This window comes from Bubalus kerabau, chromosome 3, assembly GCF_029407905.1.
Source record: "Bubalus kerabau isolate K-KA32 ecotype Philippines breed swamp buffalo chromosome 3, PCC_UOA_SB_1v2, whole genome shotgun sequence".
NCBI classification, from domain to species: domain Eukaryota; kingdom Metazoa; phylum Chordata; class Mammalia; order Artiodactyla; family Bovidae; genus Bubalus; species Bubalus kerabau.
Window position 1 is genome coordinate 83,009 of NC_073626.1, and position 121,896 is coordinate 204,904.

Genomic DNA, 121,896 nt, shown 5'->3' on the forward strand with positions numbered 1-121,896 from the left:
AGCGAGACCGAGGCAGCAGCCGCTGGGGGATGATATTAATGAGTGCATGAAAGGGTGTTTCCTACAGTGGTGCGCGCTGGGCCAGGGCCCAGTGGGGTCTCCCTGGCCTGGAGAGATGCTCGTGGCTCCCTTCCCGCACCCCACATTCTCTGGGAGGCCGAGTGGTCCCACGGGATGCGGGGCCTCTCCTGGCCACTGCTGGGTCCCCTTCCTGGCTGCTCTGAGCTCACAGTCTGCTTGGTCTCAGTCCCGCAGCCGCCCTTGTCCCTCTCCCCACACAGACCCAACATGGAGCGTGTTCCTTTGTGAGTCCTGCACCGTCACATATGGCCCCTGATGTCCGGCGTACTGCTCACACCGTGAGCTCCGTGTGCGGGGGCCCGTGGGTCGGGGGTCGGGGCCTGGCCGCTGCTCTGGTGGTTGGCCCAGCCTGTGCCCAGCCCAGCGCTCAGGCCGCCCCCACGGACGTCCCCCCGCCCTCTTCTCCGCTCTCACGCCTCAGACTGGAGCCCCGTGCCTCAGCCTCAGCTCAGGCCTTCCCTCTCTTCATCCGATACCCAGTCATGCCTCTGCTAAAACGAACGGTTTATCCTTCAGTAACATAGAGAGGTTGGCAGATCCTTTGAAAATTTCACGTTTTCCTTTCTCCCCAGCCGGCTCTCTAGATGCAAGGAAAGTATAGACATTCTCCCATTGGTGACAACCTTTGTGCCCGGTCTTCCTAGAATGCATAAAAATAAGCATTAGTTTTGAATAGCCAATATTTTTTCTGCTTCTTCAGTACGTGAAGATGGGTCCCGTTAAATAACGCACCATCGCATTCCCTGTTCCTACAGTGACACCTGCTGTATCGCATCAGCTAAACACCTCCTGTCCTGCCTCCTCACGCCTACTGTCCCGCCTCCTCACACCTACTCTCAGCTACTCACACCTACTGTCCTGCCTCCTCATACCCACTTTCCTGCCTCCTCACACCTACTCTCACCTACTCACACCTACTGTCCCGCCTCCTCATACCTACTCTCACCTACTCACACCTACTGTCCTGCCTCCTCATACCCACTGTCCTACCTACTGTCCCGCCTCCTCATACCTACTCTCACCTACTGTCCTGCCTCCTCATACCTCCTGTCCTGCCTCCTCGTACCTCCTGTCCTGCCTCCTCGTACCTCCTGTCCTGCCTCCTCGTACCTCCTGTCCTGCCTCCTCACACCTACTGTCCTGCCTCCTCACACCTCCTGTCCTGCCTCCTCATACCTACTTTCCTGCCTCCTCAATACCTACTTTCCTGCCTCCTCAATACCTACTTTCCTGCCTCCTCAATACCTACTTTCCTGCCTCCTCAATACCTACTTTCCTGCCTCCTCAATACCTACTGTCCACGTCTGCCCCTCCACCTCCACCCCAGGTAGTGTCTCTGCCTCTCCTTCTTCAGCCGTTAGAGTCCCATCCTGCCAACTCTGAGTTGAACACCTGGCCTCCCATGCTGGACCTGCTGTTTACTCTCCTTATAGTCTTTGTTTCATTATTTCACACAGCTTTATCTTCTCTCCTTGATTTCAAATGCACTGTGCAAGGCTTCACCAGTTTTAAGCCTTGAGATCATTTTCAAATATGTCCACCAGCAGCGATGTGTCCTTGGGTATATAACTCCATTTGTCCACCTGCAGAAAGGACATGAAAATAGTACCTTCCTCAGATGGGATGCTGTGAGGATTAAATGAGATTATGCTTCAAAGAACTATGTATGCATGGTGTTGACACATGAGATATTCTCTCTAAACACCAGCTTATTAGGCTGTGGATGACGATCAAGACAGAAGCAGCATGTCAAGATGAGCAGGATGAAGCAGATGGAGAAAACCTGACCAAGGCCGAGAAATAACTGATCAGTCTGGCAGGGGAAGCACTCCAGCCCAGGCAGCTATCTGAATTATTGTGGGTCAGAAAGAAGCCAGGCTATTAGCTTGACTTGTTGGCTTTCCAGGCTGTGATGGCATGTTTTGCAGATGATACGGCTTCTTGAGAGATTGTCCAGTCACTGTGAAGAGCACAGTCTGTCTGCTCTGCAAAGGCCACTCTTGGCCAATAGTAAGAATAGGAAGTGATGACAATGATCAGTTCACTGGCCAACTGGAATGGAAGGGGAATTCTTCCACAGATCATTGTAATTCCCCAAACTGAAAACTTGACCAAGTAGCCAGAAGGCTCAAAAGGGGCCTCTCTGCTTGTCAGCCCATGGCAGCCTAGGTAGGTATCAGTATGAGCATTTTCAGTAGCACAGGCTGGCATGTTGCTTCTGACCTGACTCAGGGAACTGCTCATGACCTTCTGACTCACCAGCACCCCTTCCTGCAGCTTCTCGATTCGAGACTCCCTCCCCGAAGGGCTAACCAATGATAAAACTCATAACCAACAGTTATTAAACGTGTACTAGGTGTCAAGAGCTGTGTTGTTATATCAGCACAGCAACCTTATGAGGAGCCTGCATCCGTTACTCCCTTTTATAGGAGAGAAGGCCAGGTGTGATGTCTGGGTGAGTCGCCCCACATCACATTTGTAATGAAAGGCAGCTCTGAGCTCCAGGACTCCACAGTCCACATTCTTAACTGTTGGACAAGGAGACTGGGCACATCTCAGCCCAATAAATTTATGGTGAGAGTCTGTACCATAGTTAACAGATTAAATGAGTGCATATCTGATATGATTTGAAAGGCAGTAAGTAGTTATTTAAAACAAGCAAGCAACAATAGAAACATCATCTGTATGTCCTGAAATCCTTACATTTCTCATCTCTTTAGATCAATGCCTTAAGACTCTATGCAGAGTCTTCCCTTGTGGTCCAGTGGCTAAGACTCTATGCTCCCAATACATGGACCCTGGGTTTGATCCCTGGTCAGGGAACTAGATCTCACATGCTGCAATTAAGACCCAGAGCAGCCAAATAAATAAATGAATGAATATTTTTAAAAAGACCCTATGCAAACATTACCTACAAGGGCAGGAAGGGTGTGTATTAAACAGGCACTACATGTCTAGCACTTGTCAGAGCTCCTGAGTGACACTGGGGCACATGCAGGTATGAGACCCTCTGTCCTAGAATCTCTGCATCACCCGACTCCCCTGCAGATGACTCAGATCTCCCTCCGTCCTGAGCTCCACGCTCACCTTCTGGTGATCAGACAGCGTCTGCACCCAGCTCTCCCTCAGCCACTCCATGACCTCAAAGTCAGACTTTTTTTTAATCCTCTCTGACTTCTCCATTCCAGTCAGTGTTGACACCATATCTTCTCCACGCAGGCTGGAAACCTCAGTCTCCCGGTTCTCCCTTTGACGTGAGAGAACCAGATGAGTCCTGTAGATTCTCCTTGGAAGCCTCTCCCCCTGTTTCCCACTCCTGTGATTTTGTCCTGGTTCAGTAGCTCTTTGCTCTCCAGCCGCCCACCACCCCGCCCAGGACTGTGGCCCCTCCCCACACCAGCACAGCTCTGATCACAGCACTGCTCCCCAGGCATCACCATCAGGTGCATCACTGCAGGCTGTCCACAGGGTGACGTCCCCTCCCACCTTCTCCAGGCCCCAGGCACGTCCTTCCTGCTCTTCTTGCCCAACCACAGCTCACACAGTTCTCTTCTTTGGAATACGCTTGCCCTTTCTCCACATGAACACTCCTGAGTTTTTACTAAGACCCTTTCAAGGCACGCTTTCCCCAGGGCCTTTGCCAGTGGCTCTTGCTGCTCTGTCCCAGGAAAGAACCACAGGCTTGGGGACAGGACACCAGAGGCAGATCCAAACCCAGAGCTTAGGGTGGCCACGGAGAAGCCACTCTGCAGAATGGGAGTGAAATGGGATGGTGGGTGAAAAGTGGAATAATGGGAACCAGGCTGCTTCAGGCACCAGAAAGACAGCATTTACATCTTTATCTTCAATTCAGTTCAGTTGCTCAGTCATGTCCGACTCTTTGCAACCCCACGGACTGCAGCACACCAGTCCTCCCTGTCCATCATCAATCCCAGAGTCTACTCAAACTCACGTCCATTGAGTCAGTGATGCCATCTAGCCATCTCAACCTCTGTCGCCCCCTTCTCCTCCTGCCTTCAATCTTTCCCAGCATCAGGGTCTTTTCAAATGAGTCAGTTCTTCACATCAGGTGACCAAAGTATTGGAGTTTCAGCTTCAGCATCAGTCCTTCCAAACAATATTCATGACTGATCTCCTTTAGGATGGACTGGTTGGATCTCCTTGCAGTCCAAGGGACTCAAGAGTCTTCTCCAACATCACAGTTCAAACACATCAATTCTTCTGCATTCAGCTTCCTTTATAGTCCAACTCTCACATCCATACATGACTACTGGAAAAACCATAGCCTTGACTAGACGGACCTTTGTTGGCAAAGTAATGTCTCTGCTTCTTAATATGCTGTCTCAGTTCAGTTCAGTCGCTCAGTCGTGTCCGACTCTTTGCGAGCCCACGAATTGCAGCACACTAGGCCTCCCTGTCCATCACCAACTCCCGGAGTCCACCCAAACTCATGTCCATTGAGTCAGTGATGCCATCCAGCCATCTCATTCTCTGTCGTCCCCTTTTCCTGCTGCCCCCAATCCCTCCCAACATCAGAGTCTTTTCCAATGAGTCAACTCTTCGCATGAGGTGGCCAAAGTACTGGAGTTTCAGCTTTAGCATCATTCCTTCCAAAGAACACCCAAGACTGATATCCTTTAGAATGGACTGGTTGGATCTCCTTGCAATCCAAGGGACTCTCAAGAGTCTTCCCCAACACCACAGTTCAAAAGCATCAATTCTTCGGCGCTCAGCCTTCTTCACAGTCCAACTCTCACAGCCATGCATGACTACTGGAGAAACCATAGCCTTGACTAGACGGACCTTTGTTGGCAAAGTAATGTCTCTGCTTTTCAATATGCTATCTAGGTTGGTCATAACTTTCCTTCCAAGGAGTAAGCATCTTTTAATTTCATGGCTGCAGTCACCATCTGCAGTGATTTTGGAGCCCCCCAAAATAAAGTCTGACACTGTTTCTACTGTTTCCCCATCTATTTCCCATGAAGTGATGGGACCAGATGCCATGATCTTCATTTTCTGAATGTTGAGCTTTAAGCCAACTTTTTCACTCTCCTCTTTCACTTTCATCAAGAGGCTTTTTAGTTCCTCTTCACTTTCTGCCATAAGGGTGGTGTCATCTGCATATCTGAGGTTATTGATATTTCTCCCCGCAATCTTGATTCCAACTTGTGCTTCTTCCAGTCCAGCGTTTCTCATGATGTACTCTGCATAGAAGTTAAATAAGCAGGGTGACAATATACAGCCTTGACGTACTCCTTTTCCTGTTTGGAACCAGTCTGTTGTTCCATGTCCAGTTCTGACTGTTGCTTCCTGACCTGCATATAGGTTTCTCAAGAGGCAGGTCAGGTGGTCTGGTATTCCCATCTCTTGAAGAATTTTCCACAGTTTACTGTGATCCACACAGTCAAAGGCTTTGGCATAGTCAATAAAGCAGAAATAGATGTTTTTCTGGAACTCTCTTGCTTTTTTGATGATCCAGCAGATGTTGGCAATTTGATCTCTGGTTCCTCTGCCTTTGCTAAAACCAGCTTGAACATCTGGAAGTTCACGGTTCACGTATTGCTGAAGCCTGGCTTGAAGAATTTTGAGCATTACTTTACTAGCATGTGAGATGAGTGCAATTGTGCGGTAGTTTGAGCATTCTTTGGCATTGCCTTTCTTTGGGATTGGAATGAAAACTGACCTTTTCCAGTCCTGTGGCCACGGCTGAGTTTTCCAAATTTGCTGGCATATTGAGTGCAGCACTTTCACAGCATCATCTTTCAGGATTTGGAATAGCTCAACTGGAATTCCTTCACCTCCACTAGCTTTGTTTGTAGTGATGCTTTCTAAGGCCCGCTTGACTTCACATTCCAGGATGTCTGGCTCTAGGTGAGTGATCACACCATTGTGATTATCTTGGTTGTGAAGATCTTTTTTGTACAGTTCTTCTGTGTATTCTTGCCACCTCTTCTTAATATCTTCTGCTTCTGTTAGGTCCATACCATTTCTGTCCTTTATCGAGCCCATCTTTGCATGAAATGTTGTCTAGGTTGGTCATAACTTTTCTTCCATCTTAGCTCCAACCATTGCTAGTTGTGTGGTCATAGTTAAATTGTCTGGACTTCAATTCTTTATAATTTGATTTTCTCATCTGCAAAAACGAGGACAAGGGTATCTCTTTTAGAGAATGAGAATTAACAAATGCAAAGTGCTGAGTACATGACTCCCAACAATGGTATTTTATTGTGTTTAGTTTGTTTCTTGTCTAATAAAGCCTCACACACAGGTACAGTGATTACTGCTCTCGGCTCTTTGCACCTCCCTTAAAGCCTTATCTTTCTCTGCCATGTTTTCTACTTATTTTAAGACTGTCTTTCCTTTGACTAAGGCTGGAAGAGGGACTACTTCTTAGTTGTCTTTGCATCTGTTGTAGAGGCTAGCAAAGTGCCTGGCACACAGACCTCAGGAATGTAGGATTTGGTTAAATTTGAGGAAGAAAAGGAGCCTCAGGCAGGCAAGGAGGGTGGGAGGGGGTTGTCCTTTGAGACAGAGCAGTGGGGACCTCAGAGCCTGAGAACAGGCACAGGGGAGGGACCCAGGGTGGCTGGGGTCATGGGTTTTCAGAATGTGGCAGCTTCACAGTTTGCCTCCTCGGGAGGATGAGAGGCTTGTGCTACAGTGCTATGTGATGTGTGAGAAGGAAGAGACACTTCAGTCACCCAGGCTTGGATTCAGATTTGGATTCTGCCCCTAATTGCTCCCTGAGGCTCAGTTCGCTTTCCATACTCTGAATAAGAATACGATGACTAGCTCCAGAGAGTTTTGAGAAGATAAATTCTATGCAAAACATACAGATTTTCATCTTTGACTGTGATGACTGAGAAATGTGAGGGAAAGTGGCCAAAGGGGAGGATTAACCTAATCGATGATCCTGTAGAAACCCCACCGCATTACACCATCTCTCTGGTTGCAGGAAACCCCCCTCCTGGTCCCTGCCCTCCCATGGGCTGGTGACACAGATGGCAAGTACTGGAAGTGATGCTGTGCTTACTGTGTCCTAGCCACCTGCGTGCAGGGCGTGCCCATCGTGGGGGGGGGGGGGGGTGCAGGGGGCACGGGCGGTGGTCTACTGTACTAGAGCCTGAAATGAGCCGTGAAGTCCAACGGTGGTCAAGTTATTGACAGCCTAACACTGAAGGAAGCCTCAGATCCAGGCTTGTCCACCTTCAAAACCAGACTCTCTCCTCGAGGCCGTGTCATCTCGGAGATGAAGGAGACTTCAGCCCAGTGCTTGGGAAGCTCACAGTCTAATCCCAGCTCTCAGAGAAGAAAGGAACTAACTGATGTGACCAGAAGGAAAAGGCATCACACGCCCTTAATGATCAAAAGTAAAACCTCAAAAGCCCCCAGATGCCTTCCTGATCAACTGCCTTCTCCACTCCAGCCACCCTTTTCTCTTCCCCTCTGAGCAGAGGAGCTGGGCGAGGACCAGGCAGAAGCCTTTCCTTTTGTCTGTTTTCCATCATCTTTGGAGAGAGGTCCTGCTTCTGAATTAATCAGAGCAACTTTAGAGATTTCTGAATACCATCATGCGAGGTGCCGAGTGTGTGTGGTGCTGTTTGGTATGGGTATCTGATTTTCTGAAACAAAATTCCCTTTTAGCTCCAGCATGCACACCAAAGGGAGGCAGCAGCACCTTGCTGCCCTGAGGGGCTGAAAAGGGGCAGGCGAGCTGATCACGGATGCTCTTGGGGGAGGATGTCAGCCTGAGAGACAGGGACGACTTTCAGTTTTGAAGATCCTTCAGCTCCTCATGGGCTTACATTCTAAGGGTTTACCTTGGAAGAAAGGACCAGGCTGGAAGAAAAAGGGGACTATGATGCCTACATGAGGTGCACACATGCGCGCTCCTTGGAAGAAAAGCTATGACAAACCTAGACAGCATATTAAAAAGGAGAGGCATCCTTTGATGTGCAGAAGCTTTTAAGGTTAATTAGGTCCCATTTGTTTATTTTTGCTTTTATTTCCAATATTCTGGGAGGTGGGTCATAGAGGATCCTGCTGTGATGTATGTCAGAGAGTGTTTTGCCTATGTTCTCCTCTAGGAGTTTTATAGTTTCTGGTCTTACCTTTAGATCTTTAATCCATTTTGAGTTTATTTTTGTGTATGGTGTTAGAAAGTGTTCTAGTTTCATTCTTTTACAAGTGGTTGACCAGAGTTCCCAGCACCACTTGTTAAAGAGATTGTCTTTAATCCATTGTATATTCTTGCCTCCTTTGTCGAAGATAAGGTGTCCATATGTGCGTGGATTTATCTCTGGGCTTTCTATTTTGTTCCATTGATCTATATTTCTGTCTTTGTGCCAGTACCATACTGTCTTGATAACTGTGGCTTTGTAGTAGAGCCTGAAGTCAGGTAGGTTGATTCCTCCCGTTCCATTCTTCTTTCTCAAGATCGCTTTGGCTATTCGAGGTTTTTTGTTTTTCCATACAAATTGTGAAATTATTTGTTCTAGCTCTGTGAAGAATGCTGTTGGTAGCTTGATAGGGATTGCATTGAATCTATAGATTGCTTTGGGTAGTATACTCATTTTCACTACATTGATTCTTCCAATCCATGAACATGGTATATTTCTCCATCTGTTAGTGTCCTCTTTGATTTCTTTCACCAGTGTTTTATAGTTTTCTATATATAGGTCTTTAGATTCTTTAGGTAGATATATTCCTAAGTATTTTATTCTTTCCGTTGCAATGGTGAATGGAATTGTTTCCTTAATTTCTCTTTCTGTTTTCTCATTATTAGTGTATAGGAATGCAAGGGATTTCTGTGTGTTGATTTTATATCCTGCAACTTTACTATAGTCATTGATTAGTTCTAGTAATTTTCTGGTGGAGTCTTTAGGGTTTTCTATGTAGAGGATCATGTCATCTGCAAACAGTGAGAGCTTTACTTCTTCTTTTCCAATTTGGATTCCTTTTATTTCTTTTTCTGCTCTGATTGCTGTGGCCAACTTGAATCAGTTCTAATGAGGTGGATGAAACTGGAGCCTATTATACAGAGTGAAGTAAGCCAGAAAGAAAAACACCAATACAGTATACTAACGCATATATATGGAATTTAGAAAGATGGTAACAATAACCCTGTGTACGAGACAGCAAAAGAGACACTGATGTATAGAACAGTCTTATGGACTCTGTGGGAGAGGGAGAGGGTGGGAAGATTTGGGAGAATGGCATTGAAACATGTAAATATCATGTATGAAATGAGTTGCCAGTCCAGGTTCGATGCACGATACTGGATGCTTGGGGCTGGTGCACTGGGACGACCCAGAGGGATGGAATGGGGAGGGAGGAGGGAGGAGGGTTCAGGATGGGGAACACATGTAAACCTGTGGCGGATTCATTTTGATATTTGGCAAATCTAATACAGTTATGTAAAGTTTAAAAATAAAATAAAATTAAAAAAATAAAAAAAAATAAAAAAAAAAAAATAAATTTTCACAAAAAAAAAAAAAAATAAAAAAAAAAAATAAAAAGGAGAGGCATCACTTTGCTGACAAAGGTCCATCCAGTCAAAGATATAGTTTTTCCAGTAGTCATGTATGAATGTGAGAGATGGAGAGATGGACTATAAAGAAGGCTGAGCACCAAAGAACTGATGCTTTTGAACTGTGATGTTGGAGAAGACTCTTGACAGTCCTTTGGCCTGCAAGAGGATCCAACCAGTCCATCCTAAAGGAAATCAGTCCTGAATATTCATTGGAAGGATTGATGCTGAAGCTGAAACTCCAATATTTTGGCCACCTGATGCCAAGAACTGACTCACTGGAAAAGACCCTGATGCTGGGAAAGATTGAAGGCAGGAGAAGGGGGTGACAGAGGATCAGATGGTTGGAGGGCATCACCAACTCAATAGACAGGAGTTTGAACAAACTCTGAGACATGGTGAAGGACAGGGAGCCCGGTGTGCTGCAGTCCATGGGGCTGCAAGGGCGTAGGGCTTGGCGACTACACTGCAACGGCGATGACGGCAGTGACAGCGCGGGGGCCGTCAGCCGCCTCTCAGCTCCCGCACCAAGAGCCCGAGGCTCAGAGAGGTGCAGCAGCCCAAGGCCACACAGCCGCTGAGGGCAGGAGCCACGTTCCCTTAGCAGCAACTCCACACTCTGCATCACCTGGAGCCACAGAACAATGCCTCACAGCTCGGTGGGAAGCGTGGAGGCCAAAGCAGCGTGCAGACCCCAGACCCCCCTCACAGTCTGACTCTGTCCCGTCCAGCCTGGAGCCAGCGCCCTCTACACCACCCACGTCTGCTCTTTCCCGGGGCTCCCAGCCCCGCTTCTCTCCTGTCAAGGCCGCACGTTGCTGGGACTGGGGGGTGGGTGCCGAGGGCACAGCACTGTGCCGGGCCCCTTGTGGCGAGTTAACTGAGCAGATGTGAAATAAGACAGTAAAGGAGTGAATTGTCTACATTTCCTTTTTTCAACCTAAGTTAGTATCCTTGCTAATTAACAAAAATGAATGAGTTTTAAAAATATAGACACAAGAAAAAAGTATTTCGCAGCTGTTCACTCTTAGGTAGCTTTTTTCACATATTCAGATTATACATACTTCCTTAAATATTATTTTATACATTTTTCACATAAGTCCTATATTTCAGTTATATTTATTCATAAGTACTTTTCCCAATTAAAAAAAATGTCAAACACACAGAAAATAGTAAGGAGCACCTATTTCACCTTTCACCCGGGTCGATCGATTGTTAACGGCTTGCCATATTTGTGTTCTCCATCTCTTTCTCTGACAAACCATTTGGAAGTGAGTTGCACAGATCAGATCACTTCACCCTGAAGACTTCCGTTTGTCCTCTGAGAACAAGGACGTTCTCCAACATGACCACAGCAGCGCTGTCACACCCGGGAATTTTAACATATAAAGACATACATGCTTTTAATGTGATTTAATTTGGACCAGAATAGTGGAGAGAAAACTGCACATTTACAGCCTCATTCCAGTTTCTGAGAAACGTAACCTCACGCTGCTGCTACCTAGTCAACTTGAATCGGCAAAGTGTCCTGCCAGCCTGGCTCTGCCACGGCCTCCACCACCTTCCCACCTGACAGATGCTGTTGACCTTGAACACCTTAGGCACAGGGGTGCCAAAGAAACAGGTGAGAGGAGACTGTCTCCTTTCTCATATGGGGGCTGGCTTCTCGGCTCCGCAATCAAAGTCATGAAACATTAGTATTAGGCTAGCTTGAAGATGTCTGGGAATCCCGTTGGAGAAACACGTGGCTCATTTCCATTCATGGAGCCTCCTGCTTTCCCTCTGAGCTGAGCACTGTGCTCGTGTCTTTCCCACGTGAACGAGGTGCACTTACTGGCTCTGCCTTCTGAGGTGGCGTTTCTACTCGAGGGTGCTAGCAAGGCGCCCAGGTTCGCGTCAACGCCTCCGTGGCCCCACGTAGCTCCATGTGACCTTGCAGCTGAGTGGTCAGGGCAGCGCGGTGACACAGAGGAGGAAGAGCGGGCACTGCTAGAAGCACACCCAAGGGGCTCACCTTGACAAGAGCCACGAGAAACGTGAAGCAAGGACCAATCTTTCCTGAGAAAGGAGATTAGAAACTTATAAAAAAATTTAACAGAGTTGCCAAAGACACAAAGAAGCGGCTGGCGCCCTCCAGCAGGGCCCTTAGAATGCCTCCATCTCCAGGCTTCCTCAAAGGACAGCTCTGGTGAAGTCAGAGCACACAGTATCCTGCCTTTGGGAACTGAGTTGCTCAACTGAGGGATTAAGGAACAACTGACAGTGTTCTGCTGGGTCGGCCGCTAGCTTTTCTACCCACTGCATCAAAGGCCTCAATTTCAGTTATTTAAATGTGTAGAGTGGCATCTGGGGAGGGAAGATGCTTTCTGATAAGAAAGGAAACCCATTTTTTCAGAAACTGGTAAAAAAATTGTCGAGTTTGTAATTCCCAGAGCTGAAAGAGCTATATTACAAAAGGAAGTGAAGACTCTGTGGTCCCATATTTGTAAGATGACTAACAATAACAAGAAAAAATGAATGAATTCACATGCACATTAACAAACATGAAACTTCCACTTGGGCTTCTTTCCTAAAAGTTGTTTTAATTTGTCCCAATATTTTCCTCAAAAGAAAAACATGTAAGTAGGTTGTAAAGAAAGATAGCTGGCTTCTGTTAGGGTAGAAACTACAGGAAACAGTGTTTTGTAATTGTCAGAATAGAAACATCAAATGATGCATGCAAGCTGAAAACCTTGCATCGCTGCCCACACGGCAGGCTCACTTTTTAAGCAGACAAGCAAAGTTTTAAGAACCTTTAAATGTAATAGATCTGTTGAGGGTGGAAGTATAGACAGTTGTGTTTGAGCCTTGGGAGGTGGAGGTGTGCTTCTGAGGTTCTCTCCGTGTGCATCAAGGGTTGATGGTCTTCCTTTTAACTAATGGTGGAAAATGTCATGATGATATGTCCAATCAAACCTCTGCTGACTCTTTTTCTTTCTAGTATCTGGCTGAGCTCACACATTTGACTTCCCATGTCCCTGTGTGGTCCAGGGAGTGGAAATTCCGAGAGGCTTCACAGGGGGAGTCCCCTTCGCTCCCGCCACCTCACACCCAAAGGCAGAACAGGGTGCTGCCTGCAGCCTCACTGGCCTGGCTCTTGAAAGGACCTTCTATTCCATGCGTTTTCTTATAAATGTGAGGGTGTCGATTATTTTGGTGGAAAGCCTGCACAAAGTGGTTTGATAAAAAACACATTAGAATGAATTTGCTTATGCTTTCACGCTTGCGGTTTGGTTCCTAATTGACAGTTGTCAGAATTGAAGCTTCTGGGTTTTGCACAGCAGTGGCAGCGATACAGTCATCTCCTGCTTATGTGTCACTTTGCTCGGAATTTGGGGAAGAGGGGTTTGGCTTTGATGAGTCCTTCCATCCCAGGTGCTTTATACAACCTCTCCACAGCCAAACACAATGTCCAGTTACCAGAACAAGCTTATGTTCCTACTTCAAACATAGACTCTCTTTGTTAATATTCATTGTAGGAGATGATGGTTCTCCTGGAAGTAATTCTGAAGGATGTCTTCCAGCCCATATGGCTTACTTGGGGGTTAACTCGAGTAACTTTAAATGATTTTGTCACACTGCTCTGTCTCCACAGTGAGGGTTAAGTTTCCTGGATCTTGCTTCACCTGTCTCTCCACTTGCAGCGTGGGAAATGACCGCCTTGACCACAGTGCAGGCTCTAGAAGGTTCGTGAGGCCCCCTGCGCAGTCTGGATGGGAGGGGCAAGGTTGGGACTGGGTGCTGGGAGTCGGACCCCGAAGGCGGCACGTCTGCCTTGTCTTCAGGAAGCAAAGGTGCTTGCTTCTGTGTGCACCCAGGCTGATCACCTGCAGCGCGGGGCAGCCATGTGTCAGGCCCAGATTAGACACTGTGGATACTGTATTCATTAAACCTTTACAGTGAGCATAGGAGGTAGAGAAGATCACCATCCCATTCCAGAAGAGGGAAGCCAGGCCAGAGAGGATTCACGGGGGTGACGCAGTGAGAGAGGATGAGTGGGGCTAGAACTTTCTTTGCAGGACAGCCCTGCAGGGGCTAGGTAGTGGATGCCCTCGGGAAGCCTGGCCACTGCCATGGGTGTCAGGCAAACAAAATGTCTCATTCCTGCAAGTTTGTATTTAAGTGACCTCATCACAGTTGCTTAATACTGACCCTCATCTCCTTTATATGTAAAATAGGGCTCAGAAATTTCATCCCACAATTACCAGGTGAGAGCTTCTAACTGAAGGCCAGCCGGCTCTGCCACAGGTGCTCAGCACGTGGTCACTGCGTCCTGCTCATCCCTCACCCTCCACCCCAAATGCCCAAGTGATTTCCCTCGATGTGCAAAGACTTGTGCCAGCCACTGTGCTCCCGCTACCTCTCATAACCCATCTTCTGCCAGCCTTGCAGCAGCGACACCACCTGCCCTCCTGCTGAGAGGGGTTGTCAAGGTGAAAGAGTGTTCTCTAAGGAAAGTGATGTGAAAGATTCCCAGATGCTCATTTCTATCTTTCAGCTCATTTACCCCACTGGGAATTTAATAGCTGCTGAGGGGTTTTTCCAGTGGTCATGTATGGATGTGAGAGTTGGACTGTGAAGAAGGCTGAGTGCCAAAGAATTGATGCTTTTGAACTGTGGTGTTGGAGAAGACTCTTGCGAGTCCCTTGGACTGCAAGGAGATCCAACCAGTCCATCCTAAAGGATATCAGTCCTGGGTGTTCATTGGAAGAACTGATGATGAAGCTGAAACTCCAATACTTTGGCCACCTCATGCGAAGAGTTGACTCATTGGAAAAGACCCTGATGCTGGGAGGGATTGGGGGCAGGAGGAGAAGGGGATGACAGAAGATGAGATGGCTGGATGGCATCACCGATTCAATGGACATGAGTTTGGGTGGACTCTGGGAGTTGGTGATGGACAGGGAGACCTGGTATGCTGCGATTCGTGGGCTCGCAAAGAGTCGGACACGACTGAGCGACTGAACTGAACTGAGGGGTGCTTAAGGGCTTCCCTGGTGGCTCAGTGGTAAAGAATCTCCCTGCCAATGCAGGAGACTCAGGTTGGATCCCTGGGGCCCACCAGGAGTCACTTGGTCAGCATAAACTATCAGGGCTTATGGTGAACTGCAGAGTCACTCCAATCAGTGGGGAGGTTCCAAGGATTTGGCGGTCTTCCCAGGAAGCTGGACAAAGGCAAGTTGGAGGCTTTATTAGGTAGGAGTGTGTGTGTCTACATGTCTGAGTGTTCACATACATGTACATGTACGTGTCCATCATCATCCAGAGGATAAACCACGTCTGCTTCAAGGGCGCATGGAGTCCTTCATACCTGTGCCTCCTCCTTCCCTGCTCCTTCCTCCCTCCTCCAGGACACCAGGTCGCCCTACCTCCCGCTGGGCTACTTCTCATCCTCCCTTCATCCTTCACCTCATGCCCCTGCTCCTCCCTCCACCCCCCTCCCCGGGAAGTCCCTCCCTTGCTCCTTCCAGCAGGGCTGATAGTTCGATCTGCTGGAGCAAAAGCTCTCCATAATTAACATTATTACTTTTCTATTTAATTCAATAGGTTTCCCCACTTGATTTCTAAGCCTGCGTACACATTAAGTGGCTTCTTGGCTACAAGTAGTAGAAAACCCTGACCTAAAGTACAAGGACGTTCTTGATTTACTTATTAAGTCCAGAGATGGCTGGGTCCAAAGTGCTTCAGCCACAGTGATGCTGCTGAGGATGGGCTCTTGCTGTCCTCCGACATGGTCACCTCTGCTGAGTGTTCATCATTTAATATGGAAAGATAGCACCTCCCATGGTTGTAGCGGTCATGTGCCTTCAAGTGAGAGGAGCAAAAGACTTTTTCCTCCACCATGTCTCTCCATCAGAAAGGAAAACTGTTTTGAGTAGCCCCCAGCTCACTTCCCCACAGATCTCACTGGTGAATCAGTTCAGTTCAGTTCAGTTGCTCAGTCATGTCCAACTCTTTGTGACCCCATGAATTACAGCACGCCAGGCCTCCCTGTCCATCACCAACTCCCGGAGTTCACTCAGACTCACGTCCATCGAGTCGGTGATGCCATCCAGCCATCTCATCTTCTGTCATCCCCTTCTCCTCCTGCCCCCAATCCCTCCCGGCATCAGGGTCTTTTCCAATGAGTCAACTCTTCGCATGAGGTGGCCAAAGTATTGGAGTTTCAGCTTCAGCATCAGTCCTTCCAAAGAACACCCAGGACTGATATCCTTTAGGATGGACTGGTTGGATCTCCTTGCAGTCCAAGGGACTCTCAAGAGTCTTCTCCAACACCACAGTTCAAAAGCATCAATTCTTTGGCGCTCAGCTTTCTTCACAGTCCAACTCTCACATCCATACATGACTACTGGAAAAACCATAGCCTTGACTAGACGGACCTTTGTTGGCAAAGTAATGTCTCTGCTTTTCAATATGCTATCTAGGTTGGTCATAACTTTCCTTCCAAGGAGTAAGCGTCTTTTAATTTCATGGCTGCAGTCACCATCTGCAGTGATTCTGGAGCCCCCCAAAATAAAGTCTGACACTGTTTCCACTGTTTCCCCATCTATTTCCCATGAAGTGATGGGACCAGATCCCATGATCTTAGTTTTCTGAATGCTGAGCTTTAAGCCAACTTTTTCACTCTCCTCTTTCACTTTCATCAAGAGGCTTTTTAGTTCCTCTTCATTTTCTGCCATAAGGGTGGTGTCATCTGCATATCTGAGGTTATTGATATTTCTCCTGGCAATCTTGATTCCAGGTTGTGCTTCTTCCAGCCCAGCATTTCTCATGATGTACTCTGCATAGAAGTTAAATAAGCAGGGTGACAATATACAGCCTTGATGTATTCCTTTTCCTGTTTGGAACCAGTCTGTTGTTCCATGTCCAGTTCTAATTGTTGCTTCCTGAACTGCATACAGGTTTCTCAAAAGGCAGGTCGGGTAGTTGGATATTCCCATCTCTTTCAGAATTTTCCACAGTTTATTGTGATCCACTGGTGAATTCTGGATCACATATTTTCTCTTACACCAGCCCCTGGCAAAGGGGTAATCTGCTACACTTTAACTAAGACGTTCCCTGGAGCAGTTATGTGTTCCATAAACATAGCTGGGTCATTTTAGGAAGGAAGACGGTGTGAGTGACTGGGGGTCCTTTGACTTGGAGCAGATATAGAATGTGTCCTCAGACAACAGAAAGGCAGCAAGGGTATGACTAAAGGAAGGAGGGAAGCAAGGAAGGAAAAAGGAAGCAAGCAAGCAAGTCTTGGTGGGAAGGGGACAGAAGGAAACAAGATAAATATTTAAACAAAACCAAAAAAGCAAGGTCCTAGCTTGTAGAAATTTTTTATACTGGATTTATATTACAACTAAACATATCATCATGACTTAACTATGGCTTGACAGTTTTCAAACATTTTGAAGCAAGCAAACTTTTATGTCAAATAAATAAAATATCATTTTAAAAATTCTATGAGTCAATATAAAACAAAGACAATCCATTTTCCATGTGGATGTGACTTGCATCACAGCTTTTAGGGTTATTCCTGATTTGGAGAAGAGATGGCAGCCCACTCCAGTCCTCTTGCCTGGAAAATCCCATGGACAGAGGAACCTGGTAGGCTACGGTCCATGGGGGTCACAAAGAGTTGGACACGACTGAGCGATTTCCCATTCATTCATTCACCTGATTTGCTCATAGGAGAGAATGTTCCTTGCCTTTTAGAGTGAAGATAAGCACTTTCCATGGAGACTGACAAGGACACAGAACAGAATTAAATAATAAATTTCTGCAAATTTAATGTTTTTTAAAGGAGAGATTTCTCCCAAGCCCTCAGTGTGTGATGTGCTTGCTGAAGTCCCCCCTCAATTCTTGGGCAGTTGCCGGGAGCCGGCATATTGCATATTGAGTGCAGCATTTTCCACAGCATCATCTTTCAGGATCTGGAATAGCTCAACTGGAATTCTATCACTGCCGGGAGCCAGCGTGAGGAACTCCGCCCATGACAAAGGTCATGAGGAAGGAGGCTCGGCATACGCAAAGGCGGGATCGAGCCTCAGGAGTCCCCCTGGAAATTCTCGAGCATCTATCCCCCAAACCAGAGTCTGCCTACTTTCTGCTTTGTGCTTTCACCTACACCTCTGACTTTAGGGTGGCTGTCCCCCACTACCTCTCTCTGAAAAAAGAGTTAACTTACAGCTCCAGTTAATAAAGTTCCTGGGTGTGATAGTGTTTCAACCTACAAATTCCTTTGGAAGTCCTCTAGCCTGCCTGAATAGGTTTTTCTGGCCACATGTGATTGCTCAGAGCCTCCCAACTGTGAGAGGCATGAGATGTTCTAAACTGTCTAAACACAGATTCCTTTGAGCAGTTAAAAGATTGATTAGAAATTGTATTGGTGAAGGGATTTTCACTTGTTGGGCCAATGTTTGCTGCTAAGTCTCCATATCCCTTACGTGCTGTGTCCCTGGCAGTGTATTGATTAATATAATTGGTGTAAGTAGTAGCTTTAATGTTTGTAACCTGGGACCCTTGAGTTAACTCTTTTTCTTGTTATAGCCCACCACACCTTTGCTCTGTAGGAATGCAACGTTATCTAATGCTTTTGGAGGGTGGCTCCTGACCAATCACCTTTAGAGAAAAATAAGCTTTCTGAAGAAAGGGTCTTAAAATGTTAACAGGCCTCCGGGCCAGAAGATGATGCAAATCACCTAAGCTTTTGCATATGATAAGTTTGCAGGAAGAAAGCCTGGCTTGCTTGCATGACTCTACCCCTTCCCCCATTATCCTCTATGCATAACTTAAGGTATAAAAACTACTTTGGAAAATAAAGTGCGGGCCTTGTTCACCGAAACTTGGTCTCCCCGTGTCGTTCTTTCTCTCACCTTCTGGCTGAATTATTCAGCCTCTTTTCTCCACTGAATTTCCTCACTGAGCTATCCTTATTCTATTACTCTTTATATCCTTAATTAAAGTTTAATTAAGCAGTTGTTTCCTGATCCTCGCCGACGCCGTCCCCGCTTCGAATTCCCTGGATCCACCGGGGCTGGACCCCGGCAGGCAGTGTTGGTGGAATCTCAGCAACCATGCCCTGGGAAGACTGATAACCCTTCCATGACACTTGTGCTGGAAGAAGAGCAAGACAGAAGATGCACACTAGAAGCTGTTCTCCAGAAACCAAAGGACAAAGGTACCCAATCACGTCCCTTCCCACAATGTCTAAAAGAAGAGAGGCTCAGCAAGGCAGTGAGGGGTGGTATGTGGACCTAGTCTTACATTCCTGATGCCGGGTGGGTCCAAACCAGTTTCAATGGTTTTGAAGTGAAACTCACCTGGGTGTATGTGGTTCGGCCTCACTCATAGGTCAGGTTTAGATGCTCCCCTAGGTCAAAGTGAAACCCTCGAACCGGTGCCTTATGAGAGGCTGACCCTATAAATCATGCAACGTGTGCTTCCAATTCCCATCACCGGAAACAGGGGGACTCTCACAGCCCAACAGGACCCCCTCCCAGCCAGCGACCTCCTGGAGTTCTGAGCTGACAAGATAACTTTGTGTTTAGTGCTAACTCAGGGGAAGGCAGCTTGGACTCCAGAACAAACTCCATTTACTCTAGACCCTGCCCGCTTTAACAGATTTCCAGTATTCAAAGATGATATACGTCCATCAAACTTATACCCAAATGAAATCATTATAACTGTACATATATATATGTGCATACATATACACACACAGTATATATGTCTACACACATATATATGGTTCTGAATCCTGCTTTTTCACTTAATGATATGACTTGCAGAATTTTCCATATGGTCATATTTAGATCTACCTCATTCTGTTTCAGTTCAGTTCAGTTCAGTTACTCAGTCGTGTCCGACTCTTTGCGACCCCGTGAATTGCAGCACACCAGGCCTTCCTGTCCATCACCAACTCCCGGAGTTCACTCAGACTCACGTCCATCGAGTTGGTGACACCATCCAGCCATCTCATCCTCTGTCGTCCCCTTCTCCTCCTGCCCCCAATCCCTCCCAGCATCAGGGTCTTTTCCAATGAGTCAACTCTTCACATGAGGTGGCCAAAGTACTGGAGTTTCAGCTTCAGCATCATTCCTTCCAAAGAACACCCAAGACTGATCTCCTTTAGAATGGACTGGTTGGATCTCCTTGCAGTCCAAGGGACTCTCAAGAGTCTTCCCCAACACCACAGTTCAAAAGCATCAATTCTTCGGTGCTCAGCCTTCTTCACAGTCCAACTCTCACATCCATACATGACTACTGGAGAAACCATAGCCTTGACGAGACGGACCTTTGTTGGCAAAGTAATGTCTCTGCCTTTGAATATGCTATCTAGGTTGGTCGTAACTTTCCTTCCAAGGAGTAAGCATCTTTTAATTTCATGGCTGCAATCATCATTCTGTTTAATAGCTGCAAAATACTCCATGGTATACATATGCAGCAATTTATCTAATCTTCTATTTTAAGAAATAGGAGGTTTCTTCTTCCCCTTCTTTTTTTCAGCCTTACAAATAGTGCTGCAATAAACAGTCTTAGACATAGATATCTACAGATAGAGGCATAGATAGATAGATAATATTTACTTAAAAATACATATCCATGTGGTATATGGATTTGCCTTGAAAAGAACATTGCTTTTTAAATTTGGCAGGAATTGTCCACCAAAATTATCATAACAATTTACTCTCCCAGCAGCACTGCAGGAAACTTCTGGGTAACCCTCACCAAAACTGGACCTTATCAAACTTTATTTGGTGTCATTGTTGACACAGATGACCATTTATATTGCATTGTTGTTTTGATTTATGTCTTTAATTATGTGTGTAATTGAGAAATCTCTCCCATGTTTGGTTGCTGTATACATTTTTATTATTATGAACCGGCTGTTGCTACACTATTTTTCTGTAGAACTATTCACTTTTTTTTTTTTTTCTGCTGTAACAGCTCTTTGCACAGAAAGAAGCCTGTGACCTACGTGTGCGGCAAAACCTCCCCAGTATATTGTTTATCTTTTGGCTTTGTGTATTTTTTAAGTAAACGCTTAAAACTTTTTTTCTACAAAATTAATCAATATTTTTCTTTATTAATTCTGGCCTTCCTTTATCAAGATTATTTTTGAAATCAGCCATCTTTTCTTAGAACTCACAGTTATAACTAATTTTAACAGATCACAAAATTTTTAAAGGTGATTATATAATCTCAGTGGCTCCTGGGCAATGTTCCTGTGAAAGTTTTAGCAGTTGTAAGCAAGGTTGTGTCTTAAGTGACCTTTTTCCAAGGATGACAAAGTCAAATGCCATTAGCTACCTGTCCTTCCTACCATGACTTTCTGAGGAAGCTGAATGCCAGTTAAATAGTCATGTGAACGTTCATGGTAACAACTATCAGTTTTCCTAGTTCTCTTTAATTATGAAAGATTCCTGGGCTACTATGGTCCTAACTGAATGTACAGTGTATCTTATTCAATGGTAGTGTCATTTATTTTTAATTGGAGTGACATTTCTTTTACTGAAATACTTTGAAAGTGTCCTTAGGGGCGCACTGAGCATGCTCAGGACCCGTGTCTGTGGGAAGGAAGGGGGAGGACAGGCTTGGCTGGGCAGCAGCATCTGCATTCAGCTCTTCTCTGATGCCCTGGGCCCACGCGTCCCTCCTTTGGAGCACAGCTGTGGCTCTGGTGCTTTAGAGACGGTCCAGGTCGTGCTAAAGGCTGTTTGGTGGGAACACATACCACATATCAAACGGGAAATGGTTCTTCAGTCACTCACAGCAATGCTGCACAATTTTTTTATTTGCTTTTCCGTAATTTCGATCCTTATGTAACGAACCAGTATTAATTTTACTTTTTATAAAGATAATGGATGTGGGGAAAAGTTAAATAACAATAGTGTAGAAATTTAACTCTTGTTGGATGAACAGAGAAGATTTCTGAGTTCATTCGTTTTGAAGCCAATGTGGGAGGGTGAGAATACATGAGCTGACAAGGGTCCCTAAGGACCCCTGGTGGTCAGATGTCCTCATGGCCACTGAGGCGGATTCTGCAGTGTAGGCCACGGGCCGGCAGAGATGGCCAGCAATCACCAGAAGCTGGAACAGAGGCGTGGCCTTGCCAACACCTTGGTTTTGGACTTCTGGTTTCCAAAGTGTGGAACGATGCATTTCTGTAGCTTTAATCTGCCCGATTTGTGGCAATTTGCTGTGGCAGCCCTGGAAGTCCCTAACTTAAGGAACTCAGGCCCCTGAAGTGGAAAGTTTGACCAAACCCTCCCGCCAGGATTCACACTGAGGTGTGCCTGACCCTGAAAAGACTCATGTTTTTCCCTACTCCACTCTCCCCACAGGCCAAATGAGCAGCGGTGGTGACTGGATGGCGCTCCTGCCTCCCCTGCAGTAGTGAAGACACCATGGAAGGAGGCAGGGAGGAGAAACCGCCTCGGGGTGGTGCTGCCTTCCTGAGCTTGGCAGTCCTCAAGCAGGCGCTTTCTCAAAGCAATGGCGGACACACTAGAATAACTAGAACTCCACAGTCTGGCTAAGAAATATTTATCTTCAGAATACAAATCAAGTCAGAAAGGCTTAATAATAATAATAGTTGTGATAGAAGAATAGTTCAGGTGGAGAGCTTGCAAACAGCAAGTTGTTTATTGTTTCTTGTCCTCTAGCTAACCTTACTTCTCAGTGCTCCTTTTATGAGGGACCTGAGTCCCAGGGAGTAAAAGTGACTTTCCTAAAGACACACAACAGAGAGCTGGAGCTATGACTTTTAACCCTATGAACTGACTCTATACCAAGTGCTGACCTGATAGAAAGTTGTCGTAAGGGCTAACTAAGCACAGGAGAGAGCGCCAAGGGTCAATAAGGCCACTTCCACAAGGGCTTCCAGACTAAGGTCTTGCTGTCAGCTCTTGGGGAAGATGCATTTGTTATTCAGACTCTTAGCCCAGGAATCTTTTTTTTTAATTAATTTATATTGGAGTACAGTTGATTAACAATGTTGTGTTAGTTTCAGGTGTACAACAAGGTGATTCACTTGTACATTTGCATGAGTCTATTCTTTCTCAGTTTTTTCCTATGTCAGCGACTATAAAACACTGAGCAGAGTCCCCCGTGCGACACTGTAGGTCCTGTTGTCTGTTTTATACACATCGGGGTGTGCATGTCAGTCCCAACCTCTCCCTGGCAACCAGAATGACCAGAAGAGAGTGGCTGTGACAAGCTGGGGGCTTCCCTCGGGACCCCAGACTTCAGGGAAGAGGGCGGGGCTGGGACTGAGGGAAGCAATGGAGGAAGGAGGCAAAGTACCCCTCCTGGGCCCCCCAGCACTCATATTAATAATAACTAGTCCCTAATATTCCCTTCTTCCACAATATCTTGGGTTTGTTGTTTGGGACCAAGTACCCCGATATTTTCTTTTCTCTTTTTCCCTATTCCTCTAAAGCTAAATGTCACATAAATAGGTGGCACTTGGTAAGAGTGGTGTCGGGTGGGAGGGAGATTCCTGGGCAGCTGGACTAGAGCTGCTGGAGCGAGCCCAGCAGGTGGGGGAGCCGGTCCTCGCAGGGGTCCCAGGCCAGCCATCCAGTGTGCCAGAGCTTGCTGCACATCCTCATCAGATCTTACTAATACAGTGATGTAAAGCAATAATCCTCTAACAAAAAGAAACTTTAAAAGAGAGTATTTTATTCATAAATTTTCTTTTCTTTTCCACAGTGAAACCAGGAAAGCCTAAAGAGATTTTAAACTCAGGTTTAAATCAAAACTCTGATCAGTGAATGTGAATAATTTCCTATTCAAAAAAGAAAGAAAAACGGAAGGAAAAAGCTTTTGGAAACTTCCTTGGTGACTCGATTTTCCTTCACCTGTTGTGCTCTCTTTCTCAAGACCTCATTTTCCATTTTTTCAGACATCACAAAGCAGAAAAGAAACTTATCTCACATAGACCCATCCAGGACGAGGAACCCACCCACACACCGAAGGCTGTAAGGGGGAATGTGGTTAATAATTTCACAGAGAGAAACCTCTTTCTGGGGAGAGCAAAGAGAGAAGAGGTTGAAATATTTACTCACTTGAGATCGACAAAATAAAATTCGAGAATTGGGGTCCATAAGACCAAGAGGGACAGAGAAACAATGAGCGAACAGCGACGCAGACTGCCCCAGCGATGCGTGCCTTTCACAGCCCCACTGCCTTCTCTCCATGCTCCTGGAAGCCCAGGTCTCTGGGGAATTTTATCTAGGATGTTGATAAGGAAACAATAGGGTTCTGGGAAGAACTGTTAAACAATTAAGAGTGTTGCACTTCTGACCTCAGCCCTGTGTGGACAGTAAATAGAACTTACTGTAACCAGAAACAATTTCTTTTTCAAAGTCCATGTTTCTTGCCTGTTGGGAGAAACTTGTTCTCAGGCAAGACAGGCCCTCATCCCCTCCCACCCCAAGACTGATTCAGACACAAAGCAAAGCTCTGCTTCCAGCCCCGCTCACCCGGGACCCTCCACATTCAGGTGGTCGCCCTGCCGCCGGCTGCCAGCACACAGAAGCCTGCAGACTCCTGGTTTCTGTCTCCATCTTCCCAGATGCGCTACTATTTTTGCTTTCTTGGTGATTCCCTTTTACCCTCTCAATCTCCCTAGAAGTCACCTAGAGTTTCAGAGGAAAGTATTTTGTGCCACAAAATGCAGTGGAAACTGTACGCGAATCTAGCTTTTTGATCCTATAAAGAGAAAGAAATCTAAGTTGCTGCCAGCCTGTTTGATTTTTTTGTCTTTCATGTTACTTCAAGACTCCAAAGCATCAGCTAAAAATGAGTCTTGTCACAGAACCAATAGAAGACAACTTTCCCTGTAATATGGAAAAGCAGCCACACACATAGCAGCTCTCAGTGCTGAACGCTGCAGGCCCGTGGCAGTCTGTTTACTCACGGTAGAAACATAAATGGTACACAGCCCCTGTGATGAGTAATTTGGCTGCTGCTGCTGCTGCTGCTAAGTCACTTCAGTCGTGTCCGACTCTGTGCGACCCCTGAGACGGCAGCCCATCAGGCTCCCCTGTTCCTGGGATTCTCCAGGCAAGAACACTGGAGTGGGTTGCCATTTCCTTCTCCAATGCATGAAAGTGAAAAGTGAAAGTGAAGTCATGTGCAGAAAGCGACCCCATGTGCAGCCTACCAGGCTCCTCCGTCCATGGGATTTTCCAGGCAAGAGTACTGGAGTGGGGTGCCATTGCCTTCTCCCAAGTAATTTGGCAGTAGGTGTCAAAAAAAACCTTACATGTTTTGAACACTCATCAATTCTACTTGGAAAAAAATTGTAATTATATGTTAAAAATGACATGTATACCCCCAAATATGTGTGCACAATATTTATTACGTGAAGTGAAGTGAAGTCGCTCAGTCGTGCCCGACTCTTTGCGACCCCACGGATAGTAGCCTGCACCAAGCTCCTACGTCCATGGGATTTTCAAGGCAAGAGTACTGGAGTGGGTTACCATTTCCTTCTCCAGGGAATCTTCCCAACCCAGGGATCGAACCCAGGTCTCTCACATTGTAGACAGACACTTTACTGTCTGAGCCACCAGGGAAGTCCAATATTTATTAAAGTATTGCTTAAATAGTGAATGATCCAAAACCATTTGAAAATCCAAAAATGGACTCACTAAATATTTATGATATTTTCTTACAATGAAGGAAGTATGCAATCATTAAAATTTGTTGTAGATCAATACTTAACCACATAAAAATATCATGGCATCCGGTCCCACCACTTCATGGGAAATAGATGGGGAAACAGTGGAAACAGTGTCAGACTTTATTTTTCTGGGCTCCAAAATCACTACAGATGGTGACTGCAGCCATGAAATGAAAAGATGCTTACTCCTTGGAAGGAAAGTTATGACCAACCTGGATAGCATATTCAAAAGCAGAGGCATTACTTTGCCAACAAAGGTCCGTCTAGTCAAGGCTATGGTTTTTCCTGTGGTCATGTATGGCTGTGAGAGTTGGACTGTGAAGAAGGCTGAGCGCCGAAGAATTGATGCTTTTGAACTGTGGTGTTGGAGAAGACTCTTGAGAGTCCCTTGGACTGCAAGGAGATCCAACCAGTCCATTCTGAAGGAGATCAGCCCTGGGATTTCTTTGGAGGGAATGATGCTGAAGCTGAAACTCCAGCACTTTGGCCACCTCATGCGAAGAGTTGACTCATTGGAAAAGACCCTGATGCTGGGAGGGATTGGGGGCAGGAGGAGAAGGGGATGACAGAGGATGAGATGGCTGGATGGCATCACTGACTCGATGGACATGAGTCTGAGTGAACTCCGGGAGTTGGTGATGGACAGGGAGGCCTGGCGTGCTGCGGCGATTCATGGGGTCACAAAGAGTCGGACACGACTGAGCGACTGATCTGATCTGATATTATAAAGTTCATATTACAAAATAATATTTATAATATTGTTTTTATAGAAATTTATATTATGTGATATGAATAAAGCAAAGACAAAAAAAATTCCCTTAAAAACTAAAATGTTATCACTAGTATTTCTAGATTATGAGAAATTAAACTTTTCTTCCTTTTTCTAAAATGCTCACAATGTATTTTGTGTCTGTATTGTATACAATTATAACTTTTTAAAAGAAATTCACTGGAGGGCCAGTTACAATATTTTTTATTTTTAAAATAGTTTTTAGTATTTTGTTCTGCATCACAACGTTCTCTCCAACATAAAGCCCGCAGAAGGTAGCACTGTGCTCAGCTTCATTCAAACTTGGAGAACACACTTCACAGAAATGAAAACCACTTGTGTCTCACACACCTGTTGTAAACTGGAGGCTAAAGATAACAGCTCCTCCTGAATTCAAAATAAGTTCACAAAAAACAAAAACAATCTCCTTAAGAAACAAACAACCCCCCCCATCTACCACATACTCTTTCAGTGAATGTGAAATTCATTTTCTCTACTTGATTGTCCAGTTTCTCCCATGATTCTTGCTGTAAAATGATCACTCAAACTAGACAGCTTTTATTGATCATTGGCAACATTGAAATCCAAGAACATAGAAACTGCACAAACCTAAAACCAAACCTGCATAGGGCAACTGAGAGGGCGCCAACCAGAGAGATTGCACGCACACAGCAGTGCCATCCAGAATGCAGACTGCACATGCTCTTTTCTTTAAGATTCTTTATAATACACATGTATATATACGCATGTATGTACACATAAGAAAACAGCCATCGTTGGAGTGTCTTAGTGAAGTAAGAGGGAGCTCTTACTATATATCATTACATTACTATTAATTAAGTTTAATTTTTGGAAGAATGCACTTCACAGAAATAAAACCACTTGATGCTACAAAATGGAAAGACCTGATGAAGCAGCATGCGTGTCTGATCTGAGTGGCAGCGTCTCTGCTCCCTGCTCTGCCGCACCCCCGCGCACCAGTGTCTCCAGGAGAGGAGCTTCTGTACGCCTGGTGACCGACTCTGTGCCGCTACCACCCAGAAGGCACCCCTGATCCCCTGGCTCTGTAGGCCAGGGAGTCTCGAGTTCCCAGGTCCCATGAGACTGTGACAACTGGAAGGGAAGTCCTTGGTAGACATTGCTCCCAGGGCACTATCAAGACCTTATGCTGAAACACACCCCAGTCTTTCTGAGAAGGAAGCCTATTCAGCTTGAGGAGTGGGCTCTGGTTTGCAACGTTCACAGGGACCTGAACAGAGGCTCCCAAGGAATGGAGACTGGTGGATACAGTCTTTGTACTCTGCCTTGCCCCAGATCACAGCATCTTACAGAGAGGAGCTTACACCCTCTCCAGAACCTTGATTTTTGTGGCTATTGCCGGGGGACACCTGTGCTTTTCCTGGCTCTAACATCCAGCAGGACTTTTGCTTCCAGGTGCCACAGGACTGTAACCAATAGCAAAGAATACTTAAACAGCTACCACCCCCAGGGCACAGCAAGGGGCAACAGACCCAGGAGCTCAGTCTTTTCAGGCAGAGACCTTTTAGCTAATCCTCATAGCTGCAGCTGGAGGGGCTTCTAATTCAGCACACATACAAGGGCTGACTGTAGAGCTTTCCTGATACCTCCGAGGGTGGGCACTCAGCACGCTAGCCCTCTGTTGAACGCCAGAGAGCCAGGGAGCTTTGACACATGTCAGGTATCCGAGGTTTTATGTCTACACCCTGGTGTTTGCAGCTGCCACTCAGGAGACGCCCTTTTGCCTTACTCTGTTGGCCGGGGCTTGCATTCGTGGCCTCACAGGACTGCAACAATCAGAGGGAATGTTCCGAGAAGGTTACACGGCTAGCGCCCTGCACAGAGAGCAAAATGACAGAGACCGACTTCCTTGTCCTGAAGCTTCAGCTGTAGAGGCAGGCACACCTGGATCTGTGGACATGCTCACAGGGGACCTCGGGTGTGGGTGCTATCCCTGTGCTCTCCCTCTGCCTCATGGCAGCTCAACAGGCTCCCCAGAATGGAGCTTGTGCACCCACTTGGAGCCCCAGCTTTGGCAACTGCAGCCCAAGGAGCAGCTCCAGATCACCTGGCTCCAAGGCCAGTGGGGCTCACACGTGTGGTCGCACAGGACCATATATATTTGCATTATTTCAAAGCTGCTACCTGATGGTCTGGCTTCCAGACAGCCTGGTCTAAGAGTTGACCGAAGTCAACACTGAGCAGTCATGGCACCCCTTCAACTACTTGGAGATATTAAAAATAAAATAGGTTGCGTGGACAGTCACAAAGGTTTGAAAGACACCCAAGGGAATGATTAAATGATAAGGTTCTCCTGCACAAGGCCAGCCCTTTAAGACTGGGAAAAGCAGCTATTCTAACTAATGTGTAGAGACTAACAGGGAGTCAAGCAAAATGAAGAAACAGTGGAATATATGCTGAGTGAAAGAACAAGATAAAACCTTAGAGAAACACCTGAATGAGACAAACACAAATAAATTACTTGATAGTGAATTCAAAATAATGGTCACACAAATGCTGTCCAAACTTGGGAGAAAAATGGATAAACATAGTGGGAATGTCAACAGAGAGACGGAAAACGTTAGAAAGTTCCAAATATACGCCACAGAACTAAAGAATGCAATAACTAAATGAAAAAAAAACCACCAGATGGATTCAACAATGTACTAGAGGAAGCAGAAGAAAAGATCGGTGAACTCAGAGGCAGGGCAAATGACCTTATTCAATCAAAGAAGCAAAAAGAAAACAGAATGGAAAAAAACAGTGAAGACAACATCAAGCAAACTAACATTTGCATTACAGAGATATCGGAATGAGAAGAGGGAGAAATGAGCAAAAAACTTCTTTAAAGAAATAATGGCTGAAAACTTTCTTAACCTGAACGAAAAAACAGAAATCCAGACCCAGTAGCCCAGAGATTTTCAAAGAAGATTTGCCTAAAGAGACCCACACCGAGACATATTATAATTGAAACGCTGAGAACCAAGGGAAGTAACAAAGCCCATATTTCAAGGCTAAGCAGTCAGTTAACCTCAGAGCCAGAGCCAGAGTCCGAGTCTTCTCATTTCTAGCCAAGAAACACTCACCTCCACCACCCTCTTCTAGATCACATCTCAGAATAGTGACAGCTCCCAGCACCTGGAAATGCTCCCCTCTGTACCACCTGGCACTCGAGGCTCTTAACTAAGGACTGCTGCCCAGGAGAGAAGCGCAGTGCCTCAGGGAGCACCCATTGCAGCTCAGAGTTTGGAGTGCTGAGGAGTCTCAGTGGATATAATAACCTCCCTACAAACCTTGAGTTACCATGTTATCATTTCGGCATCCAGTTCAGTGACTCATTTCTTTGGGCAATACTGTGAACAGTGGCTTATAACTTTCTGTTATTTTAAAATCCACCTATTGATCTCCCCTGGTTGATTTCTCTGTGGCCTTTGACCTGGAGTTTAAAAATAGTATTAAAGGACCTCTCTGGTGTCCCAGTGGATAAGAATCTGCCTGCCAGCGTGGGGGACACCGGTTCAATCCCTGGTCTGGGAAGATTCCACATGCCACGGAGCAGCTAAAACCATGCACCACGACTACCGAGCTGGTGCTCTAGAGCCCGCAAGCTGCAACTGCTGAGCCTGTGTTCTGCGGATCCTGAAGCCTGGGCACCTAGAGCCTGTCTTCCGCAACAAGAGAAGCCGCAGCAATGAGAAGCAATGAAGACCCAGCACAGCCATAAATAAATAAAGCTAAAACGAATTATCTTCAAAAAAATCTTATTAGAGACAGTTATTCTTATACTTGGACCAATTCCAAGAACTGTGTTTTCCAGAACAGAGGATTAGTGGGGATTGCTTTGGCCTAAGTAGACCTGAGAGTGCAGTGAAAGTGTTAGTTGCTCAGTTGTATCCAGTTCTTTTTGACCCCAATGCAACCCCATGGACTGTGGCCCATCAGTCTCCTGTGTCCATGGGATTCTCCAGGCAAGAATACTGGAATGGGTTGCCATGCCCTCCTCCAGGGGATCTTCCCAGTCCAGGGAGCGAACCTGCATCTCCTGCACTGTGGGTGGTTTCTTTACGATCTGCACCACCAGGGAAGCCCTATGTCTAGAGAAATAGCTCCCGCTACTGGCTGTGCCACTGGCCAGTGGTTTGTCTGTCATCACAGAAGGGAGACATCGGGGACAAACGCTACAGACCAGCCTCCAGGAGAGGGGAGAAGGGGAGGGATGGAGGGAGATGCTCCTCTTGCACGTATTTTCTTCTTCTGTGCTCATGGCAGCCTGGGCAGAAAAATGATGATCATCCCCATGTTAGAAAAAAGGAAACAGGGAAAAAAGGAACAGGGGCTAATACCGCAAAGAGGAAGCCAAGGGTCAGGATCTGCCTCAGCCCACTTAATTCTGATGAGAGCCCGCTCTCCAACAGGCCCGGGAGGCCCGGGGCCCAGACCCGTGATACTTTGAGGACCCACAAAAATAAAATCAGAAGAAACAATAAACAATGGTAAACGTATAACGTTGACTCCAACCTGGACTTCGTCATTGCATCAACACAACCATAAAATAATTTTCCAAGCACTTATACATCAGGGAGCCACAAAGGCCACAGCGCCCTTCACTGCATCTCAGAGGGAGCCTGTGCTTAATCGGCGCTGGCCCTGGCCCCAGTCCCAGGCCCTAACAGTTCCTGGGTGCCCAGTCCTGCCCCGTGGCTTCCTCATCGTGCTATCATGAGTTCCCCAAGCCCCTGTGTCCTTCTTTTCTCTAACACGGGAATGATCAACAATCTTCAACTCGGGGCTGCTGAGGATAGAAGAAAACACGTGTAGGAGGAGTAACACCCGCCTCATCCCTCAGCTTCTCCCCCTCCTGGCAGGCTGATCTGCAGCACGTGTCATGGATTTCTCCCTTCTGTGATGACAGACAAGCTGCTGGCTGGTGGCGCAGCTGTTAGCAGAAGCTGCCTCTCTAGGTATCAGGTCATTTTCCTCTCTCTGCTCTTGTCAGCACATTCAGGACATCCCTAAAACTTCCCTGTGATGATGGCCACTTCACCATAGAGGAATTTATGTCTCCCGGTTTTTGCATAAACACAAGCTAACCTCCTGTACAGAATAATCCACTTTGAGCATGTTTTTAAAAATTAGCTACATAACAGAGTTACTTCAACAATGAGAGACAGAGGAGAAATATATGTCCAGTTAGTGGTGAAAATAATCAAGATTGATACATTCTGTAGTATCCTGAGGCCTGTCTTGCTCAGCTATTCATTTGTCGTAAATATTTGTGAAATATTTCAAGTGGGGAAAAAGTAGGTGAAAATATGGTGCAAGTGATTCTTGTTCACACAAATGCAGTTTAATTGAGCCCTTATTACAAGGCAACTGATCATTGTCCAAGAGAAGAACAGTTATAAGACTATTTGCATTATATACTATTCATTTTATAGTTCCTTATTCCCTCACTATCTAGTTCTTAAGAATTCTCCCTTGAACTGGTTGTAACATCTTACTGGTTCCCTTATTTAATTAATGAGTACAACAAGATCTTTGGTACATGTTCATTTTATATTGTTTGAGAGTCTCGTTTTACCTTTTTGTAAAATTATTGACATATTTCATCACCATTGATGAGATGACTCTTGCCTCCTTTACACAATCTTATCACATTCTGACATGGACCAAATCCTAAAACAAGGTTTTTAAATCATAGGCCCATGATAGGCCTAGACTATCTGACAGAGGGAAAAGATGTCAAATAAAACAAACATTATAAGAGGAACGACCTCACTATGAGACATCTGGAAACCCAACCTCTGATTACTGGTTTGAGATCATCAGATACACATACTCTGCTTTGGCAAATGTTAAATGTATGTGTGTGTTTGGCTGAACTATGTGAAATTTCTATCTTATAGGTTGAAATGGTCAAACATAAGCACATTCACAGCATTCAGTCTCATATCTATGTACACATATAGGTACTCACAGCACACATTTATGCAGAGTAAAGCCCTGAACAGCAGTGGAATTTTCTGGGCTGACTTAGGAAAAAGCAGAGAACTACATGTCTTTGTGTTTCTCCATTTCTTTAAGCTCTTATTTCTGAAACTTTCAGTGAAATGTCAAGAAGAGAGGCAGGATAGTATTGTAAGAAACATTAATCCAGGAATTAAAAGACTTTCAGTCTAACTCTTGCTTGAAAATGTATTCATTCCATTAGTACACATCACCTTAGAAAAATTGTCTTCGATGCTGAAAGATCTTGCAGTTTCTCTAGAGTACCATTTTGATAATCTGTTTTCCCTGACGGTCTGGAATGAATAGGAAGTAAAGTAGAGCTGGAGCTTGAAATTCTGCTTGACTTTTGGTTGGTTTGCCTCGGGTTTTGAAGAAGAAGATTCTTCATATGAACTTTTGTTCTGATTGAATTCTTTCTGCCCGAGAGGAGAGCAGCAAACACAGACGCTAACCGAGACTCCTCTTAGGGCTGCGGTGGTTCTGAGTTTGACGCTCCTGTATTTTCGTTTCACAGAACACTGGCCCCATACAAACCCACGCTCGCCCACATCCATCACGGTGAGCGTGCCACTCAAAATGACAGTGACTCAGGTGGCAGGGGAGGACCGTGTCCTGCTCATGGTGCCACAAGCGGCCTGGGCTCAGTCACGGCAAAGACTCTCACTGAGTCATCTGCACCTTCTCACCTTCTCAGCAATGCGTGTGACCTTCCAGCACAGACCTTAGAAAAAGGACTAGGTCGAGGGCAAGACAAAAGAGAGAGAGTAAGCACTTTTTTATATAATGGCTTTATTGAGATATTATTCATATACATATAACTCAACCTTTTAGCGTGTTATATCCAGTGATTTCAGTGCGTTCAAGGGGCTGTGTAATGATAGCCACTCATTTAGAACAAACCTCTCTTACTCATTAGCAGTCACTCCCTGTGTTCCCCTCCCCCAGCCCTCGACAGCCACCAATCTACTTTCTGTGTCTATGGATTTGCCTATTCTACATATTTTATATAAATGACTCATGCAGTACATGGCCTTTTTTGTCTGACTTCTCTCACTCGCTGTGTTTTCAGGGTTCATCTGTGTTGCAGCATGTATGAGTACTTCATTCCTTTTATGGCTGAATAATGATTCATTGTGTGAATAAACCACATTTTGTTTACCAGTTCATCCATTGATGGACATTTGAACTGTTTCCATTCTTCAGCTATTATTTAAAAAATGCTACTACTATGAACTTTTATGTAGGTGTATGTTTTCATTTCTCTTGAATATCTATCTAGGAGTGGGATTTCTAGATCATGTGAGAACTCTGTATTTACTTTTGTGAGGAGCTGCCTGCTGTGCTCCTGAGTGGCTGCATCACTGTATATTCCCATAAGTGAAGCAGGAGGGTCCACCTTCCCCACAACCTTGTCAGCATGTATTATGGTTTGCCTCCTTGATTATAGTGATGCTAACGGGTGTGACGTGCTCTCCCGTTGTGGCTTTGATTTCCATTTTCCTGATGGCTGGTGATTCTGAGCATTTTTCCATGTGCTTGTTGGCCATTTATAGATCTTGTTTGGAGAGCTGTCTATTCAGATCCAATGTCCAGTTTTAAAAATTGGGTTAGTTTTCTCTTTATCGTGAAGTTATAAAAATTCTGTGTTTGTTGTGAACACAAGTCCCATATAAGACATATGGTTTGCAAACAATTTTTTCATCATATGGGTGGTCTTTCCACGTTGATGGTGCCTTTTGAAGAGCAAAAGTTTTAAAATTTGATCAATTCACCCATTTTTTCTTTTTTCACTTGTGATTCAGTGTTGTGTCTAGGAAGGTTTTGCATCATTCAAGGATACAAAAATGTACTCCTTGAATTACTTCCAAAAGTGTTATAGTTTTAGCTCTTAAATTAAGCTTTTTGACCCAAATGGAGTTAACATTTGTATATAAAGTAGGAGGCCAACTTCATTTTTTGGTATGTAGATAACCAGTTCTCTCAACGTTATTTGATGAAAAGATTTCTCCTTTAAATAATTTTGGTACCCTTGCTAAAACTCGATTGACCACAAAATGAGTGTTTATTTGCAGACTCCAAGTTCTTTCCATTCATCCCTGTGTTTATCCTTATGCCAGGACCACACTCTCTTGCCTTCTGCTGTTTTGTAATGGGCTTTTAAATCAGGAAGATGAGATCCTCTTTCAACTTTGTTCTTGTTTTACGAGATTGTTCTGGATATTCTCTGCCACTTGATTTCCATATGAATTTTATGCCACAAAGGAAAGCCAGCTGGGATTTTGATAGGCATCACATTGAATCTGTAGATCAATTTGGGGAATATTTCCATCCTAACAATAGAAATTGGGTATTCCAACCCATGAGCATGGAATGTCTTTCCATTAATGTAGGTCTTATTTCATTTTTTGGGTGATGTTTTGTAGCTCTCAGTTTGCAGGTTTTATATTTCTTGTGTTAAATTTATCCCTACGCATTTTATTCTTTTTGAGACTACTATAAATTGAATGATTTTCTTAGTTTCATTTTCAGATTGTTAATTACTAGTGTATAAAACCAATTATCTTTTATATATTGATCTTTCACCCTATAATCTTGAAGAACTCATTTATTAGCTCTAATATTTTGCTTTGTGACTTACTTAAGATTTCTGTGTAGAGGATTATGCCATCTGCAGATAAAGATAGTTTTAATTCTCTCTTTACAATCCGGATGTCTCTCACTTCTCTTTCTTGTATGGTTGCCCTGTTGACCCTCCAGTACAAGCTGGATACATGTGGCAGGAGTGGTCACTCCTGCCTTGTTTCTAACTTGGGGGAAAGCATTCAGCCTTTTACTGTGTAGTATAATGTTAATTTTGAGTGTTTATAGAAACTCTTTATAACATTGAAAATTTTCCCTTATATTCTTAGGTTTTTGGTGCTTTTTCTATGAAATGATACTGAATTTTAATTTTAGTTTTTTTTTTGATGCTGAATTTTATAAAATTCTTTTTCTCCATCTATTGAGATGACCATGAAGTTTTGTTAGTTATTTTTTTTATTATGGTATATTACACTGATTGCTTTTACAATGTAAACCGATCCTAGGTTCCTCAGATAACCCTTATTTGAATTAATCCTTTTTATATGTTACTGGACCTAGTTTGTTAGTATTTTGTTGAGGACTTTTGTGTCGGTATCCTTGAGGAATTATTGGTCTATAGTTTTGTTTTCTTTTTTTGTGGTGTTTTTTGTACCAGTGTAATACTGGCTTCATGGAATAACTTGAAAGTTCCTTCGTATTTTGTATTTTGAAAAGTTTGTGAGACGTTGGAGATGGTTCTGCTTTAACACTTGGTGGGTTCATCACTGAAGCCAGCAGAGTCTATGTGTTCATTGTGGGAGGTTTTTTAATCACTAATTCAACCTCTTTACTTATCACGTGTATGTTCAGATTTTTTGTTCCTTCTTCTGTCAGTTTTGGTAGTTTGCTTCCGGTGCACACATGTGAAAAGAAAAAACTTAATTTGAAACCTCTTTCTCTCCCTCTCATCTATCTTGTTAATTAGGTTCACAGTGACTATAGAAAAAAGGAGAAGGAAAAAAATACTAAAGTATTGCGGATTCCTTTAGATTTTGCTGTGGTTTCTCTTCATATACATGGCCTCCTTTTAGCTACCGCTCCTTGTCTTGAAAACTACTCAACTGTAGAGGAACAAAAACACTGGGGCAGGGGAGGGGGAACCCATGGTGGGCAAGAGACGCTCCAGTGAGACCTCAGTCTATTTGCCCTGGCCACATGGGTGAAAAATCGGCGCATCAGACTTCACTAATGGGCCAGCCCACGCGGGCATGTTAAAGCTCTTACAGTGAGCAACTGTTAGAAAAGGTGTGATGATTCATAATTTCAGCAGAATTGAGAACATGAAATTCTATATTTCCTTCCTGTTTAGAATTGTCCAGAGGAAGAGAATACTGATTCTTCTATGAAAGTTAGTTGTAAGTTCCTTTCCTTTCTTTCTGAATGAAACATCACATTTATTGATGGTGAATCACTTTCACAAAGAACTAGGTAAAAAAAGATTACAGTTCTCATATAATACCAAGGTAATTGAGCAAAGAGGCCTTATTAGAAGGAGATGAATTATTTTCCCCTTATTGCACCTTAAAAAACAAAAACTAACCACTACCACCACCAACAAATACTCCTTAAACTTGTGTTTAAACTGCAGTGAGAATAAACTGTGTGAGACTCTAAGATAAATATTCATTTTTAAACTCAATTCTATAGTTTCTTTTACACTTTCTTAAAGCCGCCACTCTTTTACAATTATAAAAATAATGTTTATTATGATGTCTAAGTCTTTGAATGAAACTTTCAAATTGATTGTCAGTCTTGTTCCTTTGGCATTCTGATGCCTGTATTAAAATTTTGCCTCATTTATTTACTTATAGACGTTACTTTGAAATCAGTTCAGATTTACGGAAAAGTTGCAAAAAGAGCTCAAAGGACCCCCATATTTCCTCCACCAGATGTACCCAGGTGTTACTATTTTACCAATTTATTTTGCCTATGCTCATGTTTTTTAAAAAGCGGTGAGCTCTAGGATGGATTATGGAACAAAGGCTCTCATTTCATCGAGCAACAATCAACCACCAGCAAAACGTAAAGCATTAACAAGGCAGTTGGCTGCTGTTCAGAGCTCATCTCCAGTTTTCCTAATCAGTTTTTTCCCTTGTTTTCCTTCTTTGTTTGCTTCTTGAACCCTGTTTCAGAAAGTCTGAGAACACAGGTTCTCATTCATTTACCAAACACTGCAGGACCTGAAAACGTCTGTCCTCAGTTATTTCACGACTGAAAGCAGCGCAAGTTGTAGCCTGTCGCACCGCCGCTGAGCCACACACAGGAAGCGCACGTCCATTGTGGAATGCAAACAAGCTGTTCTCGCTTCTTGTATTCCACAAAGTAAGGCTAATACTCATTTATCAGCACGTAGAGCTTAACTCAGACATTAAACAAAATAAAGAGACCTTTATTTTCTACCCGACAGTGACAAAGTGACGGTCACAACAGCTGGAATAACAATGAAGCAAAGATATTTGATATGTCATAAAATGTTTATTTTCAAGCAACTATATGCTAATAAAAATTCAAATAGTAAATATCTTTTCCTTTAGATTAAAAAAAAAGATGTCTATTTCCTGGTTTGAGAGAAACAGTGACCCTATTTGGAGACCATAATTACTCTTTCTTTTCCATTTTCTTTCTTGTCCATGGGCGTTATCTTCACAGAATTAGATTATTCATAATTATGAACCAAGGTTCATGACAAACTCACCACTGGTCCGTATCTTGCTGTTGTTTAATTGCTAAGACATGTGCGACTCTTTGAGACACCATGGATTATACCCCATGAGGCTCCTCCGTCCACGGGATTCTCCAGGCAAGAATACTGGAGGGGTCAACCATTCCCTTCTCCAGGGGATCTTCCTAACCCAAGGATCGAACCTGCATCTCCTGCACTGCAGGCAGATTCTTTACCATTAAGCCACCAAGGAATCCCTGGCCCATATCTGGCTCTCTTTTATTAGCTTACTCATTTATGTACTTTTAATTATATAAAAACACCCATGGTCCCACTACCCATCACCACCAGTACAGAAGCCAGTACTTTGGCAATAGTATAATCCTCGTGTTCTGGCCCTCTTAGGAATCGTGCCACCATCCTAAATTCTTTGTTTATCATTCCCTTGCCTTTCTTTTTAAAGTAAGCTTTTTCCTTCCTTCTCTTCATTAGCAGGTCAACTTATCTTACTTATTTTTGAATTCTTCCTAGGTTTCACTCAGATATGCCTTTCACATAATTGTGTGTGAGAAAATGTTTTTGTTCATCACTGTTGAAGTAATCAGTTCTTCATTTAGTCTTATGACTGGCAAGGGTAGAGGAAAAATCCCATCTCACTGGACGATAAAACCAGAAAGTGCTTCTGTGAGTTGTCCTGTTACCTCATGTTGGGTCTGCTCATCACACACCAGCTTTGGGCAGTTCCTCCTCGCCCATTGAACAGTATCTGTGGCTAGCCAAGCTCAGAGATGGTCAACACCATGAGCTTCCTTTTCAGGAGAGTTTCCATATGATGGCTGACTCTGAACTCGCACTGAGGAAGTTTTAAAGGGAGGCTGGTTTGGGGGCTGTTGTCGGTATCATCCACTGGGGTCAGTGGAGGTGGCTCAGCAGGAAGGAGTGTCACAGAGCTGTGGCAAGAACACGGGCTCCAGAGCCTGGAGATGTGAGTTGTAGTTTCAGTCTTGCTGCTCACTAGCTGTGTGACCTTGGGCAAATGGTTTTTACCTCTCTGGGCCTCAGCTTCCTCTTCTGTAGAATCAACACTCATATCAGATGATTTCCTTCAGAGAAGGAACCTGGAGAAGGAATGGTTAAGTAAGCTGCCGAGAGTCTTGAGGCTCTTCTTGCAGAGTCAACATTCGGCCCCTTGAGTTCCGACAATGCACCAGGAACACAGGGAAGAATAAAGCGCTGTGGCTCCTAACTCAGGAGTTCAGAGTCCGGCTGCACCGGAAGGTGTTGTGAAATGTGGCTTCCAATCTGCATTACTGACCAAAGATCTGCTCACGGGCAGAATGCTGTGTTAAGACTGCTGAATGTGAGCAACAGAAGCGCGCTGGCACCACCTTAATCAAAAGAGGGTGCTTGTGGTAAGAACACGGGGTATGGAGGGCTTCATGAAATCATTAACAGAAATACAATTGGGAGCCAGATAAGTCCAGAGACATCAGCTTGGTTATGGGGGACACCCAGGAGACCACCTCTGTCCATCTTTATCTCCAATTCTCCTGTCAGCCGGCTTCTTTCTTCATTTTTCCAGCAGCTGCCACTTGACAGAAAATAGCTTTGACAATCACCTTGTTTTAAATGGAAGGAGACAAGCCTGTTTCCTCTGGGTCTCAATTCTGAATTCCTAGGAAAGAACTGTGGTGGCCCATTTCCATCCCATCTACTGTGGCCAAACTGGACTGGGGCTCCAGGCATGCCTGGAGTTCTTCCTCCACAAGCGTGGGATGTGGAGACACGCCTGGGGAAGGCCTTCTGGCGTCAGCCCTGAGATAGCCCATGAGCAGCGCTGTCAGGCACGTCCCCATGGGGCTCCAGCCCCGAACCGGTCCTCACTACATGCTTTGTGAATGAATGCACAAATGAATACTGTCAGCTAAAAGTGAAAATTTAAGGAAAGACTCACCAAGAGAACTTCATCTTTTTGGCTTTAAAATGAAACTAAAAGGCTATCAGCCTAAGAGAGTAAGCCATATGATTCTGAATTAGAAGTTCCTAGACGTTCCAGCTGCACATGTGGAATATTGTATGAATCCATGTGATGGAAAGAAAGGCTGATCATGACCCTTGGGACGAGGATGTATTGTCTTAAAGGCATCAAACAAAAAGGAAGTGGGAATAGAATGACATCATTTCTGAGATTTCAGTGATTTGGAGGTCTTTCTCAAAGCTCGTTACATTCCTTTAAAAATGCAGATACTGAAAAAAGAAGAGCCAAGGTAGACAGGGAAGCCTTGCAGCTTGTCTTCTAGTGGCTATGACCTTAAAGCCTAAAGAAAGCCGCAAATGGAAACCTGTGGCGCTTTAGAGCTGAAATGAGCCCGACCCACATCTCATTCTCTGCCCTAATTTTATAGGAGAGACTCAACTATTGACTGCCAGCTAGTGGCAGTGACCCAGCTTGGTTTTCTAGAGAATTAGTCTTTTGCAGCCACTGGTTTTATGTGTGCACAGTACTTAACAGCCGTCCTACTACTCGGAGTAAAGAGGAGAACCAAGGGTAAATGCATAAACGAGGGCTGTTAGCAATTCGGTTGTTGCTGACATAGTCAGTAGAAGTCTGGCCCTGACCTGGACATGCTCAGAGCTAAGCATCATGTTTGCATCAAGTTACTTGCTGTGTATTATCTATATTAGTGCTACTACGATGTAGTCGGACACTACTCAAGTGACTTAGCACTCATACTTGAGTACTCTCATTCTCCCTGGCCTGTCTAGCAAATGCTTTGTTAAAGCCAGGCCTGAGCCCTGTGGGCCCCTGTGTAGGTGCTCAAAGAGGGTCACGGGTCAGCATTTATACAGTCAGCCAGCTGGTCAGCCTACGAACACACTGTGGTAGGAGAGCTGCAATACTCTATGTAACCTTATATTTATCTTTATAGATAGATATAGATGTGTATAGAGATATACACTTACATAACATATAGGTGTACATATTAAACATAGATAGAGATATATAAATATATAGATATACAGCTTGTGACAAGGTATCCTTTCCCTAGAATGTATCTGCTCTGTACCTCAAGGGGCCTTTTAAAGGGAAGGCATATTTGGCATTTTATTTTTAAAAATTTAAAGCTAATCACCTTAAACTAATCATTTCAAAGTTAACTTGGACCTAAAATTCACTGGGGAAGGAAGCTCATGAGAAATGTCTCAGCATGAGAATGCTACCTGTGTTTTTGAAGGACAGTATACCCGTTTACAAAGTCGACGATGTGTTTTCCTCTAGAATACTGAAAGTGTTCGCAAAATACACATGTCCTGGAGAAGCGGTTTACTTTTGAAATTTTGTTTTATTTTGCTCCGGCTGACATCAGTTGACTAATGTGTGAGAAATTCCCCTTGGTGAGGTAATTCTAACTCTGATGCTGTCACCACAGGGGAGAAAGCCTCTAATTCCTCTCTAGGAGGGAGGGAGCAAGTGCCCAGGACAGAGAATCACTCCCCTGAAGGAATATCATCTGTTGCTCAGTTGAATTTGTTGGCTTAAAAATTGATTTTTCAGTGCTTAAAAACTGAAACTATTGCTATAATTAGTAAAGTAAGTGCTAAACAAAGACTATATTTGTAAGGTAAGCGTGGAAAGCAAATTTTACGGAAATGGAAACAAACGGCATGGGGCACATCTTTTGAAAGCAGCCCAGAAAATGTTCTATATCTTGAACTGTTACAAGAGTGTCGACATGTAAAAGGCCAACAGTATTATGTACTTGCCTGTATGTACATAGTATGTAATTTATATCATTACATAGTATGTAATTTGTCTCTCATTAAAAAAGGCAGAACAAACTAGCAAGCCAGCTAGTGAGCCGTGTAGAGAGCTCCTCTCCACACCTAGGATCAGCTTTAACCAAGCCCATCTCATCTCTGCTCCCGGCTCCAAACCACCCAGGTGCACGGCAACTCCACTCTGACAGGCGTCTGAAGGCAGCTGGTAGGGTGTGCACGGCTCTTGTTCTACTTTTATTGCTGAGCGGAAATGATTCTTACCTACTCCTGAATTGGTTCCACCCCTCAGGTGACGGAACTTGGAAGGGGACTCGGACCGTGTGCGCTGTGCCCCTTCTGCCTCCTTCCTCAGCACAAGGGGCTCCCTGGAGGCCCCTGACCCCCCGTGCGCTGCCCCCACCCCTGCCCCTCCTCACTGACTGTCCTGCAGGGACATGCCTGCCACAAGAGGGGACTCTGACACTGCCTGTGATTGAATTGGGGGTCCACACTTGCCTGCGAATACAAGCTGCTTCTTTATTAATATATCAGCTCCTCTTCTTATTTCTTAATTGGCTCAAGCCTCAGGTGTGAATGAAATGTGCCAATCATCGTATTCCTGCAGAGCCCCTGACACTTGTCTTCCAGGTGAGATGGATGAAAAGCTCCCCGCTTCTCTGAAAGGAAAGCTGGCGTGCTGGATTTGAGCCTTGCTAAAGCCTTGTAGAAGTATTACTTTTAAATATCTTTCATTTTTGAGGAAAACTGGATCCACTGTTGTTTTTGATGTTTGGGTGGCGCTTGTCACACTCGGTTGACAAACAGACACAGAAGCCAGATGTGGGTCAACATGTCGGCTTTGCTACTCGGAAGGTCAGATCAAAAGGATTGGCTTGCGCCCAAAGCCCACATGGTCTTCAAGTTACCACACACCCACAGGCAGAACAGCTGTAGCCTGCCCCCGCAGGGGCAGCACCTGGCTCCTTGGGCTTGCCCCGGGAGGGGAAGACAGGTGCATCCTGTGGCCAGGCTGTTTTAAAAAATCTTGAGAGAGAGAAAGAGATGGAGGGAGGGAGAGAGAGCGAGAGCACCACAAGGGGAGGAGAGAGGGGGAGAAGAAGAGAACTATATATGTTGAACTTGATCTGTAATGGACAGCACCAGTAGTTATCATTGCTAAAGAGCTAGGAAAGGAAAAAGAGGAGAGGGGGAGGGTTCTTTCCAACACTTCTGAAAAGCTGGTTTGAGGCAGGTATAGGTGGGGACAGGGAGATGTCTCTCTTGATTGATGATTTCAGTAGGTCACTGAGAATGTTATCGTGGGCCAAAACTGAAACTAGGCTTTGCCTAATACTCCTTTGCTCACGTTGCATCAAACATTGAGAGTCCAACAAAAGTTTTAAATAATGATTGGTAAAGACTGTGCACGCATTTGAATCCCGCCTCCCCAATAAACATTCTGCCACCCACACTATGGCCTCAGCAAAGGGGCCATGAATCCAGATCCAGCCTTGGGCCAGCCTAGGGGCCAGCAAAGTCACAGGGCTGGAGACAGTGTCCTTCTGTGGGCGTGGAGAGTGTCCCTCTTCTCCTCTCCGTGCCTTTTCCGTGCTGCACACCCTGCCGACTCTTTTGATTTGAGGAATTTCCCTTGTTGCTTGTCTCTAGCATCAACATTGGTAGTTCAGAAGCTGAAAGGAGAAGAATTCCATTCAAATGTTAGAATTCTTTCAGCACTTACCTTGTACTATTCTAGGTGCTGGATATGCTACACTAAATGAAATGGTACATTCTAGTACAAGAAAACAGCAGTGAACACGAGATTAATCCCTGGAGATAATTTTGCTTGTATACATTTGCTTTTTATATGCTTTCACATAAACCAGTACATTAATAAGACTGGTTTCATTTACTTTGAAGATACTCATTGAGACAGTTCTTCGAGGAGTGATTATTGTAAAGAGGCATGAGTGACAAATCACAGACAGTAACACGGATACACATAACTGAGTTATTGGCCATTCAGGCTGGGCAACAAACACTTTCATTTTAAAGTTTACTATGTTTCGGGAAGTATATTAAAACCACAAACTGGTTCCTTTTTAATGGTGGACAAGAAAGCTTGAGCTCACATCTCTTCTTGGTTTTAATCAGATAACCAAAAGGGAATAGTAAAAGATTTTGGCTTTTTTTTTTTTTTTTTTCAGATAAAGACAAGTTTGAGAGGAAGATGTTTCAAACTTATTTTATAACCAAGTCACTGTGTTGATCTCTGTCCAGTGACAGCTGCTTCTTGGAGCCCACTTCCTCCTGCTGCCTATGCCTTTTGCCCTTACCAGCTCTTTATAAACAACAATTTATTTTGTAATCCAAAGAAAAGACACTCATCATATAGCAGCCTGCTGTGAGTATGTAGATTTATAGACTCAACATGGGAGGAGCCTGAGACTCATGAAGTCCAATCTCACCTGCAGCACAGCTGAGAAATGGTCATCTATCATATGTGCTGGCTGCAGGTCCCCAGGGAGGAGCTGCACGTTTGAGGGGGAACGACTATTCCACTGTTGTCTAGATGTACTTGTTAGACATTCCTCCATATGCTGTGATTAGAATCAATGTCCATGCAGCTTCAACATGTGAACTAACTCAGACCTATGTTCTCTTGAGCATTTGGACCCTTCATAATGCAGCAGCTTGCAAATTGGCACTGTTGGATGTTTTATTCTTTCTGCATAAGGTTTTAATTTTTAGAATAGTTGCCAACACGTAAAAGTTGAAAGATTTCATATAATCCAGCTGCTCTTTATAAACTAGAGAATCAGGTAACGCCAGGTCTTCAGCAAGCTAGAAGAAATGGATAAATTCCTAGAGGCATACAATCTTCCAAGACTAAATCATGAAGAATTAGAAAATCTGAATAAACCTATTATTAGTAACAGAATTGAATGGGTAATTAAAAAACAACTCCCAACACATGAAAGCCCAGGTTCAGATGGCTTCACAGGTAAATTCTACCAAACACTTAAAGAAGAACTAATACCTATTATTCCCAAATTATTTAAAAGTGGAAGAAACACTTCCAAGCTCATTTTATGAGGCCAACATTGCTACTGCTAAGCTAAGTCACTTCGGTCGTGTCCGACTCTGTGAGACCCCATAGACGGCAGCCCACCAGGCTCTGCCGTTCCTGGGATTCTCCAGGCAAGAACACTGGAGTGGGTTGCCATTTCCTTCTCCAGTGCATGAAAGTGAAAAGTAAAAGTGAAGTCGCTCAGTCGTGTCTGACTCTTCGTGACCCCATGGACTGAAGCCCACCAGGCTCCTCCATCCATGGGATTTTCCAGGCAAGAGTACTGGAGTGGGGTGCCATTGCCTTCTCTGAGGCCAACATTACCTGGTACTAAAACCAAAGAAACCACACACAAAGAAAATTACAAGCCTATATCCCTGATGAACACAGACACAAAAATTCTCAACAAAATGTTAGCAAACTAAACTTCAACAATACATTAAAAATCATATATGATCATTAAGTTGGATTCATTCCAGGGATGTAAAGATGGTTCAACATTGGCAAATCAATCAATGTGATATACCACATCAAGAAGTTGAAGAACAAAAACCATTTGATCATCTCAATAAAGGCAGAAAAAAAGCATTTGACAAAATTCAACATCAATTTACAAAAAAACTCTCCAGAAAATGAGTTTAAAGGGAACATACCTCAACATAATAAAAACCATGCATTATAGTTCAGTTCAGTTCAGTCACTCAGTCGTGTCCGACTCTTTGAGACCCCATGAATCACAGCACACCAGGCCTCCCTGTTCATCACCAGCTCCCAGAGTTCACTCCAACTCACGTCCAATAAGTCAGTGATGCCATCCAGCCATCTCATCCTCTGTCATCCCCTTCTCCTCCTGCCCCCAATCCCTCCCAGCATCAGGGTCTTTTCCAATGAGACAACTCTTCCCATGAGGTGGCCAAAGTACTGGAGTTTCAGCTTTAGCATCATTCCTTCCAAAGAACACCCAGGACTGATCTCCTTTAGAATGGACTGGTTGGATCTCCTTGTGATCCAAGGGACTCTCAAGAGTCTTCTCCAACACCACAGTTCAAAAGCATCAATTCTTCAGCACTCAGCTTTCTTCACAGTCCAACTCTCACATCCATACCTGACCACTGGAAAAACCATAGCCTTGACTAGATGGACCTTTGATGGCAAAGTAATGTCTCTACTTTTCAATATGCTGTCTAGGTTGGTCATAACTTTCCTTCCAAGGAGTAAGCATCTTTTAATTTCATGGCTGCAGTCACCATCTGCAGTGATTTTGGAGCCCCCAAAAATTAAGTCTGACACTGTTTCCACTGTTTCCCCATCTATTTCCCATGAAGTGATGGGACCAGGTGCCATTTTTCTGAATGTTGAGCTTTAAGCCAACTTTTTCACTCTCCTCTTTCACTTTCATCAAGAGGCTTTTTAGTTCCTCTTCACTTTCTGCCATAAGGGTGGTGTCATCTGCATATCTGAGGTTATTGATATTTCTCCCGGTGATCTTGATTCCAGGTTGTGCTTCTTCCAGCCCAGCGTTTCTCATGATGTGCTCTGCATAGAAGTTAAATAAGCAGGGTGACAATATACAGCCTTGACAGACTCCTTTTCCTATTTGGAACCAGTCTGTTGTTCCATGTCCAGTTCTGACTGTTGCTTCCTGACCTGCATACAGGTTTCTCAAGGTCTTCATAGAACCATTCAAATTCAGCTTCTTTGGCATTATTAGTTGAGGCGTAGACTTGGATTATTGTGAAACTGAATGGTTTTCCTTGGCAATGAACAGAGATCATTCTGTCATTTTTGAGATTGCACTCAAGTACTGCATTTCAAACTCTTTTGTTGACTATGAGGGTTACTCCATTTCTTCTAAGGGATTGTTGCTTACAGTAGTAGATATAATGGTCATCTGAGTTAAATTCACCCATTCCAGTCCATTTTAGTTCACAGATTCCTAAAGTGTCGATGTTCTCTCTTGCCACCTCCTGTTGGACTGCTTCCAATTTACCTTAATTCATCGAACTAACATTCCAGGTTCCTATGCAATATTGTTCTTTACAGCATCAAACTTTACTTCCATCACCAGTCACATCCACAACAGGGCATTGTTTTTGCTTTGGCTCCATCGCTTCATTCTTTCTGGATTTATTTCTCCACTCTTCTCCAGTAGTATATTGGGCACCTACTGACCTTGGGAGTTCACCTTTCAGTGTCCTATCTTTCTCCCTTTTTCATACTGTTCATGGGGTTCTCAAGGCAAGAATACTGAAGTAATTTGCCATTCCTTTCTCTAGGGGACCAAGTTTTGTCAGAACTCTCCACCATGACCTGTCTGTCTTGGGTGGCCCTACATGGCAAGACTCATAGTTTCATTCAGTTAGAGAAGGCTGTGAGTCATGTGATCAGTTTGGTTAGTTTTCTGTGATTGTGGTTTTCATTCTGTCTGCCCTGTGATGGATAAGGATAAGAGGCTTGCGGAAGCTCCCAAGTATCCTTACCATAAAGTTACCCCTCCCTTGTCATTCTTCTCTTTGGAAGCAAGCCATCAAGCAGAGCCCATGCTAAAGAGGAGTATGGGGCAGAGAGGAAGAATTAATCTATACCTCCTCGAAGGCCAAGTGTCTACATAAATTTTTTGTCATTCTTCTATGTATATGTAAGATTCTTTTCCTTCTTCCCTTCATTTATTTCTTCAGTTATTCTTTCATTCAACCACTTATTTATCTTAGTATGGAATCACTGATATTTCTCTTACACCTTGGGTTATAGTCCAATTCTATGTTCTTTATTCTGTTGCTCAACATACTCCTTTCCTAATTTTGAGCCAGGCAGTTGTTCCGTGATTGGTTTTAGCTGTTGCTTCTTGACCCGCATACAGGTTTCTTAGGAGGCAGGTAAGGTGTTCTGGTATTTCCATCTCTCAAAGAATTTCCCACAGTTTGTTGTGATCTACACAGTCAAAGGCTTTAGTGTGGTCAATGAAGCAGAAGTAGGTGTTTTTCAGGAATTCCTTTGCTTTTTCTATGACCCAGCAGATGTTGGAAATTAGAATGGAGATAAACAAAATCAAGAACATAAAAATAGAACGTCAACAAGATCAAAAATAGTTTTTCCAAAAAAATGACAAAATTGACACACATTTAGCTATACTGACAAAAAAAAAAAAGGGAGAAGACACATATAACTAAAATCAAAAGGAAAAGTGGGGACATATATTTTACAGAAATAACAAAATTATAAGTGAACACTCTGAACAGTGGTAACCAACAAATTAGATAACCCATACACAAAAATTAATTCAAAATAGGTCATGATCTAAACATAAGGGTGAAAATGATACAACTTCTAGAAAGAAAACATAGGAATAAATCTTTGTAACCTTGAATTTGTTAATGAATCCTCAGATAAGACACCAAAAATGCAAGCAACAAGAGAAAAATAGATAAATTGAATATCAAACATTTTACATTTATGCATCAAAGGACATTATCAAGAAAGTAGAAGACATGCTGCAGTAGGGGAGAAAAATATTTTCAAATCAATATCTGATAAGGGATAGATATACAGAATATATTAACAACTCCTACAACTCAACAACACAAAAACTGAAGAATAAATAAAATGAGTAAAAGGCTTGAATAGACATTTCTCCAAAGAAATACAATATAAAGAAATACAACTGGTCATTTAGTTCAGTTACTTCGGTCACTCAGTTGTGTCCAACTCTTTGCAACCCCATGAACTGCAGCATGCCAGGCTTCCCTGTCCATCACCAGTTCCTGGAGCTTGCTCAAACTCATGTCCATCCAGTTGGTGATGCCATGCAACCATCTTATCCTCTGTCTTCCCCTTTTCCTCCTGCCTTCAATCTTTCCCAGCATCAGAGTCTTTTCCAATGAGTCAGTTCTTCACATCAGGTGACCAAAGTATAAAAGCAAATCAAAATGGGCTACCACTTTACACCTACCAGGATGACTATAATTTAAAAAATAGAAAATTACAAATTTCAGCAAAAATGTGGAGAAACTAGAACACTTTTACATTGCTGATGGTAATTTTAAATGGTTCAGTCATTGTTGAAAACAGTTTGGTAGCTCTGCAAAAGGTTAAATATATAATAGAATTACCACATTATCCAGGAATTCTGGCCCTAGGTATATGCTCCAAAGAACTGAAAACAGGAACACAGATAATTTATGTCAATGTTTATTGTAGCATTATTTACAATAGTAAAAAGGTGGAGACCATTCAAGTACCCACCAATACATGAATGGATACATAAAATGTGGTATATACATTCAGTAGAATATTATTTGGGCATAAATTGAAATAAAGCTCAGATTCATGTTACAACACAGATGAACTTGGAAAACCATATGCTAAATGCAATGTCAGACACAAAAGGACCCAAACAATCACAGGATTCCTCTTATTTGCAATGTCTAGAATAGGTAAGTTCACAGAGATAGAAGTAAATCAGAGGTCATCAAGGGCTGAATCAGGGTGGAGAGGGTTCTGTTTGGAGCAATTGAAAAATCTTGGGAAATAGAGATAATGGTGGAAGAAAATTGTGAATGTAATCAATACCACCAAACTGTACACCTAGAAGTGTTTTAAATGACAAATTTTATGTGTATACTTTCCACAATTAAAAAAAAAGGAGAAGAATAAAAAGTGGCCTCAAAAAAAAAAAAAAAACAGTGGTTAATGTGTCATTTTTCCACTTATAATTCTCAGCTGCTATTTGTAGTAAAGGTTTCAAACAAGCAGCACATTTGCTCGTGCGCACACTCGACTGAAGTGTGTCTGGGGCTACATACAAAATGTGAGGACATGGGTTGTGTTTTGAAGGGAAGCAAAGTAGAGATGAGAGGAATGCTTTTCATTATATACTATTTTGTTTCTTTGAATTTACTATTTGTTTCATTTAAACATGTGGATGGCAGTGAAACTTTTGAAAGAGAAGACTGCCTTGTGAGCAGTAAAGCATGAACTCAGCAGGTCTAGGTTATCCAGACTTGTACTTCTCAAAGGAAGGTCCAGCTCTGCTGGCCTCCTGGGAGTTAACTTCTAAGTCCTGTCAGTTAAGACAGCCTGAGGCCTCACCAAAGGTTTATGTTGATATTCAGATTTATAGCTGGGGCCTTGAAACATGAGGTAATAGCTTGACCTCTGGAAGGAATGGTCATCTGAATTAAACGTACCCATTCCAGTCCATTTTAGTTCACTGATTCCTAAAGTGTCTATGTTCACTCTTTCCATCTCCTGTTTGACCACTTCCAATTTATCTTGATTCATGGACCTAACATTCCAGGTTCCTGTGCAGTACTGTTCTTTACAGCGCTGGACTTTACTACCATCACGGGTCACATCCACAACTGGGCACTGTTTTCACTTTGGCTTCGTCTAGTCATTGTTTCTGGAGTTATTTCTCCAATCTTCTCCAGTAGCGTATTGGGCACCTACCGACCTGGGGAGTTCATCTTTCAGTGTCATATCTTTTTGCCTTTTCATACTGTTTATGGGGATCTCAAGGCAAGAATACTGAAGGGGTTTGCCATTCCCTTCTCCAGTGGACCACATTTTGTCAGAACTCTCCACCATGACCCATCTATCTTGGTGGCCCTGCACAGCATGGCTCATAGTTTCATTGAGTTAGACAAGTTGGGCAAATTTAATTCAAATGACCATTTTATCAACTCTTGTGGGCAAGAATCCCTTGGAAGGAATGGAGTAGCCCTATAGTCAACAAGAGTCCAAAATGCAGTACTTGGGTGCAATCTCAAAAACAACAGAATGATCTCTGTTCGTTTCTAAGGAAAACCATTCAATATCACAGTAATCCAAGTCTATGCCCCAAGCACCAATGCAAAAGAAGCTGAAGTTGAACAGTTTTATGATGACCTTCTAGAACTAACACCAAAAAAAGATGTTCCTTTTATCATAGGGGACTGGAATGCAAAAGTAGGAAATCAAGAGACACCTGGAGTAACAGGCAAGTTTGGCCTTGGAGTACAAAATGAAGCAGGCAAAGGCTAACAGTTTTGCCAAGAGAACACACTGGTCATAGCAAACACCCTCATCCAACAACACAAGAGATGACTCCTCACATAAACATCAGTTCAGTTCACTTCAGTCGCTCAGTTGTGTCTGAATCTTTGTGATCCCATGGACTGCAGCTCACTAGGCTTCCCTGTCCATCACCAACTCCTGGAGCTTGCTCAAACTGATGTCAATCAAGTCATTGATGCCATCCAATAATCTTATCCTCTGTCATCCCCTTCTCTTCCCACCTTCAATCTTTCCCAGCATCAGGGTCTTTTTCAATGAGTCAGTTTTTCACATCAGGTAGCCAAAGTATTGGAGTTTCAGCTTCAGCATCAGTCCTTCCAATGAATATTCAGGGTTGGCTTCCTTTAGGATTGACTGGTTTGATATCCTTGAAGTCCAAGTGACTCTTTTTGTGACCCCATGGACTATTATATAGTCCAAAGAATTCTCCAGGCCAGAATACTGGAATGGGGAGCCTTTCCTTTCTCTAAGGGATATTCCCAACCCAGGTATCGAACCCACATCTCCTGCGTTGCAGGTGGATTCTTTACCAGCTGAGTCACAAGGGAAGCCCCACACAGAAATCACCTGATGGTCAATGGCAAAATCAGATTGATTATAATCTTTGCAGCTAAAGATGGAGAAGCTCTATACAGTCAGCAAAAACAAGATCCAGAGCTGACTGTGGCTCAGATCATGAACCCCTTACTGCCAAATTAAGACTTAAATTGAAGAAAGTAGGGAACACTACTGGACCATTCAGGTACGACCTAAGTCAAATCCCTTACAATTATACAGTAGAAGTGGCAAATAGATTCAAGGGATTAGATCTGATAGACAGAGTGCCTAAAGAATTATGGATGGAGGTTCATGACATTGTATAGGAGGCAGGGATTAAAACAATCCCCAAGAAGAAGAAATGCAAAAAGGCAAAAGGTTGTTCTGAGGAGGCCTTGCAAATAGCCGAGAAAAGAAGAGAAGTGAAAGGCAAAGGAGAAAAGGAAAGATATATCCATCTGCACGCAGAATTCCAAAGAATAGCAAGGAGAGATAAGAAAGCCTTCCTCAGCAATCAATGCAAAGAAATGGAGGAAAACAATCTAATGGGAAAGACTAGAGATCTCCTCAAGAAAATTAGAGATACCAAGGGAACCTTTCATGCAAAGATGGGCACAATAAAGGACAGAAACAGTATGGACCTAACAGAAGAAGATATTAAGATATTAAGCAGATATTAAGAAGAGGTGGCAAAAATTCACAGAAGTACTCTACAAAAAAGATCTTAATGACCCAGACAGCCACGATGGTGTGATCACTCACTTAGAGTCAGACATCCTGGAATGTGAAGTCAAGTGGGCCTTAGGAAGCATCACTATGAACAAAGCTAATGGAGGTGATGGAATTCCAGCTGAGCTATTTCAAATCCTAAAAGATGGTGCTGTTAAAATGCTCCACTCAATATGCCAGCAAATTTGGAAGACTCAGCAGTGGCCACAGAACTGGAAAAGCTCAGTTTTCATTCCAATCCCAAAGAAAGGCAATGCCAAAGAATGTTCAAACTACTGCACAATTGCACTCATCTCACACGCCAGCAAAGTAATGCTCAAAATTCTCCAAGTGAGTCTTCAGCAGTATGTGAACCAAGAACTTCCAGATGTTCAAGTTGGATTTAGAAAAGGCAGAGAAACCAGAGATCAAGTTGCCAACATATGTTGGATCATAAAGAAAAACAAGAAGATTCCAGAAAAACATCCACTTTTGCTTTATTTACTATGCCAAAGCCTTTGACTCTGTGGATCACAACAAACTGTGGAACATTCTGAAAGAGATGGGGATAATAGAGCACCTTACCTGCCTCCTGAGAAGTCTGTGTGCAGGTCAAAAAGCAACAATTAGAACCAGACATGGAACAACGGACTGGTTCCAAATTGGGAAAGGAGTACGTCAAGGCTGCATATTGTCATCCTGCTTATATAGCTTGTATGCAGAGCACATCAAGTGAGATGCCAGGCTGGATGAAACACAAGCTGGAATCACATTTGCCGGGAGAAATATCAATAACCTCAGGTATGCAGATGACATCACCCTTATGGCCGAAAGCAACAAGGAACTGAAGATCCTTTTGATGAAAGTGAAAGAGGAGAGTGAAAAAGCTGGCTTAAAACTCACCATTCAAAAAAGTAAGATCATGGCAACCGGTCCCATCACTTCATGGCAAATAGATGGGGAAACAATGGAAACAGTGACAGACTTTATCTTTTGGGCTCCAAAATCATTGCAGATGCAATGATTTCATGCAACCATGAAATGTAAAGATGCTTGCTCCTTGAAAGAAAAGCTAAGACAATCTAGACAGCACATTAAAAAGCAGAGACATTACTTTGCTGACAAAGGTCTGTCAATCAAAGCTGTGGTTTTTCCAGTAGTCATGTATGGATGTGAGAGCTGGACCATAAAGAAAGCTGAGTGCCGAAGAACTGATGCTTTTGAACTGTGGTGTTGGAGAAGACTCTTGAGAGTCCCTTGGACTGCAAGGAGATCAAACCAGTCAACCCTAAAGGAAATCAGTCCTGAATATTCATTGCAAGGAGTGATGCTAAAGCTGAAACTCTAATACTTTGGCTACCTGATGGAAAAGACCCTGATGCTGGGAAGGATTGAAGGCAGGAGAAGAAGGGAATGATAGAGGATGAGATGGTTAGATGGCATCAACAACTCAATGGACCTGAGTTTGAGTAAGCTCCAGAAGTTGGTGATGGACAGCGAAGCCTGGTTTGTTGCAGTCCATGGGGTCGCAAAGAGTCAGACAAGACTGAGCGACTGAACTGAACTGAACTCATCAGCAGTCACTCCCCATTCCCAATTCCTGCTCCGCAGCCTGAGGCAACCACTAATTTATATCTGGTGTGTAGATTTGCCTGCTCTGGACATTCCATGTGAATTGATTCATGCAATATTTATCCCTTTATGTATGATTTCTTTCACTCTACATAATGTCTTCAAATTGTTTTTCTTAATTTCCTTTTTGGATTGTTTATTGCAAGTGTGTAGAAAAGCAAATTATTTTTGTGTGTTGATTTTGTGTTCTGCAACTTTGTTGGAATTATGTATTAATTCTAACAGTTTTTGCTTCTTACTCTGTATGTATGTGTAAAAATTTTAGCATTTTTGACAAAAAAAAATCCTATCATCTGTGAATAGATGTTTTAATTCCTTTTCTTGACTAATAGCTATGATTATATTATGGAACAAATGCTCCCCCCAAATTCATATGTCGAAGCCTTAATCCTTGATCTTCTGATATTTGAGAGGTAATTTGGTCTTGAGGGTGGAGTCCTCATGAATGCAATGCATACCCTTATTTTCTACAAAAGGCACAAGAGAGATTCTCTCTCTCTTTCTCTCAGCAATGTGAGGAGGCAATCTGCAAACCAAAAATAGAGTTCTCATCAGGACGCAAATTGCCTTTGATCTTAGATTTCCCAGACTCCGGAACTGTGAGTAACAAATGTCTGTTGTTTAAGCCACTGGATTTATGGTATTCTGCTCTAGCAGCCCAAACGGAAAAGAAAAAAAATTAAAAAGGCTAGAACTTTCAATACTCTGTTGAATAGAAATGGTAAAAATTAACATTCTGGTCTTGTTTCTGATTTCAGAGGAAGAGTTCTCAGTATTTCACCACTTAGTGTGAGGTTAGCGGTACCTTTTTCATATATGACCTTTATTATGTTTAGTAGTTTTCTTCTATTCCTAGTTTGCTGAGTGATCCATGAAAGAGTGCTGGATTTTGTCAAATGCTTTCTCTATGTTAATTGAGATGATCATGTAATTTTCCCACACTGTGTTAATGGGTGTACTTCAGCATATGAAAGATATTCATATGCTGAAGCATCGTTGCATTGCAGGAATAAATACCACTTGTCCATGGTGTATAATACTTTCAGCATGCTGATAAGATCAGTTTGATTATATTTTCTAGAAGAGTTTTGGATCAATATTCATGAGGGACCTTCATCTGTAGTTTTCTTTTCTTGTAGTGTTCCGTGGCTTAGGTATCAGAGCATTGCTAGCCTCTCCCTGATAGCTCAGTTGGTAAAGAATCCGCCTGCAATGCAGGAAACCCCAGTTCGATTCCTGGGATGGGAAGATCCCCTGGAGAAGGGATAGGCTACCCACTCCAGAATTCTTGGGCTTCTCTTGTGGCTCAGCTGCTAAAGAATCCACCTGCAATGTGGGAGACCTGGATTCGATCCCTGGGTTGGGAAGATCCCCTAGAGAAGGAAAAGGCTACCCACTCCAGTATTCTGACCTAGAGAATTCCATGGTCTGTATAGTCCATGGGGGTCACAAAGAGTCAGACACGACTGAGAGACTTTCACTTTCATTTAGAATAAATCTGGAAGTACTCTCTTCTAAATTCTTTGAGTTTGGGAAGGATTGGTGTTACTTCTTCTTCAAATGCTGTCTGGTCCTGGGCTTCTCTTTGTTGGGAGATTTTTTTATTACTGATTCAGGCTCCTCGCTAGCTACATCTCTATTCAGATTTTCTATTCATGATTCAGTCTTGCTAAGTTTTGTGTCTCCAGGTTTTTGTCCATTTCATATAGGTTATCCAATTTGTTGATGTACAGCTGTTCATGTGCTCTCTTGTATTCTTTGGTATACCTGTAGTTTGGTAGTAATGTCCCCACTTTAATTTCTAATTCTAGTGATTTGAGTCTTTCTTTTTGACTTATTCCAACTTGCTTCAGGTTTGTCAATTTTGTTGATCTCTTTGAAGAACCAACTTCTGCTTCATTGAATTTCTCTATTGTTTTTCTATTCTCTATTTTATTTATCTCTGTTCTGATCTTTATTATTTCCTTCCTTCTGCTAGCTTTGAGGTTAGTTTGTTCTTCTTTTTCTAGTTCCTTAAAGGATAAATTTAGATTGTTGATTTGAGATCTTTCTTCTTTTTTAATATAAGCATTTACAGTCGTGAATGTTACTCTTTGCAGTGCATTCACTGCATTGCATCAGTTTTGACACGCTGTATTTTCACCTTTATGCAATTCTAAGTATTTCCTAATTTCTTTTGTGAGTTCTTCTTTGACCCACTTCTTATTTAAGACTGTACTTTTACATTATTACATATATGTAAATTTTTTCTATTTTATTTCTGTTATTAACTTCTAATTTCAACTTGTGTTTAGAAAAGGCATTGTGTGATAGCAATCTTCTAAAATCTATTGAGACTAGTTTGTGGTCTAGTGTATGGTTTATCTTGGAAAATGTGCCATGCACACTGGAGAAGAATATGTATTCCATTTTTGTTGTTGTTAGGTGAAGTGTTCTGTATATTATGTTTGTTAGATCTAGCTGGTTTATTGTGTTGTTCAAGTCTTCTATTTCTTTACTTATCTCCTATCAGGTTGTTCTATTCATTATTGAAGATGGGAAATGAAATCTCTAACTACTATTGTAGAACTGTCTATATCTCTCTTCAGTTCTGCCAGATTTTTCTTCATATATATTTTGAGGGTCTGTTATTAGGTGTGTAAATATTTATAATTGTTATATATTCTTGCTGTATTGAAACATTATTATATAGAGATTTTTTGTCTTTTACAGGAATTTTTGATTCAAGCTTATTTTGTATGATATTAGCATATGCTCCCAAGCTCTCCTGGTTTCTACACATAGAATATCTTTTTCCATCTTTTCACTCTAAATCTTTTTATGTCTTTGAATCTAAAGTGAATCCTTGTAAGCAGCATACAGTTGGATTATTTTTAAAAATTCATTCTGCCAATCTTTGTCTTTCATTTGAGAGTTTGATCCATTTACATTTAAACTATTTACTTTAAGGAGGGACTTGTTTCTGTCATTTACTGTTCATTTCTGTAGGGTTTATTGTGTCTTTGTCCTTCATTTCCTGCATTACTGTATTACTTTGTGTTTGATTGAAACAGTTTCCTTGCTTTTTCAGTTTCTTTCTGTACACACACTATAACTATTTTCTTTGTGGTTACCATGGGGATTACATTTAATATCCTAAAGTGTTAACATTCTAATTTGAGGTTATACCTGTCTGAGTTTAATACAAAGCAAAACCTCTGCTCCTACACAACTCTGTTCTGAGTTCCCATCTAACCTCCTTTTATTTCAACCTGGTGGATTTCCTTATCATTTCTTGCAGTGAGGTCAGATGCTAATAACCCCCCTCAGCTGTTGTTTATCTGGAAACATCTTAATTTCTCCCTTATTTCTGAGGAAGAGTTTTCCTAAATGTAGAATTCTAAGTTGACGGTTTTCTTCTTTCAGCACGTTGATTATCTGAACTCATTGCCCTCTGGTCTCCAAGGTTTCTGGTGAGAACTATGCTAATTCTGTTGGGGGTGCTGGGTGTGTGTGATGAATAACTTCTTTTACTTTCAAGATACTCTCTTTGTTTTTATCTTTCAACAGTTTGAGTATAACTTGCCTCAGTGTGGGTCTCTTTGAATGTATCCTGCTTGGAGTCCATTGAGCTTCTTGGATTTGTAGATTCTTATCTTAGTTCAAGTTTAGGAAGTTTTATATCATTATTTCTTCAAATATCTCTCTGCCCCTTTCTTTCTTCTCCTTCTGCGATGATGCCTCTGTTCCTTTTCTTGATGATGTTCCACAGATCCCTTAGGCTCTATTCCCATTTCTTCAACCTTTTTTCTGTTCCTCAGACCTGATAATTTCGATTGTCTTTTCCTCAAGTCTACTGATTCTTTCTTTCACCTGCTCAAATCTGCTTTTGAATCCCTTTGGTGGATTTTTCATTTCTGTTACACTTATCAGTTTCAGCATTTGTTTTTGGTCCTTTTATGCTTCATGTTTCTTTATTGATATTTCTATTTTGTGCATACATTGCTTTTCCTGACTTGTCCACATCTTCCTGTAACTCTCTGAGCATCTTTAAGAAAGTTGCTCTAAAGTCTTTGTCTAGTAAGTCTGGCATTTGGTCATCCTCAGGAATCATTTCTATCCATTTATTTGTCTCTCTTAATGGGTCATACTTTCCTGTTTCTTATATGCCTTATAATTTGTTGTTGTTGTTGACACCTGGATATTTGAATCTTATTACAAGTGACTCTGGAAAGTAGATTCTCTCCATTCCCTAACGCTTGCTGTTTTGTCTTTTTCCTACAAAGAAAAGCAGTCAAACTTTTGAAATATTGGGAACACTATATGCTAAGCACTGTAACCTTTACATATGACTTTTTATTGCTGAAAACTATTTGCAAAATGGAATGAGATCTTTTCCTTATGTTAAAAATGTATAGTGTAATAAATCCTTGACAGTTGCTAGATTATTTTGAGATATTTTCCATTTCCCCAAATTTGCAATATGCTATCTTTGTATCATAGCAGTTGAATTTCTTTGGAGGTCATCTCACGAAGAACAAAGCTTTAACCTATTTATGGTGATAAGTGGAATACAACAAACTGTAAATGAAATGTGTGCGCTCATCAGTGGTAAAGCACACATATCAACTAAGTAACTTGGTTCTACACTTTGTAGAGCAAAATGATTCAGATTTCCCTCAAAAACATTATACATGACCATGAGTTGAAGACCTTTGACATCTCTCATATTTAATCTTTAAATCCCATTGTACAAATGTTGACCATAAATAGCATTTATATTTTTTCTTTGTTCATTTTAGTTTTGTCTCTCTCCCTCCATTCCTCTGTTCTTACCTCCATCTCTCTTTCTTTCTCTCATAGTTAAAATAATCTGAGCTGCTTATTTAGGACACATTTTATCATTTTCCTAATTTTAAAAAGTCATGGCAGCCTTAATAAATGTAATAGAATCCTTACATTTTGTACATAAAAACAACTACCGAGTCCTTACCATGTGCAAGACACTGAGTCGTCTACATGCTTCTTTGAAGCTGCATATGCAGTGCAACCGCCCAGGGAATCTTCTAAAACTCAGATACCCAGGTCCAGGCTTAGACCTGCTGAACCAAAGGCAGGTAACCAGTGGATTCCTGAGTTTCTAGCTCCACCAACCACTCTCATACACATCTCTTAATCTCATAACTGTGTGAGGTTGTATCTTGCCACACACTATGCTTGAGACGACTGACTCTCTTCAGTAAACTGCCCAGGGTTGCCAGGTGTCCTTTTCTTGCTCTTGATCTTATATAAAAAGTTTTCAGCTTTTCCCCATTGAGTATGATGTTAATAGAACTCCCATACAGGTAAACAGTTTTGAGAGGTAAATAGGTAACTGTAAAGGTTGCTGCTGCTGCTGCTGCTAAGTCACTCAGTCGTGTCCGACTCTGTGCAACCCCAGAGACGGCAGCCCACCAGGCTCCGCCATCCCTGGGATTTTCCAGGCAAGAGTGCTGGAGTGGGGTGCCATTGCCTTCTCCGAACTGTAAAGGTTGCCACCTCTGAAATATTAGTGTAACGTGTCATTCACACCCTTCATAGCGCTGGTAGCACCATCACTGTACATTTCTAGCACAGTCACTGTAGTCCTCTTAAAGTGAGTTAAAAGAGATGCAAGCTTTAGTATAATTTTGAATACATTTCAATGTCATTTGGTAAAACTTTTGGTGCTGCATTGTGTTGGCCATCAATATCACATAATAAAACCATGACCCAGTCATCTAGTTAGAATTTCAAGTTTAAGTTTCATTCATGTTTACTTTTTTAATGTAACAGACATCACTTGACTAAAGGTTCATCCCATAATTAACATTTCTCTAGAATAGTCAAAACACAAAGTTAGATTTCCAGGCATATTTCGTCTACACTAAATGTCCCTGATTTCAGGGTCATAATTAATAAGCCCAGTGTACACATCTGACCTAACATGGGCCAATCAAAGTTTTTCTCCCAGGCATTTAAAATCTGGAAATGAAAACCCAGATGTTAAGAGTTGCTGGAGGAGAGTTACATTATTGCACTATCTCAGGAAAAGTTCACCAATTCCTGTTGCTCAGGAATGCTCCTGTTCCTTGAAGACATGCTGGATATTTCTCTCCTGACTATTGGTTGCTTCATTTTTCCTTGGAGTCTGAGATAACTCATTGTTCACTGCCTAGTCAAGAACCCTCCCTCACTCTTCTTTGCTTAAACCCCCTAGATATCTCTCATGACTGTTCATGAGATGACTTATAATTGCTCTAAGACTTTCCAGACAATGTAGTTTATCTCTACCAGATACTATATTTTTTATCCTTTCTTGCAACAAAGGTGGCCATTTGACCCCATACTGACCAAAGATACATAAGAAAGTTTGAAGGAGAGATTCTATAATAATTCTCCCTCTTTTTTATGGCCTTGAAAGCAGACACAGTGCCTGGGACTGCAGCAACAGCAGCAAGTCAATACACTAAAGACGATGGAGTAGAACGATGCAAGAGACCGATTCCCTGATGGACACCCAAATCTAATCTCACTGCCTCCAGACTTCATCTTATTGCAGAGAAATAATTTCTATTTCTTTAAATCGCTATTAGTCATGTTTTCTATTTGCAGCTTCAAAAATTTTGACTGATGCTCTATGGTAGACAGAATAAATCAAATATGTGCACATCCTAATCTCTTGTGAATATGATGCTTTATACAGCAAAATGCACTTTGCTGCTGTGATTAAGGCTAAGAACCCTGGAACAGAGATATTATCCAGACCCAGTGAACCCTTCAAAGTGGAAAACTGAAAGAAGAGTGTCAGAGAAGCACAATGTGCAAAGGATTGATGTTACTACTGCTTTGAAGATGGAGGAAGGAATCCAGTGATCCCCAGAAGAGGAAATGGCCCTTTGCTTACAGCCAGAGGGGCTTCCCCGATGGTTCAGATGGTAAAGAATCTGCCTGCAATGCAAGAGACCCGGGTTCAATCCCTGGGTCAGGAAGATCCTCTGGAGAAGGAAATGGCAACCCACTCCAGTGTCCTTGCCTGGAAAATCCCACAGACAGAGGAGCCTGGCAGACTACAGTCCATGGGGTCGCAAAGAATCAGACATGACTGAGCAACTTCACTTACAGCCAGAGAGAAAACATGGACATAGGTTTTACAACGGCAAGAACTGAATTCTGCCAACAAACCAATGAGAAGGAAACAGATTCTCCTCTAGAGTCTCCAAAAAGGAATGCCTCCTACCAACACCTTGATTTCAGCCCAGTGCAACCCAAGTCAGACCTCTAACCTATAGAACTGTATAAGTGGTAACTTGTTAAAGCAGCAGGAGAAAATTAGAACATACACATAACATCTCAGTAAATTCAATTTATCTCCCCTAGAACTAAAAGAATTTTTGTAATTCAAGAATTTAGATTCATTAAATTAAGCCTGTATATTCTCTGAGTTAAAAGGAAAATATGGTCCCAATGCTCTCAGATACGTGCCCAGTATAATCATGTTTTTGTTGTTGTCATTGTTAGTCTGTACTCTAAGACAAGGAAATTTCTATATTGCTCTCTGTTATTCTTCAGAATTATATCTGGAATTGTGGTTCCTCTTTGCTGCTTCCTCCATCAACTTAGATACACTCAGCCAATCAGAAACAAATATTTAGCAGAATTAATTAGAATCACAGTAGATATCTAGAAATAAAAGTGTATGAAATGAAAACAATAAATTCTAATCTGTGACTATGTTATTCAGCTCAACATATGGATAATTCATTAATATTATTAAAAATAACTTTATTATTTTAAAATGGTTGTTTGAATTCCATGTGGGATTGTTCAGTAATTATCTCTAATGAAATGCAGAGTAAGCATGCATAATACATTGGAATAACAGTTGAGTGCTGGCTCCCTGAAGCCACACCGCCTGATACAAATATCACTCTTTCCACTTACTCAGCACATGATTATACGGAGTTAGTCTCTTTTAAGGCTTCCCAGGTGGTGCTAGTGGTGAAGCACCCACCTAACAATGCAGGAGACATAAGAGATGCGGGTTCAGTCCCTGGATGGGGAAGATTCCCATGGAGGAGGGAATGGCAACCCACTCCAGTATTCTTGCCTGGAGAATCCCATGGATGGAACAGCCTGGCAGGCTACAGTCCATAGGGTCACAAAGAGTTGGACACAACTGAAGCAACTTAGCACTCACACACCCTCTTTTAACTTTAGTTTTGGATCAGTTAAAATGGGAATACAGTAAGTGAATCATAGACCTGTAGGCATCAAGTTAATAACCCATACTAATGCTAAAAATTATGTATTGTGTATGTAAAAACAATTTTTTTTTCTGACAACCCTACCCACACATGACCTACCAAAGATATGCACAACAATGTGACTCCCTGGGAAGGGGGAGAAGCCCAGTCCTGGAGCCCCAGGCACACCTTCTGAGACTCACACTGAACCAGGATGACAGACTTTCCCCTGTTTTGAATCCAAAGACAGTAAGCATTAAGGAACAAGAAAGAGTTGTCTACCACTGGGAGGTGGCATATTTACACAAATTTTTTATTGTTCGTGTGAAACTCAAATTTAGCTCTATTTTTATTGCTAAATCTGGTAACCCCGTGTGTTGCAGTCCCTGCTGTCTCCCAGTGGCAGGAGATCCTGGTACAGGGTCCTGGGCAGGACTGTCTTCTGTCCTTCCCCCAAAGATAGAGGGCTTTATTTCTAAACTTGCTTCAGACACAATGCATGTTCACTAGTGCCCCAGGGCTGACAATGTTTCAAAGCTCTCCCCGTGACATAGAGCTTTAGTCACACAAGGAAGAAAGATCTGGATGGGGCTCACGGTTCTCCTGGAGTGGAAGCACCTCCTCCTCCATGTCTGCACCCCCTCGGGGAGAGGGGGCTGTATTCAATCTCCTGCCCCTCCCACCCCCGATCGCACTGATGGGAAAGTGGTGAAAGTCTGCGGGATGAGCCTGCAGAAGGGCGCAGGCGCTCCTCATGTCCTTTGGTGCCTTCTGTTACAGAAAGCATAGCTCTTACCTACCTGTCTGGTGTCTGACGTCTTTCCACTGTGTCCCCCCACTGGTGGGCAAGTGCTGGTAGGCCTTGAAAGGGCCTACCTTTCCTTGGATTTGGAGCTGTTTGGTTAACCTATAACCTCAGGTCTTTGATGGGTTCAAGGCAAGTTACAATTGTACGGTTTATCTAGATCTCACTTGTTAGAGCAGGAGAAACACTCCTTGTTTTCTGGATGTTTACAACTCCTTGTCGTTCTGTTTTTATTAGGACATAAAAAAGCATACATTTTATTGGAATAAAGAAAATACAATCCTTAGTGCCTTATCTTTCTTATTAGCCAACTATATATCAGGGCGTTTTTGCACCAACAGTGTGACCACACAAAAGCTCCTGCCAGGGGCTTTTAGGACTGAAGGCCGCTTCTGTCACACACTTCTTGGCTCCAAGGAGCATATGCTGACCACAACTAGGGCTGTCAGAACTACCAAACCACTGAGGCTGAGGTGGACGATAAAATAAATGACTTTAAATTAAAATCTCATAAAGCCATCCTTGAAGTCTCTTTTTTAGAACACACAGGCATTTTTATTATCTTTACAAGTTTCAGTATTGCATAGTTCACTTCCTCATTATGCGTTGCCTCTCTGAGCTGACTAATTTGAAATGTTACACTAGAAAGAGACCTACTGCATGATGTGTATAATGTGCTCTATCTGCCCTTTATGCCTACTGTTACTGTCTTTCTTTTTTATAAGATACTACTCCTTTGCCTTTTTTTTTTGGCTGTGCTGGGTCTTCTCTGCTGTGTGAGGGCTCTCTCCAGCTGTGGTGAACGGGCTTCTCACTGTGGTGGCCCCTCTAGTTGCAGAGCATGGACTCCAGGCACATGGGCTTCAGCGGTTGCAGCACACAGGCTCAGCTGCCTCATGGCGTGTGGAATCATCCCGAACTAGGGATCAAACCCGTGTCTCCTGCATTGGCAGGTGGACTCAACCACTGAACCACCAAGGAAGTCCCCTCACTGCTATTTTCTATAACATAGGTGCAGTGTGGCTTCTGAGCAGCTCAGCCATCACACTGGTGTTCAGCGGGGAAACTGGAGACTCATCATGTGCGCATTTATCCCATCCCTGCCGGGTCACTCTTTTGTTTCATTTCTGTAACTCCACCTGCTATTCCTAGAAGACTTGATTTTATTCAACTTTCACTACTATCGTCCCATCTCCCAATACCTATTTTTAGTACTTTACGTAAAATTGGAACAACACTTTCGTGTTTTAAATGGTACTGAAATAACATGCTTATAACTATGACCTAATCATGGTGGTATTTGCTTACCTCTCAGAACAAAGGTAGGAAAAATAATCACTTTTTAGAGCAACCAAAATATTGTGATTTATAAGATGCAACAAAATTTAAGTTACCACTGGGTTTTCTGTATTTCCTGGTGTAATTTAGCTCTATATTTTCTACCTGGATGACCCAGAGGCATGTGAAACTCAGCATATCAGACAACAGCTGTCGCTCTCCCTGCAGCCCTCGCCCTCCTGTGTTCCCACCCTGAGACTGGCACCACCACGTGTGTACGTACCCAAGCTAAGAACCTGGGGGCAAACCTTTGGTCTTCAATTCTTCCAATTTCCTGTATCTAATAAGTCTTCAAGTCTTATGAATTCTCCCTCCTCCCCTTTCCCCAACCAGGCCCCACTGCCAATCTTTATTGAAAGTTCTCATTACTTGTCATCTGGCAATGGCCTTCTAAGAGAGCTCCCCATCTTCACTCTCACTTACTAAAATGCTATCCTCCATAAAGCCCTCAAGATGCTCATTTTAAAATCCAAATCCTGCAAAGGGTCCCCAAGTTCTCTGAGAAGGAGTCGGCATTTCCTGGCATGGCATATGAAGATGTCTCTACACTGCCCTGCCCCCCTTGCACTGGTGTCTAGCTTCTCTCCACTTTGCATTCCGGTTGTCACCTTGCTAAACCTTCTCAGATCCCCAGCACGCCACTGTCTCTCTTGGCAACATGACTTTTTGTCTATAATACCCTCTTTCAGACTGTCCTTCACCCAGGCTTCATCATCTGGCTGACGGCTACCAGGATGCAAATTGGATGGGCCGCTCTTGAGCTGGACAGGCTTGAGGCAGGTTGAGCTGTTTGCTCAGCCTCTTGTCTGTAAGAAGGGAAAGTAATGCCAGCCTTTGTGAACTGCTAGGTTGAGCTAGAAATAGTAAATGCAAGGGTCTGGTGGTGAAAACAACAACACACATAACTCACACTATGGTGTAAGAAGTCTAAGCGCTCTATTCATGCTAACCCCTTTATTATTCCCACACTCAGCTCAAGAGTCACCTCCTCCATGTAGCCTTTCTCGATTTCTCAAAACTTGATGAGATGTCTTTGCTGATCATTTTCTACTTGTCCCCCTGAATCCATTCTCACCCTTCTCTGTCCTGCAAAGCCCTGGGAGAGTACACATGTGGAGCAAGTCACCTGAGCTCCTTGGCCGGCCTCCAGATTGCTTTTTTTAAGTGAGATCACAGAGCCGTTGGAGAGAGAGGCTAGGGTACCTCTTCCCATGGCCTCCCTGACAGAACCGTGGTTCTGCCATGGCTGCTTCCTTCTCTGTATTAGTTTGCTAGAACTGCTGCCATATCGAGGCACCACAGCCTGGACAGGAAACAGCTGTCATCTCTTCTAACAGCAGGACATCCATGTCCCACAGTTCTGGAAGCCAGAAGTCCAGGACCAAGGTGTCAGCTGGGTTGGTGCCTTCTGCATCCTCTCCTTGGCCAAGTTCTCCGTGTCCTCCCGAAGAAGTCGTCTCTCTGCGGTCTGTGTCCTGGTCGCCCCTTCTTATAAGGACACCAGGCATGACTGACCCTCCCACAGGACCTCATTTTACCTTGATCACCTTTGTACAGACCCTCTCTGCAAACACAGTCACATTCTGAGGTGCTGGGTTGACTTCGACATACAGCTGGGGACACGACTCAGCCCACAGCACTCCCCACCCTCAGCTCCAGTCAGGTGTCCCGGCGTCGCGGCTGCAGCCTCCACTGGGCCTCTGGCGGTCTCCCCTTCAGGAGCGGGTGTGGCAGCGGCCCCCCCGTGCTCTGCCCTGCTGCCAGCATCTGCTGTGGCCCTCAGCCTGGGTACACTGTCGCGAGGTAATTCCTCACTGTTGTCGCGTGAGCTAGCCAACTGCATTCCATTTCCTGATGCGGTGCTACTCCGGGACTTCCTCGCCTACCCCCAGCGCTTAGGTTACAGTATGGCAAGTGTTGACCCCCTGTCCATGTTCCCTTCAGAACTGCAAGTTCCTCGGGGATAAAAACCTTTCCTTTTAAATTTTGTACCTTTGGGTCTGTACAGTAGGTGTCAAAGTCTGCTGTGCAGTTAAACCATTGGCTGATGCTCCCTGCCAACTTTCCTTTATACCCTCTTGCAGTCTCATTTCTTTAGAACACTAGTAAATCACCCCAGGCTGTAGAAACAGCTTCTGAGTGGATCTCACCCTTCCCCATCTCTTCCTCCATCAGTGCTGATGACAGGCTAAGCTTCCTAATCAGTGATGCTCAGTGATGTCTATACTGTCCTAACCTACCCTGCCCATCACCACCACCCGCCTTGCAACCCAGAAAAAACTTCTACTGCCAACTTTGCGCTGCTGCTGACGAGCCTCTTTCCACCTGAAGCGGTTGCCTTCCTTACCTTCGGCTGGAATCTCACCCGGCCTTCTAGGCTGGACGTTCAGGACATCACGGTATCACAAGTACTGGCCCACCCAAACAAGATTAGCTTGGAGTGCGAGCAGGGCTGAAAGGCTGGGCTGTGGTGAGTTGCCCTTCTGGTCACTGGTTAGGGGGAAGGCACGTGAGTATCTGAGGATGGGCTGGATAATGAGGGAAAGCCTGAGACAGCAGGTGTGTTCTGCTACTGCGTATTTGTGTGGCCCTAAGAAACCACTGCTTATTTTGGTGCCTCAGTTGTCCAGCAGCTTAGACTAGAATCTGATGGTCTTCAAAGGCCCTTCAAGTTCTGCAATTCCATTTTCTTCAATATACACCAGATTTGATTTGCTGATTTAGCTCATGATAACTTTCTATCTCTTAAGGCCACATTTCCCTCAAGAAAAAGGAAAAAAGCTTTCTCTTCACAGGCTGAATGTTTCCCAAACCTGTATATTGTCTGCCACTTTTATTTATCTGCAGTTTCTGTAGGTCCAGTCTTGTCTTGACAATGGTACCTGTCAGTTTTGGCTCATAAGCAAGAGCACAGTCTAGGGCTGCCCTTGTTATGTCCAGTCATGAGGGAAACGCATCATTCCATGTGTTCCAACACTCTTGAAAACAATATTTTATGAACTGAGAGTTCCTGAATGTGGCAATAAGACAAGCCCTGAATAACCAGAACCTCTGTGCTTGAAACGCACACGAGTGTATGTGTTTGATGAGAACTTGCACATGAGTGTATACATTTGAAGAGAACTCGCACACAAGAAGTGGGAAATGGAAGGCGGTCACAGAAAAGAAGAGTCACTGAGGCAGTTCTGAGCACCTCCTCTACCCTAAAAGCAAGCTTTACAAGCTCAGAGTGTATCACGTTACATGGAAATCATTCATGTATTAAGTCCCTATTTCCAAATAACTTATGAATGAATGTGAATTAAGCATGGGAACAGTTCGGGTTTATTTCTGTATCCTCAGCTTCTGGCACAATATGTAGAACATAGTAGGTTTTCAACAAATGGTAGTCGAATGAAAAAAAATGCCACTTCAGTGCTTGGAAATGGGGCTGCAGAGGACATGTATGACCCTGTTCCCTGCAGAGCAGTGACTGGGCTGAGGACAGAGAGCAAGCGGTGAGGGTGTGAGACGAGAAAGAAGAGTATGAATTAAAACACTTCTGTACCCAAACCTCCTGCTTTATGAAAATCTAACCACTTTTAGGAGTCTATTTCCCTTGAAATAAATACTCATTCAAGCATTGTGATCTCTTCGATTTAATATTTTAAGGAAAATCTATTAGGCTTTCGTGGTTGCTCTGAGACAGTTTCTATGGCAAATACTCAAATTGAACCTAACACAACTATTGATTTGTTTTGGGAAAGATCAATATGTATTTTTCTTAAGGGAGAAATACTAACATTGACTTTTCTTTAATCAATGCTTCCCTTCTGGCAAGTGCCAGCTGCCAATGACGAGGTCAGAGGAGAGACCAGTGCCTGCTGGAAACTGCCAGACCCGTCCTGTAGTGGAGGAAGCAGGGCTCCTTTCCTATGTGGCACACCTGGAGCCATTTGTAAACAAACAGGAAGCCAATTGTAAATAAACAGGAAGCCATTTGTAAACAATTTAAACCAATTGCTTAAACAACAATTAAGTATTGTCTCTCGTTTAAAGCCAATGTACCTTTTCCCAAACACACCACAGATCAAGGGTCACCAGTTGTCCCGCGGCCAAGGAGTAAAGGGCTCCCAGGACGCAGGACATCTTTTTCAGAAAGAAAGAGACCCAGGGCACACTGGACAAAAGGGTCCACTCATGAGAGACACTCTATACCGAGTGCAAGGACCCAACTTCCCCTCTTCTTTATGTGACAACTGAACATTTTATGAATAAGAAAATGTTTCAAACTAAAAGCAGCAGAAAATGACCAAGTATTTCTTTAGAAACTAGGTAAAGAGGGCTAAGGGATTACTACTTCCACTCTGTGAAACTGTATTCAATAACGAGAAGAGAGCACCGTCTGCCTCCCACAGAGGAGGCCCTTCACCCTGAGCCTATCGCCGTCAGACGTGTGATTCTGGCGATCAGAACAACACTTGTACTGACTGAAGTTCTAGAGCTGCTGTTACTCAAGGAAAAAACCACACACGTACCTTTATAACAGAAAGAAACTTCATACATGGCTTGAATAAAACAACCACAAAGCAGAGAGCTTCCTGCCCCACTGGCTTGGTTGTTATGACTGCAATGAAAATAGTGAGATTTTAAAAGCAAAAGTTCACCTTGTATCGCACATTTTTATGATATTCAATAGTTTGTAATAGCCTGTAATGAAAAATAATCTGAAATTTTGTGTGTGTGTATATATATATATATATATAACTGAATCACTTTGTTGTACACCTGAAACCAAAACAATATTGTAAATTCTATACTTCAAAACACTGTACATGTTTTTGAAAGCACTGCACTGAGGAAAGATGTCCACAGATCATACTGCCTTATGGACCAGTTATCCGTGTCTCTAACAGACAGTGCGCTTGTCCTTGGTCTGCCTCACAGAACTGTGACAAGCGGGAGGGAGACTGCCACTTAAAAGTCACAAAGTTTTCTCTGTTTAGAGACAGAGATCTCATATCCCCTTCAAAACTGTGCCCTTGATAGGGTTAAAACACCATCATGGACGCTTTAATTACAAGAGTGGTAAAATAAGCACTCCCTTGTACTTTGGAGCAGAATGGGAGAGAAATGGACGTCAGTATAAAGTCAAGTATAAAAACTACATAAAGTCAAGTATAAAGACATCAGTATAAAGTCAAGTACAGGTGTTTTTAGATGGAGAGCTGCTGCAGCCTGTACGGTGTGCAAGTTGTGTGTTGGTGAACCAGGGCGTGCATGGCCACAGGCCCCCTGCCCTCGTTCAGGGGTTACTGGATGTGAAAGAAATACACCCTCACTTCCTGTTAACTGAGTAAGCCTGTCCTCCCTGCGGCAGCTACTCCTGTGCTAGCGGCTGTGCCCTGCAGCCTGGAGTGGACGCCCTGCCCAGAAAGGGCTGCAGGGTGGCAGGGCTGCAGAGTGCAGGACATAGCGCTGGAGGTGTGGGCTTTGGACGGCAGGTGCCGCGCTGACGGAACCCGTCCTGTCTGGGTGGAGGCAGGCAGCCCCCTGCAGACCAAGAGGTGGTCAGCGAGAAGTCACCAGTGCTTGTTGTGGGTAAGAAAATGATCCCGCTCTGTCAGCTAGCCCGAGGAGCACTGTATGTGTAATGGTCTTTCCGTAATGCACAGGGCTTTAAAGATGAATGACTAATCAAAATACTGACAAATATTAATAAACTGTCAACAGAGTGTTGAACAGTGACACCATTATGTAATATGCAATGGACTTCCCCCTCACAATAAGTGAAATTTCTCTTGGGACATTCCATCCTCTGAGGAAACCCCCTTCTCCCTCCAGCCCCCTACCCAGACACCTTTTAATGTCTTCAGATCCACTCAATTTCTGTTTCACATAAAAGGGGAAGAAAACAAACAAACAAAACTGACCAACATGAGCTCTTCAGTAGGAAAGAACTGCAGAGTAACATTTAGCAGATGGGGGTCAGTTTCTCTGAAGGGGAGCAGCCCTTTCCTTCTATCACTTTGGGCTGCCCCAACCCCCAAAGGCATTTGAAGAAGCAGAAGTGTGCCTCCAAGAGGGCAGCTGGATACGTAGGTGTGGTAAATGCAGACAGACGGGATCCTCTGACTAGGGACACTTAGGGACTATCCCTCTCCACTGGATTTCAGTCATGTGGTCACTTTGAATAGGATTTTATGAGGATTTGGAGATCATGAAAATAGAACTACAGAGAGTGCAACTCTCTGTGTGCCCGGATGAGTTAGAGTGAAAAGCAAGGCCCAAGCTGTCAAACATAGGTGAAAAAGACAATTATTCGACTAAATCTAAAAAGACACTAGTTGTTCAGATTTTGTCAGATACTTTGGGCTGGGATCATCAACTGTGAAGACTTTTTTGTTTTTTTCATCATAGAAAGTTTTAAAGGACCTGTTTGTTGTCTCAGGTAGACCATCCAGATAGAAGGAAATGCAAACTGTCCCAGACAAAAAAAAAAGAACCACAGCCAACCGGCAAGATGATGTTCATAAACCAGGAATGCTTCCTAACCAATGCTCAGAGAACACAGGATGTCAAGGGCGGAACTGCAGCCTGTACTGGGCTCTGCCGACCACAGCTATGGCTGCAAATCAGGGGGAAGACTACAGCAACTCTGAAGACACTGCGGGAAATGCCTCCCCCTCCCTTCATCTTCTTCCTTCGCCTCCCTACTTGTCTCTTTCTCTCCAGTAGACACAGCATCTATTTCAAAAGGACTTCAGTCACTCCTAGATCACGCCATCCCACTTGGAAACTGTGCTGCTGTAGAAAAGCCCCACCAGGGAGATACAGCCTTGACACAGTAGCTGGCAAATAAAGGGATAATTATTTGTGAACCTCACAGCTGGATAAATGCAACAATCTCCCAGTCGTATTTTCTCTCTTGAATCAACAAACATCTAAAAGCTTCCCCACGCAGCAGGGCTTATTTCAGGTGCTGGAGAGTAAGACTGAGGACACCTTGCCCCTGCTCCCATGAAGCTTGCAGTTTTGCAACCTAGTGCCGCCTTCACACAGGCACGCATCTGTGACCGCGGGCTGACAACACTGTCGCCCTCCTCCAGGGTTAGGAACCTGGGCTCTGTCTTACTCCCCCTTGCCTGATGCTCTGCTCTATAATTTGCTGAACAGCTCCATTCCTCCACAGCTGGCCGTCCTCTGCCAACTCTGTTGGGGACTCCACATGTCAACAGGCTCCCAACTATATGCATGCCAGGGTCTCTCCATTTACCTCTCCCAGGTTCTCTCTCACATCTCGCTGCTCTGCTTACCTACTTGGGTATTCATTCCTCTTGCTGCATTCCCCTGACACCACCCTCTTCAGAAGTCAGTGCTCTGAGATCTGAGGTCTCCAAACTTCTTAAGTGGAAAGAGGAAACCAAGTTCATATTCAGGAGAGTGTGTGGACGGCTGGAAATCAGTGACCTTTTAAAGGCTGAGGTCATTGAAGGACCCATCCTCATGATCAAGCAGTCAGCTGGATGCCCACTCTCTTTCTAGACAGTTGGAGAAGCAGAGAAAATGTTTTGTGCTTTTGCTTCAGTAGTTATAGACTCCACTTAACTTTTACTTCTGTCCACAATTCATTAGGTTCCAGCTTTTAAATAAAAAACTTTCAGTCATGTTTTTGGCTAATTAGCTCTTCATTTTAACTTCTTGTTCTTAATTTGCTCTAATCTGACAGTGTGGCCTGAGGCTTCTGCAGAGGGCTGACATTATCTATTAGTATGTATTTAAGCGGTTATCAGTGGGAGAAACAGATGGAAAGAGACACCGATAAAGACATTTCATCCCTAAAAGATATCCCTGTAACCCCACTGCACAGAGGGTAGTGGCAGGAGGCACGTGCTCTCTGGGGCTGGAGACTCTTCCGACAATCATCTGGTGGGGGGCGGTGCTGGCTCACAGGAGCAGAGGCCAGGGACACGCTCAACACCGCACTGCGCGCAGGACAACCCCACAGGAAAAAAGACGTAGCCCCAAATGTCAGCAGGGCCGAGGCTGAGACACTCTGGACCACAGTATGTTCAAAAAGCCAAGGAACATTACTTAACGACTTTCCGCTTGCGCCAAGGTTTATCTCAATTCTCTGAACTGTCAGTAACACCCCAAAGGGCTCGGCTGGCTCTAATGGCTGAACTTCTGCTTGTGGTCTTTTACCCACTCCCACCTTAAAGTTCAAAGTTATTGCTCACTAAACACACCACTAACTGGTTATCCTTAACCACATGCGCATGGTTCTGGTTGGCCCACATGACTAGTGACCGTTCCACATTCTGCACACATGAAGCCTTTGTTGGGAGTTGCTGCCAAAATCTGTGATGCCGGCTGCGCTGAGACGGGGAGGCAGCAGGAGACGAGTAAAAGGAAGAGTCTTATGCGGCGTGGAGTTCCACCAGGCTTACGATGCCTTAGCAATTTTATTAATGAGAGAGAACACAAATGAACAAATTCTACCTTAAATGTGACAAAAGCCAGCTTCTTCTAGGTGTCTTTGTCTCTCCCTTCTTTCCATTATCAGGGGCTTTATGGAATGAGGAGGAAGACAGGAAGGAGCCTGGAAATTGCATGACACCAGCTCAGCATGAGAGCTGAACTTGAAAATCTCTGGTCTATGAAAATGAAGAGAGAGAACCAGGATCTGTCAAAATGGGTCAGACTTTCTTTTTTCCTTTTCTTTAGCTTGAACTGCAAGACAACGGCCATTACTAGGTGGGGTCAGGTTCAAGGAGAAGGTGGATGCAGTACAGGGAGACTCTGTCTTATGGAAAACCTTCCCCAACATACACACACACACACACACACACTCACACACACTGACTCTTCTGACTTCTGATGCTAATGCTTTCACTTTTCTCATTTAACCAAAAAGCAGAATTTGAAATGCGCTCTGGGCATGTAAGTCTTGTAGGGCCATACTGAATGTAGGCCAGAGTGCCACTTCTGACGGTTAGGAGGCAGCCAGAGCTGGTTCTGAGCTTAAGAGAGATTGCTAAGCAGCTGATCTGAGCTAGAAAAATAAATTTATGAGAAATAAGAGAAAGAAAATGTTCCAAGTGAATGGCAGAAGAAAAATTGGGTGTGGATCTGTCATTTATGGGCAAAATACTAACTTATGGATTGTGATTTCACAAGTTCATCTGACTACTACAAGCTCAATAGCACAGTAGAGAAGGAGAATAAAAGTCATTCATTGATTTCGGGGTAGGATCTTTGTAAATTTTCAGGAGGAAAAAAAACACACACACACACACACACACACAGTTCAGAAAAGTCGATCATCTTGCCCAATAGCACACTGAGATTTAGGATCAGAGGTTGGTCTTGGGATTCCCCAGGCAGTCCAGTAACCATGCTGTGCTGCCCACACAAGTAAGAATGGTGCAGAGCAGAGGAGGAGCTGCCCAGGTGACTGGGAGGTCAGAGGGAAAAGAGGACGTCAAGGCAGGAGGGAAGGAACACTCCAGAAGCAAGGGGCAGGGAGGGTGCTGTCTGGTCTGGGTGCCATCCTACCCATGGGGGACAAGGTGGGAGCACGCTGAGGGGGCATTTCCTACACATGGGGCTCTGGTACCTGTTGTGGCCCAGAAGACATTAACAAGGGGGGAAATGACTAAGATGGAGTCTGCAAGTTCTTTTCAAAATGTCAGCATTCCTTAGAATCACACAACTGTTTTCTTAGCCCTCTGGAATTCATTAATTTATTCAACAAATATTTACTGAGCACCTGTTTTGTGCCAGGCACTGTTCCTGGCCATATGAATAAAACGGACCCTTAAACGACAGGCCCTTTTCCTCTGGAGGGTGTTCTAGTGAGATATAGGAAAATAAATAAATATGAGAGTGTCTAATCATGTTAAGTGCTATGAAGAAAACTGCACAGGGTAATATGAGAGTGACTGGAGGATCTCCTTTGGACTGGGTGGTTAGGAAAACCTCTTTAAGGAGGCGGCATTTGAGCTGAGACCTCGAAGAGAAGAGCCAGTGACACAGTGAGACAGCTGGTTAGAGAGCACAGCCCATGCAAAGGCTCAAGGACAAGGTCAAGTGATCATGAGACCAAGGGTGGCAGGTTCAAAGAAACACAGAAAGTCTGTGTGGCTGTGACTCTGGGAGGAAGGAGGAGCAGATGAAATGAGGTCATCCGGGTGAGCTCAGCCATACCAGAGTGATGCATCTGTCCATTTAACAAGTATCAAGCGTCCACTAGGTGCAGGGCATTGCTGAGGATATAAAAAAGCAAGATGAAACCCTGATTCAAGGGTTTTGTCTGCAGGGAAGAAGTCAGGAGTTTAGCAGGCGTGCAGAATACTTACACAATTGTGTTAGAGAGTACTCCACTCCGGGCAGAAACACGGTGCGGACATGACCATGTGCTGAGCAAGGGCAGGGGCTTTCCAGAAGCACCTGAACCAACACACCCATGCACCTACTCGAGCCAGTTTATAATCTGAAGAAGGGAACGCACTAGCCGTCCAAAGTCACGGTATGAGGTCTCAAATCCGGACATCTGCTCTGCTGGGGTCGGGAGGTGAGGTCATCCCAGAGATGAGTCACCGAGCCCACCTTTCGCCACCGGGTGAGCCTTCTCGGTCTTCGTGGGTGGGGCAGGGCCGTAGGAATCCCCCCACCCGGCCTAAATCGGGCGCACTCAGAAAACCCAGACAGGGGAGCTGCCAAGACCAAGGCTCTGATTAGCACCTGATTCACCCAGGCAGTCAAGGCAGGGCGGTGACTGCTGGTAACAGGCCCCCAGTCTCCCCGGGGAAAGGCCTGCGGGAGTTTTGGTGACCGTGATCCCAGGGGAGCCTCCGTGACTGTCCCCACCGGGTAGGGGCGCGCCTGCGTGACCACCGGCCCCGCCCAGACTCAGAACGCGCACGGCAGCTGCGGCTGGGGCGCGCGTGCGCCCTGGCCCGGGCCTCCGAGGAGCCCCAGTCCCCAGTCTCCTGGCCCGGCCGCCGAGGAGCCGTAATTCCGGAGGCCTCCGACCCCAAGAATCTTGTCCCTGTCCCCGCCCCCCGCCGTCCCCAGGAGACAAATCCATTTGCCCTGGCCCAGCCTCCAAGGAGTCGTGTCCACAAGTCCGGGGGTCCGGCGTGGCAGGCGCCCAGCTCACTGGGGGGCGGTGGGGGGGGGGGGGGGACGTCGCGAACCCCTTCCCACAGGGGCGCTGGCGCCTCTGCCTGGCGGCCGGGAAGTCCGGGGGCGGAGAGCAGGCAGGAGCGGAGCGGTCGGACCGGCCGGGCGGCCGCGGGCCCCGCCGTTGGTCCGCGGGAGCGCGCTCCTCCTCGCCCGCCCCACATGCCCTGACTGCGCCTGCCGCCGCGCCCCGGGCGCCAGACTGCGCGGCCGCCATGGGGAATGGGATGAACAAGGTAACGTGCCCCCGCTCCTCCCTCTGCCCCCAACCCCAGCCTCCCTGCGCGGGGCTTTTGCGGCGAGGGGCGCCCTGAGCGCCCGGGCCCAGAGGGCGGGGGCCGCGTGCCAGCGCCGCGAGGCCGGGCCGCGCTTCCGGGCGGGCGGCGCTCGGCCTGCGCGCCGGGCTGAGCGGGGAGGGCTGTGGTTTCTCCCTTCTCCCCCCACCCCCTCCCCACCCCCCGCTTCACCCCCAACTCAGCTCTTGAAGCATCACCGCCCACGTCATTACTAAACAGGAGATAAGTGTCTCTTCCTCCGTAATGTCTTCCCAGATTTTTTACCGTGTACGGATAACTTTTTCTTACGGACAGAAAAGTTGATAGAAGCCTAAATCCTGGGGTGCTTGTAACTGCCCGGGTGTGGGGCACAGATTCGAAGCTGCTTTATCGCGGTCGTGCGGCTGCTCCCCGCCTCTCCCTGCCCAGACCCCTCCCTGCTATGCCTCTCCTGCGGGGGAGGGGATCGGACTCCAGCTGCCTGGGGCAAACGCAGCGAAGGATTTTATGATCTGGTGCTGCCGGCTTAAAGAAAAGAATACAGAACTTTTTTAAAAAAGCCCTCATCGAAAACTGTCTGTTCTCGGGTCTTTGAAGCGGTCCTGGACCAGAGGGTGGACTCTGTCCTCTTCTCCTCCCCGCGCACCACACTCACCCAGGGTCCGTGCAGGTTCAGCTGTCCTGCTGGGTGGGTCCACGGCCGACTCGTAGGCCCCAGGGTTCCTTCAGTGTCCGCGGCCGAGGCAGGCAGTGAAGGCGCTGCAGGGAGTGTCCTGTGTGCCTGCCTAACTGCTTACCTGCCACGTTCACCATGTCTTTGAGACTCAGTTTATAAAAGGTCGAGTGTGCGGATTAGGCCCGCATACCAGAGGTTTTTGTTAACCAGGGTCATATTCCTTGCGAGGGCTTTTTGGGGGGAAGGCGGGTGACAGTAAACAAGTTTGGAAAGAGACTGTTTCTTGGATAAATACTTGGATTATGTCTCCATTAGCACGGCACCGTGAACTTTTTTTTTTTTTAGTGAAAGCAGAACCTTGAAGGGTCTTCCGAGAGGCAGTGGGCTCTGTTTGCCTTCCCATTAGTTGTGATTATGCCTCAGGTTTATTTTGGTGTTTTTCCTAGTTTTCTCCACTTGAGGTGTTCACTGTCCACCTTTTTCAGCATTTAATTTGTAGTATTTTTCTATTAAAACTGAAAGAACATACTTAGGGATACAAATCATTGCCTAAGTGTTCAAAATTATTTTCAGATTTTTAGCCAAAGCTGTCTTTTTCATACATGATTTTTACCTTTCAAAGAAAGCAGTATGTTTCTTATTAATGTTATTATCATAATCATCTTGTATTGTAAGTAGAACCAGTATCTCCAAGGTAGAGATGGGGAAACATGGGTAGAGATTTGGAGACACCATTAAATTAGTGAGTTTTTATTGTGTGCTTACTATTAGGTGCTGGTTGTGGGGACCAAGGAGGGGTGCAGTGGTAAATGACACAGACAGGTCTTTTATGAAACCTTCAGTAGAGACCAGCAGTTGCCCAATAGAAATATAATGTGAGCTATATGTGTAATTTAGAATTTTCCAGTAGCCACATTAAAAAAGTAAAAATAATTTTAATAATATATTTTATTTAACTGAAATATATTGTGAATATTGTCATTTCAACATTTAACTAATAGATAAAAATCACTGTTTGTATATGTATTTTTTGTACTAAGTCTTTAAAGTCTGGTGTATATTTGATACTTAAATGACATCTCATTTGGGATTAGCCATGTTTTAAGTACTCAGAGTCACTGTGGCTAATGGCTGCTGTATTGCATGACAGCGTGTGTGCGTGTGCGTGTGCGTGTGCGTGTGCGTGTGCGTGTGATCTGAGAGAGAGAACAAGCACACGGTCAAGAGGAGTGGAGACCCCGGAGGACAGAGAGTCAGAAATAGGTGTGATGAGCACAGCCTGGAAGCAGCGTTCGGTGCAGGCCAAGGATCATGTGGAGTAAAGATGTTTAAGCTGAGATCTGAAGAACTGCTCAAAGTTGCAAGATTGTTTAGTGGCAAAGTAGATTGCTGGAAGCCAGAAATTAAAAACCTTAACTAGAATTTGTTCATGTGTTATTGTGTGACTTGGAACTAGGCTTCATTTCTTCTGTAAGAAAAGGAGTGGTTGATTTGCCGATCTAGTGGAAGTAGTATAAGGTGCTAGCCATAGAAATGCCTTTCTAAGAACATTTGTAGGTTAAAAACACAATGCCCTTGGAACTGAAAACTTAATTTGCGATGTGTGTGTGGGTCCTGAGGTGCCTGGCACAAGATTTATTTCCCATCTCACAAAAATCGGTCATCCTTGGCCAAGGAGAACTTATGAACCAAGCAATGCAGATTCTGTTCTCACTGTTTTGAATACAGCAGTTTTTATTTGTGATCCATGTCCCTGTGGAGGGTCTTCTCATCAACACGTGCCAGTCTCCTACGTGGCAGAATATTGTGCCCATGTCAGCTAGGTGTACATAGCATTCTACACAGCTCTAGAGGGGCAGGGGAAGAGGTGTTTGCATTCTGGGCAATTAAAGATGATGAGGAGACAAAGAAAAGAGTACACCATTTGTTGACTTTTTTTTTGAGTCTCATATGATGTGCCTGCGGTTTATCACTGTAGCCCTAGGAGGTCAGTATGCCTTATCTGACTGTTTGTGCAGATTGGGAAATGGACACTCAGATTAAGTGGCATGACTAAGGTCTTAAAGCTAGGAAGTGGCGGAACTGGTTTTGAACCCAGCTGCCACTGATTTTGATGATAGAAGTCTTTACTTTAAACTAGAACGCCAGTTTAATCCAAGTGATTTCTAAAGACGCTGGAAAATAACCTGAAAAGAGCTCCCCAGAGTCCCAAATTAGTTGTAAAATAGGAAAAATCCATCTCCTGTCTTCCTTCATGTTTGATATGGATAAAGAGGAGAGGGGAAGGTTAGGCAACCAAGACTGGCCAAGGTGTGTGCCAAGGCCTGTTTTGAACTTCACCACATAGGGTAACTCATTGAACCCCAGACCGCCATTCCATCCCTAGGCATTTACAGGTGCCCAGGCCAGAGTCACTCACTGGGTGAGTGGCAGAGCCTGGACTCAAGGCCCGGTGGCCTGGCTCTTTTCTTCATACCGATTGCCTAGCTATGCTGCTAAAGGCCAGTCTGGCAATTGCCTCAAGTAGGATCAGGTTAAACTCAACAGGTTGCTGCAAGCAAATGTGTTTCTGTGCAGTCTTTGAAAATTCCTAGTTGAGTCCAAGCTTTCTCCAGGGTCTGACCACAACATCTTTTGGGGAAGGACCTGTAAAGAAAAGTCCTCATTCTCATCTTATTAGTCTTAAGTACAATAATAACTGATTAAAAACAACAGTCAGATCTCTCTGGCTAAGCATCATACTTAAGAAATGTGCACATTTTTATCTTGTCAGCCAGAACCAATGACCTAACAGTGGGCTGGAGCATTGCCATCCTGGGGCAGCTTGTGAGCACCAGGTTTGGCTCAGTTCATCAGTGCTGTTCAGGGACCTCTTTCTTCCTCACTGCCCTGTTTTCCCGGAAAGCAGCCTACCTGGTAGAAGTGAGGCTACCCTAGTCTTTCACGGGAGACTTGCTCTTGGTAGTGGGAGGTAGATCCTTCCCTGAGTGCATTGCCTTGCTATGAGAAGTGCACTGTTGTGAAAGGGACATAGCTGTCAGAAAGCCTCATTTGGGGTGTCTACCACTCTGCTGTTGCGTGGGTGTGTTCTTGAGCGAGTCCCTCAGTGTTCCTAAGCAGCAGTTTCTTTATTGCCCTTGATTCATAGGGATGGTGGTTTGCTTAGCTAGTCTCCTTATTTGTTTTAAAATGAGTACAATGTTGCCTCCCCCAATTACTACCCAGATTCTTGGAGAAACAGATGAGAATATACTAGAAGACATTTTTTGCAAACTGTAAAGTACAGATTATTGTTGTTGTTTTAGTCGCTCAGTCGTGTCTTACTCTTTGTGACCCCATGGACTGTAACCCACCAGATTCCTCTGCCCATGGGATTTCCCAGGCAGGAATACTGGAGTGGGTTGCCATTTCCTAGAGCAGTCATCTCAAATGAGATCTGAGTGACAAGCAGCCATCCAGGTAGACGATGGGGTGTCAACACCCTCAGCAGAGGGAAAGGACTTACTCCTTTAGAGCCTAGGACATTCTCACATGGCACATACAGACTTTCTTTGATCTGTCCTTACTTCTCGCCATGGGGTGATGACTTCACTCCCCCTGTGTTCTCAATTCTGGCTTGAGCCCCAACTCTCGGTGATGTCTCCGATCAGCCACTTCACCCTCCATGAGCCAGGAGGAGCCTGAGCCTGCTGGAACATTGTTTCATTTCATTTTCTCTTTCTTTGTCCTTAGGGATTACCAGCAGCAGTTATACTGGGGAAATCTACCAGTCAAATATTTAGAGTTTTAAGTTTGAGTTGAGGCTGACTGATGTAGACATTTAAATATTTATGGGCTTTTTATTCTCCTTGAAAACAAAAATGTAGTTTCTCTCCCTGTCAATGGCCAGTTCTCCAGCTTTCCTAGATCTTGTTTTATAACTCTATCATGGGAAATAGATGGGGAAACAGTGGAAACAGTGTCAGACTTTATTTTTTTTGGGCTCCAAAATCACTGCAGATGGTGACTGCAGCCATAAAATTAAAAGACACTTACTCCTTGAAAGGAAAGTTATGACCAACCTAGATAGCATATTCAGAAGCAGAGACATTACTTTGCCAACAAAGGTTCGTCTAGTCAAGGCTATGGTTTTTCCTGTGGTCATGTATGGACGTGAGCGTTGGACTGTGAAGAAGGACTGTGAAGAAGGCTGAGCGCCGAAGAATTGATGCTTTTGACCTGTGGTGTTGGAGAAGACTCTTGAGAGTCCCTTGGACTGCAAGGAGATCCAACCAGTTCATTCTGAAGGAGATCAGCCCTGGAATTTCTTTGGAAGGAATGATGCTAAAGCTGAAACTCCAGTACTTTGGCCACCTCATGCGAAGAGTTGACTCATTGGAAAAGACACTGATGCTGGGAGGGATTGGGGGCAAGAGGAGAAGGGGACGACAGAGGATGAGATGGCTGGATGGCATCACTGACTCAGTGGACGTGAGTCTGGGTGAACTCCGGGAGTTGGTGATGGACAGGGAGGCCTGGCGTGCTGCGATTCATGGGGTTGCAAAGAGTCGGACACGACTGAGCGACTGAACTGAACTGAACTGATGGAAGAAACTACAGAAATTGGGATTGAGCAGTTGGCTCACATGGTGAAGAATCTGCCTGCGATGCAGGAGACCTGGGTTTGATCCATGGGTTGGGAAGATCCCCTGGAGGAGGGCATGGGAACCAACTCCAGTATTCTTGCCTGGAGAATCCCCATGGACAGAGGAGACTGGCAGGCTACAGTCTGTGGGGTCGCAAAGAGTCAGACACAGCTGAGCAACTTAGCATGCAGTTTGCTTTCTATTTCTAGCCCTTGAAACTGTAATTTATTCTCCTCATCTGGAAAATGGAGTTGAAAGTTTACTCACACAACTCTGTCCTCTTTTTACAATTAAAATATTTAAATGCATATAAATGTGCAGCTTGCATGGTTTCGAGTGAGTTGCCTCCCTGATGTTGGTGAGGGCAGACCTCTTGTCCTTGCCGTCGTTTGGGTCTGGGCGCCGACCTTCCCAGAGCAGAAAGGGGCAAAGCAGGATCTCTCAGGCCTCACCCACAGTGGTTTTCCATCTCTCTCTTCTTTGCCTGGCCCATCCCACCTGGCTCGTGTTGTTCATTCATTCATTGAAGAGACGTTTACCTGAGTAGTGACCTGCCGATCATGCAGCAACCACTCAGGTTAGAGAAAACGTATTCACAGATATGATGCAGGCAGCGTATAGGGGTCATAGTCATTTATCACAATATTTAAGGTTTTTAAAAATATACAGTTGACAGTGTTTGAAGATGGAGATGTTTCCCATGACACCTAGGTGCTGGAGCTGGGGAGCCTGACTTGTGTCTCTGCCTCATCACCTCGGGCTGTGGGGCGGAGGCTAAAGGCATCGAAACCTCCATCCCTGAAGGACAGCTCTTGTTGAGGTATCTAATTTCCCAGAGCTATTTGGAGCCCTGGGAAGAGTTTAATCTGGAGTTATACGGTCAACTTGGCACCTTGAAGGCAGGTTCAGGAGCCCTTTGGGGGACAAAGCCAGAGGTAGGGGATCTCTAAGAAGTTGTGTCAGTGGGTCAGATGGGACCTGGACAAAGGCCTGCACCACGGCTTCCAGAGGAGCAGACTGGTTGGGATTCCAGGGAGGCGTGGAAGCCAGTGCTGACCAAGGCGGGAGTGATGCCCAGAGGAGAGCGGACTCTCCTGGTGGTCCCTGCAGCGCCCGTGGGGCTGCTTTCCCAGGTGGGCAGGGCTTTGCTGCCCTGTGACTTGCTTGAAGATTTGTGCAGTTTATTTACATTTGTGCATTTTTCTGGGTTGAAAGGCCTACATCAGGATGCCTAGTTGTAAGCAATAGAATCCAAATGCATCTGCTTGAGCTGAAACAGGGCAGAAGGCCAGGAGGGCTAGAGAACCAGATTCAGGCAACTCTGCCAGGAGCAGATTCTAGGACTGACCTGGGGAGAGCGTCTCTGCAGCTGCCCCAAGGTGCTGCCGCTGCTGCCACTGCCAGTGGGCTCTGCGGGTTCTGCCAGCCCTGGGCCCCCGCCACCAGGCAGGGTGCTGGTGGGTGCTGTGCTGTCTCGGCTCCAGCCTGGAGCAGCCGTGGAGGCCTGCTGCCGCTGTAGCAGAGAGCCAATGGGCTGGGGGCTGGTGCTGCCTACTAGGCTCCAAGTGGGGGCTTCCAAGTCTTGGAAACCGGTTAACAGCTGTCAGTTGCAGGGTTTGTAACTCTTGAGCAGACCCATGGGATGAAGGGCCCCAAGCAGTGAGGGTCTCTGCCCTCTCTAGTGAGAATACTGGGAGCAGAGCAGGCGATATTCCAGGGTGGAACTGGTCGGGGAGTCTGGGCTGTCTGGCTTGGTGGAGACTGAAGAGAATTGGGGTCCTTCAGGGGCAGGAGACCACGGTGAAAGTTTCCGTCTGGCCTCCGTTTTCTTTGGAAAGGGTTTGCTATTGAACATTTTGATCTAGAAGAGGACCCAACGAGAATGTGACTTTCAAAGGTTAATTTGATGAAATAGATAAGTTCAGTGGCTACTTCTGCAGCCTATGAGGTTCCAGACTGGGGTCCTTGGCCCCATAGCCAAGGGCCAAGGGCTGCGATGGGGCTGGGGGTAGTGGAGTACAAGGGGCTGAGCTTTGGGAGGAGAGCTCCAAGGGGTTCGTTAGGAACTGTAGAGTCGTGGCTCGAGGGTAGCAGAGCCCAGAGGTGAGCTATTCACACACCCCTGTTTCTTGTATTTAAAGATAATATGAAACGTATTTGGTTTTGTTTAGTAGAGAAGATAGTAGAAATACAAAGAAGAGAAGGAAAAATGGGTCATAGAATCTTTTCCCCAAATAGCCCACTTAATTTCTGAAGAAACTAAATGGAAGTAATGTGTGTGCACTATATGGAAACGTGTCCTTCCTGACCTCCAGACCCCAGCACCCCGCCAGGGTGAGCACCAAGGAAGGTGTTCCTTCATACTCATTTGGATGTTTCTGAGATACAGTAAATACAAATACTTCCTTCTAACAGCCCCACACACCCAGCATCTCAGTGGCATTTGACCTAGAGCCCTGGACACCTGCAGGGCTGCCCATCTCTGCACCCTCTGTGTCACCTCCTCCACGCCCGCTCCCAGGAGAGACCCACCTCTTGCAGGGCTGGCCATCTCCACCGTTCCCCTGCCCATCCTCCTGTCTCCCGGCCCACTCCTCTGGGACATCAGGGGCCCCCAAAGGCTCTTGGGGACCCCAGAGTGGCCACGGTGCCTCCTCCTTCCTGGGCGAGGGGCTCAACAAGGGAAGTAGGACATTGGCAGGGCCGAGTCTCTCTTGGTCACACTGCATTCCCAGTGCCCAGAGGGTGTCCATGTGTGACCGGAGCTCAGTAAACCATCCGTCCACTGGAGCCCATTCTGCTACTCTGGGCAGGCAGACCTGCTGCTGCTGCTGCTGCTGCTGCTAAGCCGCTTCAGTCGTGTCCGACTCTGTGCGACCCCAGAGACGGCGGCCCACCAGGCTCCCCCGTCCCTGGGATTCTCCAGGCAAGAACACTGGAGTGGGTTGCCATGTCCTTCTCCAATGCATGAAAGTGAAAAGTGAAAGTGAAGTCGCTCAGTCGTGTCCGACTCTTAGCGACCCCATGGACTGCAGCCCACCAGGCTCCTCCGTCCCTGGGATTTTCCAGGCAAGAGCACTGGAGTGGGGTGCCATCGCCTTCTCCGGGCAGGCAGACCTGCTCTGCGACTATGGTGTGGTCTGTCGTAACTGTCAGCTGTGTGAATTGGGAGACTTTCATGGTCAATATTATGAAAGAAAAATAATTTCAACACATTAAAAATGACAATGAAGATTTTTATTAAAGACGTTACAAGTGAGAGATGGGGTTCCACTCCCAGTATAACGGGCAGATGAGTGGATGGAAGATCACTGACGGAACTTGGTTAGATGCCGGGGGGTGGAGGAAGAGGAGCTTGGCTGATACTAAGAGCAGGTGGATGCTTGACAGCTGGCTTAGCAGGATTCTTTGCTAAGTGTGGCCAAGGACCGGGCCTGCAGTGGAGACTCAAAGGAGCCTGAGCAACGCTTGGTCCGGGAGGCTGTCTTTGTCCCCATCAGTGAAAAGAACTGTGCTGGTTTTGCCCTCGAATGTCTCATAAAGACAGGACAGGCCCTGGGGGAATGGAGATGGAAATGACAAAGCCCCGCACAGGCAAGAGCTGCCAGGGAACGCAGTTTGAGCTGTCTCCTGGATGAGCTTGCATTGTTCTTCCATTTTAGAACAGGAATTGTGAACTAACTGTTCCACCCTTGCTCCCAGGAGAATTCCACAAACTGTTTCAGGAGAGACCTGTTGAGTGCTTTATCTCCTTGGCAATGGATGCCGGGGTTTCCTCTGAGACACAGTTTTGTATTTCCTGGTTCCAGGGAGAATCCTGCCTGCCTCAGTCTGTGACTTCAGGCGGCAACAGACCCAGGCCCTCAGTCCCCTGGGGTGCTTTCCAAGCCAGTTTTGGCTCCCAGCTTGTTGAGTCAGCCAGAGTGACCACAAGGCCCGGTGCCCACGTCCGTTCTGGGTTTTGCCTCTTGTCCTGGAGTGATTATTAACAGAATCTCTTTTCACTCTCATGAGTGTCCCATCTTGGTCAATTAGTCCCACGGTTCCCAGCACAGACGCTGAGCCTGTGTCCTAGTAGGTCCCCACAGTCACTTTTTAGCAGCAGCTGGGTGTCAGGAAAGTGCTCGAAAGAATCCACACAGCTGATGAACATTACTGCCCTTGCTCTCAGCTTTCTTACTGAGAGTGGAGAGAAGAGGGAGTGCGAAGCAGACAGGCCAAGAGGAGTGTTTGGTGGTGGCTGACGGGGGTGTCGCCAGGGCATGGGGCTTGCAGTGAAGCGTCACCACGGCCAGTGTGCTGTGCACTCTTGGAAATCACATCGGCAGTGTAGCTTCCCGGGGGGTGTCTGCATTTGGATTTCAGAGTTTCCATACAGAGTATTGCAGGGCGGAGGCTGGCTTCGTATTCTGCAAGGTGGGGGGTACCTGTGACCTGCAGTCACCCATTCTCATCTCAGATCTGCTGAATCTCTGTGTCAAGCCTGGGGCTTTCCAGAAATCTGATTCTGGCTTGAGAACCTTAGAAGAAATAGATGTTTTGGAGTAAATGTGTGTTCTTCTTAACTTGCATGTTTAGACAGTTCACTCACTCATTTAGCAACTCTCTACTGAATGGCCATCATGGGCCAAGCCCTGGGCTGTGCGCTGGGTCTGCAGCCCAGCAGAGGGGACTGCCCTCCACCTGGTGATGCCCATGACAGCCTCATGTGAGGGGAGCACAGAGGATGGGGACACTGAAGCAGGAGCCCCCTAGACACGGGGGTGGGGCTCAGGTCAGGCCTCCCCAGGTTGTGAGTTGGAGCTGAGGCCCAAAGGATGGGGAGCAGGAGGGGAGGGACAGCAGGTGCGAGTCCTCAGATGGTGGTGGACGGGTGCTGGAGCCCGGAGCAGAGGGGCTGGGGGACAGGAGGCAGGACGGGAGGAGGGGCTGTGGAGACTCTGGTTTGGGGCTGGACTCAGAATGTGGTGAACACTATGAGGCCTGGAGACAAGGAGACCTTTTGGTCTGTCTGAGAAGCTGCTGGGAGGTAGGTGTGGTGGGCATAGGCCTCGGGAGGGCCCAGCCTCTGTGACGAATGCCATCAGACTGAAACCTGTAACACTTCTGTCTGGTCTGTGTCTCCCCATAGATCCTGCCTGGCCTGTATATTGGCAACTTCAAAGGTGAGTTCTCTTCTTTCATTATTGTGGTAGAATATGCAAAAAACTACTAAATACGCCGTCTAACCTTTTTCAAGCGGCATTCAGCGCATTCAGCACAGTCTTGCCATGGTGCAGCCGTCACCACCACGCGTGCCCAGCACGCTTCCATTTCCAGCTGAGTCTCTGTCCCCACTGGACACTACTTCCTGTCCTGCACCCCAGCCCTTGGAAGCCACCCTCCTGCTGTTTGTCTCCGAGTCTGACTGCTCCAGGGGCCTCGTGTGAGCAGCTCACGTGGCCTTCGTCCTCTTGTGACGGGCTTACGTCACGGAGCTTGACGTCATCTTTCGTTGCTCTAGCTGGTGTCGTCACTTCCTTCCTTGTTAAGACTGAATAATCGTGTGTGGATGAGCCACCCTGTGTTTATCCTTCATCTGTGGATGGACACGGGTGTCTTGTGCCAGTGGTGAGCTTGCTTTTTTAAAGCTCAGCTTTAGGCTCTCATGCGTGATGGAGTCGAGGTGTGAACTCAGTGTGTGCAGTCTGGTCTGGACGGGACCACGGCCGGTAGCCTTACCCTTGTACCCCGACGTCTTGGCCCATGGCTCAGAGTGGTGTAGAGAGCCCTGCAGGGTCCACCTTGACCTCTGACCTTCCTTTAACTGTACACACATGTTGGAGTTTTACTATCAAAAGAGGATGGCTAAAAGGCACACTTAGCAGTCATATAACTTGTTTATCATCTTTATCACTTTTATTTTCTAGTTAGTAATAAATTTTCAAAGACCTATTTTTTTAGTCGCCTGGGGAAAATAAGTGGCAGTTTCATCTCTAGCTGATTATTCTTATCACACATTTCTCTGCAACTTCTCTGATATTTACTGATATGCTATTAGCTATTGACTTTTCATTTTTAGCTTATTTGTCTCAAAATGCTCTGTAGTTGCAAAGGTGAGTAGAAAGCCACAGAGCAAAGTGCGCGGGGAGGGAAGGGGAGGGGAGGGGTGAGGGGCTGGCCCCACCCCCTGTGTGTGGGGGAGGGCAGGTGTGCTGTCCTGGATGGGCCGGACACAGGCAGAAAGGAGCCTGCCGTGCTGGTGGGGAGTCCCTCCTCACCACGCCTCCCTTTCTAGACACACGCACTGGAACACACTCCTGTCTGTTTTCTCGTTGTGTAAATCTGCAAGTTCAGGTTCACACTGACTCTTAAAACAATCTCTGACATCTCTGCCCTGATATTCACGTCTTCTTCCCCGCTGGGCTCAGAGGGCAGCTAATTGGCCTTAAAGAGAATTCTGAGCACACTGGACTGACAGCTGCTCATCGCTGCTAGAAGGTGTTAAAAATAGTCCTGGAGTTCCTAAATTAGTAAGCTTTTTTGTTCTGAGAAAGCGAGTGCTTTGTGGCAGGTAGGCGAGTTGGGCTGGAATGCATGAACATCTTTATGGTTATTTAATGAGTTGTTATTAATGGTTTCATGGGGAGAGGGGAATGTCTTTGAGTTTGGAAACAATATGGAATTTAGGATAAATTCTTGGGTGTAGAATTGCTGGGTGAATATTTTTACAAATCAAAAAACTGTAATAAAAACCAACCAAATTCAGGACTTCTGCCAGCAGTTCCAGCACACTTGCCGATGGCAGACCTTGCTTTGAGTCACAGAGAACTGAGTTCTCCTAGGACTCCCTGCTCAGGGAGAGCTCGTGCGCGTGCGGGTGGGCGGGCTGAGCCCCCAAGGCCGGTTCCGGCTGCACGTGTGCTCCTTGCCACCGTGCCTGTGGCTGTCGACAGCCGCCCACCAGCCACTTGCAGTCCTGAAGAATGGATGCCGTCCTCAGTAGTGCCCTTACACGTGTGGACAGACACATGCTTGTGGGAAGAGCTGTCCTACGGTGTGTGTGTGCGGATGGCGCTACCGCAGAATAGAAAGGCTCGGTCTGGACTGGGAACGCAAGGAGCAGAAGGAGCAGGGGCGTCTCCAGGAGCCACTTCTGTGTTCTTAAGGGCCCAGCAATCAGTTCTTCTGATTTGTGGTACCAAGTGTGGTTATGTTCAAAACAAAGTAATTTTGACTTCAAACCACCTTTCTTGTTGTTGTTTACCTTAATCTGTGTTACAAATGTATATTCATGGGGTGATGAAAATATTCTAAATTTAGGTTGTGGTGATGGTTAGACAATTCTGAATATACTGAAAACCATTGAATTGTACACTTTAAAAGGGTGAATTATCTCAGTAACACTTTTTTTTCCACTTTATTTTTTAAATTGAAGGATAATTGCTTTACAGAATTTTGTTGTTTTCGGTCATACATCAACAAGAATCAGTCATCGGTGTCCCCTCCCTCCTGAACCTCCCTTCCATCTCCCTCTCCATCCCACCCCTCTAGATTGTCACAGAGCCCCTGTTCGGGTTTCCTGAGTCAGGCAGTTTTGCATGAGGTGCTGTAAGTCCCCACCTCAATCTCTCCACGCATCTCTCCCTCTCCACCCCCATGTCCTTAGGCCTGTCTTCTGTGTCTGTTTATCCACTGCTGTTCTGTCTCAGTAACACTGCTTTTTAAAAAAAGGAAAAAAGAACATATATGTAAACAATTATTATGGACATGAGTTTGAGCAAACTCAGGGAGATAGTGATGGACAGAGAAACCTGGTGTGCTGCAGTTCGTGGGGTCACAAAGAGTCGGACACAACTTAGCAACTGAACAATAACAAAACAATTACTGATTTTCCAACTTCGTTCCTGGGTGGAGTCAGAATCTGGAAGATCCTGGCCCACGGTGTCTCCTCCACCCGTGCAGACCCTCCCCATGCCCCTCCCAGCCCAGCGGCTCCGAATTCCTCTCCTGCTGGCTGCCTCACCTTGTCTGGGAACCTAATGCTCCAGCTTGACCGTTTCACTACTTGTCCAAAATGTACAGTCTGGTGGGGATTGGAAAATCACATTTGAGTTAAAACGTGGGGGATGCCTGTCTGTGGACCCTAAATAAGTCCAGTTCCTGCCAAGTTCAAAGCTCACCTAGATCACAACTTGGTGTAGTTGGCAGCTGGGTGGCTAGATGAGTCCCCATGTAATGGATTGAGAGGCTGTTTGAGGTGGTTGGAGCAATTAAGAGAGTCAAAATAAAAGCCAACATTTTTATATTACTTTTAAAGATTATTTTCCTGACTATATAAGTGGTATATGCTTATTGCAGAATGTTTTAGAACGGTGCTTCTTCGTTTCTACTCTTATTCACTAAGGCTTATTTGGAATGTGGCCCTGCCGTAGACCCTGAACTAAGTTGGAGCCCAGGAATCTGCCTTTTTAAAAAAATCTGGGTAGTTCTTAGGCATGTTGAACTTTTACAGCCATCTGTATTGAATACACACACACACAAACGATAAAGAAAAAACTTAACACATAATTCTGTCTCTTCGCGATGGTCACTGTCTAGGCTGATTCCTTACAACAGCTGTCCCCTCTGTGTGTTGTCTTTATGTGTTTTTACAAGTTGAGTTCATATTGTATTTATAGTTTGGTGCCTGCTTCCCCTTTCCCCTGTTTAATGCTACATCCTGAGTGTTTTCTCATGACGTTAATATTCTCCAGAAACAGAATGATCAGACATTTGGTTTTCAATCATCTTACCCTGTATCACTTTAGAAAACGTGTCCCGGGGGAATGGACCTCCTTGTCTCCTGCTGCACCCTGTTCTGTAGATTAGCAGAAGTTCCAGCTTGAGGGGATTCGCGTGGCTTTCTTCTCTGGGTGGGTTCATAGGAAGGGAATATAATTTGGTATCTCCTTAGTTTCACATGCAGATAATTTAATAGCCAGATGACTTATGAACTGCTTTGTCTGGACTTTCCATTAAGTACCTGTTTTTAGTTTAGCGTAAGTGGATGCAGTCACAAACCACGTCATACCTGCATCTGGTCCCATTCCTGCTATTTGACATTAGGTCGATTAGTCTCTGGCAGGTTCCTGTATCTTAGACAGAAGATTGTTTTGTATTTAATTTTAATTTAGATTCCTAATCATTAAGAGGTAATTAAAAATATTTGAAATATCTTTCTTTTTCCATGTTTCATGTGAATAGCTAACGTGAGGGTCTGCAACTTAATAAGCATCAGCTACAACATGACTTAGTGGTTCATTTCCTTTAAACAGCAATAATCATCATTATAATATTTATCAGTCTACATACTTTTTAAGTTTTATATGACCACTTTGTATCAAAAGACTTGTCAGTCAGAAATAAACTGAGTTATCTGCAGAATACCTAAAAGCAATAACTCTAGATTCCCTTTATTGTTCAGTTGCTAAGTTGTATCCAACTTTTGCAGCCCCATGGGCTGCAGCACACCAGGCTTCCCTGTCCTTGGCTATCTCCTGGAGTTTGTTCAAACTTACGTCCATTGAGACAGTGATGCCATCCAGCCATCTCTGTTGTCCCCTTCCCCTCCTGCCCTCAATCTTTCCCAGTATCAGGGTCTTTTCCAGTGAGTCGGCTCTTTGGGTTAGGTGGCCAAAGTATTGGAGCTTCAGCTTCAGCATCAGTCCTTCCAATGAATATTCAGGGTTGATTTCCTTTAGGATTGATTGAGTTGATCTCCTTGCAGTCCAAGGGACTCTCAAGAGTCTTCTCAAGCACCACAATTCAATTACGAATTTTTAAGAAAGAAATATGCAAGTAATTTTGTGTTTTTTCCTTAAGGAGTATTCACTTGCAGAAAATACTAAAATGTCCCCCCTTTCTTCTGTGACAGATGCCAGAGATGCAGAGCAGTTGAGCAAGAACAAGGTGACACACATTCTGTCTGTGCACGACAGCGCCAGGCCGATGCTGGAGGTGAGGGTGCTGACCTGTGCACCTGTCTGTGCTGTGCTCCTGGGCGGGGCAGCTGGCCAGGCAGTGTGTGCTCCGCAGCAACAGCTCCGTGTCCTGGCTGTGCTAACCCGTGCTTGGCCACGCCTGGGCCTGGGCCTCTGGCTGGGCTGGGCTGGCAGTGGGTGCTTCTTGTTCTCACCATGCTCCTGTTATGTCACTACCTTGACTTTCTTGGCTTAACACCGAAGAACAGGCTGATACAGTGTTTTCCTTTAGATTTTAAGGACATTTAAAACCCATTTTCATTTCTTTCAAAATTACCTCTTGTTTTAGAATCCCAAAGAATTCAGGCTGCTTGTTTCCTGATTTTTTTTTTTTCCATTTGAGCTCAATTGTCAATCATTTGCATTTCGGAAAACAAGGCCTCTGAGGATAAATTGCCCCTAGAGATTTTCTAGTGCTTCTCTCTGCAGACGGTCAGTGAAGAAGCTGTTGTGTTTCAGGTTTTAAAGTAAATAGAATGTGTCTGCCTGTACACTGATTCCAAAAACATCTTCAATTTTACTTTAATGGATGGTTTGAGCTGTTGGCTGGGAGCACAGTCTCTCTCTGTTTATTAGCCTTGACAAAGCCCAAGCTACCTCTTTTCAGAAAATAGTGTGAATATGGTTGTGAGATGTGTGTGTGTGTTTGTTTCTATTTCAGGGTGGGGTACTGGAAGGGAGGTGTGGCTCATTCTGAAAGAATCGTCATTCAAGCAGTTTTCACTAAAATTCATATTATACAAGAGTACGTAATATATTCTTATTTCAAAGTCATCAGTTTTACCTGGCCATTAGAGCTGCCAGATTTCAGTCAGTATCCAAAAAGATGAGAACTTAGAATAATAAGCAATTCAACTGACGACATCACCATAAGAGGACCACAGGAGGTGAACAGGCTCTTTCTCTGGATCCGAGCTCGCAGTTCCCTCTGCTGCTTTGTCTCATGGTTTTGTTAAGGTGCTATACTTTGTGCTGCAGCATGGTTTTATTGGAAACCACAGCAACAAAGCATCATTGTTTCGAAGGCTGACATCTCCTTTGAAAATAGGTATCCATTTTCCATGTATCAACAATAGTTTTTTAAACACATGGCCAAGCTATGGCCTAGGGGATAAGTTAAATGTAAGCTGATCATGATTGACTTCCTCTTTAATCACAAGATGAGGCTTGCTGCTGGTGCTAAGTCACTTCAGTCGTGTCCGACTCTGTGCGACCCCGTAGACGGCAGCCCACCAGGCTCCCCCGTCCCTGGGATTCTCCAGGCAAGAACACTGGAGTGGGTTGCCATTGCCTTCTCCAATGCATGAAAGTGAAAAGTGAAAGTGAAGTCGCTCAGTCGAGTCCGACTCTTAGCGACCCCATGGACTGCAGCCCACCAGGCTCCTCCATCCGTGGGATTCTCCAGGCAAGAGTACTGGAGTGGGGTGCCATTGCCTTCTCCAAGATGAGGCTTAGGTTTCCTTTATTTTAATAAACTGCATCGACGTCCTGCCTACCCTGACCCTCCAGGCTGCCTCGTGGCATTGTACCCCGCTGCCCACAGCCGCTGTCACGTAGGAAGCCGGCTGGGAGTCTGTGCCACGGCCACTTCTGCCCACAGAGCTGGCCTTCAAGTCTAGGAGGAAAGAGCCCCGCCCTCACCTGTCCCACCCCCCCACTTTACACACAGGAACAAGGGCTGGAGGGCTGGCGAGTGGAGCCCATGCGCTTGCAGCCTGGTGTAAACAGAACACTGTCGATGTAAAGGTCTCAGTGCTCTGGGCAAACTGTGTCCCCTCGCCAGCCGTGACTGCGTATCCTCTTTATTCCCTGTGAGAAACAAGGGGCCCTGTGCCTTTTCCCCACGAGACGGCCTCTTTGATTTGGAGATGTCCTGTTTCAGGCTTTGGCTGCTGTTACTATCTCACTCAGTAAGTACTTTCCTGTGATTTCATGTTTACTTCAAGTTAGACCTCTGTTTTATAGCATAGCATAGTTTATCACTGCCCTTCTTATTTTATTCATTTTTAACTTCACGAGTGATTCATGAGTATGTTCTTATTTTAAACATGAAAGCAATAGTTTCTCTGATTGCACAAGTGGGGAAAACAGAGGCATTAAAGTGATGTGAATGGGCCTGCTCGCCCTCAGGGAGTGGACAGAGGGAGTCCGCCAGGGTCCTGAGAGTGCTAGACCTTGACTGAGCCCTCTGCCTGATGCATAAATGTAGTCGTCTCTCTTAAATTTCAAACTCAGTTCCAGAAGCCATAATCTCACCAGGCTGAGATGAATCTGGGAAGTTATCTCAGTGCTGTACTGGTCCTGACCCTTGGAGGAGAGCAGGACCAGGATGGGGTGAGAGGGAGGAGCATGTGCCGTGCTGAGAGCCAGCCTGGCGAGGGCAAGCGGGGCAGGGCACAGGAGACGACAGAGCCGCCACCTCCTTCCCTGTCTGGAGTCTCCAAAGCCCAGAGTGTTTATGGAATGCACCCCAGCTTTCTCTGGGCAGACCCGGGCTGGGGCGGGCTAGACGTGGGGAGGTAGTTACTGTCTAAAATTGAGAGGTTTTAGTCCTGTCACATCCTAGTGGAAGTTCTAAGGATCTGGAGACTCTGGCTGGGGGAGTGCCAAGTCATGCCTCCTGGCATGGCCCTGCCTCCACGGGACCACCTGCTCATCCCCAGGGCCCGGGAGCCCAGCCCGCACCATGGCAGCATCCTAGCTGCTGTGGCGTAACCGGACCCGGGGCCTAGCACGTCACCTCTAGCAAGTGGCAGAGCTGGGGAAGGGCCATTGCCTCGTAGCTTAATTTCAAATAGGAATTAAGCCCAAACTGTAATTATAACATTGAAGGAGGAACATCCCTTCCTCTGATTCCACGTTGAGGGCCGGGCCTTTGCTGAAAACGTTTCCCTTTTTTGTGAGCTGTGTCTTCAGCGCCTACTGGTTGCTCCAGATTTGAGGGGGTGGTGAAAACTGCTCTCAGAAAGACAGCGCTCTTTCAGATCAGAAACCCCATGTTGTTTGTAGGTGCTGAGGAAGTAATATTGAGCAATGAAAGGTTTCTCCCTTCCCCTGAGAAAAGAACCAGAGGCCTGTCTCTCTAATGTAAGAATTTCAGAGTTTGTTTCATTTTTCATGTTGGTATTTAACCAGAGCACCTGCAGGAAACAACTATTTTTCACTATTAACAAAAATACTTTTAAAGTATTCTCATTCCTTCACTGGGCTAATGACACAAAGAATTTAATTTTAAAGTGATTTCTATTTTCAGATTAAATAGAAAAAAAATAGTTTGCATACGCATATTCACAACAGGGCACTGTGTGCATGCCAGACAGGTCTTCTGAGCTTGAGTTCAGCCTGGATATTCTTCCCATTTTGAGCTGTGACTTGTATTTTGAACCGTTTATGCATTTGTTTTTGCTTTCCAGATTAGGATGTTTTTATAGGCCAGCATTTATTCCTGGTGATTCTGTTTTATATTTTCTTTAACATGAAAAACATTTTTTTTGAGGTGTCCAGGCTCAGAATTTAACACTGTTGGTTCTGTTTGCAGCTGACCACTTCTGCTGGCTCTGACCCTTCCTGTGTCTGTGTGTCTGTACATACAGGTGTGTGTCTCCCAGAGACGCCGGTCTGTGTGGACGGTGGTCCCGAGCGCCTGAGGGGCTCCTGGAGGGGCCTGGTCCCCTGCCACCTGTCTGTCTGGTGGCCCCCTCCGTTTCTCGCCCTCAGAAGCTTTGCTGCCTTCCCAGATGTAAACAAGCCCATCCAAGGTGTGCAGTGGCACTTGAAGTTTAAGAGACTTGCTTCTGTGTCCACGTCTCTCTCTCTCCCTCCTCTTGCCCCCGCTCCCGACGAGTCCTCCCATCCCTCAGAGCTGGGCCCAGCTCTTGGTCTGAGAAGGACACTGCAGTGCCTGCCAGCCTCGGGCCTGCTGCCCTTTCCCTGTAATGTCTGTGGTCATCAAATGGCTGTCTAACCTCTGTCCTCCTGGGCTGGTCCTAGGCCACTGCAGGCAGTGGGTTTCTTGGTCTCCCCAGCACTCAGCCTGGCTCTGGCTCTGAGTGTGCTTCTGACAGACTCTGTGCCGAGTGCTTTTCAGCTTCACCGCCAGGTGAGAAGCCGTGTCTCTAGGGGTATGTGCCGGACTTCAGGGTGTGGAAGAAGAGTGGAGTCTCACTGACCACAGTGCTCTGTGAGGTCAGAGGTCAGGTAGTGCAGGGCTGCCTCCCCGGGCACCCCCACAGTCAGGAAGCCCGGTGTGCAGATGCTCAGCACACGCAGTTGGTGTGGCCTGCAGTCCAGAAGAGCCTGTTACTAAGCTCCCGCCACCAAGTGACGCTCCTGTGACTCCCTGACAGGTCTCAGTGGTCTTTCAGCTGCCTTGGGTCTGCATCAGAAGTCTGGTCCTACAAGGACAGTGCAGTCTCAGATACGGACAGTGGGTGATTAATTAAAAGAAGACTTCCCATATCAAGGCAGGTGAGGTTGGGGCAGAGTTCGCTGAGACCTCGTCTCAGGCTCCGGGGGCTTGGAGGCAGACCGTGGGAAGCTGAGGCCCACATTCCAATTCACAGGGAGACCTGTGCCCACTTGTCTTCCTCAGAGGCTTCCTAGGCAGAGCCAGCTCTGCCCTCCTCCCGACCTGGTGACCTTGCCAGCTTGGCTCTTAGGACCCCAAGCCCCTTCCTGTCCATGACCTTCAAGTCACAGGAACTACTGCCATGAGCAAGAGCCTGTTGGACACCACACACCTAGTCCCGGGCACACAGGTGTGGGCAGGAGGCTCCCTGCAGGTCTGCTTGTAATCAGGAAACTGGAGCTGACCTGCACACCCAGCAGAAAAGCCCTGGTCAGTGGTGATGCCTCTGTAGAAAAGAAATACTCTGCAGCCATTGAAAAAGAAGAATAGGGCTTATACGTATGCAGAGGAAACAGTTAACTGATGAGCAAAAGAAGCAAGTTGTAGAATAATATCCACACTATGACCCCACTTATGTAAATTACACATTAATAATGGACTCCAGTACGTACAAATATGGGGCTTCCCAGGTGGTGCTAGTGGTTAAGACCCGCCTGCCAATGCAGGAGACTTGGGTTTGATCCCTGGGTCAGGAAGATCCCCTAGAGAAAGGCATGGAAACCCTCTTCAGTATTCGTGCCTGGAGAATCCCATGGACAGAGGAACCTGGCAAGCTACAGTCCCTAGGGTTGCAGAGTTGGACACAACTGAAGTGACCTAGCATGCATACACGTACATATATGTGTGTAAAGGCACAGATAAGAGTTTGCAAGGACCATGTCATACTCCTAGGATTGACAAAAGGGAGTCGGTTAAGAGAAGAGGGTGGGAACACAGAGTGTCACTTTTTTCTTACTTATTTTCCTCAATGGGAGGGTCCTCATAGTATCTTTTTGGGTGGCGGGATCATGAAAGGAAGATAAGCAGGTGGCCACCTCTTGGAGTCTAGAGCAGTGACAGGCAGGCTGCACTTGGATGTCTCGGCATGGCTGGAACGGGTTCTGTGTTTGGTAACAATGTCCCCCATGGATTCACATGTAAACGTGTGACCTCAGACATGCTGCGTGCGTGTCATCTGTGGTCAGTGCCCACAAAGCGCCTCTCTCAGCCATCCTGGTCTTCAGAGGGGAGACGGCCGTGACACGCTTTCTGACTGTATACATTTTATTAGCAGCATCAGCTGTGTTTTTCCTCTGATTGTTTCAGTTGAGTGAGTTTATACCCTTGTAGAGTTCACAGATCCCCTGGTGATACAAGTTGAACACCGGGCAGGAAATCCTGATCGGAGTGGCTGGAGTGGATGCGTTCTGTCACTGTACTGGCATCACCCACCGCGGCGCCCGTGTCACTGCTGGGGAGGTTCAGGGCCCTGAAAGCTGTCGGCCCTGGGGCAGTTCTCAGCCTGACAGTTGTTGCCATCTCTCCACTAAAGTCTCTGAGCTTCGGTGGCACGTCCTGTACCAAAGGTTTGCAGCTTTCATGTGTTGAGGTAAATTTGTTTGAAGCCAACCCCAGACTTAAATAGAAATGACTCAAATAGAAATGATTATGGTAGGTATCGAAAACTGTCTAGTAATCTCTCTTTCTTAAATCCAGCTGTGTCTGAGTTCCGTGTGTGGGGGCAGTCAAGTGCAAAGAAGGTGGCCCCCCCACCAACACCGGCCCCTGGCTGCTTGCCCTCTGTGTCGAGTGGAGGTCTGGAGCTGGAATCCCAGCTTGGATGGCCCAGAGGGGCAGAAGTCGTCGGAGGTCACTGGTTCTAGAGAGGAAAGCGGCCTTCTCATCTCTGAGTGAGCGTGCTGTGCTAACTGCTTGGCTCCCTGGAGCCCCTGCCCTTCAGCTGTGGGTGGTCTCTTGACTTCGCACACTTACCGATCAGCCTCTCCACTCAAGTGAAGACTTTCGCACAGCACTCTCCTTCCTAGACTTCCCTCTCAAGTCCCAGTTTCATGAGCGTTTCCTGCTGAGCCCCCTGTGTGCTCAGGCCCTCAGATTAGTGCCAAGCGCTGCTCCTCATGCAGGGGTTGGGGGTGCTCCTGGGTCAGACCCCTCCCAGTCCTCAGTAGGGGATATGATGGGGGTAGGGTCTGCCGGGACTCGCAAACCAAGGGCTCAGGAGAGGTGAGGACCGTGTCCTCTCCCCGCTGCTCCAGCTGGAACGGCAGCCTGGACACACTGCGACAGGACGGCCCGCGAGAGCCGGAGCAGGTGGCCAGGGCACTTGCTGGTCTCTTCGTGAAGAGCCTCGCTCCATGGGCTGGAGGTTGGGAAGACTTTGTAAAGAGGAGTGATGAGGCAGCCTGGCAGGACTGGTATGTCCGGTTCCGGGGGAGGTGTGTCTCAAGTGGGACCAGCCCTTCCTGAATGGTCAGGAAGGGGGAAATGAGCCCTGGGGACGTAGGACACGTGTGGATGGCGGCTGGGTACCGAGTGGCTAGGGTGGTCAGCATGGTGGGACGAGGGTGGTGCCATCTTCAGTTCTCTTTTTGGCTAAATTGGGCGTTATTCCTTCACATTCAGCAAATGCTAGTTGAATACATACCTCATAGCAGGGATTAGGTATAAGACAGTGAGAAGTAAGGTGCGGCCCAGCACCAGGAGATAGGCATGGAAATCCTAAAAACGTGCAGACTTGTGCCTTAGCTGCAGAGCTGAGGGGCTGGGGCCACCTCCCTGCCAGGTCCTGCAGGCCTCGCCATGGGGCCGGCACCATGGAGCGCCCCTGGAGGATGCAGGGGGCAGCTGGGGAGGGGCAGGACCTGGGGTGCGGGCAGCACCTGCGGGGGGGCCCAGGTGCGCAGGCACAGGCAGGCTCCGGGACGCCGGAGGGCTCAGCAGAGCAGGTCTGCAGGGAGCCAGGCTGTAGAGGGCACAGGGATGATCAGGGGAAGTTTCATTTGTCAAGCTGAGGAGTCTGAGCTTCATCTTGTGTGAAGCAGTCAGCAAAGGTTCACGAACAGTCAGGTGACACACTCCCGTTTCCTTCCCAGGAGGTGGGAGTCGGCAGAGCTGAAGGACTGTCAGCAATGAGACGGCGGGCATGCTGCAGCTGCACCCATGCCTTAGGTTGATGGAGCACACGCTCTTGTCTTAGAAAGGCTACAGCCTGACGGGACTCACTTTCGTGGGGCCTCAGTGTCAGCATGTTTCTGGGTCCAGGTCAGGACAGTGCAGCAGACCAGTGGGAGCCCGGTGTGTTGTGGCGGCCGGCGGCGGGCCCATGGGTGTTGCGGGTGTTGCAGGCTCCTTGGGAGAAGGGCCTTCAACTTTACAGTCAGGAGTTTGAATGAGCAGTTAAAGGTGGTTAGTTGGTTAAGACCCAAAGCAGAGTTAAACGGCTGTTTGGGGGCCGTTGTTGTTTTTAGCCACAGGAAAAATACTAATTTAAATGTAGCCTGGTTTACTGAAGACTGGTTTAAGCAAATCTGCTACCTGCAGGTGCTCCTATAATTCATTCTTTGGTAGCTGCTGCCCATGGGCCCTGCGCCTGCCAGGCCTGCAAGGGAAGCGGGCCCACCTGGCCCGAAGCTTGGGGGAAGCAGCGGCCCCAGACGGTAGGCTGGCCTCGCTGTGGCCGAGGTCCTGCCGTCCCCTCTCGTGCTCTGACTCCTGGGATGGTTCGGAGCCTGTGTGTGCCCCGAGGCAGAGGCTGGTGTCGGGCCCCAGGTCTGGATTGAGAAACTGTTTCTCTCCTTTCAGTTGTCACCACAAGGAGCACAGATGTCATTTCAGCATTCGTAACTGGGCAGGGTGTCTCCACCAGCTCTGCCCTCTCGTTCAAGGGAAGACCAGTGGCTGTGTGGTGAGGGGCGGCAAGCCGCGGCTGCTGCAGCCCTGGCTGCCGGAGTGGACACTGTGCATCTGGGTCTGAGTGGGAGCCTCCTTCTCTGGAGGGCCAGCTGTGGACCCTGTCCCAACTACAGGAACCACGGCCGGAGCCTGAGAAAGGAGAGGCCGTCCAGTGTTGCTCCCCTAGCCGGGAGGGATGCTCCCCTGACCCGTGTGGTCACCTGGGATCCAGGGCAGCAGAGTGGAGCCCAGAGCTCAGCTTCAGCCTTCTGGTCTGCGGAATTGTCCTTAAGCCAAGACATTTAAAGGTCATTCCAGACTGTGCTGGCCCTCAGAGTGGTTGGGGCCTGGCGATGGTGGGCCTGGTCCAACCTGAATTTACCTGTTCAACCAGACCAGTCCCCCAGCCTCTAGGTGGAAGCCATACCCAGATCCACAGATGGACCCAAAGTGACTGAAGTCAGGCTGCGTTCATACAGACGCCCTGACTCGTGCGCCTGAACCGGCCCCTTCTCAGGCTCCTGCTGCAGCCCCTGCACTCGCCGTGGCTTCCTGGTCAGTGCTTTCTGCCAGGCCTCTCTAGGTCCTGCCCATCCCAGGGACTGCTGGCCTCCCCACACTGTTCTCCCCTCTGTGCCCACTGCGAGAGGATGCAGCTGTCAAAATAAAAATAGCCGTCAGATTGCTTTCAGTGGCAGCTGGTGGGGAGGGAGGGAGGGCTTGGTGAAGACTGAGCTTCAAGGAAGCCTGGGACGCTGATCAGCCTTAGAGCCAAATGAAGAAGAAGCCCCCGGTCCTGTTGGAGGCTGGGCACCCACACTGCAGTGTGACCCATGCGCCAGGGAGCTCAGTGGTCTCTGACCCCTACACGTACCTCCCTCAGAGAGAGAGGACTCACTTGCTAACACCCAGGGGAGGCGGGAGTCATGGGCTCATGCGCTGGCCGGCTCCGCGTTTGTGTGTCCTGATCTGACCCCACCCCCACAGGACTGGCCAGCTGCCAGGCTAGGGACAGCGCCCTGCTCTGGGTCCGTGTTTGCTAACCCTTTTGGGGGTCTAATCCCATTTGGAGGATGCAGCGTCATGCCCAAGGGACCTGGAATGCTGCTTAGGAAAAGCTGCTCAAGTTCTGAGGCTCAGTAATGCGCCGGAGGACGTGTTGGCAGCCTGCAGGAAGGTCTCGTCCCACTGCAATGGGTGGAGTCCGGACTCAGGTGCGGGAGCACAGACAACATCCCAAACGTTCTGCTCCTGCCCGAGGCAGCATCCAGCACCGTCCTTCCTGCAGAAGGTGAGGATGGTGGGCCTCGTGCGGTCCAGGCAGCTGGCACACGGTCCTCCAGGCCCCGCGACCTCTCTGTGCCTGGTCTGTGCTGGCAGCAACGCGCAGACCTTGCTCCTTCGCGGCCACGCAGTGTGCCAGACATTGGCTCTCATCTCCCTGTTTAAGCGAGTCCTGTGCCGGAGGACCCCTCGGCCCCTCTCTCTAGGGAGCAAGGCGCGGCGCTGAGCACGAGCGCCGTGTCCCCACGCCTCCCGCATGAGAGACGGGCTCCTGGTCATCACGGAACTATGGGAAGCGTCTCCATGTGAGCAGGGCTCGGTACACGTCCGTCAAGGGCCAGGTGGTGAGTGCGTCAGGGTGCTCTCTTCCTCCCCTCTTATCCATGTCGTGACAGGAGCCATGGGTGACACGCAGATGGCAGGCGAGGCTGTGTCCCGATGCACATGGGCCTGTGTGTCAGCTCCTGTCCTCATGGCTGGGTGGCAGGGTTCGCAGCCAGGTGTACCTCAGTGACAGAGCCTGCATATTCCTGGAGCCCACATCAGGCCTGAAGCTTGGGGCTACTGCGTCCCCAGTGCAATCAATGCACACCTGCAAAGTCCTGAGCGCCCGGCCTGCCTCCACCGCAGGGATGGCTTTCCACGGTTAGTGGGTCCGGCCCATGCGTCCCACGGAGCCATTGAGCACGCAGGACATGCACATGGAGGCTGTCGGGCTGCCCAGCCGGGGCTGTGCATCCTGCCAGCCACAGGGGCGCTGGCTCCCTGGACATAGGCTTTCAAGGCACGCAGGAGTTTAAGATTCTAAAAATGGATCCCCTCCCTTCTTTCAGTGACCCATTATTGATGATGGCTGGAGAGAGAGGAGCTAGGCTGCAGCAAGAACTGAGCGAGGACCCAACTCGACGGGGACAGTCTGACGGGGAGCCCGATCCTCCCACACCAACACTGTCCTGTCCTGGCAGCAGTTAGGGCAGTCATCTCTAGAGTCCGCCTGGAGCAGGGAGACAAGGTGGGGAGAGCTTTCTGAGGAAGCACCCCCGCCCCCCAGACTCCTGAGGGAGAGAAGGACCCACGGGACCTGGGGAGCACAGGGCACCTGAGACACAGCAGCCAGGTGGTGGGCTAGGCGAGCTGTGGGTTGGGGGGATGGCGTTGTGATAGAACGCGGGGCTTGGGAGGGTCTTCTTCGCTTTGCTGACGGGCTGTTTGACCAGCTGAGATGGGCAGTTAGATGAAGCTCCACCTTTGTGTCTCTTACAGCCGGACTGTGCACCGATCACTCCCAAAGAGTGCTTCATCCACGGTGACTTTCAGCATGGTCGTGTAGGGCACCTGTTAAGTGACCCTATAGAATTGCTCGGTTTGGGGAGATTGTGCCTAAAATGCTCCGTTTTCATGAGTCCCATCAGGCACACCCCCAGCAGGAAGAACCCGGAAGAGGGTTGGTGGTGTGGCTGGCGTGGCCTCCCCATCGCCCACCCGTGAGGCCCAAGGAGCTAGGACACACTGACTGTGCCCACTTTAGCAAAAGGAGTTTGAGCAAAAATAAGCACTTGGCTTCTCCATCTGTGGACCTGACAAGTCAAATGCATGTCATCTTTTGACTAACCTGAAAGAAGCCAACAGGTGCTGGAGGGCGCTCATTTGCATTTTTTCTCACAAAATCAAACTGAAGGCTAAATCTTGTCTCTCCACTCTGACCTTCCCACCCCTCCCCACCCACCGGGCACCACAGAGTTCTTGGAAGTTGTTATTTGTGGTAGAGTTTCCTAAATTTAGCTGGTGCAGAACAATCAGTGGCCAACGGGGACGTTAAGAAAATGCATCATCAGTTTAGAGCCTGGACTTCGGACGTTTTACGTGCAGCTAAGGGAGGACTGCCTTCTGCGTGGTTTTCTACAGTAGTTTCTTTGAGACTTTTGCTGGGGTATCAACAGCTAAACAGAGAGGTCATGGGACCCCACCCTCTGGACCTTCCCTGCTTAGGGTTTTACACTGATGTCCAGATGCAGTCTCTGTGCATATAATTTGTACTATTTCTCCTTAAAACGCTAACTGGTGACAGTTCTTAAACTGAGGAGAAATACTAATCAGCGTGCCAGGACTTGGGTCTGGCTTCCACGTGGGCTTTCTCCACAGTGAGACTCTGCCGGGGTTGGGGTGGGTGAGCAGTAACAGACCGCGAGGCCGTCAAACCTGGCCCGTTTGTCCGTAAGCAATTTCAGGTCAGCAGTTGCCATCTTTTGGGTTTGTGACCTTTAAGAGTGTGCCCAGACTGATTTTTTCAGGGTTTACCTACCTTTAGGTTTATATAAAAGTTCAGAAGCTGTCAAATTCGTAGAGAAAGTAGAAGGTTCTGATGGGCTGAGGCAGGGTCGGAGTTAGTGTTTAGTGGGGAAAGTTTCTTTTTGGGAAGATGAAAATGTTCTAGAGACAGACGGCGGGAATGTGAATGTGAACACATGTAACGCCAGTGAGCTCTATGCTTACAATGGTTAATCCTGTGTTATGTATATTATACCACACGACAGCTGGAGAGCGTGTCTCAAGGAGACAGACTTGTTTTAAATTAGTGGGCTTGTTTCTGATCAGGTGTGAGACAGTTCAAGCTGAATTCTTTTTAATTTTCTGTCTCAGCGTTTTGGGAGTGTGGTGAAACGAGCTCTCCTGGGGTCTCAGCTTATTTTCTCAGACTCTGCGGTGCAGCCCCCAAACGAGCGGTCGAAGGAAACCTGGTCTTTTCAGGGGACCTCCGTGCACACCCATTCTGCTGCTGACACTGAAGGGGAGAAATGAGAAAATGAGGCTTGTGATTACGTCGTTTCGCCTGTATTTCCTGATATCCATCCCATAGGAGCCCCCTCGCCTCCCACCGATGTTTCCTCGTAGGCTGTAGGTAGGCACAAGGGAGTGTTCTCTAAGGGGTCTCCGTTAGCCTTCCTGGGAGAGAGAACACAGCTCTGCAGGGTTTGACTTTCCTTTGAAAAGTAAAATGTCAGCAAGGTTCTTCAGAAGACTCTTACTTATGATGTTTCAGAAAGAAAAAAGCAGTGAGTTTTAGAAATTGTACTTGAAACAAGCGAGAGTTTGATCCCTTGACGAGTCCTGAAATCAGGCCTTGGCCCTGCTTTTCAAGTACTTGCCTATGTATCATTTTAGGTGTCATCTTTAGTTTCAGGCCCCAAGAAAGGCGAAAACCCTACTCTTGGTGGTTACTATGCTTGTTGAAACAGAAAACTGAAAAGTATTAGAACTTTTGAGAATATAGTTAGACAGCTCTAACCTTTTGTTCAAGACGAGCCTCTGGAATGCTTTCTGAACTTTCTTCTCACTCAAGTGCTAATTCCTGCTTCTTTTAAAACCTAACGCAGAAGCTTCATCCAAAAAGCTGTCCTTGGCAATCCCGCCGCACTCTTCCTTCTTTCCTGTATTTCCCTACATTGTGTCACACTAACTGATGTCACTTGGCCTTGTGAATATTCAGCACATATGTTTTTTGCCTCTTCTTCCCTCTGGTTCCCATTTTGTCAGTATTGATGCCATTCTCAGGACATGTGAGGACATTCAAAGTGTCATGGAGCCCAAAGAAATCTGTCTTTGCACTTCAGGGCCAGCTCTCTACACTGATAGTCTGTAACTTGACATTTATCAGTTCCAAAAAAGCTTAATGTTAATTGCCTTTCGACCAATCACTTTTTGGAAATACTGAATTTTTATTTATTTAGTAAGAATTTTATTTCAAAAAACATAATTGATTTTAGGGTTTTTAAAATAATAGGGGTAATATGAGGGAGGAAATGCCACCAAACGGATGCTATAGTAATGGAAACATTGGTGCTATTTGTATTACTTATGAATTTTTCAGATTGCTGTAGAATTTTGCCCCACAATAAGATATCCTTTCTTTTTTGCTAAACTTTCCATAGCTTAGCTAAACACACCATGGCCCGTATTCCTATCTCTGCGAACTCCAGCACTACAGAGTGGGCCTTTTTTTAGGTCCAAGCAGATGAATCTATTCCACATCATCCTGAAACATCTGCAGAGCCCTGTCCTCTAATATTGGATAATCTCAAGTGTGTCCAGCTTTCTTGTTAGCGCTAAGGCCCTTCAGGCTGCCGGCACCCTGGCTGCTTTCTGAATTAGTAATTAACTGAACTGTACACGTGTGCAGGCATCACAAGCCTTCTTTCAGGCACCTCATGTTCTGCACTCTGGCCTCCAAGGAGATGCTTTGTGCTTTGTTAATGACTAAGCCAGGATAAGTAGACGTCCTGGGTGGTGAGCAACTGAGCCTTTTTGGCAATTTTGACTCCTTTCTTCACTGCATTTGCATAGTTTGTTCCCTTCTTATTGTAGGTCACAGTGCCCCGCTGGGGCAGGCAGGCTGGAGGCTGACACCTGGAGTGTGTGTGTGTGGTGTGCCCCCCGCGTGGTGTGGCTCTAGTTATCGTGGTCACCAGAATAAGGCTTGCACTTCACAATAGCTTTCTTTCCTTCTACTATGCTACGACTATGTGTTCTCATCATTCACCAGACATTAGTAAGTACCTGCTGTGTGCCAGGCATCATTCCAGGGAAGGCTATTATTGTTGTTATTGCCTTTGAAAGAACAAGGTCTTATATTTCATATTTTCTGTGTCTTTCTTTGAAGCAGAGGGTCCCCAGATTTGTGGCCGGGGCTGCTTGTTCCTCCGCAGATGCGTCACAGATGGGATGCCGTAGTGGCCACACACCCGTCCCAGCTGGCCCGGCTGAGGGCCCCGCGGGGCCGGAGCAGTCTCCTCAGCCTCTGTGGGGCCAGAGGGGGCGCCCCTGGCCATGTTGCCTGGTTTTCTCCTGCCGTGTGGGGCCGGCCCCTTTCCCTTTGTGCCTCGGGCACCCCCAAAGGGAAGGAGACCCCGTCAGGGAACCCCGAAGAAGCGGAGTGCGTCCGGCACACCACACTGGTGTCGAGCCCACGTGGACGCCGGCGTCGAGGGTGGGCCGAGAGCTGTTCACCCGCCTCCTTCTCTTCCTCCACTCCATTTCTCTCTCTCCGCCAGACGCGTGGGCTGGGCTGGCCCTGGATTCTGCTGGAATCGAGGGGCTGTTGGTTGGAACATGTCGCCCCACGGAGGGACCCTCCGCGTGTGGCTGGGTGGCCAGCCGCCCAGAGCAGCGGCGCCAGGAGCACGGCAAGTGGAGGCTCAGGAGGACCGGTCGGCAGGGAGCGGGGGACGCGTGTGGGGGGGGGGGCATCTCACAAGCTTCTGGGCCCGATCCACAGCCAACCCTCCCTCGGGAACAAAAGGAAAAGAGTGAGTCATTTCAATGGAGACTTATGAGCTGATCAGCGAGTGTATCTACACCACGTCTTGTGCGGCCTGCGTGAGGGAAGGTGTGAAATGACTCCTCCAACAGTATCGTTTCCTTTTCCCTTTTCCTGCTCTCACATCGGGGCTCGCAGACCTCTGTGGTCAGGAGGTGTGTTGGAACTTCAGGCAGTTGCCTCGCTTTTTCCAGTCGAGCAGAGGAGCCCAGGGCCAGGGGACAGAGAGAGGCAGGAGACAGTGGGCCACGAGGCGAAGCTCGAGCGGGCGTTGGGGGGAGGTGGGCAACCTGTGGCTCATGTTCTTCCCCACAGCTGGACCTTGCGTTTCCCGTTTGCCTGTGGGACGTTTGGCCCCATGTGATGAGCTGCTCTGTGGATGAGTAGCAATAAAACTCATCTTCTTTAAAACCCAGAGAGGCCTTTGTTAGAAGATGTAATGATTGACTCAAAATTAAAAATGTGTGTATGTGAGAGAGAGAGAGAGAAGCAGGAAAAATGTTGTTTCTGGCCTCTCTTATGGTGGGAGACAGGCAGGGGAATTGTGTCCCCTAACCCTGGTGACTCATTTGAAAAGACCCTGATGCTGGGAAAGATTGAAGGTGGGAGGAGAAGGGGACAACAGAAGATGAGATGGTTGGGTGGCATCACTGACTCAATGGACATGAATTTGAGTAAACTCCGGGAGTTGGTGATGGACAGGGAGGCCTGGCATGCTGCAGTCCATGGGGTCGCAGAGAGTCGGACACGACTGAGTGACTGGACTGAACTGAACTGATAGGTCAGTTGGTAAAGAATCCACCTGCAATGCAAGAGACCCGGGTTCAATTCTTGGGTCTGGAAGATCCCCTGGAGAAGGGAAAGGCTCCCGACTCCAGCATTCTGGCCTGGAGAATTCCATGGGCTATACAGTCCATGGGGTCGCAGAGAGTTGGACATGACCGAGTGACTGAACTGAACTGAACTGAACTGAAGCCTGCTCTTAGTTGCAGACAACAGCTTCCACTCTGAGCCCTGTCAGCAGAATGGGGCCTTTTAAGAAAAAGTCCAGGCTTGCGGTCTCCTCAGAAGAGCTGGACAGACAGGCTGTCTTCTGAAGCTCCAGGGACAACACGCAGACCACAGTACACAACTGCCCGTTGTGACCTGCTGCCACGCCCACCCAGCACTCCCCGCCCAGGCGGCCACCTGCACTGCTGAGCAGGTGCTCCTCACCTGTTGGGCTCTTCCCATGTCCCGTTTCCAGATCTGCCTCAGGCAGGTGTGTCAGACGACGAAACCAGGTCCCAGGTCCGCACCCAGCAGCAGAGGTTGAGAAACAGTCCATGTAGCTTCTGTGTTGGAGTGTGGGATCGACAGCACAAAGGACCACGTGCTCCTTACAAGGCAACACTAGCAAATGCAACACAAAAGTTCCTAGCCATGTGAGCTGACACTATAATTGTAGTGTCCAACTGCAAAAAAATGCAAATAACTTAGAAATAATAGTTTTATGGCTTCAAATGCTGAGGGACTTGTGGTTGGTGGCACCATGATTCCACATGTTTCTCCTGCATTTACTCTCAGGTCAGTTATTTTTCTAGTTTCTGGTATGTCCCCCCCATTGATTTTTTATGACATGGTGGCTATATTCTGTTTGATTAGGCTATCACGAGAAAAAGGTTTAAAAATGGTTTATTCATGATTAAGTCTTCATAGAGCCATATTGCTTTGAAAAGTTTACTGAGATTTCTGAACTCTGTATTTTCACCTGACACTGTAGAGTTTTGGAACTGTACCTTAAGTCCTTTCAAAGAAGAGGTGTTAATAAAATTCGAGTTCAGCATGATTTTTATAGCATGAATTTGCATAAACATTTTTATAGATGTTTATAGTGAACAATATGAAGTTCATTTTTTTCCAAACTGAGTCATTCTTGTAAAAAAATTAGTTTGGGATATAAACTTTTACTGTTCTGAAAAATAAGCAAAACAAATCATTTCCAGTGTGTGCAGGTCCAAGCGCTTCTTCGGTGGACTTACGGCTCTCCCTGTCCTGGGACTGACACACAGCATGTCTTCATGACAAGGCTTCTGTTCTAAGTGCTGCCTTTCTGGCCATTCAGGGTCTTAAGTGAAATAGATTTAAAAGGGAGAATATGAATGTGCATCGGAGGTGGTAGTTTTGAAACTCAGTAAGTGGATACTTACTGAGAAGTACTCTAATTATTTTGCTTTTCGTGTGCATATGGTCATGGAAAGTAACCAGGAACCTTAATTAAAGTTTCCCCCCAGTTCCTTGGCAACAAAGGATGAGTGAAAAACTTCTCCTTTTTATTTTTTATATTTTGACCCGAGTAAATAGTTCCTTTAAATTTTTTTCTCCACTGAGTATCATCTTTTTATTTTATATATGTTTTTATCATTCCACAGGGGGTTAAATACCTGTGCATTCCAGCAGCGGATTCACCATCTCAAAACCTGTAAGTTGGTTTCTTTCTGTATTATTTGGACATGTTAAAGGGAAAGGACGTGCAGTCACCAGAGCAGAGGGACCTCAGTGCCTGGCAGCTGCCCTGCTGGGAACCGGAGGCCCTCCGTCTGTGCTCCAGGTGGCTGGTCCTTCCACTGAGCAGCTCGGGTGGCGTGTGTGTCAGGGACTGACTTTGTAAAGGGTGTCTCAAACCATGCTTTAGCATGTTCACACTTCCCTGTAAACTGTTGCATTTTGTGCAATAGGAACAGAACATGAGCCACAAATGCAAGCTACACATGTAATTTAAAATTTTCTAGGTGCCACATTAAAAAGTAAGAAAGAGAGAGGTCACAGCAATTTGAATAATACGTTGTATTCAACTCAGTCCACCCAAAGTACTGCCGGTGCAACGCGTGCTCAGCACTTAAGGACGAGGCATTTTACGTCGTTTCATTCATACTAAGTCCTCAGACCTGGGCGCTGTTTACCCTTGCAGCGCCTCCCATCTGGGCCAGCGCTGTCCCGAGCGTCCAGCAGCCCCACTGGCCAGCGGCTACCCCACGGCCAGAGTACTTGGGAAGATTGTCTGAGTTGAGAGACCAGGCTTTTCTGGTGAGGAAGGTCCTGCCCTCTCTTTCCCACAGCTGGAAGCATCTCCATCCAAGGAGAGTCATAATCACCCTCCTTTCCAGATCCCCATCCTCACGGTCATATGAGGCCCGTGGAACTGGGCTTGGGTGGATGGGGGACAGGGATTGGAGACCCATGAGGTAACAGCTGGGACACCACCCTGCTTGGTGTCTGGAGGTTATGTGGACCAATTGACCTTTTCCTGAGCCTGGATTTGAGCCAGACAGCTGAGAGGCTCAGGAGCTGAGGACACGGCTATCCCAAACGTCCATCGACCAACTCGTTCTTGCTGCCTGTCTTCAGTCGGACACAAGGACCCTTCCCGATGACACACAGCTATGTTTCAACAGGAAGAGCCTGTGTAGTTTGAGGATTTGGGAGTCCAAGAGCTTGTCAGCATTCAGCTTTCATGGCTCTCAAGCTCTATTGCCTATAAGTCCTATATTACAGAAATGTAGGCTATAAAAATCTTACCCCCTGAAGGTTGCCCACTGCTGAACATCAGCCAGCCTTGGTTTTCCACTGCTGGAGAGCAGAGACATCTCAGGTTATGCAAGAATTTTGTGAGATCCTACCTGTTTGGAGGAAAGGGGAGCATCGTTAGATAAGCTTATGTGGGGAAGACCAGGGGTTGGGGCAAGGCGGATGGTGCAGGTCTGACCAGGAAGGGGCAGGGGGGCCTGGGTGAGGGGCAGCAGTTCCCACCCAAGGTCGTGTTTCCACACTGACTCTCCATGTTTCACAGGAAAAGTCCTTCTTTAAGATTGAAGATGACAGAGGAAAGACTTTACAGGGTCACTAGGAAAACAGTAGTAGCCTGGATATGGGAGGAGGAGAAGCATCAGAGAACTTCCTTGGTTACTAGTCGTGTCGAGAAACAGAAGTGGTTGGAGGGCACGGTGTGTGCGGAAGGAAGTGAGCCACTGCCTTTCTCTCAAGCCCACAGCAAGCTTCTGCCCATGTTTTGGTGGCTATTTTTAGAATGGTTGCTCTGGTCTTATCTCAAACCGAGATTCTGACATGCTGTTGAACTTGTCAATACCTGATTGGCATTCTGACTGTTTGGAGCAGTCTGATTGCCGCACCCCTCGGCATTTGTAGTCAGGGCAGATGGCTGCTGTACTTGGACCATGCTGCCTGCCAGGACTCTCCAGCTTTGGTGCTTTGGAGGGGGCAGCACTGGGCTTGATGTCCAGGGGCGAGGACCCCGACCCTGCCCTGTGCAGACATTAGAAATCTCAGGTTCAAGGCCAGCTCCATCAGCCTTGGGCAGGTCGTTCTAAGGCCCCTGAGCCCCAGTTCTCTCGTCTGCAAAGGCCTGCCTTTGGCATTTATGGAGATGAGGCCATGTGTGGAAGTCTTCTTTGTGACCTCCAAGCACTTTTGAAAACAAGAGTGTGTTTTTGTTCAGAGTGCATTGGTGTGGCCTGAGAGTCACAGGAAGGGCCATTCTGGTGCTCAGGAGGATGTGCCCCAGGAAGGCCGGGGACTGAGGCTGCCGTAGCCTGTCCCCTGACTTCTGGCATCTCCTAGGTCTGCTCAGATCTTCTGGCAAAACCAGCCCAGCAACAGTCAACCTGGGCCCAGAGGACTAGCTCGTAAGATTTGAACTAGTTCTCCCCTGTCCCAGACATGTAGAGAGGTCTTGTAAGATTTGCCTTATTTTAACTCTTTGCTTGTATCTGGATGAGAGGCTGGTCGACAGGTGGGTGCTGCAGTTGGGAAAGGGGGTCCAGACCATAATTCATCAGAGATAAAGTTATGCTCATAGGCTCGTAGGCATGTGGGTGAGTCTTTGGGGAAATGTTTATTTTTGATCCATTAGTAATAGCAGAGCTTACACACAAGTAAGGCTTTGGGTACATAAGCGTCCATGGCTCTGTAAACGTGTCTTGCTTTAGTGAAGTTCTATGAAGATAGGGAAGCTAGGCTTGGAATTCGAGTGTAGTTCATATCTTTAGAGACAGCCTATGAAACACCTTGAGTTTCTCCTTGCCTGTTACAGGTGTTTCATTGGAAAGCACAGCCTGCAATTTAATGGTAAGCATGAGTTCATGATACAGAAAGTCTACTGACGCTGACAGGCAGAACCCTTGACTGTGTGACCTTCTCCCTGAGCTCATTACTCACCAGATAGAGGAGCATGTGAAGGCTGACCATAAACCTTCAGTTTCTGTATCCCCAGCCAGTGTAGACAGTCAGGACACAAAGCCTCCTCAGGCTCTGGGACCTGGCTAGAACCAGGGTCCTTCAGGTAAGCAGTTTCTTCTTGGTGCCTAAGAGTTGTTATATTTAGAGACAAAATACATTCTAGAAAATTGTATTGCTTATTCAAACAGATTTAAAAAGTTGTTTCCAACTTAGGATAGGATTTAAGGTTAGTATCCTAAATCTTTCCCCACACATCCCTTTAGGAATTCTTCTTGCTACTTAGGTCAGTCAGAAGGCCATGACCTTTGGAGAATAACTGCTTTCAGTCACTGCAGAGGCTCCAAAAAGGTCAGTTTTCTGGCTTGGCCATCTCCTCACAAACTCCCCCTCTGATCTTCCAGGAACTTAAATTGCAGAAACCTGGTTTGAGATGACAGTTAACACATCAGAATTTTAGCTCGGTTCCCCCAACCACCCTGCCTTGCAAAGTCAGGAAACGTGAAAGTTCAAGCTCTCTTAGTGGCGACAACCCCGACCCAGGCCAGTGTGTTCTGCTTGATTTGCAGAATTAGAGGCATCGTAGGCTTTGTCTCAGACACACACACCTCCTGCCAGTGGCCGACGTGCGGTGGTTGAGTGAACCGAGGCTTCTGGGAGTGTTTGCTTTTGCTTTCTCTGTGTGCTTCCTCGGGCGAGTCATTGTAACCTCATTCTCTCCTCTGTGAAATGTCTATCTCACATAATTTCTGTAGCTTTAGGTGAGGTGGTGAAAGTGTTTACAGACCCTAAGTGTCTCCAAAGAATTAGCTTCCATTTTCCACTTATTCAGGAAAGGAGTGTTCACGTGTCTTGAGAGTGAGTGGTTGGAGGTATCACTGCTTATTCATTCTTGTTTTAATATTTTTCAAATTGGTGCCTGTATTTAGACACCATAAGAGAATGGTTATCATTTTGCCTTCTTTGAGGAGCTGGCAGGTTTGCATCTTCACAGCAGAGCCTTGATGACAACAGAGGCTTGAGAGTCAAGCAGGCTCTAAATTTCTTGGGGTTTTTGTGGGGAGAAGAGGTGTCAGCGATGCAGAGAGCTTGTAATAAACAGCAGTAGACCCTCCTTGTCTGTCCCACCTCCTGTCTTTTTGTGTGTGTTTTCTTTAGTTTATGTCTCTTTTTCTCTCATTTACATTTTTCTTTAATGTTAAAAAGCAGTTCTGCAAGATCAGAGGTAGGTGGGCCCTGGAGTACTGTCCTATTTCCAGACAGAAATGCACATACGTAACTCCTGAGGACTTTGTAGCAGAAAGGAGAAATGTGTAGAAAATGTGTGTTGCTTTCTAAGATTTCACCTATTCAACTTAAACACCTAGTTTTTAGTCTTAGACTATGTTTCTTTCTTTTTGGCGGTGAAACTGTTCTTTGTGAAATGAAGAGATAGTAGGTGGTAGAGAGGGTTTTTGTTTAATTCTTTTTAAAATGACCTCATCTGGCACAATGAAGTGTACACTACGCATGCCTCGCCTGACTTTTCTCAAGTGTTGACGGGGCAGGAAATGCAGGACTTGGGGAATCCTTGACAGAAGCACGTTGAAGGCTGTGAAGTCTGCCGGGTGGGGAAGTGTCTCTGTCCTGCTCACCTCAGCTGCGGTGAGAGCTGCACGGTCAGTGCAGGGCCCCGGGGGTGGCGCCAGGGCTGGACGGCTCTAAGGAGGAAGAGCTCGCTGACCTGAGCCCGCCCTCCAGAGCCGGCGCCCAGGAGAACACGCCACACATGTGCTTTGTTTTCAGCATCTTTTCTGAGGAAAAACCCCTGAGGATGCTGGCCTTTCCTGGGCTTTTTCTCCTTTGCTTTCCTATATACATACTGCACACACTTGTATACACTCTTGTACACACAGGTGCACACATGTACACATACTGTGCACACACACATTTGGACTCTGACGAGGGTCAGGAGAAGCAGCCTGGTCTGTCTCTGCTGGCTTTGGGGGAGCCCAGCTGCCCACATGGTGCTGAGCCAGACCTCCCCCAGGCAGAGTCCTTCCCGCCACAGACCCCTCAGTGGGGACCATAGCCCACAGGTCCTGCCATCTTGGAGTGAGAAGTGATTGTTCAGGTTCAGAGGATGCACGTGGCATGGTGTGGCACGACTGTGCTGGACCCGTGAAGGTCAGGAAGACCCTGCTGGCTCTGCTCTTGGCCTCTGGGTGGATGCCCTGGTCATGAGGAGGGCCAGCACTGACCGCAGAGGAGGAGCCGGGGGTGGTGGCCGCTGCTGGGCTGTTTGCCAGCCCCATGGAGGACAGCGCTCACCAGGCACACAGGTCTGCTGTGCTGACGGAGCTGCACACTCACGTGGGCATGCTTCTTGTGGACGCACCCTACCAGCTCTCCCCCTACAGAGCGCACCCCACGTCTCTGCGTGGAAGTAAAGGGACATCGCGGAGACCAGGAATAGGGAACCTGCCGCCTGTGGGGGTGTGCTTCCATCTGGGCTTCTGCTTTGATCTGGGGTTGAGCAACGCGAGGCCTGAGCCCTGGGGATTTCCCGCGATGGGGGATGGGCTGCAGTGACCAGGCCTGGGCTCCCGTCATGAGCTTCCTTGGAAATGACCCACCCTGGGGGCCCTGAGAATGCCTGCCTCCTGGCTTTCCTCGGAAGAGGCGCTTCTAGGAATGTCTGTCTGGCGTGGCCTCATGCCCAGGCCTGTCCGTGAGTCAAGTTTCACGGCGGGGCTCTGAGCAGGCCCTCCGTCAGCGTCCTGACTCTCCTGCCCTCGTTCTGACACCGTGGTGGGCAGGAGCCGTCCGTGGGCTTTTCCTGGACTTGATGCCTGATGCGGACAGAGGTGACGGAGGAAAGGCCGGTGGGACCCTCCTCTCGCTTCCTCGTCTGGGACCCCTCACATGCTTGCTCTGGGCTCAGGTCAGTCTGCACATCGCCCTGCTGACCACACCCCTGCCCTAGGGGTTCAGGAAGGGGGCTCAGCTGTCACCTGTGCAAGACGTCGGTGAGCTCACAGGGCCGACACATCCCCAGGACAAGCCTCTGGCCTGGCATGGCCTTCACAGCATATTCTGAGGCCACCCATGTCCTTCACAAGCTCAGGCTACTGTGTCTCATCTCCTGACTCCCTCTTCCTTTGCTGGTAGGAGGTCCGTCCCACCTGTGGAGGACCACAGAGTGTGGGCTTCAGTGTGGCGAGTCCTCTCGGGAGCCCTGGTGCCGCAGCGTGGCTGGCCTGGGAGACAGGCGCCTGCCCTCAGCCGCCAGCTACAGTGGGCATGAGCCTGGGGTCCGGGCACACAGCCCAGCTGTGGACCTACAGTCAGAGCTGCCCGTCTGCTGGCTTGTCTGCAGGGGAGACCATGGTAGGCGGAGCCGCTCCTCGGCCACAGGAGAGGCTCAGTGTCCTTAAATTGTTGCACCTTTGATGTCAGGTTAGGCTGTAAGTAGTAGGATTGACAGTGTTTTAAGTTATAAAGACATTGATTTACTTCGCTCCCTGCCCAAGACGCACAGGACAAGTGCTCCAGGTCTGGGCAGTAGCTCCCAGAGCCCCCGTTGCAGCCCGAGGCCTGTCGCCTGTGGTCACAGGGCAGCTGGCACAGCTTTGGGCACCAGCTGGCCATCCAGCGCCCTGGAGGAAGCCTGAGGTAGAGACCCTTCTTTTGTCAGGAAGGGAGTCCTCCTGGAGCCCAGTCCCAGCCTCCCCTCTGCTTCTCTGTGGCTGGAACTGCAGGGAAGATGGGAGCTTCTGACAGCCTGGGAGGGTGCGGACAGATGAGCCTCTCCCCTCCCCCGCCCCCAGCCTCAGCACTTGCCATCAGAAGAGCTCATGCTCAAGGCGGGTTTTACCTGAGATACGGGATGGACGCACCCCACCCTGGACGCTGTGCTCAGCACTGGGCAACCTGACCCCTGGGGCCACCGCACCCCTCCCTGCCCTCTGCCCAGCCTCTGCTCCGAGGTCTCTGCATGTCGGGGTCACCGCAGCGTCTTCCCTTGTCTGTCTTACACCACGTCAGTTTAGGGGTGGCGCTTTAGTCCCCGAGGTTGCCATGTGCACTCACCCTGGGAGCACATGTGCCCAGGGAGGTCAGCAGAAACACCCCTCACCTCACCCTGCCTTGTGGTCTAGTTGGCTCTCCGCTCAGAGTCTGGAGTCTGTGGCTGGGACCCTGGCCCCTCCACACAGTAGCCTCAGGCCGTGCGAGAGATGCCTGCACCCAAGTCCTCCGTGCCTGCTGCCCGGATCCAGGACACGCAGCTTGCTAAGTTTCTTCTGCAGTCCACACCTGGCTGCGTCTGCGTGCCCCACCTGAATCCCCTGTTCCTCTGAGGTTCGCTCACCCGGTCAGCCTTCATGGAACCGCAGGCCTATGTGTGGCTGCGAGCCACGTTCTATTCCTCTCTGATCTCCAGGCTTAGCAGAGTCCCTGCTGCACGCTCAGTGCTCAGTAGCTGCTGTGCTTTCAGGCCACGGGCAAAATCCACTTCAAGGCAGGAGACTTGGGAAAGCACAGGCTCTGTGGTTCCCCTCGGTTTTCCTCGACCCACCGCACGGTCTGGATGACACTGCTGGGCGTGAACCGGGCGGGAGAAGAGGCTGCCGAAAAGTGCAAGTGGCTCAGTCACGCCCCACTCTTGCGGCCCCGTGGACTGTAGCCCACCAGGCTCCTCTGTCCATGGGATTCTCCAGGCAAGAACACTTGAGTGGGTTGCCATTTCCTTCTCCAGGGATCTTCCCGACCCAGGGATCGAACCTGGGTCTCCTGCGTTGCAGGCAGATTCTTTACCATCGAGCCACCAGGGAAGCCATAAAAGCTAAGGATCAGGAGAAAAAATCGCAGTCTCATGGTCACGTGGGACCTCAGAGTCTGTGAAGCCCGTTGCTGTGTGTTTCTCTGTCCCGGCCTGTGAAGCCCCGTTCCCATTTCCCAGTGAGGCTAAGGGAAGACAGGTGACGTTCCCACGGCCACACGTTCAGTCAGACCCCTCAGGCTTGGGGGCTGCAGTTCTCCTGCCCCAGCCTGGAGGATGGGCAGTCAGGACCTCCTCCAAGATGGTCAGACGTGAACTGGAGAGCCCACACTGGGTGGGTACCTCCCTCACCTGGTGGGTTGTGAGCAGGTCACTGTGGGGATCACTGCCCTGCTGGGTGTTGAGGGGCCCAGACTGACCGTGGGGCTGGGCCGGACCTGCCCCCAACATCCATGTGGCCCCTGCGTGTTTCAGGGGTTCCTTGCAGAGAACTTCCAAAAATCCCAGTGGATGGGCCGTCCCCTCCCAGCCTCAGCACTGTGGGTCAGATTCAAAGCCCTGGACAGTGACTGGGATCTGGACCTGCGGACTCAAGACCTTTTCAAGAAACCTCAGCGGGTTTTTCTTTTCCTCATACGTTGAGTAAAGTAGAGAGATGTCACTTCTCTCTTTTTTCCTCCCCACAGGACGCGACATTTCAAAGAAAGTATTAAATTCATCCATGAGTGCCGCCTCCAGGGCGAGGGCTGCCTGGTTCACTGGTACGTGTGCCCCTGCCCGACAGCAAGGGCCTGCTCTGCCCTGCTCAGGGTCTCCCTGAACGTCCAGCACCCACCCACCTCACCCCGGCTGCGTGTCAGCCATGGTTGGCTTTTGTGCAAAGAGAGCCAAACAGTTGTTCCTTCCTTGTCACTTAGCATTTTCATTTTTTGTTAGGTTTTTGCAGGGACTGTCAAGGTTACTGGAAAAAAGGAGCCCCTTTTCCATCCTCTCCCAACATCCTTTCAGAACTTGGCTCTGCTCAGTAGCCATTCAAAGCACTGTTTCTTGCTGGAGGGTTTGGCTGCATATGTGGGTGTTTAGCATTGCGTTACTGTCGCACCAGAACAACCGTCTCTCCTCCATTTACAGATCGGGGCTTTTATGTGTTTGGAGCTTGTACTTGGCTCTAAGCAGAGCTGAATAGACTTTTAAAATTCAGCAGGTCTGTGCAGCTGTTGCCTCCATTCACACACCGTGTATGTGGTATAAACACATATACCTGTGTACACGTTCTGTGGCAAAGGCTGCTGCTGGGCGCAGACCCCAAGGACAGTGCCCCCAGCCTGGCACAGCCAAGCACTCAGGGGCCTGCGGGCCCTCATTGCATCACTGCCAGCGCTTATGCCGAAGACATGGCTAACCGTGACAACATAAGCTGCTGTTCAGAACGGTGACACACGCAGGGGCCCAGAGGCCGGTGTTCTGGGGCAGAAGCCTGCTGTCATTAGAGCACGGATCGGACAGGCCCCCTCGCTCCTGAGTGAGGTTCGGTCTGGGTTCACGAGACAACCTCAGTCATCTGAGTTCCCCCAAGGAAGCTGCCGTTGCAGGGAAGGCTCTGTGGAGTCGCACGGCCCACCCCTGGGGGTGCTGCTGCCCCACGGAGGGCTGAGGGGCCCGCCGTGTGGACCAGGGGAGCCTCCTGGAACCCCCAGTCGGGCAGGGGCACTGGGTAGACTGCCTGTTTTAGCAGTGTTGTTCTGCAGTTTCATGCGCTTGAAACTGGATTTTCATTTTACTTTAAAAAAGAGCAGGATGTGTAATAAGCACGAAGTGCAGGTTTGTGAAGTTCGCTCGCACTTGCTCCAGGGCTCGCGGCAGTGCAGCCAGAGCTGTTTCGGGGGGTGAGCATCTCCCCAGCTGCGCCCCAAGAGGATGTGAGTTTTTTAAAAGATTTATCAGTATTTCTGATACACAGCCCAAGGGAAGAACCACTACTTGAGAGTGGTTTTTATTGTTATTTATATTTGAATAAGTGCAGGGCTGATGTTCTAGGAATTCGTGTTTCATTTGGTTGTGTCAATCTGAAGATAAGCTTTTCTAAAAATGAGAAATTTGCTGAACTTCCCCATCTTAAACCGTTGCTGAGCACTCCAAGTCTGACGTAGCACAACCTCTCTGTGACCGCCTTAATTTGCATGCACATTTAAAATTGGTCGCCTTATTCAGCCTGCTGGAGAAAACTGGCCATTATCACCTGCAGAACATCCCCACCCCCACCCCCCAGAGCATGTGGAGTGTGCCACGCGGGTACTCTGCTTGGGTCTGTGGAGGAGATCAGAGAATGTTGGCTAAGGGCATCCGTATTTAATGAGTTTTTTAAGTGATAGACTTTACCTTTACGTGTCATGTCCGACTCTTTGTGATCTCATGAACTGTTGCCCACAAGGCTCCTCTGTCCATGGGATTTTCCAGGCAAGAATATTGGAGTGGGTTGCCATTTCCTCCTCTAGGGGATCTTCCCAACCCAGGGATCAAACCCGGTTCTCTTCCATTGCAGACAGATTCTTTACTGTCTGAGCCACCAGGGAAGAGGTACCTAAGAAAATCAGACTTTAAAAGTGTGAAGCTGTCTGGATGCCTGAGGTTATAACTGACTTATTGCTGGGCTCCTGGACCCTTCAAGTTCCCAGATGTCCTTTCACAACTTTTCTGTCCAGGGAACAGGGACTATCTGAAGGGGAGGTCAGGAGAAAAAGAATCAGAACACCAAGTGTCTGGAGCCATAGCCAGTAGACAACCAACCCAGACGGAGGCCGCGTGGGTGAGGAGTGCCCAAGACCCTAGTGTGGTAAAGCAGAGAGAGCTGGTATGCTTCTGAGTGATTTCCAAGGACGCACTGGCTAGCTGTCCACTCATAACCGAGGACAGGCAGCTTCCTAAATGAGTCCGCTGACTGCCCCCTGCCGTGTGGCTCTCAACCTGCAGCCTGGCGGGCGTCTCCAGGAGCGTGACCCTGGTGGTCGCCTATATCATGACGGTCACCGACTTTGGCTGGGAGGACGCCCTGCACACCGTGCGTGCAGGCAGGTCGTGTGCCAACCCCAACCTGGGCTTCCAGAGGCAGCTGCAGGAGTTTGAGGAGCTCCAGGTCCACCAGGTAACTGCGCTCCACCTTCGCCCCCAGGCCGGAAGGCTCACGGGCTCCCTCCAGCCCCTCGCAGCCGTCTGCCTTCTGCAGGCCCCAGGTCAGCTTCTGCCTCTCTGCCTGGGGGTCGAGCGTTGTCCTCTTGACCAGGCTGGCTCTCACATCCTCAGGCCAAAGCCTGGAAGAAGTCATTCTGTCGCTCGGTGCCCACTGGCCGCGCCAGAGCTGACTGGGTGAGGGCACCGGGCGGGCGGGGTGAGGGCGCGGGGGTCGGGCCGCGCCGCGTGACGCCGCGTGTCTCGCTTCCCCAGTTCCGCCAGTGGCTGAGAGAGGAGTACGGCGAGAGCCCGCTGCGGGACGCCGAGGAGGCCAGGAGCATCCTGGGTAAATACAAGGAGCAGGGGCGCGCGGAGCCCCCGCCGGGCGCGCGGCGCTGGGCGGGCCTGCGGGCGCCGCCCCCGCTGGCCTACGGCGGCTACACCCCCGAGACTTAGCCGGCGCCACGGACGCCTTCCGCCGGCTCCTCGTCGCTGCCTGGCCTGAGGACTGGAAGGGGGTGCCCAGTGGATCCAGGCTCCTCTCGAGACCCCCCAGCCGCCCCCCAGCTTCTGTGCTGCCAGACACTGCCGACTGGCATGCCCACGGGCGAGCCGGGGTGTGTGTGACACGGGTGTGTGTGTACACAGGTGTGGGGTATGAGTGTGTGACATGGGTATGGTGTGTATGTGACACAGGTGTGTGTGCAACACGGGTGTGGTGTGTGTATGACAGGTGTGTGTGTACACAGGTGTGGGGTATGTCTGTGTGACATGGGTGTGTGTGACACGGGTGTGTGTGTGACAGGTGTGGGCTGTGACACAGGTGTGTATGTACAGAGGTGTGGGATATGTGTGTAAGACATGGATGTGGTATTGGTGTGACAGGCACATTTGCACACAGGTGTGGGTGTGACACGGGTGTGTGTACATGGATGTGTGTGACGCGGGTGTGTGTGCACACGGGTGTGTATGCGTGGATGTGTGTGACACGGTGTGTGCGTGTTGTGGTATCATCATGAAGGCCACACTGCCCAGACTGATCTCGTGGCCTCTCCTCGTCTGAGACCCACCGGGCGGCGTTGGGAGGTGACTGTGGAGAAGCTTTTCTCCAGAGCATCCTGGGCTTGCCCTGCGGCCATGGGGGCAGCCTCCTGAGTGTGGTTTTGGGGTGTGGAGGGGTGAGCAAGCCCCCCTCTTGCCGGCCCTACTCAGCCCTGCCCTTCTCGGAGTCCTGCTTGGCTCTGTCCGCCTGCACTGGTGTTGGGTGGGGAGCACCCCAGACGCCCTCCCTCAGCTCCCGTCCAGCTCCTCCCTCCCGGCCTGCTGCCGCTCTCTCCCTGGGCCTCTTTGCAAGGCATGCATGCACCTTTGGGATTTGGGGAGAAAGAGCAGTTATCAGGCACGGTCACAGTTTGCGTTTACGAATATGTTTAAATGCCTGTGAACTCATTAAGCACCTCTGTCTGCCGTGGATGTGAGATGATCTCAGCTACCTCATTAAATAGTTTCTGAAAAGCTTTTTTTCATTTTTCCAGTTGTCTCTGCAGCTTTGTGCTTAAAGTGTGTGGTCACAGTTGCTTTGGAAGCCAGAGGGAGAGGAGTGCATCTTTGGGCTGCTCGAAGCTTCTGACTCAGGCTTTGGGAGCGCCTGGTGGTGGGGGACTCTGACATCGGGCTCTGCTGGCGGTGCTGGGCGAGACCCAGTGTGGCCTTGGGTGTGGTCCTTTGTGTCGACCCGCGTGGTTTAGGCACTCAGAGCTATGCGAAAAAACATGCTCAGCCTCTCCCTATAAAGCTTTCTCTGAACCCCACCACGGAAGGAACCCTGAGTAAGAACAGCTTTCCCTGCCTTCAAAGGGTGGGCCCAGATGAACCCCTGGGCCCCAAACGTGTGCAGAGGGCAAGCCCAGTGAGAACCTGGGGCCCCACACGTATGCAGAGATCAGACCCAGATGAAGTCCTGGGCCCCACACGTGTGCAGAGGGCAGGCCCAGTAAGACTCTGGGGCCCCCACATGTGTGCAGACAGCAGGCCCAGATGAAGCCCTAGGGCGCCACATGTGTGCAGAGGGCAGGCCCAGTAAGACCCTGGGGCCCCACACGTGTGCAGAGATCAGGCCCAGATAAAGCCCTGGGGCCCCACACGTGTGCAGAGGGCAAACCCAGATGAAGCCCTGGGGCCCCACACGTGTGCAGAGGGCAGGCCCAGTAAGACCCTGGGGCCCCACACGTGTGCAGAGATCAGGCCCAGATGAAGCCCTGGGGCCCCACACATGTGCAGAGGGCAGGCCCAGATGAAGCCCTGGGGCCCCACATGTTGCAGAGAGCAGGCCCAGATGAACCCCTGGGGCTCTACATGTGTACAGAGAATGGGCCCAGTGAGCCCCAGGGGCCCCATGCGTGTGCAAACCCCAGCTGGACAGTGGGGAAGGGAAGCCTGGCTGCAAGTTCCCCACCAATAGCTGAGAGTTTGCTCTAAAGTAATTTTTTCCTTAAACCAAAAAGGAATGTGAATACGTGAACAGGAGTATTTAGGAATCAGTGTGAATGCTTCAGTGCCTGCGTGGTGTGAATGCCCAGATGCATTCTTGCACCTGAATGCTGTTTCAATGCTTGTCACCTGTGACGTTCTTTCTCCACAGCCGCCCCAGGCATTCTGAAGTTCTGGCCCTTTCTCAGAAGACCATAATGCACCTGAAACATGGCCAGAGTTTAGGTGCTGCTGGAAGAGAAGCAACCAGAGTTCAGCTTAAGTGTCCAGACATGATGTGTGCGCGTGCACTTGTGTTGCTCCCTGTTGGCAGCTATGCGCCCTCTTTGACAAGAGGACGATTTTGGCCTAATTCCTTCTTTGCTGAAAGCTGTGCTGCCCCCAGGCTGTCTCGGGCCCGCCGGGTGCACCCTGCTCCTCGGGACTGTCTCTCGGGCTGTGTGGCCCCATGCACCTCCCCATCCTCAGCCCGGGTGTGGAGCCCACATGCTCCTGCCACGGGCACCATGAGGGGGGTTCGGGGGATGCCCTGTATTTTAAGGCCACTGCCCTCCTCCAGAAGGAGATGTACTGACAACAGGAGATGAGAACTCCCTTCCCTGAGACAGTGGGTGCCCAGTGAGCAGAGGGACATCGGAGAGGGGGTGCACCAGGCTCCCCAGGGACTTCTCATTCCAAGCTCGGCTTCAATCCAAGAATGTTAACTGGTGTGGACAGCAGTTTAAGACGGTTTCCCAGTGTTTTCTCATCTAACTAGTTGGGGGTGGGGGGCGCGGGGGTTGGGTGAAGGGGGACGGAAATGTGATTTTTTGCTTAAAGGAGAGGTTTGGCTAAATGCAGGGAGTCAAGGGCTCGTTGGCTGAGGGAGGCTTGGCCCGTGCCCTGAGTGTCCGACGCCGGCACGCTCCTGCCACGGGCTCGGAGAGCACCCTGTGCTGGCGTGGGCCTGATAGGTGTGGGGCGATGGTGTTAAAACGCCAATCTTGACTCAACAGGCCTGCCTGGGGGACACACAAGTAGTCCATGTGTAGGTGCTGGGCCCCAAGGCCTGAG

General features: G+C 47.0%; 1 protein-coding gene across 4 annotated transcripts; it reads left to right on the forward strand.

Moving 5' to 3' along the window:
* Positions 1–74,018: 74,018 nt before the first annotated feature.
* Positions 74,019–121,591, forward strand: DUSP22 (dual specificity phosphatase 22). 4 transcript variants are annotated; one of them, XM_055570434.1, is made up of 8 exons: positions 74,019–74,157; positions 85,428–85,461; positions 90,192–90,274; positions 104,926–105,057; positions 107,603–107,652; positions 115,872–115,946; positions 118,156–118,327; positions 118,627–120,977. In XM_055570434.1, exons 3-8 carry the CDS (start codon positions 90,266–90,268, stop codon positions 118,807–118,809), a joined length of 621 nt encoding a protein of 206 aa, XP_055426409.1. In that variant the 5' UTR covers positions 74,019–74,157; positions 85,428–85,461; positions 90,192–90,265; the 3' UTR covers positions 118,810–120,977. The 4 variants fall into 4 exon arrangements, with proteins under 4 accessions (XP_055426409.1, XP_055426411.1, XP_055426412.1 ...); XM_055570437.1 differs by lacking the exons at positions 74,019–74,157; positions 104,926–105,057 and adding exons at positions 74,824–74,956; positions 120,995–121,591 and having other exon boundaries at positions 118,627–118,699; XM_055570435.1 differs by lacking the exons at positions 74,019–74,157; positions 104,926–105,057 and adding an exon at positions 74,824–74,956.
* The last annotated feature ends 305 nt before the right edge of the window (positions 121,592–121,896 follow it).

Bases quoted from the DNA above. Each gene is read 5' to 3' on its own strand.
- DUSP22 (XM_055570434.1), top strand. The intron at 105,058-107,602 runs GCAAGTGGAGGC...ATCATTCCACAG, and splicing joins GCAGCGGCGCCAGGAGCACG to GGGGTTAAATACCTGTGCAT. The intron at 115,947-118,155 runs GTACGTGTGCCC...CTCAACCTGCAG, and splicing joins GAGGGCTGCCTGGTTCACTG to CCTGGCGGGCGTCTCCAGGA.